This window comes from Amblyomma americanum, chromosome 6, assembly GCF_052857255.1.
Source record: "Amblyomma americanum isolate KBUSLIRL-KWMA chromosome 6, ASM5285725v1, whole genome shotgun sequence".
Classification (NCBI taxonomy): Eukaryota; Metazoa; Arthropoda; class Arachnida; order Ixodida; family Ixodidae; genus Amblyomma; species Amblyomma americanum.
The window spans coordinates 9,666,581-9,785,593 of record NC_135502.1 but is presented as its reverse complement, the minus strand read 5'-3'; the positions used below and the strand labels follow the sequence as shown (position 1 = coordinate 9,785,593).

The 119,013-nt window shown below is 49.2% G+C and overlaps 1 protein-coding gene across 5 annotated transcripts; it reads left to right on the top strand.

The window, feature by feature from the left end:
- The first annotated feature begins 392 nt into the window (after nt 1-392).
- Nucleotides 393-116,179, top strand: LOC144136276 (BTB/POZ domain-containing protein 6-B-like). 5 transcript variants are annotated; one of them, XM_077668492.1, is made up of 5 exons: nt 393-682; nt 48,708-48,859; nt 106,675-107,192; nt 108,070-108,417; nt 110,531-116,179. In XM_077668492.1, exons 3-5 carry the CDS (start codon nt 106,762-106,764, stop codon nt 110,979-110,981), a joined length of 1,230 nt encoding a protein of 409 aa, XP_077524618.1. In that variant the 5' UTR covers nt 393-682; nt 48,708-48,859; nt 106,675-106,761; the 3' UTR covers nt 110,982-116,179. The 5 variants fall into 5 exon arrangements, with proteins under 5 accessions (XP_077524618.1, XP_077524614.1, XP_077524617.1 ...); XM_077668488.1 differs by lacking the exon at nt 393-682 and adding an exon at nt 26,339-27,144; XM_077668491.1 differs by lacking the exons at nt 393-682; nt 48,708-48,859 and adding an exon at nt 78,112-78,487.
- The last annotated feature ends 2,834 nt before the right edge of the window (nt 116,180-119,013 follow it).

Here is a 119,013-nt window from a genome sequence, read left to right as displayed (position 1 = left end):
CTGGTTACGGCGCTGGGCTGCTGACCCGAAAGACGCGGGTTCGATCCCGGCCTCGGTAGTCGCGTTTCGATGGAGATGAAATGCTAGAGGTCCATGTGCTGTCAGTGCACGTTAAAGAACCCCATGTGGCCGAAATTATTTGGAGCCCTCCACTACGGCGTCCGTCACAGCCAGGGTCGCTTTGGGACGTTAAACCCCATAAACACCCAACCTTACCCCCTGAGCGATGCCTTCTCCAGGGAGGCAGAAACAGAACAGGGAATGCAGACGGAGGAGGCGGGTGACGTCATAAGCTCGCGTCTCAGCTAGGGCGTCCTGCCCCCTTCTCCTCCGCGCTGGCCGGTGCATCGATCGAACCGCGCGCCAGCCAAGGGTACCCGACGGGGAGCGTCAGTCGCGGACGGCTGCGGCGGCGGCGCGCGCTTTGACGCAGCACGAGCACTTCGGCCAAGCCTGGGCTCAGCAGCACGGCGGCGACACACGCCGGTGCAAGGAGCCTTTCCGCCAGATCCCGGCTGCCGCTTTGAGCGCACGCCGCCGCGGCACAGCTACGTGTGAGCGTACGGAGCAACAACAGTGTCGCCGGTGTGTACCGCCGGTGCGGTGACTGTGGGATTAACGCACCGCGCCCCCGAACCACGTTAGCCGCTGGTAGTTTGGAGGTCGTCCTGCCGAGGTCGAGGTGAGTGTGGTGATAATCGCCCCCTGTGCTTGCCTGCTGACCGAACCGAGACGCAGAAGCGAGCGAGACGCGAGGTGCCGCGTGCTCGCCTAGTTCACACGCGTTTATCGATCGCACGTCGCGAGCTCTCCAAGGCAACGGAAACGTCCCGCCGCCGCTGCCGATCGGTGTTCGCGCAGCATGACAGCACTGTGTGCGCCACGCTGGCGTTGAGCCTGCTGTGCGGCCGGCCGGCGCCTCAAGGCACTGCGCGTTTAGTGCCCGCTGCTGGAATGCTTTCTCCACATGTACTAGCGGGACACGCGTTGCGCTTTGTCGGCGACCTCACCTGCCCGCTGTGATTCGCGGTGTGTTTTTCGGTGCTTTGCAAGTTGTGCGAGAAGTTCGGGATGGCTTCTCGGGAGTGATGATTAGATGGTACATGTCAAGGTTATCCGCTTTCACTTTCATACGCACCGCGTGCATCAACTAACTCTTCTCTTTGAGAACCAATACAGTGCGGAAAAATTAGGGGGGGGGGGCGATGTGGTTGACTGAAACAAAGGGCGGACAAGAGCAATGTGGGCGCAGGCACAGGGTTGTGTCTGTCCCCTTCGTGGTCCCGCCCTCGTTGCGGTGTTCATTTTTGGACGATGGGCCGGCTAAGTACACGGCGGACCCGTTTGTGCATGGTGGACAGAGCGGATGTAATGCCGATAAGTGCGTCAACAGGAGTGCAGGCGCCTGCCGCTCTGCCAACGGAGAACGGGCGGCACTGCATGACAGAAAAGCGGTGCTCTCTGCTGTGGCTTATTTCGATTTCCCTTCTTGTCTTCACTGTGCCCCAACTGGTCGGTGTATACAGCGACAGAAAGCTCTAAGAAGCCCCGTGACCTCGAGGACAAAGCCACAGCCCGTGCTCTTCCGCACATTCTAGAGCGGCACCTTACGCTAAGTGGCGAACAATAAAACCAGACCATAAGCTTTATCGCCAAACGACGGAACATAACTCCTTTGCAGACTAGCCGTACGCACGCTGCGCGAGTGCCACGCTCATTCTCTAGTGAATGGCTCCATATTTGACGAAACGCCCCTCGCGAGGAATAACTAAGCGAGCAGCATCACAAAGACTGAGCGCTTTCGGCAGCTGAGGACACACTGAAAGAGGTTACTGCTACAGATTAGTGGTGGCTTAGCACCCTTCTGCTATGCGCAAACTTAAAATCAAGCTTGCGCCTCTGACGCTGGTTACTATGATATGCTGTGTTGCGCTATGCTAGTTTAGCTAGCATAGCACATAGTTTTGTGAGATGTTTTACGACCTGGGCTTAAAAGTGTCTCTTGTTTTTTGGTGTGCCTTTAAAAGCTCTCGTAGCTAATTTCTTGGGAACGAATATTTCTAGAAAGACAGTATACAGTAAACTACACAGCCCGATGACTTCCGACTGGTAGAATGGGCTTCGTACAGCCCCTATATACCTTAAGTTGAGTTGCCGACTGCAGTTCACAGCACGCCACATCATCTGACGCAGTTTGACGTCACTTGTGAACTCGATTCAGTGGAAGCCTGGACGAGTTTGTGCATGGCTGACATATAGCACGAGGCTGCAGTATGCAGCGCAACGGGACTGGGACTAGAGATGCGCAGCACTTGCGTTGGCAGTTACCTTGTTATTATTCCTTTGCAATAGCTGCACACTACACTTACGTTGGACCAACTAGCCCTCAAGTAGTAGGAATCAGATTCCAATTATGCACACTGTCGTTATGAATTTCGTTGTCGAGCGTCCGAAGCCCGCAGCAGCTGGCACTTATTAGGAGATACTCTAATAAATGTAGAAACTCCTGAATAGCGCGGTACTGCGCAGATACGAGAAAGGCCTCTGTTTACTACTTTTTTTTTTTACTTGAAGCTTAAAGGCACGCACAGAATTTGTGAAGAATATACAGACCAAAGGGTTTGCTCGTGTTCCCAACATCCCTGGATGCCCTTAGCTTCGGAAGTGTTGAACACGCGAGTGCCTCTCGCTTTCGATAGATTTGAAACGCTGACGATGCAAGCCCAAAACGGGCCTCACTGCATGACCTGAAAACGGACCCACCATGGGGACTGTATATTTTTGACAAAGACTGTACACTTCGGACCCCCCCCCCCCCCCCCCCTGCCCCCTCTCCCGCCTTCGGACACGACAAATTACCTCGAGCCACTTGCGAAAAGATATCCTAGCTACGTGCCTGCCTCTGATTTCCAGAACTGTGTCAACTGTTTGTTATAGCATTTGTAGGCCTTTCATGTTTTTTAAAACGCGTTTCTGCGTTCTGAAGTTGCACATATCTTAGTTATAAAGTACACCATAGGAAACGAATCAACTTCTACCGCACAGGGGTATTGCTATGCGAAGAAACCTCTGCGTGCGACCGTTTTCGCATTTAGCCTTGATAAAAATGGTCGGTAGCGGGACGGTATAGCCACTTAGCCGCTACCGCAGCTAGGTCGCTCAGTTCTTAAACTTACAGGGCGTAGGGAGTATTACAAGTTAATTTTAGAGCTCAGCTGTTAGGCCCCCGCTCGTGGCTTCCGCGTCGTAGTCGGCGTCGGTGTCGTCGGCGTAACCGGGTGTCCAAATAGCGGGGAGAAACGCCACGGGAAGATCCCTGAGGGTGGCTAGCAGCGTATACCAGGCCACCTACCACTGCGCGACGGCGTAGTCGGCGTAACAAGCCACCTGACAGGTCACAGGTCACCCTCGCACCTGACAGGTCACAGGTGGCAGGTAGTAAAGTAGCAGAGCGAAACACCACCTGCCACGGCAAAAATGGAGGAATGAAGCTGGTAAATGGCTGCCGCGGGAATATCCCGAAGGGTGGAAAAACTAAAATACGCGAAGAGCTGCGCTTAAACTTCGCATTACCGATTACCGCAATTGTCTGTAAATTTTTCTCTCTCTCTCTCTCTCTCTCTCTCTCTCTCCCCCCCCCCCCTTTTTTTTGTCTGGAAGGAAGCCTCTTGCAGCGTACTGCCGTCCCAATTGCCGCTTTCGGCTGTAGTTATAATTAGCATGGTTAGCTCCTTGCTAGCTTTTTGAAGTCGAGTGTGTCTGTAGGTTTAGCCGTAATAATAAGAAACAAACTGCGGATAAGTGAGCATTTAGTTTTGCACTAGTTATCTGTCTAGCTTTCTTCTTCTCTTTTCTTGCTCAGCTGTCTTGCCTTTGAAATTTTGTCCTGTCTTTGCGCGGTGGTTTTCACAGTCGTGCGACAAGGCGATTGAGGAAGCCAGCTTTATGTGACAATGCCTGTCATTGCTAAGGCTTGCGGCGGCTGTATACCGTGAGCTTGTGTTACTGAGAAAAAATTCTCACGTTGTTAGTCTTTCAAAGCTGCAACATTTGGCCGTGCCCTGACTTTTCCTTGTAGTCTGTAGCCTGCGGTTCATTCCGATCCCCTGAGACTAGGGCATGCCCCGGCACCGTATCGCTCAGCTTCTCTTCTGCGTAACACTCCTTGTACGTCAAGCCTCCAGGCGTAGTAAGAAATGCTTCTGCTCGCTCGCAAGTACCCCGCACAGCCATTAGAGCCTCAGAGCATAACGCGTTGTCAGCTCCGGTTTTGGTGCAATCTCTTTACAGGGCTCGCGTCGCTTTTCCATATGTTTGCTTGCGTCCTTAGTGCGCTCTCAGTAACCTGCAGTTACTTGCCCGGTTACCAAAGCGAGAAGATGACATTAGTTCTCAGCGTCGATGCAGGTTCTTGCCTCGTAACAAGCGCTCCCGGGGCTCGTCTTTGATTGATTGATTGATTGATTGATTGATTGATTGATTGATTGATTGAAATAACTTTTATTTCGATAAAAAAAAGGCGCCTCCTTGGCATCGGTTGTGACGTCAGTGGAGACTGAACTAGGCGCGGGGAGAAGACAGCTTTCGGGGGTCTGCAAATGAGAAAACAGCGGTTTGTGAGAGTGGCAGCAGTTCAGTTCCAATTTTAGATGGTTAACAAAACTAAGAGCGGAAAAAATGGGCTTGTGCTTTCTATTTTGAACTACCAGAATCCTGAACTTGCATGTCTGAATCTTTCTCTTAAAGAGCAACTACACCACTTTTTTGAGAATACCGCGATATTCAAGGATTCAAACCTGTATAGGCTGCAGGTAAAGCACGCCTAGCGTTCCTGCACTAGCATATAAAATAGCGAAGTAATCGGGTATTAAATTTTACTATTCTCCTCACAGCACCAGGGGTGTGACGTCACGGAAGGTAAGATTTCAAACTTCCGCTGCCGTCAACCACACCCTGCGGTGTCTCGTTGAATGCTGCCAGACAGAGCTTGGAGGGCTTTGCCTTCGGTAGCGTTGGTTTTTTTCCTCAAAACAAGCGTTTATGCATGACGTCATCATGCGCCTCCAATTTGGCGCTGTGCGCTGCGGAGAATCTTGAAAGCCGTCGCGATTTTAATCCACTATTGGACACCATTTCAAATTCTTGCTCAAAAGGAATTCGCGTGTTTACCTGCAAGTTTCACTCATTCGACCCCTTTAGGCTCGTCGATTTCTAAAACCTATGCAGTTGCCCTTTAAGGGTCAGCGAACCCGAATGGCTATTTTCCAAGACGACGGTTTTATGAGCTGTTATGCTTTCTTTATGCTTTTCGCGCACTGTTTGGTCAAGAAACAATTTTTCAGGGGGTTTTCATTTTTTCAGCGCTGAGGTGGTTCGATTCTTCGGCTGTCATATTTTTTCAATGGGTGACACATAGATTCAGAACCCCGCTTCTGCTGAGTCTCGTTGCTCTTCGCCTTGCGCGTTCCATCATCTGGAACAGCGAAGTAGCGAAAGTGCAGGTTGCGTGAAGATAAATTTAGCAGTGGGTTCCAGGCAAACCCAGACGCTGCTTTGGCTGCTGTCCAGCAGTGGACTCCAGGCCTGGCGCTACGTCCGGCGGTTGCGGATGCCTTCGTGGTAGCTTCCGAACCCCCCATCCCGCATTTACCAGTTAAGCTCAACTCGTGATTGCGTAGTGTCAAGATGAATACATGCGTGCACCTTATGGCAGCTTACTTCCCTAGCAGGTGGGTAATTCAGGAATTTGCTACACACAGTGCCGCGGCTTGACTAAGGTCCTGTGCGGCACACATGGACTATTTTTACTCGATAATTAGAGAGACCGGACGGCCAAGCACCAAAAAAAAAGGAAAGGTCGGGACGAGCGCGATGCTCTTATTGCTCTATTCTGGTGTTTTCTTTTTTTTTCTTTTTCCACGCTGGCACGCAGCCTCACCGACTATCTTAGATCATCACCTCGCTAATAGAAGAATGAGTGACGCGTTCGTCAGTGGTGGCCGGGGCGGCAGAGTCGTGCAGTGATTAGCACCAGCTTTCACCAATGTTCGCATTTGGCGAGTGCCATGGAACGAGTTTGAACCTGAATCTAAGTCTGTAAGGGGTAATTTTGCATCACGTCAGTTGCGCGCTGTCTACTTACGCTTGCAGCTGTCCGTGAGCGAGCAACTTGTTAAATCAGCAACCTGGTGTGGTAGCAAATCGGTGGGGAGTGGAGCAACGGAAGATATATCCCCTTCAGGTAGACACTGCGTACGTTATAATGCACATCTGTCTTTTGCGGTGTTTATTAAAAAAAACGCATCAGGTCTGCGGCAGGCGTGCCACTAGATGTCAGAGAGTACTCAGTGTTCTCCCACGTAGTTATCGCTCCAAGAGCTGCGCAACAAGAGGGGCGCCCTTAGCAGCCTACCAGTTTGTTTGATCTGTCTAAACCAGATTTCTTCTCCCAGCGGCCAAATAGCTGCCTAGTGCCTTTTGCTTTCTCATCAGATTATTCGTAATTTTGATTTGGGTGCGCATTCTGTCGTGCATGTATTTGACTAAATATACGTAATAAGTCGTTGTTGCAAGCTTCCGAAGGCATGCAGACCCGCGCTACAAAGCACGGGGCAATGTCATAGAATTAAACTGTTGGACCTACGCCTGGTGAACACCCAAGTCGAGAAATATATTTTGATTAACACTGAAAAAAACGAGGTTTTTCTCAGGTCTGAAGAGGGTAAACGCTTATCTTGCTGCAATAAAGTAAGGCAGATTTGCCCCGAGATTCAGTTGTCTGAAAGTTGCAATTCTTCCAGAAACATGAAAAGTAGAGCTGGCCATTCCGTCCCTTGCAAACACACAATGTGTGTCAACAGATGGCGCTGTTCCTCGTATGAGCGACATCCCTTTTTTTTTTCTCATTTGATGGTACGTACCAAGCTTCAATTATGTCCCGTGACGATCCGTGTGTGGTGAGTGCTTTTTGGTTTTGGAGGACATTCTCCTCTTCATCTCTCAACAAAGCGTCAAACCATCATGTGACACTCCTCCTCTAGCCTTTTTTTTTTCTTTACTGCAAGGATGCAAGCATGTGGGTACAGGAGTGTTTTGTATAGCAGCTGGTATTCCGGCGCACTTTCGCTGCGGCATGCGCTCTCCGCACGAGACCCTGTCGTCCTAAGCAAGGTCGTCCGCGACGCTCACGCCATCTGCTGCTAGGCGAAAACCGTTGGGTAAGCTGCAACTCAGCCACGTCACGCGGAAATCCACCACGCATGCACAACGCCACGAGGACATAAAAGCGCGCGTCTAATAAAATTTTTTTCGTCGGGAGCCCATCTTCATTACTACGCATATCTTGAACCAACATTGGTGGCTCGCGGAAAGGGCGTAGCAAAAGGAGCGGCTTTAACGGCGGTTGGCTGACTAAGACTGGGCACCCTGTCTGTACCCTGATATACACACATATTGGACCTGTCCACGCTCCACTCAGTCGCCGCACTAAGTCCAACGCAAATGCCTACCTCCCCCGTACACATTCCTGGGGAGCCGCTCCTCCATTTGCACTACTCCTTAGCCTCTTGCGGTGGCTCACGCCACACGCGTGTTGCATAACCACCAGATCGCGCTGAACTGCAGCCTCAACACAACTACCTTCACCAGGAACCAGTATACTGGGGAAGCATATTGTTACGTGCGGTGGTTTTCATTGCAGTTGGGATGGAGCATGTTCTGTCTCTTTGACTGCCCAGAGCGATAGGGCCCGCGATCACCGCTCTCTCCAGCAACGGAATCGCGCTTCTACGTCTTCGCAGCTGCTACAAATGGGCAGTTTTTTCCCCCTGTCGGCGCTCTCTTGCTCCATTATTGGTATCGGCCTTGCCTTGCGGTGTTGTTAGAGGCAAATCGTTACGAACTCGCGCACGTGATTACCATGTTAACCAATCTGACATGGCTCATATAACAGACTCCACTCCTTTCGCACCAGCACCATTTCGCCTCGCGCTGCGCCGTCGATCGAAACGTGACAGAACAATCCAATCAATTCACACGTTGGGACACCGCAGCCGCAGAAGCACGCGGAAGAGAAGGAAGGCACAATTTTCACACGTACGAAAACTTGAGAAACCTTGGTGGGGACAGACCAGAAAGGCTCCGGGAGGAGGGGAGGAACTCAGTGACCTTTCTCTATTTGCGGGATTGTAATGACCAAAGTGGCCTTTCGCAAACAAGCACACTGGCTAAGTAATTATTTAAGGATTTAATAAGCAGGTGGCCGTCAGTGCTGTGCATAAAGAAATCAATATCCCAGAGTCATATTCGCATATCTACTGTGCGCCTCCTCCGCGAAGCGTTCATGGCGACTGTATAATTCCACATATGCGGGTCCTTGACGAAAAAAGAACCGCGGCCACTGCGCTCGCCTTATCTCTCCGCTCGCTTCGAGAGCCACGGTCCTCATCCAGAGGATCGGCCACGCTCGCCCTTTGAGCGCGGCGCACGCACCACATTAATGCGCGCCATTGTGGGGCGCAGAGGCGCATCCAAGCGGCCGCCTTACAAAGAGGCCGAGAATGTGCATGGCTCAACGCACGCGTGGAGGTGCACGCGCGTCTATGTGCGGGCCGCTGCTTGCGAACTCGAAATATTGGTTTCTTGACACGGCCCGTTTGCGCCCCGGAACTAGAAGTGCCCATTTCTGTTTAAAGCAAGCCAGAGCTCTGATATGACCGCCTTCACAAACATAGCAGGGGGCGGCAGAGAGTTTGGTGGGCGGATGAGATTAGGAAGTCTGTGGGGATAGGGTGGGCGCAGCTGGAACAGGGCAGGGTTAAATAAAGGAATATGGACGAGACCTTTTCTCTGCTGTAGACTTAGATAACTGTGATGACGACGACAGTGATGGCATAAGAGAAAAGCGTTCGATGTGCTGACACCCAAGTCCCACACGCTGCAGTTTTCTATCAAGCTCTTCCGCTTCGCGATAAACATTTGCAAGTAGCGCTTTTCTTATGCGTACAATAAGAAAACTTATATGCAACGTTCGTAACTACTTTCGAATACAATTTATATGCCACAAACCGACTAGCTCAGCAGCACCTAGTGTACTGAGGTCGACTGAATTAGAGAAACGGCGGTTCTAGCGGGGCTGAATATAGCACAGCGGGAAACACAGCTCCTCTCACAATCCACTCGATCGCAGACAATGGAGAAATGATGGTTGCTACGGAAGGACTGAAGACATTGGCCGCCAAGATTCCTTTGTCGATATCAGTCCTGATCGCGGCGGCTGCATTTCGGTGCAGGAGGAATGCAAAAGCGCCGTTGTGCTGTGCCATGTCAGTGCACGTTAAGAGCACCGGGAAGTCGAACCCAAACTGCAGTTTTTCATTACGGCGTCTCCCTTAACTGACGTGCAGCTTCGGGCCTTAAGCGCCGTATATCGGTCTTCTTGCAATAGTCGCATAGGTGCACAGCTAAAGAGTAATTGATGATTTCCCCATGTTGATTTTCAAAACGCAATATGCAGCATAAAGCGTACAACACAACAGTCAATAATATAAATGTCTACAGCGTGCTGATAAGCAAAAATCATGTACGCGGTACGGATCACTGCGACCGTGGCCGTTGCTTTCAGGCTCATTTATGGGCGCTCGAGACCTGGCAGTTTAGGCCCTATCACAGCTGACTGCTTGACGGCTGACGCAGGAAAAGAAACTTTTCGAACGTCAAGAGGGGAAAGAAGGTGAGTTTGCGGGAGAGGGAACGCTTTGTCGAAGTGTACCGATCTCCTCTCCCCGTACACCCCGCCTTCAGTTTTTATGCCAGCCATCAGCCCTGCTTTCTCGCTCAGTGATACAGCTGGGTAGGTATACCGAGCGTCCTCCGAGCATGGCGCGAATTGTCGCGCTCACAGCTGCTGCACATGCGACACACATTCCCCGCTCAAAACAGCGCTGCGTGTGTACTTACACGGCCGAGTGCAGCCAGTTCGGGCGTGCAAGGGAAAGCGATCAGCACTGCTCAGTGCTGGGCCACTCCACCACCATCGCTGCATTGCGAGTCGACCCCGTCAGCGAAGGCAAGCTGGTCGATATTCGTCTTGTGCGTTGTAGGTTGCAAGTGGGTTGACAGCGTTCGATACGCGCTGTGAGCGTAGAGGCGACAGAGCTGGTGTCTTCCTGGCAAACAAAGTACGGCAGACTGCGTTTCAAGGAGAGGGAAATGGGATGGCCAGCGCTTGCAATGCGGAGAGCAGATAGCCATATATAGTCAGCCACGGTAACGAAGTGAATGCCAAGAGAAGGCAAAGCAGGACGCGGCAGAGAGTCGAGTGAGAAGATGAGTTTCAGAAATCTGCGGAGACAGGTTGGCCACAGCTGACACAGTACTAGGCTAATTGGAGGTCAATGGAAGAGGCGACGCGCTGCTCATGATGTTGATGGTGATGTATGGGTATCGTGGACACAAAACACAGTGTTGAATGTCTGCTTGACGCCATTGCTGCGATCCGCTCGCTACGAGGCGGCAATGAAAGTAGCCTTATGGGATAGATTATAACGGACGTCCCAGTGGACAGCGGCCTAGGACACTTGCTCAGGGACGCTGCCCTGGGACTCTAAAGGTGGGCGTAGAAGCAACGACCGCAAGCTGCGTGCCACGCCCCGTTAACCGAGTTCGCGCGCGCGTCTCCAACGTTTGATCTCGTTTTATGCAGAAATAAACGGAAGGATTTTCACGGTTCCGTAGCCTCCGGTTAAATACTAGGCAGACGCTATCCGCAGAGATGTCTGTAACAGTGATACAGTGTCCCGCTTAGAAAGAACAGTACGGTACGGTGCTTGTATTTACTTCTTGTAGTACGTTTTCTGTGTGTAAACTTATTATTTAATGAACAAAGTCCGTATAATCACCGTTTTTTACAGGGATTTGCGTAGCTGCCGCAAGTGAACATATATAGGTAAGGCTTATTCAGGAATGGTGTTTTTTTGTTTCCGGTTGCTGAAAAGAGCATAACGGCTGAAGTATAGAAAAATGTGAAGAATGAATCCTGTGCATTGCAAAGTCGCGTTTGCTATAGGCGTTCAGTACTGACTTGCGCCGCCGTTACTTGCATGTGTTTAATGGTTATAAATCGCGGTCAATTTGTATCTTTGTTTGGTTTGCGCGTTTCACGTTCTTCGGTTCAAATTTTAGGTAAAGAAACGATAGGGCCGTTAACTATATCGCCTAAACGGTTCTAAATCTACGTCAGAGTCGATGACCCGACCACCGTATTTTCTTTGGCCAGGCTTTTACGTAACCTACCTCGAAATTTCTTCGGCGATATCACTTTTGTCTTTTGCGTCGTGCAAATTTTTCCCGAAGCGGCTAGAGTGGCCAACATAAATAGACGGAATTCGCTGCGAGCGACAAAGGGAATGGTTGTTTTCTGCTGAGCAACTCAACGATATGCTATTACGCTGAGTGGCTCAAGGGACGAAACAAGGGGAATGATTGAAAATCTGGACAGCCGGAATATATCTGCAGACTAAAAAATTGTTATGCTCGAAACAAAGGCGAGACTCAATTAATTAATCGAAGCAGCAACAGTATACGGTGGGCAAAAGAACACTGAAACATTCTGGAAGCAAACGTAATCACTGAATCATAAAAGAGAATTAAGGCCATTCATACTTAGCCATTCTGGACAAAAGCATTTTTGAACGGGAACCAGTTTGTGAGCGCAATTTTCTCATATATTGTAATATTTGACCATAACAATCAATATATCTGCAGATAATTCGTTGGCAGGGTCGCATTTTTTCTATCTATTAACGTTTTTGCTGTACGTCAAAAGCGTTCCTCATTGGTTTTTTATGGCAGTCTTAACTGCTCGATGCGTGTGATAGAAACACTCTACAAGAAAGATTTTGCGACACATCGGAAGACTGGGTCATAACCTTCAATATTTCCATAACGATACCTCACAATATTTCAGTATTCAAAAAATTTTTGCCCGAGAATGTTGGACATGTACATAATTTTGATCATGAGGAAGAAAATAGCGGAAGAAAATATATGAGCTGTATTGTAATTAAGAGTCGCTCCCAAATTATGAACAACAGCTTACCTATACCCCCCCCCCAAGAAATTTTATTTTATTTATTTTTATTTATTAGTTACCTGCATCGCCCCGCAGGGCATTACAGCAGGGGGGTACAGACTTCATTTATAGGTATAAAGCAATTATTGCAGTGCATGGAAAAATGCTTCGTTAGATGTAATACATACAATGCTCGATGGCAAACTGTTCCAGTCCCGAACAGTTCTAACAAAAAAAGAATAACGCAAGACGTCACCCTTGCAAGAAAATTCTCTGACCTTCAAACAGTGGTCTAGTCGCTTTGATATATAATGAGGTGCCTGGATATATTGTTCGCGGTTTATGCCAGTTTTTGAATAATAAATCTCATGGAAAAATTTCAATCTGATGTACCTTCTACGGTCCTTCAACTCTTGCCAGTTAAGTTTTCGTTTGCTTTCCGTCATACTAACTTGCCAATTATAATTACCAAGAACAAATCTAACTGCCCTATTCTGAATTTTCTCTAATTTTCCTACACACTCAGATGTGTGTGGGTCCCAGCAAACACATCCATATTCAAGTATGGAGCGTACGTAACTGAAATACAGCTGTGTTTTTAAGTTACTTGGTAAATGGCTAAAATTCCGCCGTAGAAAACCCAAACGTGACGCTGCCTTATTCGCAATATAATTAATGTGCTTATTCCATCGTAAGTCCGATGTAAAAAAGACGCCTAGATATTTAAATGACTTGCTTATGTTGAGAGTAAGATCATTAATTCTATACCTATACGGATGATTAGCACGTTTTCTTGTGAAGGTGACGTGAACAGTTTTGTTTATATTTAAGGACATGTCCCAACGTACACACCAGTCTGCCACAGTATCTAAATCAGTTTGCAGGATTTGTGAATCAGAAGTGGAATTTACTACTCTGTAAACAACACAATCATCGGCAAACATCCTGAATGAAGACTGTATGCCAACTGAAATATCATTAATATACAGCAAAAACAAAAGTGGTCCCAATTCTGAGCCTTGGGGAACTCCCGACGTAACTGGTGCATACTGTGAAGAAATACCGTTCAGAACAACAGCCTGCCTTCGTAACGACAGATATTCTGCAATCCACGCAATTATTTTACAATCCAGGTTATACGCTTTTAATTTGGAGAGAAGAAGACTGTGCGCGACAACATCAAATGCCTTGCGGAAATCCAAGAAAACGCAGTCCACAATTTGTTGCTTATCGATTGCCGATGCCAAATCATGAACGAACTCCACCAGCTGCGTATTGCAGGAAAATCCACGCCTGAAACCATGTTGACTAGTGCATAAGAGATTGTGTTTGGTGAGATGGGCCATAACGCAACTATATATTACATGCTCCATAATTTTACAGGTTATGCTGGTTAAGGAAACGGGTCTGTAGTTCTGAACGGAGTTTCGCATACCACTCTTATGTATGGGCACGACACGCGCTACCTTCCAATCAGCAGGCAAGTCGGTTTCATTAAGAGACTTCTGGAACAGCCGGGTGAAATACAGACATAATGTATCCGCACAATTCCTTAAAATTGCGGCAGGAATGTCATCAGGGCCACAAGCCTTAGCCTGATTCAAATCCTTCAATAATTTACGCACACCGTCAACACAAAAAGTAACTTCCGGCATGCAATCTATTTCAAGAGGTAATGCAAAACAGACAGAACGTGAACTAGGTGGCAAAAACACAGATGAAAAATAACGGCTAAACATTTCAACTTTAGCCTCATCATCATGGATGATTAACTCATCATTTTTCAGAGCAGGTACTGAGCTGTCATCCTTACCATTACGCTTCACATATCTCCAAAATTCTTTGGTATCTTTGACAAGTTTTTCTCCTAAATTCGAAAAATACAAGTCTTTAGCGATGTGAGACTTCTGTCTGAATTCATTTTTTATTGTTTTCAGCAAGGCCAAACACTCTGGCGATTTAGACAACTTGTATCTTCGATACATTCGTCGCTGTCTGCGAACAAGGGCACGTAACTCGGTGTTAAACCAGGGTTTATCTCGAGCTCTCTTACTTGATATAACGCTTAATGGAACAAAAGCTTCACGTAATTCGAACAATTTCTGTTTGAATGTACTCCATAGCTGTTCGATATTTAAGTTATCCGCGAGTTCATCAAAAGTTGGAAAGAACGAATCGAAAGCAGCGCTAATCGCCTCGTAGTTGGCCCTGCTGTAGACATAAATCTTTCGCCTAGGTGGTTTTGCAACCTTCACGTAGTGAACTAATAAATCTGCTAGAATAATATTGTGGTCGCTCAAACCAGGCAACACTTGTACATTGCATACAACATCAGGCACGTTACACAGCAAGAGGTCGAGTACGTGACCAGTTCCGTCCGTTCGTGATGGCTCATGCACATACTGACAAAAGGTGTTGGAATCTAAAATGTCAAAAAAAGTTGAGTATAGATTCCCTCGAGCTATATCTCTTGGTTCGTTAGCTGACCAGTCAATGTCTGGAAGGTTAAAGTCCCCCCCTAAAACAAGGCATTCAGTGTTAATGGTTTCAAGAAAATGAGATAAGCCAACTAGCGGCTTTACAGAAGGACCAGGAGGCCTATAAAATGACCCAAGAACCATTGCTTTCCCGTTCGGCAGTCGTACTTTGCAAACAACCAATTCAGTTTCACTATCAGAGAATTCCATTTGAGCGCACGGGACACTTTTATGGACCAAAATAAACACTCCTCCGCCACGTGCACAACGGTCGCGACGAAAACACTCGTACGTGTCAGGAAATATTTCAGCGCTTGAGATGGTAGGATCGAGCCACGATTCTGTTCCCAAAACAAAGGTCGGTTGCACGGTACGAAGAAGAAAGTGAAAGTCATCAACTTTATTTTTTATACTGCGGCAATTGATTGACAAAATGCTGACCGGGCACATCGCAGAATGAACAGTGGTTTGTCATTGTTCCCGTACGGTGCCGGCTTCACTGTCCCATTGGAAACGCCTACTACCCAAATGAAGCGTATCATATTTCAGAACTGCTTTCACGCCTTTTTCGCCATTTTGCTTGGCATAATCCCATAATTTCTTTCTCCTATCACGGAGAGTACGGGAAAAGTCTTCAGATATAGCAAAAAAAAAAGAAAAAAAAAGCAAGTGCTCACCTATGGGGCCGAAACTTAAAGCTTGAAGAGTGTAGGAACAGTTTGTTTCTCGAATTCAGATTAACATTGAGAGTGGCCAGGTTTGGCCAAGGAAGGCCTGAAAAACTGGCTTTGTAAAAAGAGCACGATGCACCTTCCCCAACGTGCACAAAAGCGCGAACACAACGAGCTCTTTTACTTGCTACGAAATGCAGTCTCCAGAACGGTCGCGCATGGAAGTTGTACGTTCCGGCAATCATTTGACCTTTCTGGATGATCATGTCCACCGGAGGTCATAAGCAACCACCATAACGAATGGGACAGTGTGCTTAGTGGCATATAGTAAGTCGAGGCAACTAAATGAATAAGAATAATTGCCTCTCCCGCCGCACCACTGCTGTATCACGGGTATAATCACAATGGTAATATAAAAGATGTGGCCCTCGGGCAATTGAAATTTTGCCACCCGAGGGTGGAAAGAAATCAATAAGGGAATGCACTATAGCGACCCACAGCCGGGAGAGACTTCCGTGATCTCCTCTGGGAAGTAGCGGAAGGGGTTGGATAAATGGGTTATGGGAATTTGGAGGGGTATGGGGACAGCGAGTTTTTCGTTCAGATCCTTCGAATGTCTCGACTCCATTGCTGGCTTGCCTAACCAGGACAGGGAGGGCGTCGAGATTGCCCAATGGTGCGGCCCCGCTTACGGGATGCCCGACCACCCATCAAACGCAACGGGCTCCGACCACCGGAGACAGAACTTACGACGGGGTTAGCTACCTGGGGCCCCTCCACTACAGCTGGTTCCACAGTCCGTACCGACCGCAGACGAGGTCGTTGGTTATTCCGACTCACAGGGATTGTTTCGGACCGCCCAGCTACCGGCCGTCGAGTGCTTTTCACGGTTCTTCAGAAACCGGAAGTATGCGTGGTGTGATCCGACCAATAGATGCTTAGATCGTCAGCCTATCGACCCTCTGGCCCTCGGCGCTATGAACTAACACCTCCGGGGGGACCCACCTGTGCTTCCATCCAAACAACCATGCACTTATTTTCTCCCCTAGCTTGATCCACTCCTACTGAGGAGGGAGTGTTCAAGGCAGGGCTGACCGGAGCCACATACCAAGAACGTGGCTTAGGGTGAGATGACCCGGGCTTACTCCGCCGTTACTCCACAACATCGATGGCTTTCGCACAGGTCGTACTACAACTACCTTCCTCGGCGTCCCGCGATGGCCCTTACAGCCCCGCGGACGGCCTAAGACCGCTTCCCCAAGGCGTAGTTTAGAGCCCGGCTACGATGAACCCCGCGCGGACCTGGTTTCTAATAATAATAATAATTTTTTTTTAGGGGGGAAAGGAAATGGCGCAGTATCTGTCTCATATATCGTTGGACACCTGAACCGCGCCTAAGGGAAGGGTAAAGGAGGGAGTGAAAGAAGAAAGGAAGAGAAAGGTGCCGTAGAGGAGGGCTCCGGAATAATTACGACCACCTGGGGATCTTTAACGTGCACTGACATCGCACAGCACACGGGCGCCTTAGCGTTTTTCCTCCATAAAAACGCAGCCGCCGCGGTCGGGTTCGAACCCGGGAACTCCGGATCAATAGTCGCGCGCCCTAACCACTGAGCTACCGCGGTGGTTTCTCCGGAACCAGAAACCGGCGTGTCGGTAGCCAGACCCGCACGCCCCACCGTTCGGAGGGAGGTAGATGCATGTATTTGAAAACCTTTTTACTTTTGGACATGCCTTCCGTGCCGGATTCCGTGTGTCCAGCTTGGTAATATAACCAGGCCTGCCTCCGCTCAGGCATCGGACCTCACGAGCGCAACTGGCCCTCACAGCTGCGTGGGAGTCGCTGCCACTTCCATAGGGTTCTACATCCCCAGAGGATAGGCCCCGGCCAACCCATCCCCACCACTGGCGTTGCACCGGAACAAAGCCTAGTAGGCGAAGCTGCACCGGCCCGTATCCGCACAGTCGGATTCCCCCCCCCCCCCCCCCCCCCCCCTCCCCCTCCCGCGTTTAGTGGAAGTCCAAAAGCCCTACCGCCTCATGACATTGCTCTATTTATCTGCTGTCTTTTATCCATGTAGTCACACTGCTGCTTGCCTCCCGCCAGCAACTGACTCTCATTGCGCAATCTATTACTTCTGTTACTTCTATCTATATATACTATTACCTATTACTTCTTGAGAAGTTATTTTCTTGGGTGATCTGACATCTTTACGAGCTCTGCTGTAGAGTAATCAAAATCAGTCATCGCCCCTGAGTAGTCGTGTCAACTGCAATGCACGAGTGGCGGCGACGCACCCCTCGGGGTAGTGAGAGGCGGCGGCGTGGTCCCTTCGACCCGGAACTCAGGTTACACGCAGCTGCGATGAATCCGATTCCAGTATCGGTATGCGGGGTACCAACGGCTTCCTGCTCAATGCCTGGCTTAAACAGCACTTTATTCGCCGTTTTCGCGCTGCCGCTGGGCCGTTTTAAGACTGCCTCGTGTTTTGCCGCCGCCATATACCGGCGCGTTGTGGATGACTCGCGTCCAAGCAGGAAATGAGGGCATTGCCGCGCGGTGCATATGTTGCGTTTGTTTTGCTGCCAGCACCGAGCGCGCTGCGCACGTTTTTTTCGTGCAGTGTCTCGCTATTATACTGCCGCACTGTTCGCTCATCGCCGGGCGCAGCTGCATGATCCACACCGCTCGACCGCTTAAAAAAGTTCTTGGGATGTGGTGCCGTAAAAGAAAAAAAAAACATTTCTGTACTGTCAAATAAACGATTTCACCGGAATGCCTGGAAGCATGAGGGAACATTCCTGCAACGAACACCAGCTGAATAGGTAGCGACACAACACAGCAATATTGTTTTTTATACGCAGTCGCAACCCCAAAATTAATGCCGTCATTTTACGTCGAAACAAGCCTTAATCAAAATGGCCCAGTTGGGACTTTCACCCACAAGCGTGCCTGCGGTGTAGAGGAGGGGCGGTTGAGAGTGCAAAAATTACGGAGGGCACTTAAGACTATTTAAGGGCTTTGAATGCTAAGGCATTGTATTGTCATGAGTTCTAATGCGACGTTCATTAAAGATTCCTTTCTTCTGACGACACACGCATTAGAATACAGTCGTAAGACAACGCATACACTAGGTTCACGTTTATTCGCCAAAAGTCAACGCGGTTTTGTGGCCTATGGGTCACGCGCTCGCCTCGCAGTCTGAAGGTTGCTTGGTTTTATTCTCGGCCCATTCGGGGAAAAAAATTTATTATTATTTTTTTTTTGCTGTAGACATCACATTCAGGAGAGTGACCTAAAAGAAGAAACAGTATTTATTCTTATTTTATTTTATTTGTACATATTGCAGCCCTCCAGGTGCTATTGCAGGAGTGGTGATATATAATACATGAAAAGAGTAAATATGTTCATAAATGCAAGCATGCATACATAAAAAGTGCAAACAAAATACAATATAATATGAACAAAGCAAGGTGTCAGTGACATTCAATGACAGCCGAAAATTGCGGAAATGGAATTGAACGAATTTCACCAGGCCGGGAGTTCCAGCACTCGATGGTACGCGGGAAGAAGCTGAATTTGTACATGTCAGTACGTGCGTAAAGTGAAGAAATGTATAAACAGTGGTAGCGCCTAGTAGATAATGCAGCAGAAAAAGTAACGTGTTCGTTGCCATATATTTATAAGGCGCAGTGAGTTAATGATCGTGTAAATATATTTGAGGCACTGTGTTGAAAGCGTGTTGAAAGCGGAGTTAGAGACAGTGCGCTAAGATTAGACGAGGGCGAGAATTCTCTTTCACAGCGACAATATATAAAACGAATTGCCTTCTTCTGGACAGAATCAATTTTATCGCAGTATACTGGCTGATACGGATTCCAAACAACTGAGCCGTATTCGATAAGTGGTCGGACTAGCGTTTGTAAGCTAGAAGCTTTTTATGAGACGTGGTGCTGCACGTAAAGTGCGTCGCAGATACTCGAGTCCGTGAAGTGCTTTACTGCATGTTAGATTGATATGCTTCGACCAAGACATGTTGGCAGGAAAAAGAAGTCCGAGGTATTTATATTCGGTCACTTTGTTTAAGAACAAGCCATTAAACGGATATGTGAAACAAGGAGGAGACAAGGATTTGCTAAAAGACATGAATACCGTTTTATAGAAGTTAATTTTCACCTGCCACGTGTCGCACCACTCACAGAAGCTAGCATAAGAATTATTTAAAAAGGAGGGATCCTGAATGGAGGTGGTGGGGTGGTACAGCACGCAATCGTCTGCATGTAAGCGAATTTTAGTACATATGCTAGAAGGGAGGTCGTTAATGTACAGAAGGGAAAGAAGTGGCCCTAAAACGGACCCTTGCGGAACACCTGACGAGACATCCACTGTACAAGAGATAACCGAGTTGAAGGATACGTACTGCGAACGAAAAGTGTCAAATGCTTTTGATAGGTCAACGAATATAGCGTCAATCTGGTTACCGAGATCAAGAGAATGAGTGACATCGTGAGATAACTTGGTTAATGCGAAATTGTGCGGAAGCCGCGGCGAAAGCCGCGCTGTAAATCACTCAGAATATTGTTAGCTTGAAGGAACTCCATGATGTGTTTGAAAATGATGTGCTCGAGAAGCTTGCAAGAATGGGATGTGAGCGATATTGGTCTATAACTCGTTAATAATTGTGCATTGCCCGATTTATGCAATAATATTAATAATAATTGGTTTTGGGGAAATGAAATGGCGCAGTATCTGTATCATATATCGTTGGACACCTGAACCGCGCCGTAAGGTAAGGGATAAAGGAGGGAAAGAGAGAAGAAAGGCGTCGTAGTGGAGGGCTCCGGAATAATTTCGACCACCTGGGGATCTTAACGTGCACTGACATCGCACAGCACACGGGCGCCTTAGCGTTTTGCCTCCATAAAAAGCAGGAACAACTTTCGCGAGCTTCCACGAGGTCGGAACAGTGGCGCTGGACAATGACTTCTGAAATATGATAGTGAGGTATCTGCTCGTTACCCGCCGCGGTGGCTCAGTGGTTGGGGCGCTCGGCTACTGAGCTCGAACCCGACCGCGTCGGCTGCGTTTTTATGGAGGCAAAACGCTAAGGCGGCCGTGTGCTGCGCGATGTCAGCACACGTTAAAGATCCCCACGTGGTCGAAATTATTCCGGAGTCCTCCACTACAGCACCTCTTTCTTCCTTTATTCTTTCACTCCCTCCTTTATCCCTTCCTTTACAGCGCGGTTCAGGTGTCCGCCGATATATGAGACAGATACTGCGCCATTTCCTTTCCCCAAAAACCAATTATATATATATATATATATATATATATATATATATATATATATATATATATATATATATATATATATATATATATATATATATATATATATATATATATATATATATTCCGCATAGCGTGCAAGAAATAAGTTGTTGATGTCGTCAGGTCCAGGACATTTTTTTAGTATCTATATTCAAAATGAGGTTGAGAACTCCCTGCCTGCCTATACAATTATGGACGCGTTTGGGCGAGTTGGTTTTCCATGCTGAACGTAAAAGCGCAAAAAGACAAGGACACAGAATAAGACAGACAACACGAACGCTCGCGTTGTCTGTCTTTTTCTGTGCTCTTGTCTTTTTGCGCTTTTACGTTCAGCTGCCTACACAGATGCCACTGATTGATGTACGAGGAGTAGCAGCGAGAGAAGGAATTTCGCAGTTTTCATTTGTGAATACAGATTGGAAACTAAATGCGTTTGCTATAACGAATGCGTCATTGGTAGCGACATCATCAATAGTTAGGCTGTTGGAGGCTTCAGAACGAGGTAAAATTGATTTCCAAAATTTGCGAGGGTTACTTTCTATTAAGTTCTGCAGTGTGACTCGAAAATAGAAGTCTTTCGCAGCGTTAGTCTTCAGCCGAAGTTCCTCTTTCGCTTCATCAAAGTGGGCTGCCTTCAAAGGGTCGCCAGAACGCCTCGACCGTCGCAGCCTGTTCACACGTGTAGTCAATTGCACCAAATCCCTTGTAATCCAAGGTAGATGCGCGTTTGTCTTTTTTGTTCTTATCGGTACATGGCGCTGTATGCATTCCTGAACTATGTTTTCAAAGGAACTAACAAAACATTGACATCACTGCACACGCTAAGTTGTTCAACTCATTCATATGCGTCACTCGATCAGTGTGTCGGCAATGGACAAGTCGTCGGCGCGTGCAAAATCGCGAAACGTAGTACAGACGTACTGTGTTCTGCGAAGCGAAAAAGAAAGTGGCATGACAACTGCTTTATGATCAGATATACCAGGTAGCAACTTCACATTCCGCGCCATTTGTCAGTATGGCATAGAAGTGATCGGAATCTATATTAACCAAAAAAGGGGCTAACCTCGGGATAAAGGCTGAATGAAATGGTTCACTAATAAGAGGAAATAACGGCTGAATCTGCTGGGTCCGGCAGTAACAGATTACGCTGTAAAGCTGATGTGCAGAAAACAAAAGCAATTCTTGACTGTTTAGTGAATGACTAACAGTCTTCTTGTTGTAATCGATGGTTTGACGGCGTAACATCAGGTCAGGAATCATGGCTGATGAAGCTCACTGGTCACTGCCTGATTTTGCCTCATTGTGAACAAAGGAGCTGTAAGAAATTTTATCTTGGCAGATGCAGCCGGCAGATCCTGAGCATGATAAAGAAACTAACAAAAATGTCATAGGTTGCGTTCATTTAACCTCTGCGAAGTTCTGAAAAGAAAGCCGACCAGTACCCGTGTAAAAGGTATAACCTCATGCCAGTACTCGGTTATTGTGCTGAGACTTCAAGGCCTACAAAAACACTAGCCGTGAACCTGCGCACGGTGCCATTTGCGGTCGCCTTCGCGTGTCACTTGGCAGTCACGGTAATTCTCTACGTCTCATTTTCATATATAGATCGCTGCGAGCTCTCATACCACCCATGGCGCAGTAGTGCAGAGCTTAAGCGATGCGCCACTGCCCCGGCAGGTGGCTGTTTCGGACACAGCCACTGCGGTGTTACTTGTGAGAACCAGGCCGCTCTTTCCGAGCATCCTCTCGCGACCAATCACTAATTTAACTGCCACCTTCCATGGGGGCCAGTTTGCTCACAGTCCGGTGGGAAGGTCACAATGTCATGTGGTATAGGTGGCACGTGAGCCACCTGCTTTTAATTCACAACGCCGACGCCAGATTTTCTGAAGAACGGGAGCCTTATAATATATCCTGTTAAAAAAAATCAAAGACATACCAGTAAGGGTAAACATGCTTGGAAATAAGGTGACTAACAGCAGAAGTATTTATGGAAAAAATTAAAGGGCGACTACGCCCATGGTATTGTGGATGCTCAGCTCTAGGAATTATGTTTGTGCTTTTGCAGTTGCTGTAGCGTTTGTGCTGCACCTTCCTTCGCAAGTGCTTACTTGCTGTGACGTTCCCACCACCGCCCGCAGGCAGATTTGGGGGCTTCGGTTTCCCGAGCCTGCACTTCATGGTATCTGGGTCTCTCGCGATTTCGCACAACGTTCCGAGCCAGCGCTGAGTTTTGGCGTCTACAGTCCTGCTTTTGTGCCGCTTCCTGAGCCCGCACCTGGCGGTCTTGGCGCCTTGTACTCGGCATTACGCTCCTGTTGCTCACACTTTGGACATTCTGCCGGCGCTCTCTTCTGCTGCTCAGCTTGTAGACGTTCCGCTCCATTTCCTATAGGTATACCTTGGTGGTAGAAACTATTCGGGAGCCCTTCGATACGGCGCCTCTTTCTTCCTTCTTTCTATTCCTCCTTCATCCTTGCCATCACGACACGGTTTAGGTGTTCACCGGGTGCTGAGACATTTACTGCGCCATTTCCTTTCCTAAAAACTAATATTAAGGCCCCGTTCTCCAGAAAGTCCGATGTCAGCGTTGTGAACGAAAAATAACGGGCATGGCTCTGGCAGGTGGTCCCCAGTTAGCAACCTAGGAGGTACTAGATGGGCCACCTATGTCATGCGACCTTGCGGAGCCATCACAGCTTGCCCACTTGGTAGTGAGCAAACTCCCCACCGTGGCAGGTGGCAGTTAAATTAATGATTGGTCGCTCGGGAAGAGCAACCTAGGCGGCACAAGGCCCACCGCGCGGAGCACCTGTCAGCGCAGGGCAGTGGCGCATCGCCTAATTAACCGCTGCACCACTGCGCCAGGAGGGGTATGAGGACTCCCAGTGATCTATGAATGTAAAGTAGAAAAAGACCTTCTGCATGTAGGGGAATTAATCAAATGTGCTATCGCGTCATACCCTTAAGGCGGAGCTTAAGTGTCTCCTCCAATTTTTCGTTTTTTTTTACGCGTCACGTCACAAACACAAGATTCCATACACCATTGATCCGCTTCATCCATGGCACTTCGCCCTTCTTAATTTTTCCAGGTTAAAAACAAAAATCTCCTGGCGCGATCTGCAGCCGCAGCTGTTTCAGAGAGGCGCCAGGTCACCCGGCGCTTTCGTACCTTGGCGTTTCGATGAAGGCGAGGTGCAAAAGACGCCTGTGTGCTGTGCGATTCCAGCACACGCAAACAATGCTGGGTGGTTGACATTAATCGGGAGCCCTTCACCACATTCAGTGTTCCTTACAGTCCATGGGAAAATTTTGGAAGTTAAACCCCAGGTACCATACCATACCATACCATACCATACCATACCATACCATACCATACCATACCATACCATACCATACCATACCATACCATACCATGCCGCGGTGGCTGAGTGGTTATGGTGCTCGGCTGCTGGCCCGAAAGACGCGGGTTCGATCCGGGCTGCAGCGTTCGAATTTCGATGGAGACGAAATTCTAGAGGCCCGTGTGCTGTGCGATGTCAGTGCACGTTAAAGAACCCCAGGTGGTCGAAATTTCCGGAGCCCATCACTACGGCGTCCATGATAGCCTCAGTTGCTTTGGGACGTTAAACCCTCATAAACCATAAACCGTACCATACCATACCATACCATACCATACCATACCATACCATACCATACCATACCATACCATACCATACCATACCATACCATACCGTACCGTACCGTACCATGCGTCGGAATGTGAGCTTTCGCCGCAGATTACATCGAATTGGGATTGAAGCTGAGTTTGGTTGTCCCAACATGTCGTTTCAACCGCCCCGCATCCAGCCTTGTTGACGATTTGCTCGCGCTAGTTTGCGCTTCCACCGCAGCACCAACAAACTTTGAAGCAGGTGTCGTTGCCCATCAGGTTAAATCGACGACGAACGGAGGGCGGTCTATCCGCTGAAATCTGGGAGCATCATCGCCGCAGAGTAAATGCAACGTGTCTAGTGCGTACTTTCTCCCAAGAAGGATCGCTCAGAGGCACTTGTTAAGGTTTCACCGATGGTTATCTTTGCGTTCTTCTTTTTGGCATGCATTGTTGCGGCAGTCCTCGGGAAGATTTCGGCACCACAGTGAGAAAACAGCATGCTTCTCAGTTTCACCGCCGTCATTTCCAGAACGAGGGCGCGCGAGCCCAGAAGCGTCCTTGCGTGGATGACCAATTTATGGACCTCTTCCATTAAGCATTATTTATTACGCGACGGCTGATTGATATTTTCTTGCTACTGTACATGTCTGCATATGAACTGCTCATAACGACAGAGTCACGCACGTGACGAAACTGTCTAACTTTGCTCTTATGCTCTGAAATGCGTCCGGTGCCCAATTGCCGCGAGCACTGCCACTCGGAGCACTTCGATGTGCGAGTGGTCCTTGTTTCCTGCAACAGAAATAACAACCATACGGTGTTCATTTGGCCAGGATGTTATCTATACGGTAATTTAACAGACCAGATCTAAAAGTATGGAGGCAAAAAGAGGCGACAAAAAGAAAATACTCTTGCCCTAGCGAATATATTGCCGTGCTCAACAGCTTTAATGTTGACATAAAAAAGTGCTATGTGTTTCATAGCGCGAAGGCCATCCGAGTGTTTAGAACACTTACCGTGAAATGTGGACCAAGAGTCCACACTAAAGCAAGCGCCTGACGTTTTTAGACACCGCTTTTTTGCACCCATTGCCCGTTACCTTTAGATGCTTTAAAAATCGTAATATAAGATAGCAAGTCAATCATCCTATTTTAAGAGAAAAGCGATACACCAGGTTAACGTGAAAGAGAGTCCGAATAAACAATCATAAAGGAACATCTTGCTCGTTTTGTCGCAAGCCCGAGCTGCAGTGTCAGTGGTCCGCACCAAGTCTTCAGTGGCCGCAGCACTGTTTTGCGTATCCACGGTAGCGTTGTAAGATGGCGTTAGCCGAGAATTTGCTGCCATTGCATTTGCATCTGTGATTGCGCGCCTCATGAATGCGGTGGTCTCCCCGACGTACGCGGAGTCTTGACGTTCCGTTCTGACTCAAAGCATTAATTCAGCGGCCCTTGCTCTTTGAGGAACCGCTGTAGAGATATAACTAGAATATAATCGTACACGGTTATTCGGCCGTGATATCTGTGGTGCGTCAAGTGCTTATATGCGACCCTGCCCTTCACATCAGAAATGGTAACAATGCTGCGAAAATAATGCAAAACCAAAAAGAACACCGGGGGGTGTCCTTGTCGGCTGATACTGCGGCGATAGCTCAGGTTTCGCTGCTTGTCAGCTTTCCGTCGTTGACGCGCTGACTCAGCAGGTCAGTTTTCTCTTTTCACGTTATTTTTTTCCCTTTCAACGCACAGATCGCTGCGTCGTCCAAAAGCAGCCTGTGTTCGCTGTACGTCTCGCAATGTTTTCGTACGTCCACAAGACGGCGGCCCGAATAAAGCGACGCCCATTGTCGTGTGGGGACACCGGCGCTCAAAACGGCAGCCTGCACTATACCCAGCGGTCTCCCTCGCTAGTCATAACCTGTGCAGCGGCCAGTTTAGGCACTTTCCTCCGCTCTTAGACAATAGCGGCCGATGTGCCTGCAAGGTCGGGCCATCGGTTTGCGGAAGAGTCCTCTCTACTGTGGAGGGGGCGAGGGTGGGCCGGGTCGCACAGCTGTGCACGGCGGGCAGCAGCAGCGGTGGCGGCTGCGGCGGCGGCGCACATGTGTTTCCATGGGCCGAACCCCTGCAGAGCTGCGCTGCCGGCGCGGCTGCCGCGTGCAACACCGCGAACAGTCGCGGGAGAGGCTCTGAGCTGCTGCTGTGTTGCTGACCGGCCGTGTTTAACTCATCACACTGGAAAACAGCGGTGTTCGTTCGTTGTCTGTGATTATAGTGCACCGATTGCACCTGCATACTTTCCTACGTGTGCGTCTATCTCTGCCTCGTTGCTCACGACGGAGGAGTGGTTTCCTGCCGAAGAAGCTGAAATGAGCTGCACGAAGCAAAACAGCATGACCGGAGTGAGCCGAAACCAAGAAAGACAAACTGGACTGACAACCCGGTACCATCTACTGGAAAAGCATGTCCTTTCTGAGGCGTGCCACGCGGACTGGCGTTCAGCCGTGAGCTCACTAGGACGTATCTGAACCTCCTGAAAGATGCCTTTTACACACGCCGACTCAGTGCGACTCCCGTCAGCGACGTGGACACCAGCGCCGTTTGCGCAGGTGCGCCAGGTTGCCTGGTAGCCCCAGAAATTACCGTGCACCGCGTCGGCTTACGACGTATTCGGTGGCCAGGCATCCCAACCTACGCCGCGTGTGCTAGCGCTCCGTGTCGGCGAGAGTGGCCCGGTGCCCGAGCCGATGTGAGGCTGCGTCACGATGGCCGAAGCTGCGTCAGCTCCGCGGGAAACGGTATCCAGGCCGGTCGCTGAACCGGCCTGCCAGCAGGATCGCCGCCGGTGTCGCCGACACCGCCGTTGCCGCCGGCGCTGCAGCTCTTGGCCGACGGAGAGCGCGACGCTGGACGCCCGAGACTTCCATCCCACCGATATCGGTGAGGCGGCTCGCATTCAGCCAGCTCGAAAACTGGTTTTGAGGAAAGGCAATGGCGCTGTAACTGTCTCACATATCTCGCTGGAGACCCGAACCGTGCCGTAAGGGAAATGATAAAGGAGGGAGCTTAAGAACAGGAAGAGGCGACGTAGTGGAGCCAGCCAGCTCGAGGTGCATCCGATGTGCACAGAGCTGATGCGGCGATGCACTTGCTGATGCACTTGTGTCCGGCCCCGAGTGCAGCTACCAGATGCTGATTGGGCACTCATTTTTCTTCCTTGAGAGTGAGAGGGAAAATAAAAGGGCCGTGCACTCGTCAGTTGCTAAAAGTTCGTTAAGATTGGCTATTGAAGCCAAAAAACTATCCATCCTAAACTTGATCTGTTACGGGCATGCGTTTCTAATCCCAATACCTTTCGGGCATCCTCTCATATCGTTTGGGCAATGCTGGCTCAGTGACCCTCCACCAATCAATTTGGGACAAACTTTGTACACAAGACCTGTTTTGTGTTGCGACTCATCGCACGCAAATGCACACGTTCGCGACCGCATGACGCTTTGTTTTGTGGATCAGCGTGACACAGTGAGCTGCTGGCTGAGAGCTTCTTTTAAAGGTTAAGCATATACAGGGTCAACCATTCGCACTTTTTCGGTGCATATGTCTGTTGTTGGGTGCAACCTTCATAGAAGCGGCCGTATTGGTCACAGAACATGCCGTTGCTTCCGTGGATGCGCTTCCCCTTATGATTTAGATACTTCCTGCGCAGTGTTTTATTTGTGACATCTTCTGATGTATACTTTTATAAGTGGTTCCTGCTATGTTTACAGTTTGCGTGTTAGCGGCTGGTAACCAATTTTCTGCAAGACCTACTAAAAAAACCGTGCCTAGTTGCACAGTGCCAGCGGAGCAAGGATCGTAAGAAAGGCAGCAAATGGGGTTTCCTGCGAAGGTTCCGTTCTACAACGCCTCTATTCTGTCTGTCTTCTACTTGCGCTATCTCTGTATTCCCACGCTATAAAAGGAAGCTCCGGAAGTTTTTCGTGTTTGCAATATTGTAATGAAACTTATACTGCTGGTTTTTCTCTCTTTCATGATTGCTTCCCCCGAATTTGGCAAGCATGCGACGTTTCACTCCGTCGCAAATCGATTTTAAGGTTTGCCGTTCCTGTGCTCTCAGTTCAGATTATTTCCGCGGGCAGCACTGTATTTTCTACGTCACAAACATTATCCGAACTTTAACACCCCCCTCCCCCCTCTCTAATTTCGTTGTCAAAATTTTAAAGCTTGTATTAAGTCGTCGCTGGTATTCTATGAAAGACTCGTCGTTTCCAGTCGGTACTTCAGCCACTCAACGCGCGTCCGTGGCCACGGACTGAGTTTCGGTTTGCTCCTTTCGTTGTTTAAAATGGTTCCACTGGGCATTGCGGTGGAGAGCGGGGACTCTAAGGAATGTGAAGTCACTATCAATTCAAAATGTTCGAAAAACCCCCGGAGTTCTCCTTAAGTACGGAATATGAGCTCGTCTTACGGCCATTTACGTGAGAGTTCTTTTTCGAGCTAAGTCCGTGGCTTCGGAGCTTGTCGGTACTATGCTGCGAACCTTGGGCCGCGAAAAATGGGCTTTCGCGGGCACGGTCCCTATTGTTGTTTGTGGCCTTCGTGAGCAGAGATTGGTCAATGAAGAACGAAAGGCGTTAAATGAATATCTGTCTCTACCAAGCTCCACTGCACTACCTTCTGCTCGACTGCAAAATGAAAGCGATTGTAGTTTCGTGCTACGCTCTCGTTTCTAACACATATGCTCATATATCCTCACATATGTCCGCATTCCTCTTGTGAGCAGCGCGCGCCTCGCGTGCTGTGTACCTCGACCTCGGCTGAGATGCTCATCGTGGCCCAAGCTCAAAGGGGCCTTCCTTTGAGCTTGGGCCACGATGAGCATCTCACCCAAGGTACACAGCACATGTGGCGCGCGCATGCTCACAAAAGGAATACGAAGGATCTCGTCACTTTCTCAATGCTGATGTCGTAATACTGCATCCATCGAAAAGGAACAGCGTCTCGACCAGCCGCTACGTCACCGCTGGCGACAGTCACTGACGCCGTGTTGCTATGGGCAAAGGCGGCTGATGCTTTATCGAGCGCAAATCGAAGGAAAGGGGAGGTCAGAATTCAGTTCACGGAACTGGAACGAGGCGAAATGTTGTACGTAAAGTTTTTCTGCTTTTGTTTCGTACGCGGGAATTGTTTTCTTTTTTTCAAGACAGCGTCTATCGTGAACGGCGCCTCCGGGGCACTTCTCATGATCAACAGAGTTGGATGATTCACGGCCCCTTTGTAATTCTCGCCACAGAATCCCTGAAAAAAGTTTCCTTGGTGAGTCCGTAGAGGACATGTAGATAACTAAGCACTGCTGACACAAATTTCTGTAAGAGATTGAGCACCAACGCGTCCCATTGTATGTGTAACCATCTGAAAGGCCGCTCCAGAATTTTTTTTTCCTTGGCATTTCTTGTTCTGGTTCTTTTTCTATAAAATACTTCCTCGGATCAATCAGCGATGGCGTAGAGCCAGAGCACCGGCCTCGTATGCTAGAAGACCGGGGTTCGAATCCCGATCTTGCGCAATTCTCCACCGGATTAAAAAAAAGAAAGGCACCCGCGTGTCGACGGAATTGGTCCACGACTGGGGTGCGGCCTGATCATGGTGACCAGAGCCGACAATGTGCTCCCTCACCAAAAACAAGATTCGGCCACTCTGGCGTAGTACTTGGCCACCACCTTCCATGTGAATACACTTCGATCGCTCACGGCGGCAGCGTGTATATAGCGGCGAGGCTGTCTCACTCGGCACTTTTCGCTGCTTCTTTCAGGCCGCAGGAGTGAACGCAATGTGGTCCTGATGTCAGTTTGACGTTTTGATCACCTGCTCGACGCTGTGGTGACCCTTGGCGATCGACTGAGAGCGCAGCCCCACGCTCTTCGCGGCGCGTATTAACGCAGGCAATTGCATGGGACGTGCTGCGTCACGTGGCAGCTTGGTCACTTTACTCTTTGAAGAACGACCTCATAACAAATGGATAAGGTGAATATGTGATCAATAACATGGCATGTGACCACTGATTTGTTCCTTGACGACCGCAAGACGAGCCACGCGAACATTCGAACATTCGCACTTCTCAAGGGGAACATAAGCTCGCATACTTCGTTGACGGGCATGCGGAAAGAAAAAAAAATGACTGTCGATTTGTGAAGTTAGGCCAAATGCGAATTAGGTGCGCTAGCACTTCGGTTTTCACTTCGCTTGAGGCGTTCGGATTCATTGTCCACGGATGCAAGTTGTTCAAATAGCGCCATAACGGGTGAATGCCCAAATAAGAACCGAGATCATTTTCAGCTAATTAGCAGACTAGGAAATGCTTTCCTTGTCTTCCAAATAACTTAAGGTTTAAGTTCTGGCAGTCTTAACGCCATAGGTAGCATAAGAGAGTTCTCGCGCAGTTTCCGCCCTCACCGTTCGATGGCGTTCCACGTCACACTCGCGGTAATACTGGACGTACGTCCGCCGCTATGGACGAGGGTGGCGCTGGTGAACACTCTCAAGGTTCGGTTACACGCAAACAGTTAATACCTCAGAAAGCAGAAGATTGGACAGCCGTCGCCGTAGCTCAGCTGGTAGAGCACCTGACGCGAAATAGGTAGGTCATGGGTTCGGATCCCACCGGCGGCATGGTTGTTTTTCTTCTGCTTAATGATTGTCTTCAAACGACAGAATAATAACAGTCTTATTTTCTGACTTATCAACAGCACAAATGAAGAAAAGCTGAAAAACATCGCCTGTGCACCTTAGTTTCGGCGGCGGTTGACTTCCTTCATACGTATATGCAGGCTGTCGCAGCTAACTTTAGCCAGGGTTTTAAAATATGCCGCGGCACTCTAAGACGACGCTACCAAACGCATGTTGCTGGCAAATGTATGGAGCAAGTCACACTATTCTTTGTATTGTGCTTAATTTATAATTAGTCAAGAAGAATAAACCAGCTTAGCAAGCAACGAAGATAGGCGAAAGCTTGCAATAAGAAAGTTGTAGAACGGTCCGCAAAACGTCCGATTGAATAGTTTATAACTTTTCATCTATTACGTAATAACTTTTTTTTTCGATCACAGACCCTTGGGTGAATTGGTGCATTGCAATCACGTTCGTTTTTTCTATCACTGTGGATGCCCGCGAAATATAAAACGGTACCACGTGACATGCCCGCTTGCGCGCTAAGATTGCAGTGCTCTCAAACGTTCCGCGTATACGAACGAACAGATGAATTGGCTCGGTCGGCTGCCGCCCCAGGTGCTTTGCGACGAGGTTCGCCAAACGTCTCGTGCACAAGTGCTGCTGACCGGCCTCTCATTCGTTGGTAATCATAACTATCCTGCCCACGGGGGCCTGCATTTTGCGGCGTTGCTGTTTCAAAGTTGAAATACTTACTACGTTATTTATTTCAGCAAGGACCTCAGGCGCACATTTATCGAATATAAAGTAGCTATACGGTTTTGATTAATTTCTTTCCGGGAACCTTGCTTCTTTCTTCTCGGTGAAAACATCACTCACATGTAGGATATATATGACAGTGCATAAGGAGGGACCCAACACGGCGCTGCTTATTTCCCTCACATCAACTCCGTCTCATCAAATCGATGTAGCCGTATGGCTGCTCTTGGGTGGATGACGAAGAGCAATTACTCCTTTATTATAAATCTACTCCACCTCGGGGGGTTCCGCTAAACATTTCATGTTTAGGAGACTCATTTCATGTTTTTGTTAACAAACAAACAAACAAACAAACAAACAAACAAACAAACAAACAAACAAACAAACAAACAAACAAACAACATTGCTAGGCACTGTTATGAACATTTGGATGGAAATAGTCCCATTTTGCGGTGTGGAACAAGATATCGCAACTCATCGGAAGGTTAGACCATTCGAGTAAGAAGAAGGTAAAAAGTTACAAAAGGGGGCAAGATGACAGGAGTGGTAAGCTGCCTCTGGAATAACACACCGAGTCTCTGTCTTCGCTTCTGCAGGTGTTTTTCCGGTGAAAGTGCACTGCTCTACTGTAAACAAAGACGGTGAGCTTACTGTCTCTCATTCACATGGCATGAGGCAGTTTGGCATGCCCAGATTATGAAGTGTTTAAACCTGACAACCTCGGATTCTGGCGGGACAACCTATTTCACTATTGCTGCGGTCAGTGAACGTTCTTTTAGTGCTGGCCACAAGCGCTGCGCGAAGAGGCTGTAGCGCCGGGTTCACGGGAAGGTCAACACTGCAGAAGAGTGCGGGATGAAAGGCTGAGAGCTGGCACAAGGTCTTCCACCAGGATTGTCTGCTTGGATAAGGGTGGACCTTTTTGGCGGCGAACAAGTGGTGCAGCCTTTTGCGACATTATCCTGTTGCAACAGCAGCGTAACTGAATTAGCGATGATCCCTACGTGTCCGGCAGATATCGGAAAGAGCTGAAATAGGCATAGCTTTGGGCTTGTGCACGCCGTGTTGAAAAAACGAGAAATAGAGGATCTGGAACTTTATTTTGTAGGAACTCACATTTACGATTCTTCCTTCTGCTTCTTTAGCGTTGACCATGGCCGCCTTTCGTGCCGCAGTCGACAACAAGCATTGTTTCTTGTTTAGAGGTGGTGCTCATACAAATGGTACAGTGGTGAAAGAATGAATAGGGAAAAAATGTTTACCAAATATGGAAAGGGGGACTGGGGGCTGAGATACGCATTAGTGCTTGCGTTCCATTGGCCGTCAGGTTAGAAAAATATCGGGAAAAAGCCTATAAACAGAAACGAACATAAACAAGGGTGTTTCAAGCCTTGCGCACCTCGCAACGTACTGGTTCTTTCCGTTGTCCAAACACTGAGACGCACTTGAGAGCGCACCATACATGGCTGTGAAACTCGGGAGGTTCGGGCCTTGACCTCGTGCGTGGTAAACGCACGCAGCGAGTGGGTGCAAGTGCAGGCGAGCGATCAAGGTGTTACATATCCCCTCCCTCGGGTGCTGCACCACGTATCCTCGACGCGAACGGAGGCTGCGACGAAGGGCTATCTGATTTATGTCCCTCGCGGGAGCCAATGTTTACGTTCTGCGTAAACATCGACCGCCAGCGAGCCCGCAGCCGGCTCGCTCGCGACTCCCTTGCTCCGGTTCCTCTCGCTTTCCTTCACCCTCTCCCCCCTTTCCCCCACGATTTTGCCCTCTCAAAGCCGCAGGCCACACAATGTGCGCATGCCGCCTAGGCGTTGTAAGCATGCCCTCGTAGTCCAGGAACACGCCTGGCATGCTGGAGCAATAAGGTACCCGGGTCAGCACTGCCAACATCACGAGAGAAGACTGGCCCACACTCGTGTTCTCCACATCCGCTCTATAGGTCGTGGTCATTGATACGTTGTCGTCGTAGCGGAAAGAAATCTCGTTTGGCCACGTGCATGTGCACATTTCTGTGCACACGAGTCTGCGTGCGAGTGCATGAGTGTCAGTATTGCAAAAAGAGAAATCTGTTCTCCACTCCATAAGTTTATAGCAAAAGTTTTGACACCTGAGCTACGTTGCCGTGCCAGGTCGAGGGAAGAACCGGGGAAGATATGAGAGGGTGTGCAGAAAAGAGAAGGACCCGGGAGAGATTTCCCACTATGACCTCAACTTCAATACAAAGCTGCGAACTAGTTTCAAATTTTATTTCAAACATCCCTATGGTTGCCCAGGAAGGGACAAAAAGGCTAACAAAGTTGCCTGAAGAAGTGTCACCTGCTTTTCACTCCTACACACAAAGCTCTGGGCAATTTTTACACAGAATTCATAAACTAATTCAGTCATAAGAATAGTACACAGAAAGCAAAAGACATTCATAAGGATATAATCACATAACATAGATGAGAACAAACACAGAAAAGTGAAGAAAACTAACATGAAGAATCGATATTGCTAAAAGGCATTGTACATAGATACACAATATTTAAGACAATATGGCGACAAAAAAATATCGGCATGCTTAACTGAAGAGGGAGACAAAAAGTGCATGAGAAATATGGGGTAACTTTTTTTTTTCTAGGAAATAGTCTTTTTTAGGCCAAGGAAAAGAAGCCGGTATTCTTTTTGCTAAAAGACCGCATAGAAGCACTACTCCAAGAAACTTGTGTGAGGCCACCTCGTCTAGTTGTCCACCACGAAATTGTATATTGGCTTCACGACTGGTAGTCTTGTTTCGTGGACGAAAATTATGTGGCTCGGTGGTTACGGCGCTCGGCTGCTGGCCCGAAAGGCGCGGGTTCGATCCCGGCCGCGGCGGTCGAATTTCGATGGAGGCGGAATTCTAGAGGCCCGTGTACTGTGCGATGCCAGTGCACGCTAAAAGAACCCCAGGTAATCGAAATTTCCGGAGCCCTTCACTACGGCGTCCCTCATAGCCTGAGTCGCATTGGGACGTGAAACCCCATAAACAAACAAAATTATGTATTTCGTTTTCTTGGTATGCAATTCTAGTTGCTTTATGATAAGCCATAGTGATAATTTGTTTAGCCAGTTGTTTGTTTGCGTCTCAAGCATTTCTATGTCAGCTCCTGAGAACAATATGTTCGTGTCATCCGCGTGCAGTATTATATCAGGTGTAAGTGGAATGTCTTTGGTGTCATTAATGTACAATAAAATAATAATGAACCTAGAATTGACCCCTGTGGGGCACGATATTTTATTTTTCCAAAATCTGATCTTACCCGGACACAAGGACATTTTTATGCTGTGATAGCTTCACCCGCATGAGTGAAGAAAAATCAGAGTATCTACTCTTACTACCATAGTCAATATGACAACGCTTTGCGTTGTGATTTATGCTCTTTGCACTGTTCCTTGCGCTCCAAGGTGTGTCACTGAGCCCGTGCATATGCACATGTTACGATGAGCTTTGCTCTGGACTGTGGGGGTCGCTCGAAACATGACGCGCGCCCTTGGTGCTCGGCCGGCACACCATGCAGCGTTACCCTTCCTTCGCCGATCTGAGTGCATCGTTATCGCCATGGTTTGCCAGTCGCGTCCGCCACAGTCTTGGCGCTGGCGCCGCAGCGCTCGCGCCGGACGCATCAACAGGACCCGTGGCCCCTTCTGACTCACGGCCCGGGGCGCCTAAAATAGGCCGCCCTCCCTCCTCCCCCTCCCCCAGCACCTCTGGAGAAGAATTTCCCCCCGCGGCCGGTAGCGTCGACGTCGTTGCGGCGGCGGCGGTGGTGGTTTCGGCCCCTGCGTAGGCCCGGAGCCACCGGCGCGCGCATCTCCCAGGCCTGCCTGCGCTGTGGGAGAGCGGTGACAGAGGCGCAGCGCGCGCCGTGCGCACCACCCGATTCGCCACTCGATCACTGCGACACCTCGGATGCGTCCACGGGACTTGCATCGACTCGTAACGCTGACACACCCGCAGGTAGGCGACCAACGGCGATCGCATGCGCTGACCACGCCATGTACCCGATTCCCAGACCAGGCTTGTACCAGAGGCTAGAGAGCCGCAACGCCTGGCTCCGGACAATGTTTACTTCGATAGCGCCCACCGAAGGATAAATAATAATGCGCGGTGTCTCGGCGCGTGTGTTTCTGGCAGGCCCACGAGCTAATTGATTCTCAAGCCACAGTTCCACCTGATCCGTAGTTCGATAGGTCAATTGGACTAATGAAATGGCATCACATCGGACGAAGAAATGCGAGGCATGCGAAAAACAGCTTTCGTTTTCTTCTTCCTTCTTTAGGCTCTGCATGTTAATCATAATTCCGTGAAACCAGTGCGAGCGCTGAAGAAAATTATGGTTTTCTTTGTTTGAACTCTTCTTTCGGCTCCAGCACAGAAAACGCGACTTGCGCAGGCGTGGGAAATCGTAGAGTAAAAGCGGGAGCGAACGGGAAAGAAGTGCCTTTTGTGGAGTCAATGGCTTACAAGTTTTTGATTCTCAAGAATCGGCCACTGTTCTTCACTGCCTTTTCATGAGAGACTTGTCGACTTGTGGTTGCCGTGGTCTATCCTGCTCAGTGTTTTATAATGAACTCGATTTATATTTGAAGTGTTTTATACTTGAGAGTAGGATGTCCGACTGCATCCAATCTGTTTCCCGTCAACATGGCTCGTCATCCGACGTTAATCACTTTTTACGCAAGGATTGCTTTGGGAATGTAATAAATCACTCTCCTTGTGACGTCCCGCGCCGAACACTGGGGTGTCCAGATAGAAGCTTTTTTATGTGTTTATCTGCCATGGCGCTTGTTCTGTTCTGCTTTAGTAGTGTGCTTTTTTTTTCAAAGTTGGGTAGTTGACAACGTTACCGTTCAGGACAGTTGTCAAAATAGCTGGAGCAAGAGCTGTAGTATGTCTTGCAGGGAGCATGGCCTCAATTTAAATAGCCCGCAACAACACTTCTGTCAAAGCAAGACCTCGCGTTGCGACCTGTCAGGACGACAGTGCAAATAATCTTGACAGCCTCTCGTTTTATGACAGACAGGTGTTTATCTTCTTGCACAACAAGGGTTCGTGCCTCATCAACTGTATTTTGCAGAGCGTTCTTTTTCGTGACAAAAAAAAAGGTTGACTTTGTAGTGGTATGAGTGACTTGTATTATGACGCCTATTTCATAATTTCTGAGACATAGGTGGTGTTGTCCGTTATCCATTCGCAAAATTCAGAAGCTGTGAGTCTGAAGTTTGGCGGATCTTGGTCTTAAGAAGCACTGCTCCGTCAGCTTATCTGGCTCCCGCTAGTCCCAAATTGGTCGGTTGGGTTGCCTCAAATAAATATGGCACGTACCCACTATGCGGGAGTGGCCAAGACACATGTGGTGAATTGCTGTAAACAGGGGCGTTTTGAAGGGCAAAAGGAGCAGTAACAGGGTAAGGGCTGACAGATTGGACGACGCAAGACAGGGGTCCTGTTAACTGGGAGATCGAAGTGCAACTTTCTACTCTCCGCTTTGAATAAGCCTCGTCCTTCTTCACTTCTTGTCTTTTGGAAGGTCTGGAAACAACAACGTAACCGCGACAAAAAAAAAGTAGGTTCTCGGCCCTCATTTTCGCACTGCTGGCCCTCGAGAATGGACGGAACTGTGCGAAATACCCCAGGACGAACACCTTGTTGACTGTGGTGCAGTTCACTCACGGTCGCCTTCATCGAAGAGTAACCCCTGATACTTTCAAACAAGCAATGATACTTAAAGGGACCCTGAAATGATTTCGATGGGCATATTCTAATGCAACAGATCTGTAGAGGTGGTCTTTTTGGATATTCCAGTCAGATTTGAAAGCTTTGCGTGCTTATCTGGCTCCGGCTAGTCCCAAATTGGTCGGTTGGGTGGCCTGAAATAAATATGGCACGTACCCACTATGCGGGAGTGGCCAAGACACATGTGGTGAATTGCTGTAAACAGGGGCGTTTTGAAGGGCAAAAGGAGCAGTAACAGGGTAAGGGCTGACAGAATGGACGACGCAAAGACAGGGGTCCTGTTAACTGGGAGATCGAAGTGCAACTTTCTACTCTCCGCTTTGAATAAGCCTCGTCCTTCTTCACTTCTTGTCTTTTGGAAGGTCTGGAAACAACAACATAACCGCGACAAAAAAAAGTAGGTTCCCGGCCCTCATTTTCGCACTGCTGGCCCTCGAGAATGGACGGAGCTGTGCGAAATACCCCAGGATGAACACCTTGTTGACTGTGGTGCAGTTCACTCACGGTCGCCTTCATCGAAGAGTAACCCCTGATACTTTCAAACAAGCAATGATACTTAAAGGGACCCTGAAATGATTTCGATGGGCATATTCTAATGCAACAGATCTGTAGAGGTGGTCTTTTTGGATATTCCAGTCAGATTTGAAAGCTTTGCGTGCTTATCTGGCTCCGGCTAGTCCCAAATTGGTCGGTTGGGTGGCCTGAAATAAATATGGCACGTACCCACTATGCGGGAGTGGCCAAGACACATGTGGTGAATTGCTGTAAACAGGGGCGTTTTGAAGGGCAAAAGGAGCAGTAACAGGGTAAGGGCTGACAGAATGGACGACGCAAAGACAGGGGTCCTGTTAACTGGGAGATCGAAGTGCAACTTTCTACTCTCCGCTTTGAATAAGCCTCGTCCTTCTTCACTTCTTGTCTTTTGGAAGGTCTGGAAACAACAACATAACCGCGACAAAAAAAAGTAGGTTCCCGGCCCTCATTTTCGCACTGCTGGCCCTCGAGAATGGACGGAGCTGTGCGAAATACCCCAGGATGAACACCTTGTTGACTGTGGTGCAGTTCACTCACGGTCGCCTTCATCGAAGAGTAACCCCTGATACTTTCAAACAAGCAATGATACTTAAAGGGACCCTGAAATGATTTCGATGGGCATATTCTAATGCAACAGATCTGTAGAGGTGGTCTTTTTGGATATTCCAGTCAGATTTGAAAGCTTTGCGTTGGTCATTTAATTTATAAACAACTTTTAAAAATCGCTGGCCGAAATAGATCGCAACCGATTAGGGCGACATTTACCTCCTCCCAACCTCAAAAGGTGTTTTTATTATGAAATAACGCTGCATTCGTTACCTCACACACAATTAGTGGCAAACACGTCCCCTAAGCCAATGACGTCAGTGGGCAGGCTGGGCGAGCCTCGTGTTTGCTGCTAATTTTGTGTGAGCTAGGTAACGAATGCAGCGTTATTCCGTAATAAAAACACCTTTTGAGGTTGGGAGGAAATAAAGATAGCTTGCTCATTTTGGAGGTGCGCATATTACGCGCAGTAAAATTTCCTCTGTGGTCAATGAACACTGTCCCAAATTTTAATGGCATAAATAGGGGGAGCGCTCGTCTTATAAGCAAATACGTAATTGCTAGATTAAGTGAGAACGCAGGAACGCAACAGTGAGAACAGTATGCACGATTTTTCATTCAAAAATTCTACATCATTCTGCGTTAGAAAAGGCAGACTTCGCTCACATATAAACTACTGCTCATTAAGTATGAGGCACTGCTACACAAACCAATTTGAAAAAACTAGTCCTTCTTGAAAAACGGGCCCTCAGAATGGCTCACAACCGGTCAAAAAAAAAAAGACACTCAACAAAAAGCTTAATTTTCGGGAACAATATCATTAACGTTTTCAACCTATGTGCTTATAGAGTACTGCGCACCTGTAAAAAACAACAAAGAAGATGCACAAACAATATATCTGACTTAGCCCTGATTCAGTTATTTCACTGCACGTGTCCACGCCGTCACAAACCGCACTGAGTATTACGGAAAGGAAGAACAAACTATGGACGCCATATGGTAGCATTTGAACTTCCATCACTGCTTAATAAATTAATTGATGCAAATATTGACATAGGAAGTATTAGCTACTCTAACCACCTATACAACTTTTTTATTGACCCCTCCCTTTCCCAATCTATTCATTTCCTTGTCGAATAACTCTTTCTTAAGCATATTTTTGGTTGCTGCTGTTGTTATTTCCTTGTTCTATAATCGTTTTTGTTTTGGTTGCTGTAATTGTTGTTGTTTCGACCCGTTTTTCTTTGTCTACACACACACTGATGAATATTTATTTGTTTTCCTATTTAGTGCTTCTGCTTAGTTTCTTCAACTTTCTCTTTGCTATCATTATAGAAGGGCCGTGCATGCCACTGCTAACTTGCTGTACAGGGGGTGGGAACATTGTCAAGCGTTAATCGCTTTTTTTCACATCCCCTCCATCAATGGCCGGTTCTTTGGAACTAGCCACTGGCTGTCATAACATGTCTGATCTTTTTATCAGTAGAGTATAAATAGAATAATCTCTCACCGCCTCCGGCAGCGAAGCGCACCAATTGAATGCCGCCGCAAGGCTCTAGTTAGGTTGGCTTCACCGCATGGGAGCTATATGGCGTGCTGAATGAGTACAAGAGACTAAAGGCCAACCTCAAGCATAGCCAACGCTCACCGCGCGGCATGGTTTCACGGTGCTAGCGCTGTCAGCAGGCGCCCAATATAACGCGCAGCCGGCTCACCTCCGCGCGCGTAAAGTAATTTAAAAACGCCGTTATAAGAAGCGCCCCTTGCAGGGGCGCGGCGCGCAGCTTGATATACTGCGTGACTTTTCTATGCGTTTCTACAAGACCTTCAAGGCGGTAGTCAGTGTGTTCGATATAGCAGAGAATTCAAAATGCACAGGCTCGATATATCCGGGAACTTTACGTTTTGGGCGAGATGGTTCTTTGTGCTTTTGGAATATTTACGTACACACAAGACAGGCCTATGGATGTTCCCTTTCATGTCCTGCCTTGTGTGCGCGCAAATATTTCCCAAAGATATATCTGGGCTTGACTGTATAAATAGTGCTTTGCAGGAACATTATGCAATCAACGATAGGATTACGTTATCAGTATAAAAACAACGTTAGGAGTAATAATAGCAGAAAGGAGTGTATGCAACAGGACAGGTAGCGCATAACCAATCGTTTATTTATCGGGTATAGCGCGGGGGTGTGGTACGTATCAGTTTTCCGCTGACCGCATTTTTTAGTGGGCTATATGCTGTTTAAGATTAGCTGTTGAGCGAATGTAATCGTTGCTCGATTTACATTCCTTATGTATGCATGAATTGACCTGTACTATCCAAATAGTGCACTTAATACATTTTAAGCTATTGAAACAAAAGCTCACTTGGGGAATCTCGTCGCGGGTAGGCCATTTTCTACGCAAAGGAGGTGGGAATTGGTTATTTTTATGACGTGTAAATAAAATGGTATGTGGTATTTAAGGTTTAATGTCCCAAAACTGCATAATAGGTTATGAAAGATGCTTAGTGAAAGGCTACGGAATGATTTCGACCACACAGAGTTGTTTAACGCACACTGACATTGATTAACACTCGGGAGTCTCTTGTGCTTCGTCCCTGTTGAAATGCTGCCGCCGCGGCGGGGATTCGATCCCGCAACCTTGGGCCCAGGAGCCGAACGCTATAGCCACTAAGTAGTCGCCGCGAGTATACGACATTTTCCGACTCATGGCGAATCAGAGAAAACAAAAAAAGTTAAACCGCTTGCCCATTGAGGAGACGGCCCTTTGTTTCGATATTTATCGAAAGATATCACTACCACACTGTTTACTACCGTTGAGATCAAGGCACCCTAGATTACTTACTACCTTTCATACTTTGAATATGTCCTCTGAGGGCATGTCGCCTCACCGTTCAGAAAGGGCGCGAATGACCCCCAGACCTTGTGCTTGGCTTGCGCTTGTGAAGTTGCTGAGCACGACAGCTTCAAGCTGGCCGAGGAGCTGCTTGCAGACCGAAGAGGCACATCGCATTCTCGTAACTCGGAAGCACACGCCGCGCTGCTTTCCTTCAATTTCTACGGCACTAGCCCGCCGAGATAGCACTGCACGGGAAAGCGACGAACCAATCCTGACCGGCAAAGAATTCACTTGACAGGGGTTCCTTACCGGAAATCTCGGGGGATGTCACAAATGTCTGTCGCTTCTCAGCAATTTTCCGGCGGTCCGAGTTCTGTCCTCGGTAGAAATAACATATTTGCAACGTTCGGAAACTGATCATTCAATTCAGGTGGGCTGATCATTCAATTCAATTCAGCTGTGGGACGTCGACCCTTTTCGACGAATGTTTCAGCCCGGCGTGGTCGCGTTGCTATTGCCGCCGCTATGGCCCAGGTACTAACATTTGGCGGTGCACATGGGCTAACAGTGGGGACGCTGCGGCGACAGCAAGATGAAACGCTTTCACAGAGCCTTGGCTTGACGGCGTTCCTTTATCGCCTGCTGTGTATATTAGGCGCGCCTCAACTTTGTTTCCATGTATATAGGATCATACGTGCAGTGTTGGCTCTTTGTTTTGCTGAATGAGGCTTCGTTTCGGTTCTGCATTCAAAGTTTACACTTTGCCATTCCTCATTCTTTGTTATTGTCCTGATATTCTCCGAACTGGCCTCGATGGTCCACCCGATCTATGTACTTTCACAATACGATGTTTGCTACTTGCCTACATAATGATTTCTTGAGTGGGATTCATGCTGTTTACTCGCGTTATACTGCTGAAAATGTCGGACCTACTTCATGTGTAGTATGAGCATGTGGCCATATAGAATCGGGAATAAGCTATTTGTATCACCAAGCGAAGCATCTGTATGTTGACTTCACTACGTATGCCACTATAGGATCTGTTGCGTAGATAAATGCAACTAATATTTTTTGACAGTGAAATCACCCACGAAAACCCTGTAGACTATAAATAAACCGCTGAAAGCTCTAAATGCGATCACCAATGAAGAACTAAAGTGACAAGGGACCTGTGAAGTGCCTTTCAAGCGCGCCTTGTTCATCTTTCGGCTCCTTAATGCTGGCGACTTGGGTGACAAGTGCAGCGTTGTAGTGCCTTACATAAAAACATGAAGATAAATAAGAGCACCAGAAAAAGTGTACTGTTATTTTTTCGCTTCCGGCACCAGCAACATTTACACGGATACCGCAGAAACTCATCCACGTGCATGCTGTACGCGCAACTACTGATTCGTCGATCCCTTCCATTAATGATCGCATTGGGTCTACGGCTGTTTTTGTTACTGAGCTCATCTCTGTATTTCCAGGCCTAAGCATACAGATTACCCGCCTACGGTGCCACAGGCAACGCGAAACTTCCGGAACGGAAGCAAACTGCAGCGCACACATTTGCGGCGACCTCCACCCGAGTGCGGGGTGCGCGCTGCGGGGAAAGCTTTTCTGGGGCCCGTCTGACGATGTTGTCGCCGCAGTTATTCCGCTCCACATTCACTGCCCGCTATTAACGGCGGAGCGCAGAATGAAGCCCGAGGGAGGGGGGGGGGGGCGAAGTTTGTACTCCAGCTGCTCCGTGGGCGGATTGCGGCCCGGTTTCTGGCACCGGAGCAACGCGCGCAGCGGTTCTCCCGTTCCTCGCGGCACCCGAGCGGAGTGGAAAAAGCTGGGAGGTTGGTGGAGGCGCTGGGAGGTTGACAAACGCGCCGAGCTGCCGTCCCCTGGACCCGAGCCAGTAGCCGGGCCTGGCCTTAACCCCGGAGCGGAGCGGGGCACGCGTGTCTGCGAACACGAACAACGCGCGTTCGTACCGAGCATGCAGGGTCGAAGCAGGCGAGCCGCATGGAGCGCTGAGCGATCTGACGGCTGGCTGCTCGCAAACGTCAACACCGTGCGAAGAGAGATATAAAACTCTTAATTACGAAGTTTAAACTCCGAGGCATTCGTTGTAAAATATTAGTTCGGGGCGTTAGGCGACGTGTCCAGTCGCCCAGCTTCGATGAATGGTTTGACGTGGGAAGCCAAAACACTGAAAAACTGTTCCACCCAATCATGTAGTGAAGCCAGCCATTCCAGCCATGATCAGAGGGACAGAGGGTTTGAAAGGGGGCATCTCTCAGATTACGGAGCTTGGGAGAAAAGGTGTGTGAAATGATTCGACGGTATTATGGACGTTTGAGCTTGCCGCACGATGGTACCATCAGCGGCAAGCTGATGAGCAGCGCCTTCTCTGCAGTCCACATATAAGGGGTGAGAAGGATGGCCTCATTTAATGACTTCAGCCATATCCTCCTTCTCTCCTTCGTGGCCTCTACAGAGACGCAACGTCGACTTTGTAGTCGGTGCAGTGCCGGGTCGAGAAGTCGACCATCTATAGACCCAGTGGCCGAAAACTTAACTTGTCGAAAACGTTAGAAGAAAATGCCCAGCAGACTCGCGAGCATGTCGAGATCTACTGATTTTCCCCGGCAAGTTTATCTCTCTTTTTGTTTGAGAGGAACTTCTTGGAATGCAGTTTTGTGGTCAAGCTTAGTTCGCGATATCAAGTTCACAAATACATTAACTTCATGGCTGCCTTTTTAGTTAAAGTGAATTAGTTCACAAACTCTGGAAATTTGTGCATTCGGGTTTCATTTCTATTATGGGGAATCCAATTCCGCTAACCTGCTGCTTTTGCAGTGACAGTTTCCCACAAGATATTTTTTTTCACTGCCATGGTTTTCTTTGCTTGCTGTTCTTTTGTTTGGAATTGCAATATGTTAACCTAAGTGATAACCGCGACAAGACAACCGCTGGTCCTTAAGTGTAACGGAGTGGATTCCAAAAGAAGGAACCGTAGCAGGTGGCACAATGTTAAGTGGGCGGATTAGATTAAGAAGTTTCCGGGGATACGGTGGCCGCAGCTGGCAAAGCACAGGGTTGATTGAAGAGACACGACAGAGGCCTCTGCGCTGCTGTGGGCACAGTCAAGCAGATGACGATGATGATGCCCTAAGTGAATTGCTGATAAAAGAGACTTCATTCGCTTTTGGGCAGTGGCTTGCACTAAAAAATAGCGACATATGAGAAGATTGATCCGGTAACTTCATTCGAGAGTGTGTGGTGGCTCCAGCGAGAGAGGCCTGCACTGCTCGTTAATAAACGGTTAAGAAAAAAAAAACATTTTCTCGCGTTCAGTGCCGCATTTCGCCTCAACTGCCGCATGACACCTCGCGCCCAGAGCCTGCTCTGTGACCTCGTCCGAAGTGCTCGCGGGAAAGCACGCGTCTCGAGAGCCAGGGGTCACGACCGTTGCCTCGTCATTCGAGAAGCGGGGATGCCTAAGTGTGCGCACCCTATAGGGTATCGGTGAGCATCGAAAACAATCTACACGGCACTTGAAAAGTTTGCGCGGTCCGCCGCGAAGCGGTTCATCGCCACTTGCGGGCCGGGCCAAGCCAAGCGGTGTGCCCCATGCAGGGGGACGCATTCACCGGCGGGAATCTGCGCGCTTTCGCTCTCACAGCCTCCGCCGAGGTGAAACCCGACGCTGCAGCGCTGGTCGACCGATGTCCCGCGCCGGCCTGAAAGCACGTTCCCATATGGGCCCCGCCGTCATCTTCCCAGTGCACCTCGTACCCCGACGAGGAACAGCAAACTGGCTGGCTGCTTTTGCGCCCCTCGGGTGGCGTCCGGTGCGAGAAGGATGTTTTGCTCGTGAAGTTGCCGTGCCGTGCACTCCGTCGAGTCTCTGCCGCGGTCACTTCGTCTGCTGCGCTAACGGTGCCAGCGCGACAGTCCTGACTCCGGCGAACAAGGCACAGGAACTCGACTCCTGCGACGGCTGACTAGGGCTATGTGCTGAGGTATTTGGCTGGGCCTTTCGTTCGCTTCTTGGCCGTTTTTGCGTGGCAAGAAAACCTTCGTGTTTTAAAGCAAGACGCTCGAGAAGGACGCAGGAAGACAAGAGGAACGTACACGGGCAAGGCCGTCTCGTGCGCCTTGTTTTCAGCTTGTCATGAACCAACTCGGCCACCATGTAGACCCCTCCGAATTCCGTATCTGCTGGTCTCTCTTCGAGCTCGTGATGCTTTGCCGAGGACGCAGGCTTCCTTTGCGCATTGATTGGTTGCAGTTTCGTCTTCCGGTTTCCTCGCATGATTCACGCAGAGATGGCCCGATGGCACACTTCCTTCTCGCTGTCGACCAGCTCACTATGAGCTTGTCAGCTCAGTCAATTAATATGCCGACGGCTGATTGTAAGAAAAAGACTTTCAACGAACAGCGCTTCACGCATCTCAGGAAACATCAACATGCTGAACTTTTGTTGAATAATGCTTTTTGCGGGCGCATGTAACCGCTCCCCCGCCTTTCTATTCACATCAGCAGATAAACTCTTGAGGAAAATATCTCTTGCGTGAGCACCATGACCAACAGCAGATGCACGAGCACTGCATAATGTAACGCGATGTTGTCGGAGATCGCCGTTCGCAAGCACGAGTTTTCTTGCCTTGCAAAACACCAAACGTACAATAAGCCAGTCCTGTCGTTTTTGGGTGTATTATGTGTCCTTGTTTCCTTTTGCGCTGTCTTGGAGATGCTTTAGCATGAGCCAGCTTTCCCAAACCTAAGTAGCACAATCATCGCTAAACTCCTCAGTAACAAAATATTATTGTACAGTAGCAATATAACCCGGAAAGCAGTGCTCACCGTAGGCCTGCTGGCCATTGAACAGTGTCATTGCCGTCACTTCGTTTGCCATGTTTTGAGGCTTTCCGTCACGCAACAGTTTCTAAATAAAACGCATGTCGTCAAACAAGAGACCTGACTGGTAAAACCTGAAAAGCAACGTTGCTTGTTTGCCAGCGTTTAACTTGTTTAAAAGCACGCAGAACGCTTTGGTGCGTGGCTAAGAAAAAGCTGTCATCGTCACTTCAGATGGAAAAAGGCGAAATTTCCAAGAGATTTCTTCAACACCAGCTGTGGAGTTTTATCTTCGAGCTAACACCTCCATCAGACAGTCTCTGCGTCACTTCAGACACACTCCGCAACATTTCACTGGCACAGAGCAGGCCAGTACGACGGCGCTCTGGTAAGGATCGCCCGTGTACTAGGCGCCCATTTTTGGAGCTTGTCTATTCGAACACTGCCGAGTGCTGGAACTTATCACGCGACTTCTGAGCCCAACGTCGCGCGACTGAATCCCGGCCGCGGCGGCCGCATATCGATGCAGCCGAGATGCAAACGACACGAGTGTGCTTTTGCGGTGTCAGTGCATGTGAAAGAACCACACGTGGTCGTAATTAATCCGGAGCCCTCCATTACTTTGTCTCTTACAGCCCATGCGCAGCTTTGAGACTTTAATTCCCACCTTCCATACCATACCATACCATACCATACCATACCATACCATACCATACCATACCATACCATACCATTGTAACACGATTTCCTGGTCTTAAATATGCGCTTCTTCAGTTCTTTTTGACATTAACTGCGCTAAAGTGCAACGAAGTGATATTTCTGTTGCGCTAGCTTCGTTGGGTTTTATGGCACATAAGCAGCTAAGGCTGACATGCTCCAAAGACGAAAGGGATACTTCTGTATGTAGCTCTGTTTGCCCGATCGAGTCGACCCGCAGTCGGTGATCTTCTGTCGGCCCACTCCTTGTCTCGCACACCGAAGACATGGCTTACAAGTGTGTGGCTCTTGGCCAAGTTTCGACTACAGCAGACAACACAGGTATACCGCGATAAAGATCGGCCCAGGTCCCGCGGAATCGGCGGTTCTCGGTGCCCATCGGTGGTGCGAGAGCCCCGAAAGGCAAACAGCGGCCGCATGGCCCGCATCGCGGCTGGAAAGGTGCCGCGCCGAGACTTGCACTGTGAAAGGGCGAGATTGCGCTTAGAGCTTTGAAAGCGTGCTCTCCTTCCTTCTCTCTCTCTTGTTTGGTGGAGCTGAAATTGTCACTTTCCAAAACGGAACACAATTCCAAGAATGCCGACGGCTGGTGCTTACTGAAGACGCGGCACTGCTTTCTCGAGCCAAGCGAGCATTTTCCAGCGCCTTTGCGCTTCTTTTTTTTTCGAATTGAGCTGTCGAAATGACTTGAACTCCTGTAAAATGAAATAATCACACCTTGCACGGAATGTTTACTCCTGCGACTTTTGCAAGGAAGCACTGTTGTTAAAGTTTCCAAAGCGCTCTTAAACCAACGTATTACTGCATCATTCAAACGAAAAAAAACTGCGATTAACAAAGAAATATATAGCACGCCGCTATCGCCAGGCTTACAGTTATCGAGAAGCCTGGCAGCCTTGACGATGGCTGCTGGGTGCAATCAACATTGTGCGTCGCCATCGAGAAGTGCGCGGGCAGTCGCAGCGGTTTTATGGCACACTCGCGTGGATACACGGCAGAGAAAATCCGATCGGATCACGGGCTTATCTGAGCGCTACAAATGGAAGTGGTACGTCGCGCTCGTGGGCTTGGAAGCCAAGCTGTGCCAAGGCCGGGCCTTTTTGCGCGGAAAGCGCTGTCGTTACGCGAGCGATATGCGGTGACTTCAGAGAGTTATAGCAGCTGACCCAGAGTCCGGCCCCTGTTACGGCCTTGACCAGAGTACGCATGCGCGCACCTGCTTCTAAGCCTTTGGCGCATGCGTTTCTGTAGCGTCGCGTCCCGCTAGCTAGTTTGGCAGAAAACTTCGTCAGCTGTAACACTAATTACACGAACACATTTTTACAAAGCTGCGTTATAGCAAGGATTCAAGTTGGGGCCGCACATTACAACTGAGAAAAACGTAATTATGCCAAGAAAAAAAAAGCCGGAGCGCAACTGCCTTTGGTTAGCGCTAAGGTTTCTTTTCTTCTCGCACGTTACAACGTTTTGCGGCTTTGAAATGTCATATTGCGCCTGTGAAGTGAAGGTTAGGAGATTGGAACGTTTTGTATAAAAAACAAAAAATAGAGAGAGCGTCATAAAAGCTGAAACTATTTGACGGCGGTAGAAGAATTAACGTTATGTAAGCGAGCTACGCCACTGAACATCTGTGCAGTGAAGGCCACTGCCGTGTTTCCGGGTTCGTCGCACACGGAGGCACGTGGCACGTTCTGAAACGTCCTAAGAGGACGAAATGTGACGTGCCATACTCCATTTTATTTCTCATCGTTCGTTGCTTCTTTTAACGACTCTGTGATGTCAAAATGGCCCGCTCTGACGGAGTGGTAATCGCCCTGCTCCCCGGCACTTCGCAGGTCGCCCCAGCAAGCGCACAGCCGCCTTCGCCGCCGCTCAGCCCGGTCTCGGGAAGGTCGTGACGTCCCATACGCCAGAAGAAGACCAGCCAGCTACCAGACGCACCGGCGGCGGAGACGGAGACAGGGGTCCAGCGGCACACCGCGACAGGGTCAGTGCCGGCTGAACTTCCCTGCAGCCGTTGCCATTGATGTTGCTCAGTGCTGAGGTGTCATCACTGCCCACCACTACCATTCTCATCATCACGATAACGAGGGGTCTCGAAGAGGGGGAGGGCACGGTAATAAAGATAACAAGACTGGCGACAAAAGATGATACACACGAAGCAAGTTCGAAAAGAGGTCGAGAAACAAGGCGGCTCACGCCACTCTGGCGTTGCCATTTCACGCTGCTGGGAAACTATCTCGTGAAGGCTTAACCGCCAGCCTAGATTTACTCGGGCTGTGCCTCAGTTTTCGGAGAGCGCAGGAAGAGAGGCTTGCTCATCCCGTTACGGCAAGGCGTCGCTGGCTGACGTCATCCAGAGACCATCCGCAAGATGTATACAGGGCAACAATTAAATTCAGGCTGCGATTTGGGCAAGCTCGTACTGATTCTCTCTGTGCTGTTAAATTATAAAACAGGATGAACCATGAAAAAGAAGAATGGCGAAAGGTACGAAGCAGCAAAGCTTCCCAAGTGTACAAAAGTATTTCTCGGCAACTTCGTGCTTGACAGGCCTGGAGGGCGTTGATAAACACCGTTCCTCTCACTGCCTACAGTCTCGCATGAACGGGAACCTTTATTTTTATTTCTCTTTTGAACATCAACTCAATATTTGTCTTGCCATTTAAGAACGTAACGAGTGCGGTATATGCTAGATTGCGCTGCTCCGGCGACCATTGTAGGCATGCGCTGACAGTGGAGATGTACTACAAAGCAGCGTAACGCACTTGCCTCTACTGTACATGTCCTCGCGTTCTCCGCCGGTGCCCTATTCCGCGGCCATGCGCCGACTAGTGCAACTGTTGACCCTGTTCAGTCGTTAATCGTGCTGCTGCGAAAGCGGCAGTCCGAAGGTGACCATTTCCTGTGCGTGATGGTAATGCAGGCTATGCGGCTCTCTGTAGCGGAAATATAACGAGCCAATTGCATCCGAGAGCGGCCGTGCGCAGCAAGCACTTGAAAGGAGATAGACCAGCGTGTGACTCCAGGCAAGATTTGATGAGCCACGGAGTTAGCAGCGCAGTAGCGTTGGGATAGTTGGTGAGGCGGATCTTTCTTAGACATTTGTGGGGGTCACAGCGCTGTCCAAAGAGCTCAACCTCGGTGGTTTATTCAGGGCCATCTTCATAAGCAAATTCCCAGACGGTGGTTGCTATCGGACAGTAAATGTTATCACTAAAAAAATAGAAAAATAATCTTTGGCCACACTATGTGTCGCGCTAACAGCAGGCGAATTATCGAGTTAGTGATCATGGGTATGCACCGACGACGGCCCCTGCACATTACCATGCCGTTTTAAGGGAAGTGTAGTTCTCCTACAGCGTAATATGCAAACCTGAATCGGCTCCCTATGGAGTGCAACTCCAATGGTGCGCACCTCGGCATTATGATCACGCCGAGAAAACGAAATGGAACTATACAGCGCCTGTAATTTATTTCTATCTCTCTTTTGAGCCCCCCGTTCTACCTCGAACATGTATTCTATGAAAATTATTAAAGAAGAAAAAATGGAAGAATCTTCATCATACTGGCATTACCCCGTCATCGCTTAATCAGGCGGGAAAGCTGCGTCCATGTGAGCTTCCATCTTTAATTCCTTTTCAACCACATATTTGTCCTCTCGCCTTCATTTGGGTAACTGATGCTCATGATATATCCAGGCTTTCCTCCTGTCCTTCCCTGTCGTTGTGGCGGCCGGTGTCGGCTTGATTGATCGATTGGTCGATCGATTGATTGATTGATTGATTGATTGATTGATTGATTGATTGATTGATTGATTGATTGATTGATTGATTGATTGATTGATTGATTGATCGATTGAAGTCTTCGAGTGCTCGGAGGATAGGTACGACTCACTATTTTCAAGCGAGCTTTCCGCATAGCATAGGCTGTGAGATGCACCAGTTATGGGAATGGCTTAACGCGGGACCACTTCTGCTGACATTATGGAAACAATGAATAACTGCGCAAAAAGGACGGGACAAGAGAGAAGAATCACACGAGACAAGCGCTTATGAAAACAATGCATAACTTCGCAAAAAGGACGGGACAAGAGAAAAGAATCACACGAGACAAGCGCTTGTCTCGTGTGATTCTTCTGTCTTGTCCCGTCCTTTTTGCGCAGTTATTCATTGTTTCCATAATCTCCTACCAACTAGCCTCTCACCGCACTCTGCTGAAAACCCCCTCAGGAGCTGCGGAACCGACGAAAAATAATCCATCTGCGTAACCTCTTCTTTTCGAAGGCACACATGAGTGAGTGAGTGAGTGAGTGAGTGAGTGAGTGAGTGAGTGAGTGAGTGAGTGAGTGAGTGAGTGAGTGAGTGAGTGAGTGAGTGAGTGAGTGAGTGAGCGAGCGAGTGAGTGAGTGAGTGAGTGAGTTAGTTAGTTAGTTAGTTAGTTGATTGGTTAGTTAGTTAGTTAGTTAGTTAGTTAGTTAGTTAGTTAGTTAGTTCCCGTGTACAAGTTAACCACGCACAAAGATCGAGCGGGACACGAACTGCAGTGTGTCGCAGGTAGTTGTCAAGACGCTCAAGTGTCTCCGAAGTCGGCTAGCATCTGCTTATGAATACGAGTAGAGAGGGTAGATTGAGCCCGGATAGAAAGGGGTGGTCTCTCTCGCACCACAATTGTACCGCGGGCTGGCGTATGACGAGCCCTAGCATTTGGCCCTTTGCCGCCAGGTGGTGCCACTGGTTCGGTCTTGTGCGCGGAAGCCACAGAAAACCACCCGGGCACCGCCGGGCCGGCGCGCCTGCCTCGCCTTCGCCAATGCTCGCTGATTTCGCAACATCCCTCTATTAATACCCTTACGGCGAAGTTCTTGCTGTGCGCGCGTGTTTATATAAACGGGCAAGGCCTGCGACGGCCCTGTCTCAGCGCCACGGGTCTATCTGGGACAGGGAGGGGAGTCCAGATAAGGCCGAGCGCCCTCCGCAGCTCGCGCTCTGTGGGTTGCAAGTCGCCACAAACACGGAACGCAAGGAGCACCATGGCGCAAACAAGTGCCACGACGGTGCCAGAGGCTATTTACCACTTATTGCCTCACTTTCAAGACGACTACGATTTGAAGTATTGCCTATGAAGCCGGCCAGATAGGCTCAATTATTCGCTCTCGCGACGAACTCGGTATTCGAGGTTTTGCTTGTCTCTAATGACCCCAGTACGTTCGAAAAGAGTTTTCGTCCACCCATAGTTTTTGATGCAGGAAAAAAAAATAGGAAAAAAGAAACCTGCCTTTCTGTCACCCCCCTGCCCCTCACGCCATTTTTTTTTCATGATGGGTTATGATGAACGTATACGCGACTTCGCGTGCCGTCCGTCGTTTAACCCGAGGAAGAAGCAGGTCACGAGCTGCGAACAACACCTGCCCTGTGTCCCACTGAAGTTCCACAACAGCAGCCGTAATGAAGAATGCACGCGCCTGACCTCCGAAGTTCGTGGTGCGCTGGCGCTGCTGTGTTTGTAATAGGGGCAGACTGCCTAGTTTGGACGGAGGCGCTATTTTAACCACTTACAAATCCGACTGCAAAGAACTCGTGAAGCAGGCGCGTGTAGGGCACAGGACGACGGTGGCGGGATGGAAATCTAAACAGGCAGTCACGTTTCGTGCGCCATGGGACGTGTACACGCACGGCCGGCGCGCGCCTGAGTCGCAGCCGCATGCGCAGAGCTGAAGGTTACTAGAAAATTAAACAACGCCTCCTGAACGAAAATAAAGGGGCCGAACGCACGAAAATAGAGCTTGCTGGAAGAGGTTCAGCGCCGGGACGGGGCGCGGAAACGCGTAGTTTTGGTTGCTGCCATTTTGGGTCTTTATTTGACGCTCCATGGAAACACGAGGCGAGATGTTCGCGCGCTAAATATAAGCGATGGCTGGTGGCGCGGGACGGTGGTTTTGCCTTACTTAGAGCGTTCGCTTCCGCCGCGCGCCTCACTTTTTCTGCAGCGATCGGTTTTCGTCACCGTCGCGGAAGACGGGTCATCGCGCGCCCTCCTCGGCTCGCTGCCCTCCGCGCCTTCCGACGAGTGATGCGCGGGCGCTCAAAAATATTTGGCCGCTTACGTGTGCGGCAGGGAATGCCTCCGAGGACAGGGCGTGAGGCCGTCCAGGGGCTCTGGTTGACGGTAGCAGTCGCGCAGCTTCCTAGCTAGGCCTTCAAGCATGTGCGAGCCTCTTCTGCATCTCGGCGCTTTCACAAGCGTCATTCGAAAAAAAGCAGAGTACAGTGAAAACATGGCATAGTCTGCTCGAGAACTTTTAGCACTGAATATGCTATTTCAAGAGCAAAGTTGCCGAAATGTTTACGAGTGTAAGCGCCCATCGCCACTTCAAATATATATTATAAAATATGGGTTACCTAGTTATCCGTTCTTTTCCCCCGACAAAGATTTATGGGAGTCAAGATGGCGGTTATGGAGTATGAGAAATTGAATACACCTATGGCTCAAAGGGACATATCTGGACAGTTTTGCTGATCGACAAATTTTTTTTCAGCCTTTCCAAATACTCCTTCTCCTTAGAGCAATTGACAATTTTGTGTACGTACATCCTTCATGCGTGATCAGTTTGATTTCTCTATTTAAATATCCCCTCGCAGTTGGTTCGAACCGTTGCCTCCCTAATATTTTACGTTCTGCCATAAAATCGGAAGCGCCTTTTACGGGGGGAGCGCGCTAGCTTGCAGCCTAAGGATAGAAACTTGGGCCGTGCCTTCGCAGCCCTAGAATGGGGGCGTGGCTCGCACGCGAAGCGTCGCGTAAGTCAGAGCACGCTCTTCCGTCGGGCTTTGCCTTATACGTTCAGCTTGTCTTGACCTGAACCTTTGCTTGTTGCTTGCTGGTCTCGTAAAGTGGCTCATTATTGGCGTCGTGCACCCGAGGTTATTAAGGAACTTGCGTGTGTCATTGCTGGTCAGTCGCTATTCGTTGTCAAGTTGTGACGAGGTGGGCATAAGGAGGTCGTCTTTGTGTTCTGTGCTCACGAAATTCCTCTCCATGATGCGCGGCTTCAACCCCATTGCTCTTAGATTACCGTGGCTTGTGCTCTTGGTCTGTTTCGTTGTTGTAGACATAGGCAATGATGAAGCAAGCCCATCATGACAAAGGCTAGCTGTGGCATATCGACCACAAAGTATGTCACTCTGGTGATTCGTTCGAATGTTGCCATGGTGCCTACGTGGCTGTTGCATGGAAGCTGTACACACTGTATTCTGATGCCTTTCTCGAAATGGACAGTGCTGCCGCCACCCGTCAAAGCATTCTCTTACCTTCGAAGAGAGATTACGCTAGAATTACAGTTGGCACAGAAGTGGAAGCAGCAGGTGGCGCCGACCAAATCAGGGGGCGGACTCTCAAAGCTGTTCGCGTGTTAGGACGACGCGTGACTGACTGGTACTTATGCTAGCGTGATTATGCTAGGTGTTAGCTCTTCATGTGACTTGTCTCCAACGGGCGTCGCATTCCTGTATTAAACCACCACTTTTTTTTTTTCTGAGAGATGCGAGTGTATTTAGGGCAAGTGCTGTTCTTGCGGCGAGCTTCGCCGCGAGTTCCGACGGCTGCGACAAGCACACGGCTTATAAACATTCGCCCTTGGCGAAAATGAGGCACAACGTGTGTGCGAGCGCACCATCGGCATTTTCCCAGCACATGTATAACCAGTCACCTAATTTCCGCTGGACGAGGTTCGCGCACAGCGTGCTGCCACCGCACGACCTAAGAGCTTGACAGCCAAACAGTAGCGCTTTGCCGTTGCTACCATCTCCAGGCTTGCATAGCCACATTTGCCGTATGGTCGCAGTTATCGTAGTTACCATGTTTACCACACGACGGTGCCAGAACTGTCTAATGAGCGGTCGTGGCTGTAACGTAACGAAGGCAGGCAAGTACCGCCGCAACTCCTTGAGCAGATGTGGCTAGCCCTGGCTTCAAGGCCGACTCGCACCCGAGCAAGGCTACTGCTTGCCAACGGAGCTTCCTCGGTTTGGCGATCAAGCTTGGCGAGACCTGCATTGCGCAACTCCAATCGGGTGGCGGTTGTAATGACATTTGAGTTCTGTTTTCTCTATTCACGAAAAAGGCTTTGTCTCTCTCACTAACAACACTCGCTAAGCCTAATTCTACTGACTTGTTTACTGGCACTCTACTGGAATTTCCTTCTCTGTATTCGTTTCTTTTTTTTTTTTTTTCGTGTGAAGCAAGAAAAGTCTACTAATTTGATTGTATTTATCAAAAGTTACGTGCTCGCGAACAGACTGCTATTTGTTAAACATCATTGATTGATCAGTGTAGATGGTCGTAAGTATAAAAGGAAACAGTTTTTTTGGACGTGTCCCACTGCGAAAACTGAACTGCGACAGCAACAAAACTCGTTCGCCAGCGAGCCGTCAACAAACTGCCGAACTAAACTTTCCCGCAGCAGCTTGTCGTACTGCACGAACGACAGAAAAGCAAGGCAGTTTGCGGCGGTGTTACCTCGCTGTGACAGCTTTCGGCAACCAGAACTGGAGAAACAGCGTTCGTCAACGCGGTTTGGCCTGTTCACCGGCCGGGCGAATTCCTTGGCGAGAACATAGCAGCCAAAGCACGCACTTTGCAGTGATTGACCATGCCTTTCGAGCTAGCAAACATAGTTTGCTTTAGTCGCATTGTTGTCTGCCGCGGTGCGGCGCCTTGGAGGCGGGCAGACTACACTGCCGTCGACACCCGCGGCTGGCGGCTGCGGCCGCCGGGCGGTTTCAACGGCTCCGGCTGGGCGCCTCTCGGAGCTGGTCGCGACAGCCAGCAACAACTCTTCGCGAGTGCCGGCAGACAAGTCTGCTAGGCACTCGTGTAAACATGCCTCTGTCGTTTTCAGCCAGGAATGTGATCTATCGCGATGGTTGAACACAGGGACCCCGGAACAGGTGGCCGTCTGCTTCCCCCGTCCTGTGGTTCTTCGTTTTGGAACTAATTATGCGCAGCGCGTGCAACTGTCTCTCTATTTTCAGAGATAACCTTCGCTGCGCGTCTACTTCCCCCGGTCTCGAGCTGTTTGCACTCAGATCAGGTTTCCGACAAGCACCTCAATTCTATGGCGCTATTCACAAAGCACAGTGTGGCTCAGCTATTTGGTTTCGTAGCCAATCGTAAAGCATTTCGTTTCAGTTACCTAAGCCAGTCATGTCCCAACAGAAATTGTTGATTTTCTTACCTCCGTTCACGAGCAGGACCAGCCGAATTGAAACAGACTATGCGCAAACTTTATTAATGCAGTCGATAACTCCTCATGTGTACATCTTTATACAGGTGCCCATTTACATTTAAGTTTTATTGCTTAAGAAATACACTTTGAACAGTTAAACATAAAAAATTAAAACGAAAGGTAAGTGAAGTTGAATAAAAATTTAAATCAAACATCTAATATATAAGCAAGTAACTAAACAAACTCGAAGTCCTGCCCCGCCACTGAAAATAAAAGAACAACTTCCGGAGTCCCTGGTTGACGAAGGGCAATTCTTCTAGGACGTAACGGAACAGGTATCACCGGCGCGAGCTTAAGGATAGATCATTTGAAGATGGAGCTACAAAGTAGGGGGATCGTAGTTCAACAGGTGAGCACGAGTTACTTGCCCACGTGTCTTGAAAATTGAGATTAACAAAAGAGCAGTGTTGCGTTTTTTTTCTTCAATTTTTTGACGCGGCCCGTTTTGCGTAGGCGTTTCAGTTTGTACCGCCCTCGTTTCGGAAGTGTGAATGCGTAATGCGTAGGTGCGTTTTCTGTCATGTGTATGCGCCGTCCGAGCCAGGATCGACGATGAAAAACATCAGCACAATTACTGCTGCAGCAGCCGCACATGGCGGTTATTTGTCGTGCATCTTTACTACCAAACGCGTAAGCATCTCGGGAGTGCAGGGTGTCCCGGTTTCAGCGCAGCAGTCGCGCAGCAAAGAAAACACGCGAGCGGCAACACCAGAGAGGCGGCGGAGAAGAGCCACCCAAATTGTTTTTACAGTGCCGCCAGGAGTTCTCCAGCCGTCGGCGCAGAACTTTCCGGTACATGTTGCTGGACTAAAGGAACGTGTTTCCGAAGAGCTCGCATTGACGCGGTGTGTCAATGTCTGCAACACAACGCAAACGTCGTGTTGACGCTCGGAGTTTACAGACCGTTTCCGCAATGTGACTCGGCCTTTACTACCGTGATGAATACGCCAGTTCTAGTCCGTCATTGCTCCACCCGACTCCTTTGCAGAAACACGTAAGCAAACGGATGAGTTCTCTTTCTCATCCTCGTTTTGAATTGCGCTTGCATACCCGCAGCAGCAAACCTTAAAACTGACTCGTCTGCATGCAAGACAGTGTCGCAAAGCTGCTTCTGTTTCGGCGTATAAAATTGCAATGCCGATACTATTTCAAGGCCTTCGAGGGTGACAAACGTTTCGCGGTTCGACGACAGGCGTCCCGCGTAACCTTTCCGACGGCGACGTTGGCGTGTACGAAGAAGCGCCTGCACGCGTCCGCCGCGCCACCGCCATCGATCACGTCCCGACAACGAGCTCTGAGATCGCGGCGTGGTGACGTCGTGGGACGCGGTCGCATTTCTCGCCAGCATAAAGACCACGACAGCCATGGAGACGCTCGCATCAAGAGCTCTTGTTAGAATCTGTAGGCTAGTGAAGATGAATTCAGTTCTGGCGCTTACAAAGTCTGGTATCCTCCCAAATATTGCCGCTGGAAGTCCCAGCGCTTATGCAACTTCAGTTGACAGTTTCAAAGCGTTGCATGTCAGGTGGCAAGAGCAGCAAACTCATTTCTTCTCCTCCCGTTGATCTATTCTGTCGAGAGGTGCAGCGAGATGGTGCCAACTGCGCAGAGGAAAAGAAAACGTTCGTGGCAGCTTCACCAGACTTGTTCGCGCAAGGCAGGTGCTGTGGTTACGTACAGTTGTGCAAGGGAAATGACAGCATCCAGCAGCACATTCGATTTTCTTTATTTCCGTGCGCCAGCGGTAGCGCGTCATTACATATTGAGGTATTCCAGAATGTAGGCGCTAAGTGCTTTCGCCGCGTCTTATGCATTTTTCAGCGCTCGCCGATGGTTGCATGCTTGTTATGAAAGGGCGCTTCAATCAATAAGTTCCGATGCTGTCTTGTCGTGGTTTCATACCTACGTACAGAGCCCCCGCTGAAATGAAACAGTGGCGGCTTACTCGTTAAGCACGAGTTGCAAATAATATAGCGTAATAACCAAATAACTCATCGTGACAGATCAGTGCAGATGTTTACGGCCCACTTCACCGGTGCCTGCACATCGCGCGGGGCAGTTCAGCGCCATTACGCATGCCTGGACTGAAATGCAGTGCTCCTAGAACTCCCTAATGATATCCATGCAATATAATAACATCTTCGGGTGGCCTAGTCGGTCAATCATCATGAAAAATGGCAGCGCAAAGGAAACGAGGGCGACATCGAAGAAACATAGACCACAGGGCAAGCGCAGTTTACTTTGCGCTGCCATTTCCTACGCAGTCTGCCACGAATTCGCTGCTCTTCACACCGTGGCACACACACCACGTGATTATTTTCCCCGCAGGAATCCGGTGCTGGCGGCGAGCAAATCTGCTTCCGCGCTGCCCAAAACATCCGGCGGTGGCGCTTCTTTTCAAATATGCGTTCGTTTAGCTCTCTGCCTGCGCATTTAAGGCGCGTGATCGACGAGCGGAGCACCCGATGGTGTCGATAATGCATGTGCCGGTGGGGCACGGAGAAAGGAGGGCTTACCGCAATGGCTTGGCCGCAACGTCGGCGCTCTCGCCACTACTGGCCGCTACGTAATGCGGCGCTACTGGAGCACCTGAGATCGCCAGGCACGAACAAAAAGACGCACGCGCATTTAACCCATGGTGCGAGAACGTTTAGCCGCACCGCGCCGGCGTAGCGGGCATCGGCAGCGCGACGAAAAGACTCCTGCTGCGGGGCTCCAGGAAGCTGCACTGCCTTTTAAACGGCGTATGCGAAACGAATAGACGCTTCATGAAGGCAGCGAGACTGACGCATATGCGGCTGCCGGAGGGCATTTCAACTGCGTCTAGTTTTAGACACCGAGCAGATTGATACACTTGATGACGAGTGACAATATAGCGGTTAATGCATGCTCGTGTTCCGAGGATAAGCTCTGCCTGCGTGGCTCGCTCGACCAGGCCAGGCTACAGGGACTTATTTTCCTCAATACACTGGTTCTAATCATTTAATCTATTTTCTCATTCATTTATTTATTCTTTTGTAGTTTCTACAAAGAAGACTAAAGGAATAGGCAAATTATGCAAACAATAAAGTTCTCGAAACTACGGCAGACTCAGAGTTTAGAGCTACTAGTGTTTGCGTCAAGTGCGCACCCGGCAGATTCTGTGTGCGCTGCATCATTGGATCACCGCCGACAAAGGCGGTCGTGGCCGCCTGAGCTTCTCTATTGCGGGGGTCCTTGACCCGCGAATCTGGTCTGGAATTTCTTCGGGGTTTCTCGGAAAGTAAAATAAACTTGGTTCCCTCCTGGCTTCCCCTCCTTTTTCGGCTCGCGTCCCGTCGAGAGCGGCGGGACGGCGTCCCACGGGGCAGGCAGGCAGCGTCTTTGTCCCCTGCCGGGGACAACAGCCCCACAATGGCCGCCGTGAATGGACGGCCGGAGCCACACGCTGCCCGGAGTCCCCGCCGCCGCGGGGTCAGTGTGCTGGCGCGCCCTTTGTTGGAGCTGGCCGCAGCCGAGCGAAAGGGGCCTTCCTCCCCCGCCTCCTGGCACGATCCGCTTGCCGTTGGCCACCTTCGCATGGCGCTGGTCCCTTTCCCGGCCGCAGGGAAAGTGTGCGCCCCGGTGACTCGGTTCGCGGCGCGTTTCTCCTTGCCTGCCCGGGTCACGCGCCTCAGCTTTCCCACCTCCTTCGGTCCTCCCCACGGTAACGAGGGCGCACAGGGAGGGCACCGCAGCTGCTGCCCTCAACAGGGAGAGCACGCTGCGGGAACGAGTGCGATGCCCTGCGAAAAGGAACGAGGCGCGCGGGAGTCAGGGCTGTTTGGCTGGCTCCTCAAACGCCCGCAAGAAAATACGACTGGCCGGCACACACACTGCGTCCCCTCCAGGCTTTCACTCTCGGCCAACGCCCTCATCGGTGACACTGAAGCTTGGCGCCCAACCCATAGAACAAACACGTCACTTCTTGAAAGAAGAAAATGAATTCAACAAGATTTAAACCAAATTGAGTAAAATAACGCGCAAAGTCTTGATATATTGAAGGTGCTTTTTCGAATATTATTCCTGCAAAAATTTCACGCTGCATCAGTAGTGCTTAAAACTGCGCTAGTTGGCCTGCTTCACTGGTGACCTGAAGTACGCATCATTTTGCTGCGTCGTTTTTACATTTAAATTCTCTCCTTGTTTCTTGGAAGGCGCGACAGTTCAAGTATTTGTTTAGGTTGCATGGCCGACCACAGCGCGTCGCTTTCCTCCCAAGATCGCACTAGCAAATTGCATTGCCTTCAATGCATTTAATAGCTCATGACGCTGGCCAGGAATTTTGTTGAGCCGCAGCGGTGCTTAAGTGGTTATGGCGCTCGGCTGTTGACCCAAAAACGCGGGTTCGATCCCGGCCGCGGCGGTGGAATTTCGATGGAGGGGAAATTCTAGAGGCCCGTGTGCTGTGCAATGTTAGTGCACGTTAAAGAACCCCAGGTGGTCGCAATTTCCGGAGACCTTCAGTACGGCGTCCCTCATAGCCTGAGTCGCTAAACCCCTTATGGGGTTAGCGACTCAACGAAACTAATTTTGTTGAAGAAGTGAAAGTAGCGTTGCGAAAGAATTGTCCATTGAATTATTTCCAAGGAGGAGATCTTACTTGAGGCACACAGAAATGACGCCACAGGTGTGGAGGCTTGACCGCGAACTTTGGGTAAATTCACGAGTAGAGCTGTCGACTCGAGGAACCGTCACTCATCCCAGTTTTTTGCTTGCGATGGATTGAGATTAATGCATGTTTGGCTACGAAAACCTATTCACGATGTCTGACCGCGCACCGCACTTCGGGGCGACCGTAAATCATATGTGTAGTATTTAAAAAAAATCGTCTGTGGCGGAAACTTCATGCATCTACCCTAACCCTTTCATCTTAAAAATATTTTTTCTAACAAAAGTCACTTTCCTCTACTCGTGGTGCAATAGCGGCCCGGGATAGGTCATCCTTCTAATACCTTACACTAAAACCCTCCGGTTTCTCGATCGGCAGTGCGGGCAGTGCATAATATGTTCATTTTCCTTCGGGTCACAAAACTGACCAATGCCCTTTTCTTTCGTTTTTCTTTTTTTTTTCTCCTTCGGGAGTACAAAAACTTGTTTCGACATCTTCCTGGCCTTTTCATACAGTTTTTCCTGTCGTACTTTAGAGATGCAGGCAGAGGAATTTCATTCCTTTTATGAGCCTCAGCATAATGACTATCCAATTTCTATTCTCCTTGTTCGATACTCTGCGTTTGCAAGCCGAGTGTCCCGCTTTTATCTTTTCCTTCACATAGAAGCGCGGACTGAAGGGGCAAACACACGCACGCATGCATGCGCACACAATGCCCTAGACGCCTTTCAATTTCACTTGGGGCTTGCACAAACGCAAAAGAATAAAAAATTGTCCCCTTCTAGCACACGCCGTCGATGAATCCTTAAACTGGCTCTGGCGGCTAATTGCTTGCTGCTCGACGAACGACAGCCATGGCGACAATGCTGATAATAATAAAAAAACGCGAAGAGAACAATCAAGTGCGATAATAGTTCGCAGGCATTTATAGGAGATTACGGTAAGAAATTTTCTTTTTCACATTACCCTCCTCTTTTCCGGCTGGCATACCTGCGATAGCTGTAGTATGAACTTTCGCGCCACGCGCCTGTCTGCGTCAGCTTTTTCCGTGCTTCCTACCTGTTTTTTTTTTATAAATATTTTCGCTCGATCCTTAAGAGTGAAGGAAGCCATGAGGCGTGCCTTAGCAGGCCCGTTTTTTCTGCCGTCGAAGAAAAAAAAAACAAAAGACAAGTAGCCTCTTCCTTCAGAAGTGGCTCCGCATCGCTGTAAAGATGATAGGAAAGAAATAATTTGCGGTAAAATTCGCCTTCTTTAAAAAGGAAAAGTCATCACGAAGAGAACGAAAGGGACCGCGTCAAAACATGTTGTTTTCGCTATAGGGCAGTACGAAAGAAAAGTGGTTTAGTCGAAAAGGAGCGCGTCTTAATTACGTGGCGCCCCGGGGGGCGAACTTGCGCTGGGCCCCCATCGCCCGTTTGGCGGAGAAGAGAGGGGGGACCATGAGCGCCACCTTGCCGGGATGGCGTGCAACAGTTGAGAGGACACCTTCAAAGCCTCCGCGCTCAAAAGTGGACCCAGTACGGGTGCACCCGCGGGGTATTCACCTCTTCGTTGTTTTTCAATTGAATTCGACGTTTCCCGACGGGCATTCTGAGAACCGTTCTGTTCTGCGGTTTCGTGCTGTGTGCGCTGTTCAAGGTGCGAGATTTACGGGCCTGCTGAGACAGTGTTTACTAACTATGGACGCGCTGCTGTCAATTCTTCCTTCGGAAGGAGGGCGCTTTCGTAATAGCATTTCTTTTACAGCCACGTCTCTATGGGCGAGTTTGTCTGGGGCGATTGCACCGGCGTCAGCATAGTGTTAAGCATTCGGGTGGCCGTTCTCTATTCTACTCATTACTTCGCTTCGGAGCAAGTTGACATTGTACGTGAACGCTTTATGATGTTCTTTTTTTCTCTGCCTCCAAATTTCTGTCCGTCCGGACGGACACCTCAGCTAAATTACAACGATGTTCACCTCTATAGCAATCCTACATTCAAGGTCACCTGGAAAGCAACAAAGAGCTACCGTGTCTTTATAACCGTACTCTGCATACACATGAGGGCAGCCTATACAGGTTGCCCATATTCTGCAGGTGAGTTTATGGAGATATATATAGAGAGAAATAACTTTGATTTGCGCCCGTCAAAAATGACGGGGGAGACGGCTTTAGCCTAAATCCCCATTAAGATCAAGAAGGCGCAAAGGCAGTCGGTAACGAAAAAGACAGCCTAGGCAGTATGCATGTACTTCTGTGTTGAAGCTACCATGACAAGAATGAGAACAAATGCTTTAAGGCGCGGTAATTGCCGAGTAAAGCCCTCTACATGCTCGCCTTATTCGAGCCGTGTCCTCCACAGTGGCAGAAAGCGTTGCAATTATTAAGGCGGCCTTACGGAAGCTAAGGTCTTGTCCAGCTCAACCTGTTGTCATCCTGACGAATTATAAATCTACTCATCAAAGGTTAGGACGTGGGTTGCTGCCTGCCCGGTTGACCCTTAGCTCTGCGCTCTTGGTGCAGAATCTGACAGGAGAGGCTTTTCTCTGTACGTTGCCAATGGGTATCCTCGCACATAGGTGTCTTGGGCAACGATGTGGCGGACAACTTCGCCCTCAAGCGCTGCCTGGGATTCCTTCAAGAAAAATCCCTCAGGATGTCAAGAGATTCTTCAAAGGAAGGGTGTTTAGCCATCTCAGTTTCCTAAACCATACATGTGTGACCAAGGAATTTAAGAGATCTCAATCCACTTTATTACACCGCATTCACACAGGTCCTGCGCGCGCATCAGCGTGGATGCAGAAGGCTGGCCAGGCATCGTCCTTGCTACGTTGTTCACGCGGTATACGTGCGGGGATGTAGAGCATTACCTCGTGTGCTGCCAAGGGTACAACGCGGGAATGTGTGTCCTTCTCGTTTCCCTCGACAGGGTAGACAGACACTGCCTATACGCGTGGGAACCAATAATATAAGAAGCAGCAACATCTGATTATTTTCGGTGATTAGGTGCATGGCGACGTAGATCTGCCAGGTCACAGATCTGTGCATCCTGTACGTGAAGGTTAAATAAAAACTAATTTATTTATTTATTATTATTTATTTTATCTAAGTGCCGCTACGAAGGAACAATAGCCGGCAGTATAATCGCAAGGCTAATCCCACCATGAGCTTACAACAACCTCAAACTAACTCTCCTCGCTCCCTGTGTGTATGCAGCTCAGTACAAAACGGAGCAGCGCACTTTTATTGCTGCGGGAGTCCAGTCCATGGTAGACCTGATTACGAATTTTTAGTCACCGATTTGAAGCAGCGGTATCATGCCCAAGGCAAAAATATTTTTTTTTTTTGTGAAAAACAGCGCAAACTAGACGGAACGCACAAGAGAAAGAAGACACCAGTCGAGCGTGGGGTGTCTTCTTTCTCTTGTGCGTTCCGTCTAGTTTGCGCTGTTCTTGAGCATGAACATTCAACAACCAGCCCAAACTTCTGCTTTGCTACGAAAATATTCTCCCAGTAGGGATGTTTCATCCGCTACAAGAATAAAACAGACGCCTTGGGCTAAACTATCGAAATGGTGCCTGTCCACTTACCTTAATACCACAAGACACACCGCGCAAATACATGAAAAATTTTAAGAAAAATGGCTATCCCATATTACGATTTGAGAGAGAGAGAACAACTTTATTTACGAGGTTGAGTCCTACCTTGCTCAAAAGAATATATATGGCTTGGGAGCGGTAATGCTTTCTTGTTTCGTAGCCGCGTTTGTACCTAGCTCATTAGCGCTGTCACTGCTACCGAGTAATATCAACGAAGCAGCCACGATAAGAAATAGCCGCACTGTGGTTGCATTCGAAGCTGAGCATGTGGGAAAAACAAAGCGCCGGCTGCAGGGAACAGCGGGAGGGGAGAGCACCACTTAAGCCCGCCCCCTGCCTGCTCGACTCCTGCAAAGTGCAAAGCCAGCCTCCCCTGACCACCTGGCCTGGCGTCACGTGGAGCCGTCTGAGTCACGGAGACAGCGTTCGAAACCTCGCCAGCGGTACACCGATGGCCTCGCGAGAGCATCGTCGCACGCCCACCGGTGTGGGTTCTCCGGTGACGGGCACGCGACGTGACGCTGCGTGCCGGCCACTCGGTGGCGGCGGCGAGCTACCAGGAAGGGGAATCATCTGAATCACGGACATAGCTTCAAGTTTATTTTATCTACGTCATAGATGTGGCTAGGTACGGGTAAAAAGAAATCGCAGATCACTTGATCGAGGGACCCCCGGACCCCTTTTACGTGGCATACAGCAGGAAATATGAGTATTATGTGAAAGATTGCAAACATCGGAAGATCGGCCAACACTATAGACAAAACTTCTTACACAGACACAGATATACATGCAAAATATTTTATACATAAAAAAACAGTGAACAACGTTTTGCTGCTTATTTAAAGGCGGCTTTAATTTCCCGCAAGCTGCTTTTTGAAATATCGACATTCATATAGTGTAATTGGTTTAAAATGTGTGGCATATTGTGACGTAACATCTGATTCCCATAGTTCGTGCGGCAAAAAGGAATAAACCATTTTCCTGTATTGCGCAGGGCATAAGCCGGTACAGTTTGAGTGAGGCAAGACAAGTCTAGAAACCCTCGATTATTTTATTGTAGAGATTTTTTGTATCTGGTTGCAAAGTAATATTGGTACAAGCTATGAACTGGTATAATATGGTAGTGTGAAAATATGTGATCGGTAGGGGCAAATTAGTCAACATTGGCAATGTAACGGACAGCTTTGTTTTGCAGCATGTAAATTTTATGCATATTTGTTTCTGTTGTAGTTCCCCACACCAAAAACAGTAGTTTAAATGAGACAAAAAAGTAGCTTTATATATATTTAACTTGACCGAGACATCAAGGAAGTGTCGCAATTTAGCGAGAATACCAACACACCCTGACAGATGAGTGACGACAGAATCAACTTGGGCGTTCCAGTTCATGTGATCGTTCCCCTCAAGCGGCGCCCCCCCGTCGGCATCACCTCGCTCGGGAAGGGAAAGGGCAGAAAGAGTACGGAGTCAGACATGCCTGTAATGTGCTTTTAGCAAAAGCAGCGAAACAGACAAAGGATGAATGACTAGAAGGGCACCGCAAGCTCTGAACTGTGACTCGTGGTCTTTTGTGCTGGTGTAACTGGTGACGACATTTTTGTACCGCCTACAGCGCGCTTAGCACGAACGCTCGAGCGCGTGTCTTCCACTGACATCAGCGCCGCTGAGCGTCGGCCACTGGGCCTCAGGCAATATTAGGGTGGAAGCAGGGCGCCAGCTGTCTCCAACCGCTGCAAACACACCGTGCAGTGTGGTCTCGGACCTAGCTCACAACGGCTCTAATGCCAATGCATTACGCGCACTCGAGCGTTCGTGGTATCGGCGGTAAATTGCTAAAGAAAGGTGCATAGAAAAAGGTCGATACAAAAACAGAAAAAGAAACATAAAACGCATCACTCAAGTAATAACCATAACATTTTCTTTGTTTTTTTTTTCGACATAAACGTTGCGCCTGTTCTTATTGGACCTTCAGCCACGGCTCAGCTCATGTTGTTCCTTTTTCGTCCTTTGTCCGTCATCTGCTTGCGCTGTGTTTGTTCAAAATGCTATAGCCACTTGCTCAACTACCCACAATGCTCGTCGAGCTGCGAGTAAATCGACTACAGCTTTCCTTTGTCTTGCGTCGACAATTTAGGTTAGGTAGAGAGAGACGGAAACATACAAGAAATTTGGAACGCCAACATCAGTCCGACGTTTATCTCCGCTCGCCTCCGCCTGATAGACGTGTGTGGCTCTCATAGGTGGGCATTTGACCTCAAAAATCTGGACCTCACCTCAACCTCAAAAAGAATTTGCCGACCTCACTCAACCTCATCAGCTGAGGTTGAGGTCTCCTTAGACGCCCTCACCTCACTTTTCCTGACGCCACTGGTGACCTCACTCAACCTCACCTCAACCTCAAATTGTGAGTTTGAGGTCGGCGGCTCGACCTCAGAAAACAAACGAAAAACAAAACAAGAAGCGATTAAGAAGTGTTTCAGTTAAAAACAATTCTGAGAATCCTGTGAGACAGGAAAACCAAAATGATGATGGTATTATTTAATAAGGTGTGTACAGACACCGTTGATGTGCACGCAATAGGAGAAGCTTATAATCTGGGATGAACCCTCAGAGAGTATATGGCCTGCGGGCAGGGGTGTCCCATACGCGGTTACCACCAGTACGTCGGTGAGCACTTTATATGTGTCAATATTCGGCAACCTGCTTCGTGTACTTGTTCGTATTGGAAGCCTCTCGCTCATTCACGCACGAACCGGCAATTTACAACACAGCCCTTCTACACAATCTACTAGAAATTGGGAGGAGGGCGAGGTATTCACGATACTCTTTTCAGGCTTGAAAATGGTTACCGAACATAAAGAAACTGGTCGTCGATGTACTTTCCAATGCGACGGTTATGCAGACGCATATCAGTATATTTCGATTTTCTAGCTCTATCCAGCATAGCGAGAACGCTCTTTTCAGTCCCCTGTATGTTGCCTTCGAAAACACATAAGCTGCAACTGCAGTACACAAACAGAGCTAGGTACGTTGTATTTATGCCTGTGTAGAAGCGAGCGGCTTCTTTTATTAATGAGAACGCATTAGATGGCTCACTTTCAAGGTCATATCCGCAAGAAACGGCACCATGCGAAGTCAAGAGCCGACGAGTCACGCGACGAAGGTGATGACGTGGCATAATTAATTAATACCAATGTGCTTGGGAACGCTAAGACTAATTAGTATAATTAGTGATGACATCATGTGAGTGTGACGTCATACCAGGTCACGTGACAGCGATGTAATGTGCCATCAAACCTAGTCACGTGACGATGCTGTAATATGGCATCACACCTACTCAAGTGACAACGATGTAATTTATCGTCATACCAGGACCCATCCACCCCCTTCCACCCCAATTTCAAGATCCATATGGATCCCACATTACTAAACATGCGCGCATGACGCATTACAAAGAGTGCCCACAACCCGGTCTATATTAATGGCATTCGGATTGTCCAGCAGGTGAACGCAGCCAGTTCTCATGTATGACATACTGCAAAGATCATGCAACGACACATGCCTTTGACTCTCGAGATGATGGCGATCATGATGATGATGCTAACAGTGTATCCTTATGAGCCCGGGGAAGTCTGATATAACGCTACCAAATTAAAGTTGTCAGAATATTTATTATTGAGTGTACATTACCCAGCAACCGAACACAATTATTGTGCGGGAAAACAGGAATACCTGCAACTAATAATTAAGGATGACGATGTTGATGTTCCTGGGAGGTCAAGACCCTCCCCCGTTTGCGCCACTTCCCTCCAGGTGGCGATGGTAATTGTTTCTAAATCGTGGGAATTCTCCGATGGCTCGGTGAACCCGCGGCATTTTGAAAGAAAGGGCTAGATTACGTCTTCGAACACTGTGCCAACTATTAAAATCACACGGGTCAAAACAACTGGTATAGAGTGGGCAGCGTGAGCCACTCTGTCTGTCAAGAGCACCATGGCTCTCCGCTCAAATTTCCCTGCAGCGAAATCTTTTTCCGAGCGCCGCCCCCCCCCCCCCCCCCGGAAACAAAAAAAACTGCCTAAGTACTCATACGCCTCAACAGAATTCTGGGTACCATTTCGTCAACCAGTCTGAGACAAGCTGCTTTAAGCCAATCACTTGTTTTCCTTCGAAACTGAACTAAGCAATGTTACGCCAGCATCCTCGACATTTTTTACCCGCGAGCACCGCGTGAGCATTCTGCAAAGCCGTTTAAAGTGAACGATGGGTCTCTGCAAAATAGTTAAAAGAAAGATAACGTGTAGTGCCTGGTCGTCTGCAATGCAGGCAGCCAACCTGATTCCATACAAGAAAAGAAAAAAAAGAGAATGATTATAAATATACAAACAACAATCGCGCACTAAAAACAGAAGCGAACAACAGTGTTCCCCATTAAACGTCATATTAGAAGGTTTTTAACTGCGACTTAGCAGCACAGCGCGAGCAAGTAATCAGTTCCATTCAAATATCCTCATAAAAAAATGGAGAAAGGAATCAGCTACCACATCACCATACATTAATTATAGTTTTGGATTTTTTCGCCGCTGCAACACCGTTGTGCTGGTGTGTTCGCTTCGTGTTGCGGGGTTTCGGCATAACAAGCGAATTTCCGAGAAGGAACAGGGAACCGGAGATCGAAAGAGAGGTTATTCGGAAGGATGAAAAAGTGAAATTATATTTGCATCTGCTAGCATTACGGAACGGAAATATACAGAATTAGTGTGAGATTCGAAGGGGAAGTCACCGATCAAAAGCTTCGACGGTGTTGTACAGGTTTTTCTGGCTTCGTGCTTTTTTTAATGAAATCGGCAGGTGTCCCTGTTAGGAACCACCTGAATCACATTCTCTCGCCTGTGCTGACTATTCCATTTTCTGTTAAGTCATCTTGTAATGTACAGCAGGATCCCTTTTATTCGACTGCTAGGCAAGAGCCATGACGTCAGCGTCGGCAACGAGCATGGACACGAAGCAGTCTTGCTTGGGGCCATCCGCGCTGCGGCGAGGCTACCGCGGGTCAACGTGAGTTACGTGCTTTGCGCGCTCCCGGGAGTTCGAGCCGTCCGGCAGGCAGCTACGAGTGCTACGCCAGCGGGGCAAGGGGGAGGGAGAGTGGCGTGCGCTGTGACAGTAACACTCCTTCCGGGAAGACCAGAGGGGTGCGTCTTCCTGTAGGCTCGTACTGAACGGACATTACGGCGCAGCACCGGAAGCTAAGAGGGAACTGTGGCGTCCGATTTATAATAATAATAATTGGTCTTTGGGGAAAGGAAATGGCGCAGTATCTGTCTCATATATCGTTGGACACCTGAACCGCGCCGTAAGGGAAGGGATAAAGGAGGGAGTGAAAGAAGAAAGGAAGAAGAGGTGCCGTAGTGGAGGCCTCCGGTGTGATTTCGACCACCTGGGGATCTTTAACGTGCACTGACATCGCACAGCACACGGGCGCCTTAGCGTTTTTCCTCCATAAAAACGCAGCCGCCGCGGTCGGGTTCGAACCCGCGAACTCCGGACCAGTAGTCGAGCGCCATAACCCCTGACCAAACAGGGGAAAGAACACCAAGCGTCATTGCATGAACACTGCGGTGATGCGCTTCAACTCCGCTTCGGAAGCGGCACTCGTCGGAGTAAGACGTGGCAGCTGCAAAAAGTGTCGACCTCAAAATTCCGACCTCACTGAATGACGACCTTACTCAACCTCAAACTGACGCGTCAGATTGAGGTCTGATTTGCTGACCTCACTCACAGAATTTCGAGCCGTCGCCGATCTCACCTCACGACGTGAGGTTGAGGTCGGCCTCATGAGGTCGAAACCTCATGAGGTTGCGCTCCTCTGGTGGCTCTCAGTGCAGCAGGTGCACTTCGCCTGGAGTATAGACTGTTCGCGGTAGACAAAGCAAATTCGTGACGTATGACTCGTATGTCGGGCGCGCTCAATGACGGTAGTGCGCTTTTGTCTTGGCTGATATAGTCTGCATCGCTTCCTCATCTTGTTGCAAACTTTGTTATTTCTATATTTCAATGTTTCTCTTCGCTTTGTAAATAACCAAAGGACAGACATAGTGGGGAAACATCTCAGGAACATATTTTTAGCTAAAATCTAGCCGACGCATTTGCAGTCATTAAAGTTTCGTCGTCATGAACTTCCATATTCCTGATCAGTTGTAAGCACGCAGTTTGACCGGGGAAAACTTTTCCGCTCAAATTTCGTTTCGTGACAGTGAACGGTGGAGCACTCGGGAGCGTGTGGTCTCGGTCGCGATGGTTGCATTGCACTGGATTCTTCTTAGCGCATAGGATGAAACGATACCAAGACAATAGAGAAGACAACAAAGCTGTCCTACACGCCGAAGCATTGCTCAAAGCTTTGCCTTCTTGTTCGCGCTTAAACAGCTGTAATATTTGTCGGGCCCTTTGGTGAAACCTTGAAGCATCATTTGGTCACTTGTACCCAGCATGATAAAGCCCTTTTCCAAAGCTCCCGCACGTTTAAAATGACGGCTGCATTGTTGAATCAACAGTTTTGCAGCTTACAAAGGCAGGCAGTTCTAGGTCAGATGCACCAGTGATTCGCATGAGGGTGGTAATGTTGTGGGACGAATTACTTGTAGGAAGTGAGAATAAAAAATTGTTTGGTTTCGTAAAGACTGTGCTGGTGCAACCTATTTCTAGATGATTTTCGAAAATAATGTGTCAAAAATAGACAAGCCTGAGTGAAGTAATAATCAAGAAACCCAAAATCATAGAAATTTTTCTTGATTAACTCTATTTGTACCTACTATTTTGAGCGTAAAGAATAAAGTCAGAATTTTACCTTTCAAATTCTGAAAAACATAAAACGCGAAAATGAAAAGCCCTGAATATACTCGTACTCAATGCTGTGCTCAGTTTTTGTCCTAAATGCCACAATTTTTCTTAAAAATTATCCGGGAAATTTTTCTTTTTAAGTGCTCGGAAAACTCCTAGGGTTAGTTGCAATACGGCTTCTGTGGAGCTACCTTTAGGAGGTGAAAACGGTCGTCCTTCTTTCATTTCTTGAAAAACAGAAAAACGCAACCCCGGGGCGCTCATACAACATTCCATTCACATTAAGATCATCATGTCACTGTCTAGCTGTGCTATCTTTCCGATTCATCTTAACTGTCGCTCATGTTCCTTAGCGTCGTGATTTTATTGTATCAGCGTCAGCCAGTGTCCACGATTTATAGCAAGGGGGATTTCCCGTCACAAAGTTAATCAGTCAAGCCAGTCTGAAAACGTCCAGGTGCCTGGGCGGCCATCTTTTATCGAGTTCGTGAAGCGTTCTTGGCAGAGAGCGGCACCGCTTCCCTTCGCACGCGCTGATTTCATTGCAGAACACTCTACTAGTTGTGCTAAGATGGCAACCCGTGCCACAGGAGTGTTTTATCGCAGAAGAGAGAGCGAGAGCGATATTTTCGCAAACGTTTACTGTTTACGTTTACAAAGATGAACTACAGCCTCATCATTCGCTTCCCTTACACAGGGCAAACCCGCGCTCATCCCGCAACGGTGCAGTCGCTGAATCTTGTTAGTAAATCTTATCTGCTCGATAAATCATTGACAGAAACCCGACTGTCGCTCTCATTTTCGTGTTATACACACTCGCAACGTTATTAGCGTGGCAGCGTTAACGGTACCGTTCATCGGGGAACCGGGCGTCGTAGTTGGCTTTGGCGTGTTGAGAAAATCCGGATTGGTCGACAGGGTCATGACGTCACTCATGGAGTGGAGAAGTTGAAATAAAAATAAAACATTAGATAGCTAAATTGTGATAATAAATTCGCAACATGACACAAAAGTCTTTATGAGATGTAAGAATGTAAATTATTTCCGCTTGAAAGAAAATTGGGGTGATTAGACGGAATTCGAATCTGGGACCCTTGGGTCGCGAGTCAGACACGGTGCCCCTAGGCCACGCAGGCTTTTTTTTCTTTATTGCACGGAAGTACGCCCACCTTGACAGGCTTCAAGCGCGACTTAACCGCATCCTGCAACCCGTCATACACAATCACACCAGCATCCTGCTCTCACTTAGCCCGCACATCGAAATTCCGGGAGACACACACATGCATCATGTAGGCCATCGAGGCAGGTTCGTTAGACTTGGCTGAAGGGAGGTCTTGTGTGTCTTGTCCGACAGTGTCCGTGTCCTCGAAGCGAAATGCAAAGACGACCCCAAGCCGCTGCTGGCACCTGTCAACTCTATCGCGTCATACCCTCAAGGTGATGCGTAAGTGTCCGGCGAATTTTTTTTTTTCATCTTGCGTTTTAGGTTAACACTGTTTCCAGCCTCGTCCGTCGAGAATTGCTTCCCAAGCAGCCTACTCATAGCCCGAAAGAAGGCCGCGGCCTTCTAGTGCGATAACTTTAGGCGTTATAGTGTTATGACTCATCATGTGCCGCTATCCCTCCAGCGCGGCTGCCTGGATTTGTAATATTGTAAAGAAGCTTCAAAAACAACAGAAACAGTTATCGGACAAGAACTATTGTTCCGAATACGCAGTTATAGGTCCTTGAAAAGGCGACGAGTTGGACCGCAGTTGCTTCTTCATCACTTTCCTTGTTCCGCGCTATCGGTACAGCCTTTGTCAAAAGTAAAAAGCCCGCGGTGTTTTCTTCTAAGCCATGCGGTGTTTCTCTTGCGTATGTAGCATGCGTGGAAGTCCTAAAGTTTCGGATGGATGAGGACGGCAGTTCCACTGCCCCTCAAGAGAGCTGCGAAAAAATTACGCGACATTCAGATGTGAAGCGCTGCAGGCCTGTCCCGCTTCTTCATTGCTGCATTTCAGCCTTCATAGAGGGCTGGGAAAAGTATAGGCGGCATTTCCACTGCGAACGACCCAGTCGCGCATGCAAATCGAGCAGGTGTCTCTATACTGCATGCAAAGTTTGTCCTGCAAAAAGGGGCTAGTTTACCTTCGCGCAGGAAGTGTATCCAAACAGGCGTATCCATCTTCGCGATATGAGGGTCAATGGGAGCTACATAGAGAGCTCTGAAAGTGCAGATTCGTGTCGTCGTAATCATGCTGGAGTGACTACGAAACCGGCCTGTACATTTGTGCATGTGTTGATGGCCTGCAGCTGGCACAGGGGTTCTCTTCAATTGTTTACTTTCCTTATAAACAAAACTGAGTGCTCTGTCGATTCTCAGAGCTTCTTATGATGCTTCAAGAGGCAGACCATCATGACGTAACTATCCACAGTTAATGTCAATTCTCCGGATGCTGCCCGGCCGCGGCGGTCGAATTTCGATGGAGGCGAAATTCTAGAGGCCCGTGTGCTGTGCGATGTCAGTGCACTTTAAAGGACCCCGGGTGGTCGAAATTTCCGGAGCCCTTCACTACGGAGTCCCCCATAGCCTGAATCGCTTTGGGACGTTAAACTCCCATAGAACCATAAAACCATCCAGATGCTGCGAAGCTATGTTTACGTGGTCGAAATATTTTTCCCTGACATGGACAAGATGAGAATGCAGCGCTAAGCTTGCTTCCAAAGCTTTCCTTCTTTCTCGTCCACCATTTCTGTCCGGCCACGTGAGCTGCTTATATCTGGCCTCGGTTTACAAACGTACGCAACCTGGGCGCAGTTCGCTGCCAAGCTGCGAACTGCGAGGGGGAACGCGTAACTGCTCGGCCCACGCGAGTGTGCGCCATCCGGTCACGGGGCCGTTCGCAGCGGATGCGGCGCCGGGGGCGAGCCAAACGCGGAAGTTTTTCGTCTCAAGATATCGGGGCAGAGCGCCTCGCGCAAGGGTTCGCTCCTCTCTGTGTACAAACCGACAATCGCGCAGAGCCGACGCCCACTGCGGCTTCTACGCAACGGCACTATCGATGGCGCAGTAGGCGCGGACTTATCGAGGATGCTAGGTCCGCTGGAACCAATATTAGTTGACTAAGTAGCGCAACAAAGCGGCATTATTTTTTTTTTTTTTACAAGCACCCGATTCCTGCACAAAATTTTCTCTCCGACTTTACATGTAATTCAAAGGGGGACATCCGGTATGGCGGTGGATGTAGAGCGCCTGTGGCCCCGCGGATTGTTACTACAATTTCTAACAGCACCGGGTCATCCCTTTCGTGTAGTGATTCGCTTGTCCAAACGGTACGCGTACACCAGGACGTAGCGGCATGTTACCACGTGGTCGAGCATATTGAACCTGCTGGATACCGCTTGCCTCTAGCTGTTCGGACACGATTCTGCCTCTACATTCCAATGTATATATATCCTTTTTGTAAATTCATCGCGTTGCAATATGTCATTTGTGTTGCACGCATACGCTGTGCACAGAAGACTGTGCACAGTTGTTTACTGTAGTGACTTGCAAGTTGCAACTTTCATTTTAAAATGCATCCAATGAAGGAACAGGAGTCTCCAGAAAGAGTCTAGTGTGTAATGCCACAAGATTTTACGGCCTCGACGCGCCACCATGACTCAGTGCCAAAGCGTACGGCTGCTAAGCCTAAGCTCACTGATTCGAGCTCGGGGTGGTTGTCGCATTTCGATCAATCTGAAGGGCAAAAGCGCCCGTGCAATGGAATTTCGGTGCATGTTAAGAAAAACGAGTGGCCGAGAACGAATTTGGGGACACTTAGGCCCTTCATTTAAGGGCATGACGCGATACTTTAATGGGTCCCGTCAGCGGCACCATTTTGACTACGCAGGCACGACGTTGTTTCCTCTTTCGCAGTCACAATCAGTGTGTGGAAGACCACACGACATATGTATACGAAGCCCCGCTTTAACCGTGCCGTACGAACCTGCCACTCCACTCATTTTTAGTAGCTGTGCTTGTTAGGTGCCTGAGTTCTTATCTGCCTTACCCATCTGCACCGACTGGACAGGCTCATGAGGGTACTCTGTGGGGTTGCTGACACCTTAAATTTCCCCATCGAGCGCTTTTATTTATATCACCTGTACAGCCTCTCCAGAACGCAGACGACTCAGGTTGTTGTTGCCTCTGAAGCAATGGCACATACCCATGGTGGGGATTGACCAGGTCCATACTGAGAGGCTGTTCCCTGTACCCCTGTATCGGCATGCCTTACCGGGGATTTCTTGACTACAGTGTTTTAAAGCACTCAGTCTGCTGCAAAAACGTCCCGTCTTAAATTACACACGTTGACGCTCCTTGTCAATGCATGGCTGCACGCAAAGGATATGGGCTTCGTAGCCCATAGCGTTCCTTTTGCGCGTGAAAACCAATCCGTCAGCCATCACTAAAAGGGACACAGGAGACATGTTTGTGCAATTTTCGATTATTGTTCTGTATTAAAATTGATCATGTGGCCCCTTCTGGCTATGTTGACATTTGTCCGGCTGCAGAAGACGCGTTTATCTTCTAAAATATTGTAATGTCGATTGAAACGCGTGACGTCTTTATCGAGAAGGACGGGTTGCCATCGGTTTGGAGGGAATGACATGCAATGTGGCATGGCCTCTGAGATCCGCGACGAAAAATCGGCGTCTACGCACGCATTTTACTTACGAAATCGGCCGGTGATGGCGACACCTGTATTTCGTTTTTTTTTTTTTCTACCTTATGAAAGCTCTGCTTTTGGAGATAGGGGTCTTTTTGTGATTAGAACGCAGTGCCCTGCGATACAGGCCAACTTCGATATGTGCTTAAACGTCTTAGAAGCCACCTTCGGTTGGTATTGCTTCTCACCGCGGGCTCGTCATCCACTTTATAGATACCTCGACCAAACGCACAATACTCATCTGTGTTTGTCATCCCGCGTGCACGCATGTGATTCGGTTAGCGCGCAAGTTATCTGTCGGGGACTGAGGCTTGTTTTCCTCTGGCGAAGCTCAATCACCTGCGCAGCAGTCGTCAAGAAATGATAAAGCATGAGGCTTGCAGTTAGGCCACGAAACCTTCATGGGCGCAGTAGCGACTACGACGACCTGCGAGACGTGTGACTACCGCATACAGAGCAGAAATAGGGCTCGAGAAAAAAAAAAGAAAAAAAAAGAATGTTTAGCCCGTTCGCGGAAGGGTCGCGTGCGTGTGGCAGGTAACACATATATGACGCTCAAATTATGCGTGGCGCATATCCTGCAGAAAGACATGCGGAACTAATGCATGCGAAGACGACATGGATGTGTTTGCTAAACGCATTCATCGTTCGTTGCTGCAAACGAGGGTGAGCAAAAGATAAGTCCCTTGTTGCCGTACGCACGGTGACAATAATGCGTCGCCAGACGTCCTTCTCATCCGCCGGTTCCCGTGTAACAGTTATTGGTTGCGATTGTTTTGACGAGTGTGGCGGAGGCATTGTTTTATTTTGATTCTGGTTTTTGTGCTTTGTGATTAGTAGACCACCAACAAAAAATCCCGTCGTGTGTCCTTCGCACGGTGCTGGAATTGTTTGTATATCTACAGACTTATTTGTGGGGACTACGTGCGAGGTCCTTCAGGATGGCATAATGCTGAAGGTTTGGGCACCAGCAAGCCCGCTGGCCCCGGCCGTGAGGCACGCGACCAACAGCTTTGAGGATATGTTGCAATTTTTATCGAGTCATTTGGAAGCGCATGCAGAAAGAGTGGGCGCATACATAAATGCACTCGCTTAACAGTTGCATAAAAAACAGCTACAAATTACATGTCAGAATCCGAAACTCTGAGCTCGAAAATAACTTCGGCCACCATACATGAATAAGAATAAGCACGCGGTAGTCTCGCGAAATGCACTCGCCTTGAGGCAGAGTGGTTTCCTGGTCTAAGCATTCTATTTGTTTATTTGTTTGTTTGTTCCTGCGTTTGTGTGCGAGCGCGCGCCGGCAATGCATCGCAGGCGCGTTTTGCGCCGAAGAAAGCGACGCGAAGCGCAATTTTGGAGTGAAATTGCGCCAACGCCGCACGGCCTATCTGCCCTTATCCTCCGTTTGGCGATCAGCTCACTCTCTCCGGTGCAACCCGTTATCTCCGGCGCCTTCTGTCCGTGCGGCGCGTGCTCCGGGCGCCGGCGGCGGGCGCGGAAGCAGCGGTCGTCGCATCGTCAGAGGCACGCCCACACACTCCTCTCCGAAGCGCGCGCCGGTTCGCCGGCGCGCCATCCGTTGCCGCCAGGCCGTGCAACAACAATTCCTCTGAATCACAACCCCGCGCGCGACCCCGATTGGAGGGGAATTCGCGGCCGAGGAAAAGGCGCTAAAAACAAGCTCTCGCAAATACGAAAGGAGAAAAAAAAGTGCGTGTAAATGAATTACGAAACTACGCGTACCGCGGCCAGATCGCGTCCCTTGCCCAGCAGAGGCAGTTATTCCGGTCACGCGAGCGTTTGGGCAAAAAGAGCGCGACGGCGTCTCGCCACCGCGCTTCTTTATTTTTGCTGCAGAGGGTGAGAAAAGATCACGAGACCCGGCGATCTGCTCACCTCCAATTTGTTTCATTTACAGAGCCGAGGGAGAGAGCTGCCCCTTCTCGCCTTATCTCTCGCTCTATATTGGGCTCGCGTTTTCCTGCCCTCATGCACTTTAGCATTCTGCTACAAGACGCTCGACTCTCTCTCGGCCTGCTTACACCGCCCTGCTCTGCGGCGCCTTCGCCCCCTCAATGTGCTGCCTTGCTTTTGTTGTTATTACGTGCGGTAGCGCATGACATCCAACACCATCACGCGGTTTACTCCTCTCGCCTCGCATTCTTCGCCTTCGTGCGTGCGTGTCCCTATGTTTGTGTATGTGCGTGCGCGCTCTCTTCAGTGTGGAGACGTCGCGTGTTTGTTTCTACTTTCTTTCCACTCTCAGTGTGTCCTCCTGCGCATAGTGGCACCACTCTGCCGTATCTCTTGCGCCCAGCGGATGGAGCACGTGCTAACCGGCGTCGCGTTATGATGACGTGGGGTCCGCTGGCTGTTCGCGAGCGCGGCTGGATCCGCGACCATTCCGACGTCGATCAGTTGCACTGCGGTCGCGCTGCCTGCATCGTATCTTGTTCCCGACGCTGTGCTCATACTTGCTGGGGGGACCTTGGCCGTAGCAGTCCATGTTTGAAGACCCGCTCTCAAGTCAGCACTCTTCCAGTTACTCCTACCTGCTTGACACTCCTTCTCCATTGTCTTTTGTGAGTATCCTCAAGGGAAACTTAATATTTAGCAAACAAAACAACCTTTCACGGTTTTATGCGCTTTTAACAGCGCGCGATTTTATTGTGATGCAATTCTCTTAATGTTGTTGCCACGAAGTTCTTGTGCACAGCCGCCGTTTGTTTACATTGTCATCTTATTGTCGCCAATTTTGCGCGTGTTAGCTGTGAGAGTTTCTTTTTTTCTTCCTTATTTTACCTCGCCCGTCATGACCTCATTGCTTTGAACAGCTTGCAACGTCTCGGCCGTGCTACTGGAGCGTGGAAGGGACGATGCTTGGTTCTCTTTTTTTTTTGTCCTTGACACGGACTGGAAAGTACTTGGCTTGCTTTGTTTGGGTTGCTGGATTTTTTTTGTTTGGTTGGTTGGAGGCGGCCAGCCAGCCCGTGGTGGGACGTCGAGAGACTCGAAGCCCGCGTCTGGAGGCGCGGACCGTTGGGCCCTGGGCGATACCTATGAGCGCACGGAAGACAAATTGACGCACCTGGTTGAAGGAGGCGCTCAATGGAGAGACTAACCCTGAACGGTGATCCCGCGATGCGTTTGAAAATATTTCGGCCATAGAGAGATCAGTTTACTGTGCGAAAACTTATTCTTATACTGTGCCATAGCCTGCCCATATTTTCCCGTAGGCGTATCAGCTGTCAGTAACGCTGCTTTCTTGGATCACATGTGTTTGCTAGAGAATGCTGAATCAAACGAGGCGAGCACAATGATGTGGTTTAGGAATAATTACATCATACGAAATTGTGCCTGGCTTACTCTGTGAAGAAGAAAAAGCATGCCACGTACGCAACTCAGTTCGGTAAAACTGGTCGAGAAACGAAGCGCTTTGAAAGGCAAGGAATTGGAGTTCGTCCTCGCGTTTATTTTCTGACCTCTGCACGTTGTTCAGCGCGGCTTCTACACCCTCCGAATTCGCAAATTTACCGCTCCGCCTTGCAGTTCGCTTGCCATCAAAATAGTGCAGTTTTGCTCATTTCGCACTTACGCCCATGTGGAATGCTCCTTCTAAGCATATTGTGCTTAATATAGTAGGTATTCTTCGTATTGTCTTCAGCATCGATCTCTTTTTCTTGGAAAATATATATTGTCCTAGCGAACGCCATTCTTTAGATTGTAGTGAATTTATGTTTGGTTTGCCGGCAGAGTAGACCAGTTGTATATGAAAGTGATGGGGGGCAGAATGGGTGCTGCAAAGTATTGTCTGTATGCAGCACATCATTCCGAAAATGGCATGCGGATTTTTGCCAACGCAGAAATCCATTGAATGACGATCGCAGGTGGCATTTCGTAATGATGGCTTTTCTGAAGAGTGCGAACTCTATCTGTAGTCTATAAAATAAGTTGTGCTCACTCCTTGGCGCGGTTTTTTAACCGAATTGGCAGGAGGAAATTGGCTATCAGCCAATTTTCAATGCTAGCTCTGCAAACTCAGGCTTCTCCTCTTGACATCGAAGTACAGCGTGCTGCAAGCCTAAGATACGCAAAACAATACCCTTTCTTCCATATAATCTGACTTCAACATCCGGCTAACTCCATTGCAGGACAAAAGCCTCTCCCTTTGGTGACCAACTTTCCCTTTCCCCTACCAGCCGCACAACTACCGTATCCTATCAGAATTCCTACACTTATCTTCCCGTCTCTCTCTGACGCTCCTTCCGCCTAATTATATGACAATGTAGCGCCTACAGCACCCCATCACTGGTAGCGCGCCTGCTCATTTCATGCCCAAAGTTTTTGACTGGGTTAGCTTTTATGGAATCGACGATGAGCCGGAGATTTAAATACTTAATGCGTAAGCAAAATAGCCACGTTGCCGCGGGCATACTGTTGTTGGGATTTCTGTAAACTTATCAAGGAAGTTCAATGCATCCATTCCAACATTTCTGATCCTTCTTATTGCTGTCTTCTGCCCCACAACATCAGATTTTCTTGTCGACTGAAAACTTGCCAGACTGCATCGCTTCATAGTCTGCACCCGAATACGCCCGTAATTTTTTTCGCTTGACGGCCTGTCTGTTCCTCTTTCGTTAATAGTATACCCTCTAACGCCATGCATGCGTTTTTACGTCACAATATTTTACAATACCCTGCTGAATTTCTTAATGAAAATGTAGTAGCCAGCTATTTAACGAACGAAAGAAATTGTATTTCAAGGGAAAAAAAATTGTGATAGCACGCATTAATCGACTAACAGTAAAAATAATCAAATACAAGAAGGAAAAAATGCATAGCCAATCACTGGATGTAATGCGACAAATCTGCGTTAGCAGTATTGGTTGTATATTTTGGTTTTACATTGATCGCCTTCCCACTGCGTCTCTGAAACGGATTTCGCCGTCGCTTTTTCTTTCTGCATCTGCGTGGGATCATGGTGGGTGGACGTGTTTTGCTGGGTGGAAGCTTGTAGCTTGGAGATACATTTTGTCGGTGGCTACCTGGAGGCACACGCACCGGATGCACTTGCACCCAGCGGTAGCCGCGATCCACTCTCTCTCACGCACGCACGCACGCACCCCCTTTTCGCCGAAACAGGACTGCTGCTAACGCAGTATTATTCCGCTGTAGCATTAATCAGTCGGTTAAAAATATTTCAGTCTCTTTCGTAGTCTAGAGAAGCCCTAAAAATGAAATGCATTGCAGTGAACGCGAACCGCATTCGCGAATGGTTCACAAATGGTGTAGCCGCGTTCGGTATCGAGTTGAATTCCGGCCGCAGCGGCCGCGTTTCGCTTGAGGCGAAAAGCAGGACCACCGTGTGCTGTGCGAGGTAAGCACGTTAAATAACCCCAGGTGGCCCAAGTTTATCTGAAGCCCTCCACTGCGGCGTCCCTCATAGACCATGCGTCGCTTTAGGACGGTAGACCCCATATGCCCTACCAGCAAGCACATGCCCGGCATTAGGCGCCAGTGTCAGTAGGCAAACATACCGTGACGAAGAGAAGGCACCGCGCTGCAATAGGATAGTGGTGGATTCGAAAGCCATTCCGGAAAGCGCGGCTGAGGAAAGAAATGACTAAAGGAATCAATACAATTTCTAAAACGTGCGGGCACGTGCGCATCAGCTGCTGATATGAAATAACCAACTTTCGAAACTACTACAGCTTCGTTTCTATCTCGACGTGGTTGTTAACTGAGATTGACGTAACAGGAGATGTCACTTCGCGCGACCAAAACTCTTTCCTCTTGATAAATTGTGAAAATCAGGGGGAGTTTAAGAAATTCCTTAAGAGTGCTCGATATATGTAATGGTTGTTAAGCGGCTTCTTAATCGTCCTCGAGTCTTTCGCGGCGATGATGTCGCCAGGTTGCCCTTCATTTCACGGGATAAGCGCACTTCGGAACACCCATGGAATCGACAGGCGGAGTGCTGGCGTTAGAATAGCTTCGCGTGATTTCGTCGCGACTTCTCGGTGAGACCGCTTCGCGGCGCCTCCGTCGTTAACCTGGGCGACTTCCGCGCGACCGCTGTATTGGTTGCATAACGGTCGTGTTCCCACGACGAAAGCGAAGGGCACGCAGCGGTGATGCATCACGCCTCGTGGGGATTAAGCGCGCGTGTCATTGATGAAATGCGCGCATCCGAGGTGGCATGCGACCGACGTGGTGCCGCTGCCCGTGTTAACAATCGCTTCCTCCCCGCCTCCGCATTGGGAGCCCCGATCTGGCAGCGAAAATGCGCCATTATTTCCTCTGCGCAGATCGTGCATCTTACTAAAGCCGCTGCGGGGTCTGCGCTTCGCGGATGCACACAGCCCAAGGTCAAGTGCTCGATTCCTTGCGTCGTCTCACTTGGTGAGAAGGATGAACACACCTGCGCGTGGCTTTTGGAGCCCGTAGAAGATAATCCAGATGACGACGAGTAAATAACGAGAGGCAGCAATATATGTTCGTACAGACTCCCTCCTTGCCGTGCGCTTTGACTGAGAAGAAAGTTGGCGTTTTCCCACTCGATGCCTTACTCTTCGGGGCTGTTCAGTAGCTTGAGAAAATTAGCACTAGGGGGCCGCAATACCCGTTCTTGTGATCGGCATAAAGCAAGGAGGGATCTCAAACCTTTTGCGCAATGAAATAATTGGCTCCGTGCATCTCATGGTTTTACTTTCTGTGGCGGCACAGGAGTAAGGCCGTTGTGCCGACCTCACAGAAATCCGAGGTGGGGTAGAAAGTAAGAAGTAGGTAGAAATACTCGCTAATTATAAATCATCTGCTTTACCTCGAACATGTAGCTTTCACGTACTCAGTGAGCACTTCGGCAGTCTTTCGTGTCGATGAAAAGTGCAACCATGGTTCCAGAATGTTGTCTTCCAAAAACGGACGAGGCTCCATTAAGTGCTGTGCTGCTGTTACACCCTCAGTATCGAACCAATCGCTGTGGCAGAGGAGGTGCTAAAATTTTTTCTTCGCTTCTGCAGTGGTCGCGCGCTGGGAAGTCAGCCACTCCAATTCGAACAACCCTCTTGTAAAGGTCCCTCCCAACCATAAGCGACGCAAGAATTTTTCATCGCAACATTTTTGCGGTGCAATACGCCGTGTTGCGTGCTGAAGAGTGCATTAATGAAATAACATTACAGGTGGCCCTTAAATTAACGATGCTCGAGAGAGGTCACGTCACCTTATGACGTCATCACAACCTGCCCACCGGGTTGAGGGCAAGCTGCCCCCGAGGTTAGTGGCAATTAAAATGCTTGAATTACATTCAAACACTTGGGTCGAAAAGAAAACAGTAAAGCATGGAATGACCGATTTCGCATATATGCAGAACCTATGCGAAAGAGAACTTGCGTGGGAGGAATCTCTAATGTTATTGGATTGTGCTCTCACGGGTAGATTAAGCGTCGTCCAAGCATTTTTAGAACGGCCAATGCCAACTTATCCGTATCCATCTATTTTGTCGGTTTCGCATTTGCCAAATTTACGTTACTGCGAAGCAGCCCAGACATGCTAGCTGCGTTCCTTGAGGCAGCATTAGTCTGCGCTGGCAGGAAATGCCCTGTGCTGGAATGCATCGGGCGCAATGCGATGACACGATGTGCGACACCTGCACGACGAGGATTGCGAGCGATTCGACATTCGAAGACGCTGCACCGCAACGCGCCACGCTAGGGCAGACAGCGATGAGTCAGCTCTCGCCCTAAGCCGTAGCTGACGCTGGGTCGGCCGCACCGTGCGGTCATGAGGGAGGCGCACAAGGTGCACCACGGGCTCAGGTGGCCGGCCGCAGGCACGTCTCGACGCCGCAAAGGCGGGCCCTTGACGGCTATGAGCCGCGCAGAGGTGCACGCGACCAAAGAAAAAGATGGCGAAGAAGCGCAAAGAGGGCCGGTGGTAAAAGAGCGAATCCACGCATAACAACACCAAAAGCAGGGCGGCAGGCAGGTGGCTTAAAGAGCGAACGCGCTACGCCCATTGTGTACCTCCGGGGGCAGAGTGGAGGAGGGGGCCCTTCGCTTGGGGCTCGCCGAGCGCAGACGTGTGCGACGAGAGGAAAGGAGGGAAGGGTGAAACGGAAGGGCCGGCGTGTCCCCACTTTCCCTCGGGTGCAGGGGGATCTCGAGCGGCGCAGACTGCCGCAGGAGCAGAGCTTGCGCATGGAAGCGGTGCTGCATCGGAGTAGGCTCCTCCCCGCCGCCCTCTCTGGGTTGCCGGGGAAGGGAGGGCGTCCTCCGCCGCCGCAACCGCCGTGGGAGCATTCTCCGCGCGGAGGCCCACTATCACTCGCTCGCTCGCGACGCTCGCCGCCGGACGCGGCGGTCTGCTCGTCGCGTCTATACACGCCGGCGTTTCGCCGCGAAACGGAGCCTTCGGCTTCCCGGCAGTCGCGTGCCGACTGTGTTCTTGCGTAAAGCGGCAGTTCGATGCTTGTTCAGTCGTCTTTTCGTGCAGTCGGGTGTTGTGGCACCGTGTGTATCCGTTCTGAACATCTCGTGTCGGTCAGGCCTTGAACCCGGCCGACCCTGTCTAAGCGAGAAGTAAGGCAGTGGAGCTGACTTTGTGGCCGGAGGCTCGCTGGGACGTGTCGGCGCTGGCCACGCGCTGTGCTACGAGTCGTGCTTCTTCGCTCGCCTAAGAGACTAGTCGTCAGTCGGAGGCCATGCCTCCGGACCGCGGCTCCGTGACCATGTGTTTCGTGGCTCTCTCGCGGACCACGGCGCACTGGGTCTCCGAAGGAGCCCCGAAGAGTGGCCCACCCTGGGACGATGGCCACACCTGGCAGCAGCGCGCCTCCGTCAGCACCGTTGATGTCCTGCTGTTCTACTACGTAAGCTGACACGGGCATTTGCAGTGATGTACTTGAGGAGTGTGGAAAAAGTTGCGTGGTTGTTATTTGGGACAGAAAGTCATTGTTACGCTAACGGCCAGTCTACTAAGTTGTTATGCTTTTCCTTTGAGAAAAATGAAAAAGAAACTCGCAGATTTTTACCTTCTCTATTCGACGTTCATCTTTCCTGTCGTACATATTCTTTCCTATAGCGCTCATAAAAGCATTTGACTTAACCTTGAAGGCTTTGTGAACATAACGGCGTCATAAGCATCATGTTACAAGACTAAAGTCCGATTTCGATGCTGTGGTAGACCGTTGGATTTTTTAATGATCCCAGACAGGAAACTGGAGCAGTGGATTGCGCTGCCTGCTGTGCGGTTGTTATGACTGAATCAATACAAAGCGGAATGGGACTAGTAAGGTATTTCGGAAAAGTGAAATTTGTACCCAGAGAAAGGACTCCTTGATTTACGCCTACTGTGTGTTCGATTATTATATAGAAAACTGGAAGCCCGTGACCTCTTTTTGGCTCTGTAAGACGGCGTCTTGGCCAGGAGGAAAAAGCATGCCGAAAAAAAAAACGTAATTTTCACGTATTTTGCACGAAACGCGAATAGCACAAGCAGTGAAAAGCACAGCGTAGTCCTCCTTAGCACATGTGTGCTGGAAAGGCCGAAATAATCGATAGAGGTATCCTGTATCTACCAGCGACAGGCGCAGCGTGGATTTTCGTGAATATTAATATCAGGTACGCTTACTGCATGTTACGCCAAGTCATGCGCCACGTGGACCGTGCACACAGGGGCGCTCCGCGTCGCAGTCGTGTCGAGTTGAGGTAAGACACGTGCTGAATTTTCCCTGGGGCGCGAGCGACAGACGTTGTAAAACGTCGCTTCATGGTTTGATAAAAACAAGAGCATGTTACGAGACCTTGCTCGACGTTGACCAGGGCCAGTACATGACCACGAGGGAACTCTGGGCACTCAAACACGCGGACGGAGAGATGGACGGGCATCGGACTTGCCGACGGGTCCAGTTTCAAAAGCCGAACCACACTGCTTCAAATAACTAGTGCCTCGCGTGCGCCCATAACTTTGTAGCGCAAGCCTATGTGGCCATGTGTGCCGATCTTGAACATGAAACGATGCATACGTGTGCGCAAGTACGCAGTAGAAAGAAAGCCGTGGCACCGGGGCCATGCCTCGACATCGGCGGCCGGAATAGCATGGCGCGCCACTTTGCATGAACAGGGAACTGCGGGGAGAGTGACGAGTGGTCCGACTCGAAGCTCCAATTCCCTCAGAGGCAGCAATTCACACGCATGCAACGCGGAGAACAGTTAACTCGCAGTCCCGTAAGTTAACGCGGTGCAAATCAAAAGGTAAGCAGAGCAGGGAGCAGCAGAGGGTCAGGCGAGTACATGTGAAGAAGTTTGCACGTATAGGCGTATAGAATGGTCGCAGCTGGTGTGGTACACGGTTAATTGGACGTAAATGCTAGCGCTAGGCTTTGCCCTGCTGCATGTGACGATGATGGGGATGCTGACCGATTCCCAGCGGACGAGATTCCCTTCTGCGTGGCACCCTACGGGTCACATATTTCATCTCCTATAAGCGTCGTCACCTGATTACTGAGCGAATGGTACATAGCCGCTGTGGCCAGACAGGCGTAAGCAGAGCCATAAAAAGTAATCTTTGTATTGAAGAGCCGCAATATAACGGGGGGCGTGGCACTTTTTAAATTTCTTGCAACAAAGCTGGTGGTATTATAGTGAATCCCACTCGTGCAGCGATTGCTCGCTGTGCCACTGCATTGCAATTCCCCATTCGTGAAACAAGCACATCTTCTACAACGTAAAGGAAGTTGTCTTTAGAGGCAGAAATGCGAGGGGTGTGTACAGATGCCAGGGAGTCCCGAGCCGCACTTGGATGCGCGAGGGGCCGCAGTTTGGTCCCCCCTGATCTATATAGTATCATGAAGCGAACAGCGCAATCTGAGACATGCACATACACGTTCTTCGTCCTACTGTGTATGTCTTACATTGCGCTGTTCGCTTCATGATGCCTCATAACCACCTACCTCGCCAGAACGACTTAATGGTACCCGTGGACCACACACATTTGTTAACCCTTCGTGCAAGCTTGTTCGCTCAAAGACAACCCCATTACCATTCTCCGCTTAGAGCCTCAACCCGCCGCGGTGGCTCAGTTCAATGGCTAGGGCGCTCGACTACTGATCAGGAGTTCCCGGGTTCGAACCCGACAGCGGCCACTGCGTTTTTATGGAGGAAAAACGCTAAGGCGCCCGTGTGCTGTGGGATGTCAGTGCACGTTAAACATCCCCAGGTGGTCGAAATTATTCCGGAGCCCTCCACTACGGCACCTCTTCTTCCTTCCTTCTTTCACTCCCTCCTTTTTCCCTTCCCTTACGGCGCGGTTCATGTGTCCAACGATATATGAGAGAGATACTGCGCCATTTCCTTTCCCCAAAAACCAATTATTATTATTATTATTATTATTATTATTATTATTATTATTATTATTATTATTATTATTATTATTATTATTATTATTATTATTATTATTATTATTATTATTAGAGCCTCGATGTGTGCGGCATTGGCTTCCAGGGCGGGCCGTCGATGGCGGCAGTTATAGGGTGCCTCACTGTTTCCTTTGGTTACAAAACGATGCATCGAGACGCCCCGATGCCAGTTCTCTCCACACGAGGCCCCTGCTACTCGAGCACACAGCTAGGGGCGCCTGCGAAGGGCACTGCCAGTGGCAAGCCTTTATTTAGACTCTCGATGGCGCGTCCGTTAGTCACCGCGCTGACCAAAGGCGTCGCAGAAACGTGAGCTCCACTCTACTTCCTGCAGAAACCTTCGAGGAAAACTCGCGTGGAAGATTCGGGCCGGCGCGGAGACATCGGCGGCACGTGTCTGTCATAAATCAACATGGCAGCCATCGGTCACCGCGCACGTGCAACGCTCGAGCTCAGTGCTTTAGTACACTGCGTCCACTCAGCCAAACTCCGGTGCTAGACGCAGTTCACGCGCCGGCTCGCCCGTGTGAGCGCAACTATGTTCATGATATAACGTGGTTTAAACGGTAGTCTGCTGCTGATTATAACTTCGTGGGTTGTATTTCGGCCTCTAGAAATGAATTGAAAGCCCTTTACTACGGCCTGCCTCATTGACATGGTGCAGATTTGACGCGAAAAAGTTCTTTAAAAAGGTATCTATACGGCTCTACATATACCTACGCCTCCGCAGTCGCGCAACACGAAACTCTCCAAGTATAATAAAGTAAACTATTTTGAAAACGCGCTTAGTCCCGCCGTACCAACTGAGTGCGTTGTTCCCGTCGGTCTCGTGGGCTGCGGTGCTTCGCCGGTTCTTACCGTCCTTTCTTCCTCTACTTCGCTGCCCATGCTTTCATACTGCGCATACCAATGGAGCGCATATACCGGGAATGGATGAAGGAATTAAGACCTATAGATACGTGTATGAAGCCTGAGCTATTGTTATGCAAGCATGGGTTGGTTTATTGTATGATGACTAAACGTATACATGCACAAATGCATATCATTTTATCAGCCTTCATGTTTCAATAGTATATTTCGTGCTTGGTTTCGTGCTTGGAGAGGCACGGGGTTCTTGTGAGCGAGTCACAGCAGTCAAAAAGGACGCACTTTGCACCGGCATATAGGGAGCAATGCACTCAAGGTACACGATTACATACAATATATATTCAGTGAAAATACGATCACATTCGACGCTGTTTTGTTGCACGGAACAACCGGCTCTTAGTTTCTCGTTTTACGTGAGCGGTAGAATGAAACTGCAATATTTCCGCAGGCAGTTTGTTTAAGTAATATGCCATATAAAATTCTCGACATCTTTTCCCTTAGTCCGCGAATACTCTTGGCAGTTTAAAAAGTTAAAGTGCGTTTTCAGAAAACAGCTCGGGCTTGTTTTGTCAAATTTTATAATAAGCAAAAAAAGTTGTTATAACCATCTGAACAAACAAAAGATTAGAGAGAGCGAAGAGTTCAGCATTTCTTATATTATTTCTGTCATCGAAAGTTTCCGAGATCGCTCCATACAAAATATAATTCGAGACACTGCAGTGTAGTTTGCTAACTTGAAGATTTCTCGATTGCGAGCACGAGCCGTATCCTGATAATCCATACCGCAGTACAGATTCTCCTTATTTATGAATACCAGTCTACGCAGCTTTAATTGGCAACTGAACACTAACTTGTAAAGCCGAGCAGATAGAGCTCTAAGACGATTAATAACGTACTCGTTAGGCATAGCCCAAAGCACATGTTTATCAGAGTAAAGGCCAAATTATTTAACAGATGAGAATAACAGAGGCTCACATTGAACAGGCAAGGTTAGTCAAATGAAGGCCTCCTTCATATAGAGGCACACATTGACATCGTATATTCATTTCCATTGAGAACAGATGATTCACTCAAGCTTACATTTCATGAGGCTTCCGAAAAAAAAAATAATATAGCTTTGTTTTTATTCGAACATATTTGATTCGAGGTTAATTATTCTACGACCTTGCATACGTCACATTGGAGCTGGGCTATCGCGTTTTGGCAAGAATGGTGTGGCATTATTAGTGCCGTATCATCTGCAAACAGAAGGACATTGTACTTTAATTGAAGTAAATTGTGCCTTTAATACGGATTTTAAATGACGAAGGGCCGAGTATTGATCCTTGCGGGACCCAATACCTGGCGTGCAACGATTCGCTGTAACATCCCGCCTTACTGCGCGTGAGAACCATGTATGCGCAGTACGTGTAACGGGGCTCAGTCATCCCCCGCGAAAGGGTGCACATAATGTACATGCACGGATGCACTCCTCACCCGTAGGCACCGCCGAGCCCGACAAACAAAGCGCGTTGCGCACGGAGGTCGGACCCGGCATGCAGTCTCGGCCGCCACATCTCCTCGGCGCCCGCCCTCCGAGGGCATTAAACCCGCGCGCAGTTCGGGGTTATTGTCGTCGTTGTCGCGGCGACGGCGCTGGCGCAAGTCGCCCGACACACGTGTTGCGCAACCACGCGGCCCGGAATAGCGTCGGGAGGAGAAGGAGCGGACAGATTGTTCGCTCAATGCTGGCCCCGATAGGTGGTCTTATCTCCGGCCAGCACACTCATGTGTTGTACTACAACACTGGGGAAAGCCATCTCGACGCGTCCTCCGAAGCCGCTGCGGCGGCCAGTCTGAAGGGCGGCGGCGTGCGTGAGTCGCGTGTCCCGTTATCGCTGTCAATGCTATCTCGTCGGCACGCGCGCGCCTCAAAGCGGTCTCTCACTGAGCCTGGGGCGTTCGCGGCTTCTCCTTAGGGCACTCACTTAGCGAACAATGAGTACCGGGTAGTGCGGGTATTCCTGGAGGCACGAAACAACTTGTAGCGTGGCCCAGGGTTCTACTGCAATTAGTGGTGCGCAATTCAATCTAGATATATAGTTGCCTTTCCTGTAGGAATATTCGTCATTCGCCTTACAAAAAGTGATCAACAGCCTTACGCTGATCGATGCCAGGGCACTTAAAAAAGCATGATGATGGTGGTTAATTTTTATGGCTCAGGGGCAGCTGTGGCGCCACGGCACAAGGTTTATTCGTCTACTCAAGGTAGGGTCACATGCCCATTTCCCAAGCATTTCGCTCCAAAGCAGCCGAGCAAAATAAATGCATATGGAATTTTTTTTTTTAAGAGCGAGGGAAAGGAACAGCAATTGTCGTCGCACTCTCGGTCGACACCTGAACCGTACCGTGAGGGAAGGGATGGATGGATGATTAGGGGAGGGGGAGGAGGAAAGAGGTGGCGAAATGGAAAGCTCCGTATAAATTTCGACCACCTGGGTTCGTCAAACATGCACTGACATCGCACAGTCCACAGGCGCCTCTTACATTTGGCGTTCGTCTAACCGCCGCCTCGGCCGAGGTTCGATCCTGCTACCTCGCGCTCAGCTACCGGTCGCCGCAGCTACTGAGCCACGGCGGAGAGTATGATAAATAATCCCAGCTGATCGAAAGAAAAACAAAACAAAAAACAGAGCCCTCCATGCCCAGCTTTTCTGGACATCATCGACTGGCGCCATCTGTCTGCCGCCGGTAGTGCAAAATGCGTAAGTCAGCGGGAATGTTTTTTTTTTTTTTATGAAATCGAGAGAAAACGAAAGAGTGCGGTCAGATGGCTCGCGAAGACGTTGATATTGATGGTCTACTCTTCCTACGCGCTGCAGTATCTGACACATAAATTGCTTCCTGGGCTTGCAGCAACTAGTTCTAACTGCCATAGAAAATAATTGAGGAGCAACAAGAAATCAAAATTCTCGCCGTAATATTTTTTCGTTCAGCTTCATGCAGCGCATGGTGGCAGCCATGGAAACTAGAAGCGTTTGTCTAAATTTTATGGGCTTGTTACGGCATCACGCAAGTCCCTCGTGCCGTATGGTTTCTTAATGTTGCCTAGATAGATAAAAACACGGCGACACTACAGTTCATACACCACGGAAAGGCGCAGGAGTGCCGGGAAGATGAGGTTTCGTATTTGGCTTGGGTGTTACGGGGCGTAAAAAGTGAATTGAGCCGTAACAATACGACTCTTTTCGAGGCAAACCTCCAAGAAATGCTGTGAAAGTTTCTATACAAGCCGAACACCTGTGTGAATTTTATTAAAGCACTGCAAAACGCACTATTAAAATATTTGATCTGGTCGCAGACGACAGCCTAGCGACGCAGCTGCCGGTTCTGTGGCATAATCCACGCTTTCGGCCCAAAACTAGCCAATCCAAATAAGAAACCTCATATTCCCGGCATTCCCGCAGTGTATGAAGTGCTCTTTAAAAAACTCGCATAGACGGTGGCGCCAGCTTTCTCTCTAGGTTGTATTGGTTCTATTGAGAAACTCTATGCAACGTGCAGCTTCAGGACGTTAAACCCCAGATGTCATTCTTCCGAGCGATCTCGGCTAATATAAACACGTCGTCATCTGCCATGGACATTCCTTAGTTTGTCCTGTGCTTGCCAAGTTGATTCACTGTGCGAATGACTTCGGCACGTGATAACACCCTGCTGCGGTCAGCACTGCAGTGTTTAACGTTTCCACGTCACAGCCCGTCAGTGTTTATGTAAATAATGTGTAGCATCATCGTATACGCTGCTGTGATGGTTGGTTTGAACTGTGGAAACTGTATAGGTCGACAACCGGGAGAAGCAAAGAGCGGGGGGAAGGGGGGGGGGGGGGGAGTGCTAATTGCAACAGCGTTACCCGATGTATTTGAATGCACAAATAATAGAAATGAAAATGCACTCGTATGCTTCTCACATGCCTCTTTTCATTTCCAGTTATGGTCTGCATATGAAATGATTTATCGAAGCTGAGTGACGTGAGGTGCGAGGACATTGTCCCGGTACTGCGCATCCAAGTAACTGGCTGCATATCAGTCTCGCAGGAGTTTGCGACGTACCCGCGGGTTTTCCATTGTAAAAACCATAAAGCAAAACAATTTTGTTTCAGGCTCTTGTAGGCACGGTCAACCAAAATGAAGCCAAACCTCTCTGGACAATCTTGTCCAAACAAGATATTTTCCAAAGTCAAGCGCGCTGTACCTACTGAGTCCTAAGCTCATAGCGCGCGGTGCGAATGAGTTTTAAAAAAGTTCACAGACAGCTGTGAGCTATGAGCGCAGCGGTGATGACCTTTACGAGTGCGACAGAGGTGGTAGTGTTTATAGGCATCTAGACGATTCATGCTTAGTTCTCCTTCTGAATATATATGTAACGTGGTGTAAATTTGGAAATAAATAACATCACCAAGGAAGAAGAGCTTTGGGTCATTTAGAAGTTCATATTGTGATTGTGTAAAAAGTGGTTTTGTTTACAGCGTTGTTTCAAGCCGAGAATGTCAATTTTTCATTATCTATACTTAAGCCCATAGCCTGTATGGTACCAGTCCTTCCGTACGGCAACGAAGCGTGCAGAACGTCGGGACGCAAAGGCTTTTAGCATAGCGGGGACGTACTAACGTAGACGTATACCGGTATACCACTGCGCGTGCACAGCCGGCGTCCGGTAAACCGGTGTATATCTACGCTAGTACGTCCCCGCTATGCTTTGGGGATCGGTCTATCGTTCGTAGGCTATCAGCAATAGAGAAGTACTTTTCGATTTAAACCATGAAACCAATCATGCAACCGTCTGAAATCGTGGAATGAGGATTTTCTGAAAGTGAAGGCTCGAAGTGCGCGTGCCCTTGTGAAGCTATACGTCAGCTGATCACGAGTAAAGCTCACGAACTCTTCTCTAAGCAGGAAAAGTCGGCAGGGCTTTCAACAGCCCCTTTGTGTTGTATGTCACATTTTATGATTTGTCGAGCAATACACAGGGATTGTACTGATGATACAGAATTGCCACTCGCAGTTTATATTACACCTTCCTCAGTGACATTCCGCTGTGTTCGGGCGGCTCCGCGGCAAGATGTCAGCTCATGATCTCGCTGCGAACACGTGCCATTTTCCGCAATCGGCGCGGAAAGCGGATACTTAGAGCAGGGCTTCTGTAACACGCTTGATTTTACATTTATTTCTCCGCCGCGTATCGGCAGGAAGTAAACACGTACACGGAACGCTTTTCTACCGACCGACCGAACCAGCGTGGCGGACGCAGATAGCGTTATATCGGGCTGTTCTCGCGCTGGCGCCAACCCTTTTCCTCCGGCAGCAGCTTCCGATGGGATGGGGTATCCCCAATCTTTGTTCTTGTTGTGGCTTTTGTTCATCCGGAGGTTTCGTTCTGGGGAGGAGCGTCAGCATTTCGCGATTTCCTCTCCGCCTCTCTAATTCATCCACAGAACGGGTGCTCTGCGCGCAACTCGCGGACATAATAAACGAGGTGCGCTTATCAGCGAAAACGGCGTCATTGCTTGCAGCGAGACAGGAGCCGGCCGTAGGCAACACTTTCTTTTCCTTATAAGCAGACAAGTACAAGAGTAAATAACAATTAGTAAAGGAATACATATACATAGGTCTCAAACAAACATGAAATGGTAGGTGGCGTTTAACACCCAAACTTCTTTAACACCCAAACAGCAGCTATTGCAAGCGTATCACACTTATATGGTCCTCCAAGCTTAACCAGGTGCGAAATTCGTCCGCTTCCTTCCGGGCCCCTTGTCACACGCTAACCGCAGTTACGGTAACCGCTGTTTTCGCCAAACTTGGTTACTGCTGTTCACACGACGGAACCGGTCACGTTTGCGCCGCTAACCATGCTTATCGCGAGCCGAGCTTGGCGGCCTTGGTTTGCGTCGTTAACCGGGCAAATGTCGGCGCGTGCGAACGGACGGTGCCGGTTGGCGTCGAAAAGCGCACGAGCTGGTCCGATTCAACAGCTTACATTTTTCACGCGAAATCACGTTTCAAGAGCAACACATTGAAATAGGCAATGTCTGAGCGCCGCTTTTGTGCAGTCTTAATACAGGATAAAGAATGCTGCGCGAAAAGACAAGGACAAACGAAGAAGTGGGCAGGACTGGCGCTGCGCAGGAGCACACGTGCACAGAAGCAGCGCCAGTCCTGTCCACTTCTTCGTATTTCCTTGTCTTTTCGCGCTGCATTCTTTAACCATGATCACTGACCAACAAACCCAGACAGCCACTTTAGTTAATGCAGGATATTCGCTGCCTCAACAAGAGATGCAGGACAGCGAGCAGCTGCGGCGTCCGGCGTCAGCCCGCCGCACGTTCAGCACGCGCTGGCTTTCCCATCACGCATATGATGCGCAGTCCTTGAACTGCGTTGAACTGGCGGAGGGAGTGCAGCGCGTGTTTGATTCTCTACGGTGAAAAGAGAGCCTGTCTGCACGAGACTCGAGGCTAGGCCTCGCAGCGCCGGCGTTATGCGGCCCCCCGTCATCCCGACATCCTCGGTCGACGAGGACGGTGGCCCCGTTGTGACCGGAATATTCAGGCAGGCGTCGCGCCAACGGCTGCGCTGGGTTAATGAGTCAGCGTGTCTATCGTTATCCCGGGTGCGCACGGGTTGCGGGGGAACTCCGATGCGGAAAGGTTGACCGCGGCAACCACGACGACGCTGTTTTGAACTGTTCTCCAATACACAGCATTCGAGTTGAAGCGATACACCTTTGTCGTCATGAACACAAACAACAGCAAAACGCAATCACCTGTGCAGAGTGCACAGATATATATATATATATATATATATATATATATATATATATATATATATATATATATATATATATATATAATATAAAATCACAAAAAATTGAAGAAACATAACAGGATTTAATTCACAACATTTCGGCTGGAGGACCAGCCTTTTTCGAGTATATATATATATATATATATATATATATATATATATATATATATATATATATATATATATATATATATATATACAAAGTAACGTTATTGATTGCAATAAAAAAATGCGGTAGAACATTATGTCTCTGCCGGCATAAGGAGTAGCTCTGGCTACCGTTAATGCTCGTGCGCATAAACTTTTTATAAAACGAGATGGCAGCCCTTGTCATCGCTTATTTGGCAGAGAAGCGCACATTGCATGCAAACATCATGTGTTCGTCACCCTTTGGGGGCGCGTTGTGTTTACTTTTATTTGTGCTTGTACATAATTTTACCCCTGACATTACGGTCGTCTTGCGCTTCTCGCTGCGTCAACGAAAGTTTGCAAGAAATGAAATGTCAGGCCTGAACTGTTACGGCCATCCGCGCGTGGATCGCTAACAACGAGCCTTTGCGATTTCGAGTTGAACTGCAAGTGCCGGCTTTTCCATCTCTGTATTGAAAGACGCGAAAGAACGATGTACAGGAACACGCTGGTGTACGGGAGAGAAGAATTGTGTGAATATTTAGCCGCTCAGCCTCAGTCACCGGCAGTTGTTAAAGTCTGGCTCCACCGAAGGGAGGTCTCTGGTGATTCGAGCACACGCAGAGAGAGAAATAAAAATGGAGAGAGAAAAAGCGGGTGGCGGCCTGTTTTACACATCGTCTTATACGAAGGTGAGAAATCATCTTTAAAGGTCGCTGTTTGCTCACTTTGTGTCACAGACCTGAAACAAACGATCCCCATGCTCTGCCAGTGGGCTCGTTGTTGTTTTGCAGCCTAGAAGCTGAGCGGTCAGGTCTGGGCCGACTCGGGGTGTGAGGGCACGGGTTTCCCTTTTTCTTTCACCCTTTGTATAGTGCTGCCAACTTTGCATTTTTCTTCGCCTCGGGTTTTAAAAATATGTTACTGATTCTTACTAAAAATCACGGCGAAATTTTCGAAGCGATAGAGAAGAAATGTTTTCGCCACCACTGACAACAAGAATAAAAATGGTTGCTGGTTTCGGATTCGTGCGCTCCCTACATTCTAGCACGGGAGTATGAGATCCCTTGCTATTATTGGATAATATTGATAATATTGGAGTGGTCTGAGACCCCTCGAGACCCCCTAACTTTAAGCGCTTGCGACCGGGTGGAAAAGTGCCTTGAGCCGCGGAGAAGCGGTATACTGTGCAGGGCGTTGCGGGCGAGAAATAAGGTATTGGGGTGCACACGAACGACGCCTTCGGGAGTGCAACGAAGCGGTGGCTTTTCTGTCAGATGTGTCGGAGGTGCTATGATGCTGAGACATTCCTGACCGCAACATCAATGTTTTCCGATCGGCACCGACATGCAGGAATGAAGTGCATCTGAAAATTGTTTGCACATTTTAACGTGCCTAATACGTAATAGGAGGCAGATGTCTGCAGCAGTTCGCTCTAAAGGTCTTTATTATAAGGCCTTTACCCTCAAGGCCTTTGTGTTAAGACCTGGGTAAAGGCCTAAAGGCCTTCACATATGTTAAGATCTGTCAGGTGTACACTCCTGGTAGGTTACCCACAGCCCGGTGGGCATGTGGACCGCCTGCCTCAAAGCAACTTCAGTGGCGCACGTACTACAGGGGACAAAAGTTTCCGGGACACGAGTTCTAGGAACTTTTGTCCCCTGTAGTACGAGCCTGAAGTCGGAAAATGCGCCTACTAGTGCTGCTCTACTGAAAGTAGGTGGAGTGCGCGATTAACAATGCTGGTCGCGAATAAGAACGGTCCATTGTTGGCCGGCATCTCGGCTTTAGCCAATCACAACAGTCATTTATCAAATCATGGCAAATGCAGGGGCCAATCAATGACAGATGTTGCTACAGATATTGACAGATGTTGATAAATGGCAGCGAGAATGGCAATCGACGCCAGCCATGCCTCTGAGCAGTTCTTTGTTTCAATTTCGTTACAAAAGAGCCGTGACGGTCGAACTTGAACCCAGCCGCTCCCTTCGCTGCAGTGTGTCTCGTTAATTCTATTATGCACTTCTAGCACAGGAGCCGTAATAACCCTCCGTTCCAGCATCGGTCGCTCGCTGTCCGACGCGGTCACAGCAGGAGAGCCGCGGAGAGATGGCGCTCGCACGCAACCGCTGTCCTGCTGCGGTCGGTTTCCACCGACGTTGACGCTTGCGTCGAGAAGAGGGCTCCACGCCGGCAGCTGCTTGTTGCCCTAGTGCGCACTACCGGCCCAACGACAGCGAACGGGCACGTCCGAGCAGAACGCGCTGCGCGCAGGCACCGGATGTCGTGACGAACCCTATCTCGACGACTCGAGCAACAGCCTCCCCCCTTTGCCATTTCCTTTTTTTATTTCGTGGCGTCGCTTCCCTGGCTGCTGCTTTTCCTTTGGCCCTCTTTCCAGAACCCGTTCCGTCAACGGTCGGCCAACTTCGCGCCTTTTTCGAGGGCGCTTTCTAATCACCGCAACAGGAATCCTTCAAACGGACTTTTCTTAATTCCTTTTCATTGTTTTCCTGCGCCTGCGTGGCGCGCGAAACTTTCTCAGCGGCCCTTTTTTCTTTCTCTGGCCGCCGCTGTTTTTCGCCCAGCGTGAAGTCGACGCGTCGCGCAATGCCGCGGATTACGAAACACTTCGAAATGAACGGGCTCGGGCAAAAAACGCCTCGACGGCAAACGCGGCGTCGCGTTCACCTGGCATGTGTGACGCGTATACACAATTGTAGAGTAGAACGCGCCGTGGGCACTGTTAACAATGCCGCATGACAGAATGCGCGAGTGTTTTTAAAAGCTTAGTGAAATGCATGGTGCTAGCTTGAAATAGTTTCCCTCAAGTAACTGGGAGCTAGAAGTCGCAACGTCACTCCCCTCTCCCCCTGCACTTTTTCTTTTTTTGTTTTGCCGTATTATGGAAGTAGCCGGAGCTGAATGGCATGCAGTCTGACGCTGCTTAATTGGCACTCCTCCAAACGTCTTTTCAAAAGTTGGGATTCGCTGTCCAAATCGATAATTTTGTGAAGGAAAGTTTGCCTCATGAGTTCAATAACTTTTCGTTACGGTTATGAATCAGGCGCGCCCTCACCGATGTGCTGTTTCTTTTGCTGAACTTTGGCCGCGTTTTGCGCACGCGGGCTTCACTTTTTCGAGCGGATGTGATTGTGCGCGCTCGTGACGATGCCTTACATGCTCCGTACCTGTTTCGGCGAATGCGTGAGGACACCGGCGTTGTAACAGTACTTACAGTCTGGATACGGCGTAACAAAAAAGTTAGCGTTATGTAATGCGGTAGCTTCTCCTTCTTTCTCCCTAACTGGGCGGCAGAAATAAAACGACGTTTCTTTAGGGACAAATCTGCAGGCATTCAAATCCTTACAAAACAATCTGGAGCAACGAGGGCTGGTTCTCAGGGCCCACGCTGCGGCTCAAGCGCGCTGCCGGATTAGGCGGACCACCCAATACTCGGAGAATTCGCAAGCATGCAATGAAATTTTCAATCAATCAATCAATCAATCAATCAATCAATCAATCAATCAATCAATCAATCAATCAATCAATCAATCAATCGCATAGCGCGGTCTGCTACCGCGAGGCGGTTCTTCGGGGGCACTGCTGCGCTCGCGCAGCTGAGCCCTGGCGGGAGCAGATCGCGGTAGCGGATCGCGCTATGCTAGATCTCTCTACGGAATTAGCTCAGTTTTGTTTCTCCATCTGATTTCTTGTCACAAACTTGCACGTGATAAGTTGCCGTTGAGACAGAGAGGAGCGCTAGCGGCGCTGGATGCAAAGCCCTGTGTTCCAGGAAAGCTTCTTGCCCGCGACCCTCGGAGACACGGGGAAACGTGACAAACGACTCGTGCCTCAGTCGATGCGACACGCTGCGCTGCTATGCCCGCAGTTTGTCACACGAGCAGCGTATACCGCAGGAGAGGGAGAAATGCCTGCTTGGACTGCGGCGGCTTTGCATCGCTCCAACGTGGCGACACGTCGCATAAATCATGGGATTCGGCAAAAAGAACACAAAGAAGCAATGAAAGAGAACTGACCTGAGATGCGAAAAGGGAAAGAGGATAAACAGAAGAATGAAAAGTTGGTGCTTGCGTGAGAAAAGTGCGACCTCGGAAGAACTTTTGCATTAATGCCTGCGTGTACCTGCAGTGCCTGGATTTTTGCTGAACTGAAACGAAATCCAGTGAAAAGGAAGTCATAAACTGAATAAGATACTATGCACAAGCAGACGAGACTAACGTTTTCTTTCCAGGCAGCTTTCGTTAAGCGGTTGACGGTGCCTGAAGTGCGTCCTCGCGCTAAACACCTCTGTGAATATACACTGGTAATTTATCAGACGCTTTTGCAACGAAGAAAATTTTAAAGCAACCCCGTGTCTGGTGGAATCATGTCCAACATACTCGAACAAAAATTTTGAAAATTGGAAAACTGTAAGACACTGTTATGGGAATATTGAACGTAACGGTCCATTCTTCTGATATGTAGCAAAATATTTCTTTTAAAGTGTTTTCATCGACCGCATCGAACAGCTAAGACTGCGATAGAAAACCAAGCGCGAACGCTTTTGACGATAGCATAAACGTTAATAGAAAAAAAACAGGATCGCCGTTGGGCGATCTGCAGATATATTGATTGTTATGGTGAAATCTTACATTATATGAAAAAATTGCGTTTATCAACGGTTCCCGGCTCAAAAACGCTTTTGTCCAGAATTGCTGGGTATGACTGTCTGCAAGCGTGGCGTAAAATTGCATCCTTGGATGAATTTATCTGAAGCTGCTGCAAGCCAGCGCATTAATTCCTATCGGTGGAACGCGTTTATGTTGGACTACATGATTCTCCACTCAAGGGTGCTTTTTACTAACTGTGGAGGCAAGTAGAAAAAGAGACGAGGAAATCAAAGGGACACCGAATATTCGTAAGTCGATAGTGTGAGTCCTTCTGCGGCCCACGCCCAACACTGAAGAGTGACAACAAGGGACCTCAGTAGGGGCAACTCGCAGTCCAAGCATACGGCCGCGGTTATTTATTACGAGTGTGCAAAAACACACTCCCCCGCAGCTTTCCGGCCTTTGAAGCATCCAAACCAGCCGTCCTCACGCGGGACCTCTTGGGCTTCCTCTTTCTCTTGTCTCCGCAACCGTACATCAAGCATCGTTCCTGCTCCGGTGGCAGGGTCATCCAAATCACTCTGTTCGCCGATCGGTTTTTCTCCGAATCCCGCTATTGCGCGCGCCGCCCTCCGCGGGTACCGAAACGGTGCCGCCACAGAGGGGGGCAGTCGCCGCTCCTCTAAGACAGTGACCTCGGCCCCCGGGTACAACAACCTCGGCTATCCCCCCCACCCTCGTCGGTGGTGCACCGGTGTACGCAAGCGGTGGTGATGGCTACAGGTTCGACCCCACGCCAGCAGCACGGCATGGCGGCTGCTCGTGCTCGCGTTGTTCGTTACTGGGCGGCGCTCTGCGGCTGCCAGGTGGGAATTTAAAGCACATCGGCCCGGTCCCGGAAAAGGAGGCAGGCGCTCGGGCGGACTGCCGTGCGCGTGGGAAGATAGACGGCGTGCTCTCTTCGTCGTCGTGAGCCGAAGGTGTTCTGGAGGGGAAATCAATTCGACGCTCCCCGGTGTTCTTCGTCGATATTTTCATATTTCCACAAAGCGGATGAGAAGTGCCGGGCGTCGAAGGATAAACGGCAATTAGGTGTTCATTGTGACCACTTGCGTGAGAACGGCTGCGCTCATACGCGTGCTCAGGGTTCTCCATTAGGGGGAGCCAAGTTTCACCGCGGCGTCCCTCTCTCCGGCTTCCCACCGAGGCACCTGCGGTCAAAACGCAGCGCAAAGATGAGGAATGGTTATATTTATATCAGTGCCATGAAATTGCAAAACACGCAAAATATTATTGAGCAGTATTTGTTACTTTCATGTGTAACTTCGGCAGAGGAAGGCAGTCTCTGCGCCGTTGAGGCATCAATATAACAACACGCTTCTCTCTAAGCCACAGAAAATATACGACACATCTGCCTTTTGTGAACTGCATAACAGAACCCGAAAATACTGCCTCAAAGTGGCCCAACAAGTAAACAGTTCCTGAGATGCAGCATCACGGGTCCTCGGCGGCCAGTATGGTCAAAATCCTGCACGGCCATGACACTGCATTGTAAACAATGATAGGATACGTCCGACAGAGTAAAGGTATAGAGCAGTCCTCGCGCTCCCCTTAGATGATTAGGGGGAAGGAGGGGAAGGCCGCACCTCCCCTCCCCCCTCTAGGCACGCCTGCGTATACGCGTACAAGAATAAACATATAAGCAGCATTTCACTATATTACTCCAAGCTTTAACGCATTGTCGATTCGTAACGGGAGTATAATAAAACAGTAGATACGCCTTCCTTTTATCCAGCCGACGGTCTGGCCCCACTTTGTTTAAGTGGGGCAAAGCATTTTGCGCCGACGTCCGAAACAACTGCCCTCATTTATTGCAGATTTACACGGGTAGACGTGCGGGCTAGTTGGTGGCTCAGGCTTCTTGAAACAGCGCGAAAGGCACAGACGCAGACAGAAGGGACACACACAGCGCTGCAGAGCAGCTCCAGCATTGCACAGCCGTTTTCTCAGCTGTCTCCGCTCTTTAGCAGTGGATGTTCGATTCGTTGGCCTCGGAACCTGTTTTTGCTTGGCGTTATGCAAATGGTTGTTTCATATATTCATATATCAGCAGCACTTGCGACGGTGAGATGTGTCGCACTGAACTCTTTGTCATTTGAACTTCATAGAAGCTCAGGATGCGTATTGCTCCTTTATTTTTTTTAATCGTAATTTTTGGCCAGTATGAAAAGCTTGGATATTCCTCGAGCTTTTGAACTAGCAAGACTTCAGGTGCACATCGCGTCCAGTTAGGCAGCGCGCAAGAGCGCATCCGGCGTCCGACCACCCTGGAAGATTTTTTTTTCTTATAAGGTTGTTTCCATCCATCCGGCGTCCGAACCATTCCGGTGCGCGCAAGCTGCGTTGGATGCGCACACGCTTCTCGAGTTCATCGTATGCGCCTGCAGACGCTCCCACGGCGGTGTCGGCTGTCGACCACGACCGAACAGTGCAGCTGTTCGGATACACGCCGTCGTGTTTTCATTTGCGCAGCTATTTGTTTTCATTCCTGACTTGTTTCTTTTCTCGCCCCGCGGGATGCGCACACGTCTCTCTGCACTCTTTACTTCCTGTAGGTGTAACGTTTGCAGGTTCGTTCACAGGTCGAGTAGAGACGAAAGCGCGCTCTATCGACGCGCAATAAGAGGACGAACGATAAATGGCGCATAGGTGGGGCAGGTTACTTTGCGGATGAGCTGCAAAATATGGAGACTATTAAAACTTAGTTGATTTGCTTGTGTTTCTACCCCTCCGTGCATGCGGATGCTGCAGTATACGAAGCAATCGCTAATTGTGATAGTAGACAGTCGATAGTTCGCACCGTGAATTCCGTCTCGTTTCCGTCTAACTTTCCGTTCCGTCTTGTTCTTGCGCATCGGTGCGGCTTCGCCCCTGCAGAACGGACATTCGCAGTTGGAAGTTTACGAAACATAATACGAGCGAGAAAATTTAATTTCATCGCGGCATTTCCGCACAGCCTGGAGTAGATATATGCAGGCTAATTCTGGATGTGCGACTCGCACAGCGCACCATCAAACCACAAGCAATGCGCCTTGGATGGAAATGTTTTTTTTTACCTCTAAATTGGCGTTTCGCAAATATTTGACAGCAGATGCGCACAAGCAACTAGCTCCTATTGAAGCTGTGCTAGCGAGGCATGCCGATTTGTAGTCAGTTACGAACAAGCAGCACCGCACCTTTCATTTCTTCAGGCGCCAATCGTGAGATGTCAGCAATCTATAGAGTGGCCTCCCATTCGTATACTATATAGTCGGATACAACTCAAGAACGCCTCAAATTGGGCCCTCCAGCCAATATCGTCGACTGATTCTCATGACGTTGTGGTGAATCGCCTTTCACCTGCTAGCGTGAAATTAGGTCGACGCCATTGGCTGGAGGGTCTTCTTCGGGGGATATCTGCCCCATTGCTCTTAAGTTGTATCCCACCACAGCATATTCGTTTCTTTAATTTTTCTGGCACTCAGCTGTCCGCGCCAGCAGTGTTCCGAGACTGCAGAGTCAATGGACACACGACGGTTCTCGCTTAGGTAGCTGCATGCACAAACGGCTGCACTGGCTCAGTAGCTTTGTCGTTTGGCTGCTGATCCCCAAGGTCGCAGGATCGAATCCCGGCCATGGCTGCCGCATTTGCATGGAGGCGAAATACAAAAACGCCCCTGTGCTGTGCGATGTCAGCACGTGTTAAAGATCCCCAGGAGGTGCAAACTGTTCTAGAGCCCTCCATCACGGCGTCCCTCATAGCATGACATAGTTTATGCAAAAAGCGCACTGGCGCTAAAAGACAAAGGCGACACACACACGACAGAACTGGCGCCAGTCCTGTCTTGTGTGTGTCGCCTCCGTTTTTAGCGCCAGAGCGCTTTTCGCGTAAACCATATCATGCTACAACCAACTAGCTCAAATCAAAGTCCCTCATAGCTCATGTGTCGCTTCGGAACGTTAACCATAACATACTAAATTGACATCGCTATGTTCTTTTCTAGCTAGACCCAAGTGCGATGCTATAACGAATGATACAAGTTATGGTTGTATAGTGCAGAGAAGGGGTACATTCGCTCAAATATTTAGTTAGCTCGCGCGACCGCTGACTTTTCTGTGCTCCAGGGGCTTATGACGAAGCAAATTTGCTAAATGATCAAGTCTAAGCTCAGGCTAACAGAGCCCGGGCTTACTATTGATCCCTCATCAAGTTCGCTCCGTCACGAGGCGCTGGAGCAGGGAAAAAATCATCGGTCGCGAGAGCTAACCATTTGGGCGTCTGTACGCGTCTATGACACCAAGAGTGTTGAAACAAGACCGCGCCTATTGGCCGAAACTTTAATGATGATCTTTATTTACGAGAACGCCTGCACGCCTTTATTACCGGCGGCCAAGGGGCTCGCCCTTCCGATTTCCGCCTCTTCCGTGCCCGCGCACGAGGCGGCGGCAGAAGGCGAACGGACGAGGGGTGCCGGGGACGGGCAAATCCCGGCCGGTGGCGCAATCTCAACCGCCGCCAGATGTTTCGCTGCTCCGAAGTGGGTCCACGGGGCGACCCCTCCCCCACTCCTTTCCCCCGACGGTCACCTTCGCTCGCCGACGCTCCGCTAAGTAAAGAGCTGCTTACCCTCTCCCATCAGATATCCTTCTCTCCCGTGCTGCAGATGAAGGGGCAGCGGGCGGGAATTGTTTCCCAGCCCCGCGGCGCTCACGCAATCTCGTCGATCGCCTCATTACGGCAACCAGTGGGGGACGGGAAACCGGCAGGGATGGATGGAAATGCACGCGCACTTTCAGAAAGGCTTTGATTCTCCATCTCATGGACACAGCCGGAGACCGGTCAGCTTACGCACTGTCGAAGCGTTTGCCTAATATTTCGCATATATTATTGCTTATCTGTGCCACACTGGGGATCCTATTTTTTACAATGCTACGGTACTGCTTTTCTGCCGCTTTCTTTTTTTAATGCGCAATGCTCCCAAGGACACTTGTGGGCATGTTTTAAACGAACTTCTCAGATATCTCAAAGTGTGCGCACTTCGAGGCCGCAATATGAATGAAAGAAATACACCTGTAGTTTGTAATCGGTGTTTATGTAAAGCTCAGTCTTACGCCATCTAAATTGTGCTTGATTCGTCAGGAGCTAATGAAACATCATTTACTTCGACATACTTATTAAAGTAAGGTGGCGATGATGAAAGTGTGCGTTTCGAGCCCATTTAGACAAATGACTCATCCATCATTGTAGTCGTTGTCATCATCCCCATCCCTGGCCTCTCGCTAAAAGCGCTGCTCCCGACAGCGCGCAGAGTTGGCCACAAGCGCCGCTTCGTGGCGCGCTTGTTCGGCGGCACTGTGTATGAGGCCAGATGTTCAAGCAAGGCTGGAAATTAGGCAACGGGGAGTAGGGAGGTTAGCTTTGGGAGCACATGGCAATACACCAAATCAGGGGGTACAGGGTGATATGGGATGGGCGTCTTTCGAGAGCAGAGAGGCTAGCAGTAAGATAGCATTTGAGGAACGATTGAGAAAGATGGAGGAAGAGCGGTGGGCTAGGAAAGTTTTCAGATACCTGTATATAAAGAATGTTGACACGAAATGGAGAAAGCGAACTAGAAAATTGACAAGCAAATATCTGGACAGCAGTAAGGGGGCAAATCAGCAATTATCGGTTAAGAAAAAGGTTAAAGGAACAGAGAGAGCTTTGTGGAAAACAGGGATGCTGACGAAATCGGCACTGGAAACATACCGGACCTTTAAACAGGAAATTGTCAAAGAAAATATCTATGATAATTGTAGGGGAAGTTCTTTGTTGTTTGAGGCCAGGACTGGAGTTTTGCGGACTAAGACGTATAGAGTCAGGTACCAGGAGATAGACACTTTGTGCATTGCGTGCGGAGAGGAGGAGGAAACAGCTGAACACTTGATACTTTTCTGTAAAGGGCTTCACCCTACAGTGGAAGGCAGCGGGGCTGACTTACCCAAGGCATTGGGGTTTAGGGATAGTGAAGGGAAAGTGGATTTTAAGAGGTTAGAAGTAACCAAGCGAAGGTTATCTGATTGGTGGCTAAAAGCAAGACAGGAGTAAAATTTCACAAGACATGGCTAGGTGGCTTGAGCCACCGCCCGATGTAAAGGGTTCAGCCGTATCCATCCATCCATCCACTGGCACCGAGCCACCCTACTCCACCTGCTCTGCTGTCTTCCTTCTGTTTTTGTCCGTCTCGCCGTTTCTCCTTACTCCGTTGTTCTCTGAGCGACAGCTTAAAGGGCGGTACTGGCATGCACCGCACATTAGGCGCATTGCTTGTGGATTTGTGTGATTTCGCCTGAACAAAAAGGAGTCTGCAGAAGGTAGATTAAGCTGGAATGAATCGGAATGCGTTTTTTTCTTCTCCGTGCTTCCCTTGCCATTTTTACAGCGCTAGCTGTATTAGCCCAGTTCCCCCGGTTTTCTTCTTAAGACATGCCGGGAAGGATGAGGGCATCAGCGGTTAGCCGCCCCATGCACGGATTAGACGCTGGCCACTGGCACGGTGTCAGAAGAAAGACGAGTCCAGAACAGGATAAGAAAACAACGCTTTAATTAGCTCGTAGTTATTCCGCTTTGCACCTGTCACACCTTGCTATGTAACGCTAGTAGGTGCAGAGGGATTAACCACGACGTCAATGAAATGGGGTGACGCCATTGGCTGCGAGGCCTCTTTTGAGAGGTATTTGCTGCTTCGTTCTTGAGTTGCACCCGACTATAGGACGTTCAAATGATATTTCACTTCGGAGCAGCTCGTCCCATCGTCCTCACGTAAATCCCAGGGTCCAAAAACTAAGTTCCCCCTTCTGTTTCTCGATCTGCGTGAACACAGGGCCGGGCGAGCAGCAGGCGCCGCGGTTCGGGTGAGCGGTCGCGTGGCGGCCGCTCGGCCGGAAGCCCCTTCGCCGCCTTCTCTGCTATGGCCGCTTCCCGGCGGGCCGTGCCCGCGCGGAGCCGCTGCACGCAGACTGACCCCCTGGTGTGCTGCTGCGCGTCGTACCCGCCAGCCAGCGCCAACGGAGACCGCTCCTGGTTCTTGGAGGGGCCTCTGAGACCGTCCGCGCCACCGCTGCCCCCGGCGACCTCCACGGATCTTCTGCGGCTTGCCGAACCGCCTGACGTGCGACTGGTGGTGGGGCCCGAGAGGGGCGGCACGCGCTCCTTCCAGGTGCACGCTGCCATACTCAAGCACAGCGCCGTACTCGAAGACCTGCTTGGACGGAGCACTCGCGAATGTGATGGCCGAGCAGCGTGCGGCGGCCCAGAAAACGATTCCTCGGTGGTCCGACAGCCGACCAGGACGCTCCGCGTCATCTGGGATGACCCAGGCGTCTTCGAGAAGATGATCCTGTGAGTAGAGCCTTTTTTGCACATTTTCGCTTTCTCTATAGTTGTTTCCAGAAACCGCACACGTCGTGCGTTGGGTTTATTTTTTTTTTACCGGTCAAATGGAGCATGTGCCTCGTTGCTACTCTTGTAGATGTCAGAAACGTGTCTCACTAGCTCGAAGTGCGGACGTTGTTCTTGAGTTTATAATACACGCTGCACGCACAGCACCTTCAGTTATGAGCCTGCGCTGATCCTTCTCTTAGACTTCTTTGTGCACAGCGCATGATGTGTGGCTGCCAGGTAGAATTACGCGTAAAGGGTGTGCGGACATGCATTCAGCATCAGACGACTGCTGCCACGTTATACAGCCGGTGTCACAGCCCCCATCTTGGTGCAACGCCTAATTAACTGCGCAAATGTATCAAGTGTGAGCTTGGCTCAAATTCTTCGAGAGAATGTCAGCGAGTGTAAACCTGTCTTTTCACGCGATTAAACGGCCAGGCATTCAGCCGTCGCGGCTGCCTATTTTGCTTTACAGCATGTGCATCTTCAGGTCATCGATCCACATCTTCTCTCGCTCTCGAAAAGACCAGTGCGTGACCACATGTAGGGATCATATACAAACTTTGCAAAAAATATACACATAAAGGGGTCTCCTTCTAAGCCGTGCTGTGGAGCTCTCTGAAATCCCTGGAACTCATGAGCTTCATAGAGGTGAGGACGAGAGTTCCGCTTGGCTTCACGAACACTGGCGATACAAAACGAGCCAGGCAGCATCGGTCAGACGCAGGATGTGCATATCCTGCGAGCTCGCAGGGAGGTGACGTTGCGATCGCGCGCGTGACGCGACGGACAGGCGCGACCTGCAGTTGCTCATGGACTCGGTTCCTCTGCTCAGCTCCCTGTACGGCCGCGACGTGCCCCTGGAGGACGTGTCCTCGGCGTTGGAGCTGCTGCGGGTCTCGCACGCGTTCGCCGTACCGGGCCTCATGAGCGTGTGCCTGCGCTACGTGGGCGACCACGTGGACAGGGAGTCAGCGCTCTCGACGCTCACGCGGCTCTGCGAGGTGTCCGGCGGCGGCGGAGCAGCCGTGGACCTGCAGCAGAACCTGCTGAACGAGACACGCGCCCGCTGCCTGGACGTGGTGGACCAGCACGCCGAGCGACTGCTCGCCGCCGCCGACTTCGAGCGCCTGCCCCGCGAGCTGGTCGCCCTAGTGCTGGCCCGAGACACCCTGTGGCTCAGGTGCGGGCACTCGAGTTCGCGAGCGAGCGCTCCCGCGGACACTGTGCAGGAGACTGTGCGAACTTGTGAAACGTGCTTACATGTTTTCAGCTTTTCTTTTGATTGCGAGTGGTTTAGTTTTATTTATGCTTTCGATATGTCTGTTTTCTCTTCGTCCGCCTGATAATCTTTCATGTGGTCCCCCCTGCCCTTGATTGTACCTTCATAAGCCCTCTAAGCGCCAATAAAGCGTTCAGTGGAAGCTAGCGCTTGAGTTCTGTCGTGTCCCTGCTTTTCGCGCTATGGAACCTCATCTGTCTGTGAGCTGTCCACCGTTGGGGCTTTGACTTTAATGTCCGAAGAAGAGAGAAAGTTTTCAGTTATGCACCTTCTCCACCCTTGTGTGATGACGTTGTACATGCAGTGATGAGGAAAGGGGAGGTCGTACGGAGGAAGAAAGGAAATAATGGTCGGTGCGAGACAGGGCCGCATAATCCTTCAGTTGCAGCTCGCGGATCAACCAGAGGGATCGGTCTAATATGGGCTAGCTGCCTCGCGCGTGTCATTCTGGGCGGATTCACGGCCTGTAGCTGTCGGTCTTGGGAAGTGTCGGTGTCAGCCAGAAAAGGCTGATGTTTTGTCGAGTTCGGTATTTGGATCGCAGAAACCCTACCCGATAAGACAAAATATAACAAACTTGTCCATCAGTTTTTCCTAGAGGAACACAGCAAAAATTACGGGAGCTCCTTCAATAAAAATAAAATGTGTATGAACGGTATTCGTTCAACTGACAATCCAGTTCGGCCACCTGGCTCCATCGTAGCTGATTGTCTCGAAGGGTCCAGCGTACACTAGGCCAAATCTTTAACTGGCGTGATTTTCGCATCCCTAATTGCACCTTGTAAAAGGCTTCTCTCGCCTTAACCGCTGACGTGTGAGGCGGCATTTGGTGGTCCAATTTTATTTCATATTATGCTTGAGTGAAGCACTTGCCTGGTTGGATCAAAATTATTAGAAATCCGCATCGTCTGCAGCTGCAAAGAGCCGTAACAAGCGGCACACGCCGCAATGGTTCTCGTTCATCTCGCTTATTCCTCTGGGTAACATGCCTTTCCTCCTATGTTAGACAAGTTGTTTACCCACAGTAAGCGTGATTTCGCTGCCAGAACCATTGCTACATATCTCCCTTGTTTTGGCTCTTCGTATCCGTAGACGATGGAAATGACTAATAATTCTCATTTAATCCGTCAATTCTCCACTCAAGCATAAAATGAAAAAAAAAAGGGCCACTAAATGCTACCACACGTGTCAAATTACAGCATGAATATGCCAGCAGTTTAGCCGAGAGAAGCCTTTTACAAGGTGCAATAAGTGATGCAAAAATCAAGCCTCTTGAAAGGTTTGGCCGTGTGTACATGTGTCAAGCACTAAACTTTCTTTGGTGTTCCACCCAACAAGCACGAATTTCGTTCCATATGATTTCGAGGACAAAGAAAAATGCTTTGTTGAAAACAAGGAGGTTTGAAGAGGGTGACATGTGACTCTGGTCTTTGCTTGTAAATCGGGCAAGCTTCCCGCTCATCCAACACGAAAAAAGAAATAGTAAGATGGCGCGCGAGGTTTCTCAATAATCCAGGCCCGCTGTTATCTACCTTTTGGTTTGGTTTTGGTTTCATGAGGTTTAGCGTCCCAAAGCGAATCAGGCTATGAGGGCCGGTGTAGTGGAAGGCTGCGGATAATTTAGACCACCTGGGGTTCTTAACGTGCACTGACATCACACGAGCCTCTAGCATTTTGCGTCCACCGAAACTCGTCCGCAATGCCTGGATTAAGACGAGCACGCTATTGCATTGAGCTTCTCGATTCGTCTCTATAAACAGATTGTCCGGACGCACGCCAGAAGGTTCGAAAAAGCAAGATCGATAGACCGCTTGGGCGGAGCACTATGGTTGTCGCTATTTTAGCTCCACTCCCTGGTGGCATGCTTTACTGTCCCATACATAAATGTGGGAAATCCCCGAGCTATGGAACAGATGCACCAGTGCGTTCTTTATTTATTTTCGGGTATTTCTTGAGATGCAGGATTTTGGAACTGCCTGATGGGATGCCTGATGTGGAACTGCCTCGTACGCAGGTCCGAAATGTCGGCGGTAGAGGGCGCGGACCGCTGGGCGGCCGCCGAGTGCCGTCGCCGGGGCGAGGCCCCCTGTGCGGCTCTGAAACGGCGAGCTCTGGGCGACGCCGCCTACCTGGTGCGCCACTTCCGCCTCGACCGCGACCAGTTCCGGCGCGCGCCCGCCCTGCTGGACGACAGCGAGGCGGGGCTCGTGCTCGACTTCTTGGAGGGCCGCATCGGAGAGGAGCAGCTGACGCCGGCGCTCAGGGCCAACCTCGCGCTGAGGCAGCGACCCTCATTGCCTTCGTCGCTGCCACCTCCGTCGTCCCCGGTCGACACTGAACAGAGCGCTCCGGCCAACGGCCGACTCAGGAGCCAGACCATGGCGAGGACCCGCAAATCCACCTCAGCCAAAGTGCGCAAGTGCGCCGCGGAGGTGTTCTGGACGTTTGTGTCCATTCTAGACTGAGAAACTCCGTGCAGCTCTCCCGTGGACTTTAGCGTTCTCGTTTCTGGGTGTCTGCACAAAACAAAAACTCCTGCTGTGCAGGGGGTTGTACTACGGTGCTGCTTGCTTTGGGCCAGGGAAACTGCCCTTACCCTGTGAATTTTTGTGGTGATTGCTGTGCCGGTGAAATCGCATATATTTCGAGCTTGCTCCGAAACTGTTCTCAGTATTGTTTACTTGTGCGTAGAAAGTACCTTTCCGTCAGACGATAACGCCCCCGCTGCCTGAGTAAGCAGAATCTGCCACAGAACACAATAGTCTCTCCGAGCGGCATCGAAACTGAGCATTGAGACGAAACCTGGTACTTTAAACGAAAGAAAATATGCGAGTTTAGCATTTGAAGCAGCTATATTGCGCTATCACTGAGCCTTATGACGCGTGTGCTGTCGCCTGTAATTTAAGCTTGTTTCCCGCTGCACTCAGATGCTACGCGCTGTTACTAGCTCGCATCTATTTCCACTTAACGACGCAGTATCGCAAGGTAAAGACAGCAGATAAAGTCTGCTACTACCGCTAGAACTGAAAGGGCATTGAATAATTTTAGTGGATCCAGAGAAACTAGTTCCTTCTCCAAAAGCAGTGAAGGCTGCTGTATCAGCAGGCACAACTTCCGTGCTGTCTGCTCGTTTTACACGTGCATCGTTTCCTTGCGTGCGTGCATACCTTGTACTTAAACGGCAAAAACAATGTACGGGCTCAATGTTTATGCTGCTTCATTTCCTTTAAAAAATTTTTCTGCTGTGCCTGCTTGATATACCTTTGTGGTCCATTGGTACTTGCCTTAACAGTAAAGTGAAAGTTCATTTTGTTTGCAGAACCGATGTTTTAAAAGGAGAGCGCACGATTGCAGGTGTGTAGGCCCCGCGCAATGTTCAGCACCCTCCTTAACAGTCGTCTGAGGCCATAGAAAATATGTACCTTTTTCTGCCTAAATAATCGCTGATATCGATGTCTCTCAATGTTTTGAATTCGAGAATTAGCACAATGCAAAAATTTGATTCGATCTTCGGTCTGTCCTTGGTTGAAGAGGCAGTTATGTGCACACTACGGGCGAATTTTTTCCCAATGTTAGACATGTATTTTCGAGAAAAAACCTGAGCGCGAGCAGACGAGCAGCGGGGGTTGTGTCACATCCACAGAACAGCCGAGCAGACGACGCTGGAACTGGCAAGCACATGCTCACGATCTCGTCCGTTTCGCCACTACTGTCCTTCATGGGACAGAGGGTAGCGTTTTCAAGCATGGGGGGAAGAAGAACAAAAACGATAGGCGTGGCAAGCGAAGAACGCCGCCCCTCTTCATACGCATCTGTTTGGTACCAGGGCACCATTGGCTCAAGCAACTCGTAGTTGATCATGTTTTACCTAAGCCCGCTGCCCGTTACCGCGAAAAGGATGTGCTAGTCTTAGACTTGTGGTTCTTGCTTGTGCTTGGAACATTTGTGATGCAATATCAAGCACTGTCGCATTGCCTAGTCTAGGCAACATCTAAGATTTATGTCTTTTTCAGCAAGCACACGCCTTGGTGATCAAAGCAGTGGTCGCGAGCATCATCACTGCCTTCTTACCATTACAAAGCTTGTAGCAGTACCGCCAAAGCGCACACATAGATAGCACGGAGCCAAACCTGTGGTGCTAATACTTTATCGAGGGTTATTTTGTCTGCCATGATGTGGGAAGAGAGTGAAAAGCATTGGTGCGCTTTTACCACTGATGCGATTCATTGTCCTTGAGCTCCTTCGGTTTTTCTTTTTTGCTGTACTGTTCGTGTTTCCCTTCCGATTGTGTGCCACACTCAGTTATTCTTTGCCCATTTCCTGTACTTACCATAAGGGTTTTTAATTTCCCATCTCACGTCGATAGAGCTAGTGTATAGAAAGAGTAAGCGATGTACTTATCAGTCCAAGCAGCAATTCATCTTTTTGATTCTTTGTTTGCTTGTGTTTTTGTCATGGATTGGCTCAATGTTTACAACCAGGTAGATCCCCGGTGTCCATTATTCGCCATTATCTGCGCCGCTTTTATACTCTTATCACTTGTTGTTTGTTGAAGAGAGAGTCGCAGAGAGGGCACGGCATGCTGCTTTGACAGTTTTTTGGATTCTGCTGTTTTGTACTCGCAAGTGTCCTCGAACTGAAAAAAAAAACGCCACTGTTTGAGCTGTACGTCTAACTTTAAGTTGTTTGCGTTATGAGATACCTGCTTGTATGCGGTAGCGTCACTTCAAAAGGGCATTGTGTAGCTGTACCGAAGTCTTTACCAATCTGCTCTTACAGCGTTTTCTAAGTACTTGCTTCTAAAAACTCACTATAGCAAGGCAAAGAAGTACTTATGGTCTTTTAACGATAGCTTACGTACATTAGGTTATGCAGCTGTTTGCAGTCAAATATACTACGTGAGTAAATAGTTCGCGCGTGTAAACTGGACGGAAAAACGTGTTCAGGCGCGTAACGATCCAGCCGATAATTTTACGCTGGACAAGACTAAACCCAGTTAAACAAAAAATATGCATAATGAGCAATGCTAGGTATATGAATTATGACCATTTCAGCTCTATCTTTCTTTTTTCGTCTCGCGTAAATGATGTCTTTATGAGCGCAAAAAATGCATAAACATGTAATAATTATATTCAAACTTTCTTTTTATTTTCATATTCCAGCGCTTTCATCACTCATTATAAGTGCGTCACTTAAGTCCCATTGTTTGTTTGTTTTAGATGCGCATGTCGCACGCGACACCCATGCAACCTGAAGTCTGTCAGTGTTTGCGGAGGCCAGGAACCAGTTTTTTGGGTTCTTTGCGCTTTCATGTTTCCCTTCCTTTAAAAGTCCGGTGAGAAACTCCCTCAGGGGATCGAGCTAAAGCTAAGGCTAAGGCAAAGGCTAACGCTAAGGAAAAGCACCATTTCCACGAGCCATCCATGTTCTAGTCATTTCATTGTCAATCAAAGAGTGTCAGAGTGTTATCCCTTGTTTTATACGACCAAAGGAAACCTCAGGAGTACAGCTGTAGATGATTTGTACTCGCATTTTTTTTCATATATAAACCATTTCGAGATACTTTCGAATGTTTTGAATTGCTTCAGCGTCTGTTTGTTGCGTTAGAGTGTTTTTATCCTTGCTTTTATTGCTCTTAACAGTTTGAGTTCTGATGGATGTCTTTGCACCTTGAGGTCGTTCGCTGCGCAATGTTTTGCTGATCCTCTCTTGAAGCTCAGTGTTCAGACCTGCATGCTCGCAGACTTTTGTTGAGCGCCTACTCGCAGACAGGGTTTTCAGTGTTCCTACAAGTTCTGCATGTTATCCGTTCGCTGAAGGCCCGAACTTTGAGCGCGGGATATGGCCTCAGCACTCGGGGATTAGAAGAGCCACTCAGATCTAGTCCTCTACAAACGTGCAGTGCGAGGAATAATGGTTGTTCTCTTATACATTTGCATCTGTCAATTCAATAGTGCGCCATATTTTATTGTACTACCGCATGTGTGTAATATAAGTGAATGCATGACGCATTTTACGTAGATGCCAAATAGAAAAGAAGAGAGGGAGAGTAGGAAAAGGAAGGACAGAGAAAGTAACCTGTCAAAAAAAAAAAAGAGCTAAGCCGGTTAATTCCTAAACGCTATCAGAAATTTGTTTTAGAGTCTATCGCGCATACAGCTGAGACGTGTGATGCCAGTCCCACGAAAGGTCTGCCATTTATATTCATAAAGCATCGGCGCTATTGACATCTACAGCGACGTTTGCAGTTATCTATTCGTGACAACGAAGAATCATTTGAAAGTTTCGTTTGCTTTCCCACGAGCGTGATGGAAGAAACCATTAATTTTAGAAAATCCTGGATCGACACAGCTGGGTTAACACCGCGTCCGCATGCTCCTTGATTCGGTTAGATATGTTGGCTAACGGTGAAGTCAGCGCTGGGCTTAGTTTTTCTCAAAGGTGTACCGCCCACTTTGCAGTTTCCAGTACAGAGTCCGGTCCTTACTTACGGATTCCTGCGACGCTGTCGCTGTTCGGCAGTTGTAGATAGAGAGATACACCTTTCGAGGTCCACTATTAATAGGTTTTTAGAACGCAAGTAGCGCCACAGAGGCCTCGAAGCACGACCAGGAAACTGTTGGTGCTAGCGGCGCAGTAGGTCGCATATCTTCACCGAGTGCACATATTTTTCTCGTGAGAAGCGCACATACTTAAGCACCGACATTAATATGGGTGAGCGTGAGGATCGAGAGATCGCGTTATGTTCATCTCACCACCAGCCACGACAACCACGTGGCACACAGCAGTGATCCTCACGAAGGGCACCCAAGCAAACCTGTTCGGGCGCGTGAGCATGTGGGAATGCATCGCCTGGATCGTGGTTCCATTCCTCTCCGATTGAACTAGAATACGTAAATTACCGGCAAGATTTCCACAAATATCTACAACTTTACTTGATTATACGACATCAACTTCCAGACTTTAATTGAAATTTCGGGATTAAGCTGCGCGTATCGTTGCTTTGTACATGTGTTTGGACGTCTTGTTTCCATCAAAAATGGTTCCATGTACTTACTCCCCTGTTGTGTTCTTGATGTTGTATAGTTGTTAGTGGTTGACACTTATTTTTACCTTCACACTTGTGTGTTCATCCGGACTGCCCTTCTTCGTTTTGCCAACAGTTATTGGAGGACGCTGTTTATTGTTTATAGTTGTACAGGTTGAATGCCGGTGTGGAGCTCGTCGCATTTTAGTGACCTTTTGATCTTCGTGCCATGAGTGCCGAGCTTGTCCGGCGAACGTGCAGTCTTTGCCAAAAGTAACCGGGCAGCGGTGGTTTGGTTCTTAGCCCCGTAGCGAAACACTTACGGCAGCCCTTAAGCTCTAAATCTGCGTAAAGTAAGGTGAGTCCTTGTCCTCACTTTCGACGCCTTTCGATCCTTAGGGGTGCCGTAAAGTCTGCGTTACACGGTCGAGAAGCAAAAACCTGTTGCTCGGTTACTTTTGGCAAAGGGGGTACATCTTGCCACTGTCTGTACATAGACATGTACATGTTTCATTTTAGCCATTTTTGCCGCTCACGCGTCTCGTGACTTCGCGCGCACTCTGCTCTTCGCCCAAGCGGCGGCACAGCTGTTCCGCGTGAATAAAGGCAGCGCATGTTCTTGCGCAAAAAAATTAATACTGGACTTTTTCACCTTTCTTCTTTCTGCCAACGTACGATCTTCAAAGCCAATAGGGCGCACAGTTGAGCGAGTTGGTGCAATCTTCAAAATAACGCAGCAGGGATGAGACAACTACAGTGAAGGAACAAACAGACGGAGACGGAGGCGATGCTTGCACTGACAACTGAAATCTTATTTTAAATTTTAAACTCTCGCGCTTTTAAGAATTGAAGATGATCCGCGTTTTCCTTTTTATCTGGGTGCAACGTAGCTGCTGCGAAAACGCGGCAGTTTCAAAAAACAACAGGAGCCGATGTGGCCGTGAAATGCTCACCTGTGCCGCCAAGGGCCGGCCGCTTTAGGTAGTCGCACTCGAATGCGAGAACGCGGCCTTGGCGCCATAACGCGTCGCTAAGGCCAAAGAAGAGTGGGCGAATGCTATGGCTCGTCAAGCAGCGGGGGACGCTGAGCGCGGTGCCTAACGTGAAAAAAGGTAACGGCTTAAAGTGGCGTCGAGTAAAGCACCAAAGCGGCGAGAGACGTCAAGCGGTCTGTCCAGCTAGAAGAGTAGCAGCTGAAGGCGGCGGCTCCTCAAACCACGAAATCAGCCTGGGAGGCCATGTGCGGCTTGCTCACGCCAGAGAACAGAAGCGGGTGAAAACGGCGGCACTGCCAGAAGCCGAAGGACCTGGCCAGTAACCAACTGCAGCTGCCACCATCAGTGAGCCGTCCTAGAATGAGCTCCCTGCAGTGCATTTGTAACCAAAGACCTGTAGCGCAACCAAGACAAACACAAGAAAGGGGCACACGGGACACAGGGCACTGCAGTGCATTTCATGCCTGACGACGGGATTGACTACAATTTTTTTTCATCAGAATTAAAAATGTTGACTTTTGCAGTTGTGACTGACCGCTCGCGATTACCTGTCACCTCATTGACAATGCACGGCAGGAACCTCTCAAAGTATTTTGGCCTCTACCACGGCAATCGGATAATGACCTAGCTGTCCTCAACGGCTTAAAACACATTATCTCTGCAAGCGCAGGTAAATTTTGGCGCCAACACAAAGTTGGTACTAGTGCTCTCACGCGTATTTGGTCGTAATTAAGCACTCTGCCTAACTCGACGGCCGGCAGTTGGCACCACTAAACGATTGCCTTGTGACGAAGATGGCTAACATCACTGCCCTTGTAGCCAACAAACATAAATTGTACTTCAGCTTACTAAGACTCGGTAAAGAAGAACGGTTGAGCAATATGAAAAATCTAACTACCATATAGGACTGGTGGGCAACAATAGAGGCGAAAAACAAACAAACAAACAATCATGATCAAAAACGTACTCCCTCGCTTGAGAAGAGCTCGCCGAAGCTGGCTTTTCTGCAGTAATTTTGTGCGCGAGATGAGGCCCACTTTACATGACTGTTCACCAAGACTGGTGTGACCTGCCTGTTAAAAGTCCGTGCTCTGTCCGGTCCTGAATTGGTCGATGCTTCAGCATGTACGTCTCTCCGGGCACAACACTTTTGCCTGCCCTTCCAAACGTTAATATGTTTATCGTTAATATGTTTCTGAAACCAGAGACAGCACTACACGAAGCATGGACGAAGAAAGGAAGCCCGTGCCTTCATATCACGAATCCCCGTGCCTTCATATCACGAATCAGTCCGAGTTGGCCGCTCTGCTCCAAGGCTGCACAACAACAACGAGCACACTGGCAGAGTGTAGAGATCATTAGGTTCAGTTCTGCGACGTAAACTGAGCATACAACTATCTTTAAAATGATTTCACCCTACCATTTTTTTTCATGGGGCGGCAGAAAGTTAGGTGGGACGATGAGATTAAGAAGTTTGAGGAGATCAGGTGGCCACGGCTGGCATAATAGAGGGTGAGAGATATAGGAGAGGCCTTTGGTCCGGCAGTGTGCGTAGGCTGGCGATGGTGATTATGATGAGATGATGCAGGCAAGAAAAGAGGACGTGGCTTGGAGAGACCGAGCGAAGGGATAGTGCTGGTAGTGTTCCTGTAAATTCTCTATAGCATACATAGGAACACTAAGTGTGGGCTGCCGCTGCTGCTCCGGTGTCGGGAATGGCGGAACCATCGTTGAATTCAAGGAGATGGCCCTTAAGTGTCTCTTCAAGAAGGGAGTTGGCAGTAGAGAAGAAGGTGCACTGCAGTGAGGGGCGTTTGAAGAGTGCCTCCATGGTGGTCCTGATGTCAATGGGGGGATTTTCTGAAGGGGAGGGGCGTGGCTGATACTTAGGAGGGTCTCCCATGAGAGAATATTGGCGAGCCTAGAGACGGGAGATTAGTACATGTCCGTCAGAAACCATAAGGAGGCGATCGATTAATGAAGACTTCAGCATTCGGATAGAGAGGGGCCATATTCGTGACTGCGCAATTGTGGGGCCAATGGAAGAGGGTTTTGGTAGTCCCATAAACATTTTGGGTATAGTGTACTATATTAGGTAATTCTGGAACTTGTTGTAATACTTGCAGCGCAGTCGCATGTTTCGTGTTTATGAGCGGGGCTGTTCAGCTTGACTTGGCATGGCTAGCACACTGGCTAGCCGTCTTGGAAGTACGCAACAATGTTCTGGAAGGCACCAAAAAAATTATTATATGCATGATTTAACTTGCCTGCAAAACAGCGAGGCAGGCATTAAGAGTTATTTTAATCTTACAGATTAATATCAACAAATTTTCCTGGCATGACGGTCACTTAGTTCGCAACAAAAAACCGGCCAGCTAAGTGCATTTACTTGTAGCTGCCTTCTTGCGAAAATAAAGAGCGTTAGAGCAGTTTAATTCGAGTAGGTTACCACTGAAGTTATCACCTTGAAATCCC

Excerpts from the sequence above, each read along its gene's own strand:
- LOC144136276 (XM_077668488.1), top strand. The coding sequence starts at position 26,970 with ATGGCCGAAGCTGCGTCAGCTCCGCGGGAAACGGTATCCAGGCCGGTC. Across the intron at positions 107,193-108,069 it reads GTCTTCGAGAAGATGATCCT|CTCCCTGTACGGCCGCGACG; the intron begins GTGAGTAGAGCC and ends TCCTCTGCTCAG. Across the intron at positions 108,418-110,530 it reads CGAGACACCCTGTGGCTCAG|GTCCGAAATGTCGGCGGTAG; the intron begins GTGCGGGCACTC and ends CCTCGTACGCAG.